The sequence below is a fragment of the Chiloscyllium plagiosum genome, unplaced genomic scaffold, assembly GCF_037043375.1.
Source record: "Chiloscyllium plagiosum isolate Xiang-an unplaced genomic scaffold, Cpla_swu_hap1 HiC_scaffold_19, whole genome shotgun sequence".
NCBI classification, from domain to species: Eukaryota; Metazoa; Chordata; class Chondrichthyes; order Orectolobiformes; family Hemiscylliidae; genus Chiloscyllium; species Chiloscyllium plagiosum.
The window spans coordinates 5688874-5833052 of NW_028270157.1; the positions used below are offsets into that span (position 1 = coordinate 5688874).

Here is a 144179-nt window from a genome sequence, read left to right on the forward strand (position 1 = left end):
GGGTTGGCAGGTTTGTCATACAAGAAGAGATATTCACTGTATTCACTCACATTTAGAAGAATGAGAGACCTTTTTGGGCTTTAATGTTAACTTGCTTTCTGGGTGTAGGTTTGCTCGCTGAGCTGGAAGGTTCATTTCCAGACGTTTCGTCACCCTATCACCAACCCAAAGAAATCCAAACCTATAAATCCAAAGCAGGAATCATCACCAGTGCTTTGCCTGGAGGCTCACTGAAGATGTTACCTAGTATGGCGACGAAACGTCTGGAAATAAGTTCAGCGAGCAAACCTACACCCAGAACCTCAACCTGAGCTATAAATCTTCCCAAAACTCGCTAAGATATTCACTTGCATTTAGAAGAATGAGGGTTTTTTTAAATTGAAATATCTAAAATTTTATGATGTGGGGGTATTGGACTGGTGTGGACAAAGTCAGAAGTCGTAGGACAGCAGGTTATAGTCCAACAGGTTTATTTTAATCACTTCACCTGATGAAGGAGTACAGCTTCAAAAGGTTGGACCATAACCTGATTCCTGAGAATTCTGACTTGGTCTCAGATTCAGACAGACTGGATGCAGGGATGATGCTTCCTCTGTCTGAGGGGTCCAGATCAAAGAGTCAAAGTCTCAGCGTCCATTTTGGACTGAGATGAGGAGAAATCTCTTCCTTCAGGGGTTGGTGTGAAGGGAAGTCACTGAATATATTTAAGAAATGGATTTCTAGATGCTAAAGGCATAAGGAATAAGAGGAAAGAACAGGAGTATGTCAGTGAGGGAGAGGATCAGCCAAAATTGTGAATGGTGAGTGGGCTCACTGGGCCGAATGGCTAACTCCTAGTTTTTGTCTTTTTCCATAACCTGTGGGATATTTTTTAATGAGGACATTTACCTCAACAGTAGACTATTACCTCTACCAAGCAGCCAGACTGCACCAGTGTGAAGTTTCCGTAGCACACACAAAGCAACCTGGCTGAAACCACTGGGATTTTTACAGTCCCATGTGAGAGGTCTTCATTACACCAGGTATGAGGGCAATTCCAAAGCACAGAAAGTATGGCACTAAAATAAGAGACAGAACTGCAGATGCCAGAAATCGGAAATGAAAACAGAAATTGCTGGAGAAACTCAGCAGGTCTGGCAGCATCTGTGCAGAGAAAGCAGAATTATGAAGAAAGATCACTAGACTTGAAATATTAACTTTGATTTCTCTCCACAGATAGAGCTGCTGAGTTCCTCCAGCAATTTCTGTGTCTGTTTTGGAAAACAGAGATTTTGTACTGGTCCTTCACATGGCTCAATAACCATAACTTGCCTCTTTCAATACCTCAAACAGTAGCAGACTATATTACTTGTCTGATCTTGCCAAATAAGCCGAAGTAAATTTTATGGAGTATTCAGTTTGACAACAAATTTGTCTTTTTAAAAAAATGACAATTCCTCCAATAGCATTGCACTGTTAAAATAAGCACATCAATGTCCCTTTTAAGATCGTAGGAGGCACTGCATTCTACCATTTCAAATACAGGTCGTTCTGCTGTGACACGACTGTTCCATTCCTCTGCAACCCACGCTATAGAAAATCACACTGTAGAAGATCGCTATAGAAAAATCGCTATACCCGTTCAGTAGAAAATCTGCCTTATCCAAAGTGCCCACAATTCATCAATCACATTACAGCCAATTCATATTGATGAATCATGAATTATGCCACAGAAACCCGCATGCAATATAATCGCTGGACTTGTGACAGGATTATCCAAACGATTTCACTTCTATACTTCTGCAAATTTTTAATCCTTTCAAGTATTTTTCCAATTCTCTTATTCCTGAAACTGCTTTTCCTGCCTTTTCAAGTAGCAAGTTCCAGGTCTTAACTACCTGGATTAAAGAAAAATGAGGGTGTCTAATGATTACTTTATTTGTAAACTTGTAAAAATGTAATCCTTGAATTGTACTGGAACTTTTAAATAAAAGATGCACCAATTTTATTTTGGTGCAATTCAAGAGTAGCTCCCTTCTTCCTGTTCTCTATACGAGGGAGCTATGACACACAAACTGTATATTTGACAAAAAAATGGAAGAAACAAAGAGGATTTTGTCACGAACCTGGGAGTGCTGTTCCTTTAATTTTGTGATCATCATAAGGTCATCCTTCTTGCTGGCCATCAGCAGGCGGAACATCTGCTCCCTGTACTTACTCATGATGAGCTCCAGTGCGGATTGATGTTCTTCTAGTGATGTCCGTAATTCTAAGAACAAGAAGAATCCAATGACAGTTCATCACCAATGCTTCATGGCAATAACGTTATACTATCCAATCAAAAGATTCTTGGTTTTACCAAAACTTTTGAAATTTTAAAATTCATTCCTGGGGTGAGGGTCTAGGTGGCTAGGCCAGCATTTATTGCCCATCCCTAATTGCCCGAGGGCAGTTAAGAATCAACCACATTGCTGTGGGTCAGGACTCCAAACCAGGCAACGACAGCAGTTTCCTTCCTTAAAGAGCATTAGTGAATGAGATGGGATTTTCCAACAATAGGGGTTTCATGGTCATCATTAGACTCTTAATTACATATTTTTATTGAATCCAAATTCCACCATCTGCTGTGTTGGGATTTGAACCTGGGTCCCCAGAACATTACGTGGGTCTCTGGATTAATAGGTCAGTGATAATACCACTAGGTATTAGGTATAATCAGACATTCTTGCACGAAGAGCACTGTTCAGATCCAAACACTGAGCCAAACAGGGAATGCATGCAACACACTTGGGGTATTTAGATTTGATTTGAGCCTCGTTCCTGGGCTTGGCCATTAACAAAGCCAGGTTGCCAGTGCTTGAAGGGGGACTTGTTCAACTCTGCTGCCTGCTCATCTTTCCTGGTTAGGTCCACCTCCGCCTGCGTCTGGACAGGAAACAGGCAACATCTGCAAGTGTCTCAAAGTTTTCCAGGATTACTCAACTGAAGTGCATCATGAAAATGATACTTTAATTTGGTGAGTTTCCAGTAAAAGTTTTTGCTTTGGTTACAGTTGAGTTGTAGCTCACCTTTCCAAGTTTATTTGTTTAATGTGCTTCAGAGGGGTATGAAGAGACATGAATAGACACACGTGGTGCATGGTAGAATTAGGAACAATACAATTGCAGAGCCTCACTTTGTGAACAAACCTAAAATTACAAAAAGATAGATTCTGGTCTCTTCCTTCACCAACTGGCTGTCTAAAGCTTAACATTAAATGTTTTGGCTTTAATTTTTAGATATTATTTTATATTGTGGATGGGATATAAGCACTGGCTAAACCAGCATTTAGTGCTATGGCCTGGTACTACACAAGATGGAATAAATTTCTCTTCAAATGCAACAAGCTGTTTCACCATTTTCAGTACTTTATTACTGCACATTGTAATGCACAGAACTGAAGTGGATTCTATCATATTGCCAGGTAAAGATGAATGGTTTGAAAGGAATATACCTGTACACTGAACTGCATGTCTCAATCAGGTGTTGTATTAATAGATACAATGAAGGTTCACCTTTATTTTCCTGCTGTAGGTCTCTTATTTGTCTGTTTTCTTGTTGGATTCCCATCACAAGGGTGGAGCGAGGGCGATGCCTAGCCACTTCATTTAGTTCCTGAATATCTTCCTGGTACTGGACAAAAAAAAACACCCAAGGAAAGAAGATATACCACAATTCTCCATGAGCACAATAACAAAAAAAATCCCAATCAAGTCCAGAATATTGCAGAAATAGGTCACCACGAAATGTTCCAGTCGAGCGAGAGTCTGAATCTGCGTGTTCGGAGTTGCAGGCTCTGCCTGTAATGCAAATGTTTCCCTCAGTTAACTATGGGGGTTGTGGGGAACGGGATAATGAAAGGTAAGCGTTAAGTGCACTATCTTGCAAGAAGGAACAAGTAGCATTTTTAACCAAGGTCACTTTGTCTGCTGATCGTTATTGGACAGGATTGTCCTGTCTGACATAAGTCATCCTGTCCATTTGGCTGAACAAAGAAATAAAGAAATGGTATCTTTATCTAAAACTCAAAACTGTCTAGATAGCAGTAACTTTTTCTGAAATGCCACAGATCTTCAATAATCTGAGGCCTTATAAAAGTTCAATAGAAATGTAATCCACTACCACCTTCATGCTACATTTAGAGAGTAAAGATGTATTCATCTAGCATCAAATGAACTCTGGCCATTTGACTGGACAGAATTTGTGGGAAGATTTTCATTGTCAGGTTTTCTTTGAAGAACAAAATTGAATAATTGCCACAGAACAAGCCATTTCCAACTACAATAATTAATACAATGACTTCTCATTGCCTTTTAAGACGATACAATGAGGGTGAATCTATTTCCAAGTGAGGAGCAGCAGGCCTCCTGTCCCCTTGAGCCTGCTCTACCATTCAATAAGATCATGGCTGCTCTGATTACTCGACATTCCTACTAGCCCCCAATAATCTTTCACTCTCTTGATTGATTTTCAAACTCCAGCAAAATCTAAACCCTCTCTACTCCTCTCTAATTATTTGCTCCCTGCCAGACAATCTCTTAACTGGGAGAACGAAAGCTTCCATCATCTCTGGACATTGTGAAGATAACTAGGTGAAAGACACAGGAAACTGCAAAGGCTATAGGTCCTGACAACATTCCTAGAGTAGCTGGAAGACCACTATATATATCTGGAAGACCAATTATACACTGGGGCTACAAGAGCAGCAATTCTTTAGTAATCCCTCCACTGCACATTTCCCAAATATTTTACCAACATCTACAATTCTCCAATTGCCTGGATGGCTGCAGCTCCAACAACAAACGAAACTCAACAGCATCCAGGATAAATCATACCACAAGTTTGCAGATGACACCAAAATTGGTGGTGTAGTGGACAGCGAAGATGATTACCTCAGAATACCTTGGTTTTTTAGACTGGAGGCCTGTGACCAGTGGAGTGCCACAAGGATCAGTGCTGGGTCCTCTACTATTTGTCATTTACATAAATGATTTGGATGTGAGCATAAGAGGTAGAGTTAGTAAGTTTGCAGGTAACACCAAAATTGGAGGTGTAGTGGACAGCAAAGAGGGTTACCTCAGATTACAACAGATCTTGATCAATGGGCCAATGGGCTGAGAAGTGGCAGAAAGAGTTTAATTCAGACAAATGGGAGGTGCTGCATTTTGAAAGAGCAAATCAGAGCAGGACTTATACACTTAATGGAAAGGTCCTGGGGAGTGTTGCTGAACAAAGAGACCTTGGAGTGTAAGTTCATACTTCCTTGAAAGTAGAGTCGCAGATGGACAGGACAGTGAAGGTGGCGTTTGTTATGCTTTCCTTTATTGGTCAGAGCATTGAGTACAGGAGTTGGGTGGTCATGTTGTGGCTGTACAGGACATTGGTTAGGCCACTGTTTCTGCAATTCTGGTTTCTTTCCTATCAGAAGGATGTTGTGAAACTTGAAAGGGTTCAGAAAGGATTTACAAGGATATTACTAAGGTTGGAGGATTTGAGATACAGGCAGAGGCTGAATAGATTGGGGCTGTTTTCGTGGAGCATTGGAGGCTCTTAGGTGATTTTACAGAAGTTTTATAAAATCATGAGGGGCATGGATAGGATAAATAGACAAAGTATTTTCCCTGGGGTCAGGGAGTCCAGGGAAAGATATAAAAGGGACTGAATGGGCAACGTTTTCATGCAGAGGGTGGTACATGTATGGAATGAGCTGCCAGAGGAAGTGGTGGAGGCTGGTACAATTGCAACATTTAAAAGGCATTTGGATGGGTATATGAATGGGAAGGGTTTGGAGAGATATGGGCCGGGTGCTGGCAGGTGGGACTAGATTGGGTTGGGATATCTGGTCGGCATGGACGGGTTGGATTGAAGGGTCTGTTTCCATGCTGTACATCTCTATGACTCTATAAGGGGCATGGATAGGATAAACAGACATAGTATTTTCCCTAGTGTGGGGGAATCCAGAACTCGAGGCCATACGTTTCGGGTGATAGGGGAAAGATATAAAAGGGATCTAAGGGGCAACGTTTTCATAGAGCAGTGTATGGAATGAACTGTCAGTGGAAGTGGAGGAGGCTGGTACAATTATAGCATTTAAAAGGCATCTGGATGGGTATACGAATAGCTTTCCTCTGCTAGCCCATTTCTCCCCACCTGGCTGAATAGACATAAATAACATGTTCACGTTAACACAAATAAACGCACTATCCCAGATAGGGCAATGTCTGAAGACAAAGACCTTTGAGATAGTTATTTCAAATCAACTTGCTCAAAAATATTACTACATACCTCTAGAGCAGAGGACGGACTTGAACCTAAGTCTCCTGGCTCAGAGGTATGAACACAACCACTGTGCCACAATAAAACATGAAATTAATTGTAAATTCTTTAAAATTAATCTACTTTTCTAATCAACCTGTTCAGAGACATTCACACCTCTGGAGCAGGTTGGACTTGAAGCCAGCCTCCTGGACCATGGCAGGGACACTACCACTGCACCACAAGAGGGTCTATGTTATTTAGTTGTTTTCAGCTAGCGGGCATTAATTGGGAAATCACCTTATGGTTTATTCCAGCCTGTCCAAGGAAGACCAAGGGCAAGTAGAGAACCAGCACTAGCTGCCTAGGCTAAGGTCAGATAACAAATACAAGGAAAGGGGATTAAGCACCCAACTGAATGAGATACACCTCAGAATATTGAAGGGAGTGAGGGCAGAAACTGCAGAAGCTCTGTCCATCATCTTTTAGTTTTTCCTAGACTAAGGGGAGGTGCCAGAGGACTGGAAAATTACAAAATCTAACATCTTTGTTCAATGAATAGCCGTAAGGATAAGCTCAGCAAATACAGATATGTAAGCTTAACTTCAGTGGTGGGGAAACTTCTTGAAACAATTACTTGGGATAGAATTAACAGTCAGATGGAAAAAAGGGGAGTTCAGTTGGATTAGTCAGCATACACTTAAGGTAAAAAATGTTTTTAAGCTTGCATTCAGTTCTGAAGAAATCATTTTGGGCTTTCATGTTAACTTGTTTTCTCTCTTCACAGAGGCTACTAGACCCGCCTTTACTGCAGATTTCCATCATTCGCAGTGTCGTGCCTTTTTTAAAATCGTTATCGTACTTAGAGTTAGAGTTATACAGCATTGAAACAGGCCCTTCAGTCCAACTCATCCATGCCAACCAGATATTCTGATCTAGTCCTTTTGCCAGCACTTAGCCCCTACCCTCTAAACCCTTCCTATTCATATATCCATCCAGATGCCTATTAAATGCTGTAATTGTATTAGTCTCCAGCACCTGCTCTACATCTATTGGAGATTTTTTTGAAATGGTAACAGAGAGAAATGATGAGGGTAATGCTGTTGTTGATGGTGTACATGGACTTCCAAAATGTCTGCAAGACAACAGACTCAAAAACAGTTTAGCTCAGGGGACAGTAGCAACATGGATACAAAACTGGTTGAGATATAGAAAATAAAAACTAATGGTTAACTGATACTTGTCAGAATGGAAAAGACAATAACTTAGTTTATATAGCTTATTTGATGTAATGAAATACTCCAAAGGCACTTCACTACAGCACATAGAGTCATAGAATCCCTATAGTATGGAAGTAGGCTTTTCGGCACATTGTGTCTACACCAGCCCTCCGAACAGCATCCCACTCAGATCCAGTCCCCTACCCTATCCCCAGAATCCCTGTGGCTAAATCACTTAGCCTATACATCCCTAAACACAATGGGCAATTTAATAAGGCCAATCCATCTAATCTGCACATCCTTGGACCAGGGGAGGAAACTGAAACATCCGGAGAAAACCCATGCAGAAACAGGGAGAATGTGCAAACTCCACGCAGGCAGTTGCCTGAGGTGGAATTGAACCTGGGTCCCTGGTGCTGTGAGGCAGCAGTGCTAACCACTGAGCCACCGTGCTGCCCATAACACAAAGTATGACACCAAATCGCACAAGGAGTTATTAGATGAGATGACCAAAGTCTTCTTCAAAGAAAGAAAGCAAGGCAGAGGGGATTTTAGCAGGGCATACCACAGTTACGGATTTAGACAACTGATGTTGGGGCAACCATTGTAAAGCAATTATGCCTGGAAATGCACAGGAGGCCACAATTAGAGGAATGTGGATATTGGAGAGTTGTGGGGCTGGAGGAGTTTACAGATAGATGGGGGGGGGGGGGGCAGTGTAAAGCCATGGAGAGATTTGAAAGGAAGGATGAAACTTTAAAATCAAGATGTTACTTGACTGGCTGCCAATGAAAGTTAGTGGTGGTAAGTGAATGAGTCTCATGGACTGAGGCATGGGACAACTAAGATTTGTTAAGATGACATCAAAATTACAGAAGGTCCAACATAGAGGTTTACAAAAATATGAGGGGCATGGAAAGGGTAAATAGACAAAGTCTTTTCCCTTGGGTGGGGAAGTCCAAAACTAGAGGGCATAAGTTTAGGGTGAGGGGGAAAGATATAAGAGGCACCTTTTTCACACAGAGGGTGGTACGTGAATGGAATGAGCTGCCAAAGGAAGTGGTGGAGGCGGGTACAATTGCAACATTTAGATTAGATTAGACTACTTACAGTGTGGAAACAAGCCCTTCGGCCCAACGACAAGTCCACACCGACCCGCCAAAGTGCAACCCACCCAGACCCATTCCTCTACATTTACCCCTTCACCTAACACTATGGGCAATTTAGGATGGCCAATTCACCTAACCTGCACATTTTTGGATTGTGGGAGGAAACCGGAGCACCCGGAGGAATTAAGAGGCATTTGGATGGGTATATGAATAGGAAGGGTTTGGAGGGAAATGGGCCGGGTGCTGGCAGTGGGACTAGATTGGGTTGGGATATTTTGTCGGCATGGACGGGTTGGACCGAAGGGTTAGTTTCCATGCTGTACATCTCTGTGACTCTATGTGACATCAGCCACAACAGTGTCATGATAGTCAAGTCTAGAAGTAACAAAGACAATATTAAGGATTTCATTCAGGACATGAGTTCAGACGAGGCAAAGTTCGGCAATGGGTAAACCTCATGATGGTACCAATATGAGGCCAGATGCTCATCTCAGGATGAAATGGGATACCAAGGTCACAAACAAATTGATTAATCTAATATCATGTTGCCAAAGTAAAGAATTAATTCAGAAGCCTGGGAATGGAATTTGGAGCAGGGACCAAAAACAATATTTTCAGCCTTCCCAATTAAAGAATGCCAACCTACCTTAACCATTCCGTGCTTTCTGTGCTGGTACTCATTCAAACTAACTAACTAGTCACTGCTCTACTGAATGTGGGAAATTGCTGTGTATAAAATGGCTGCTATATTTTTGCTTGCATAACAGAAGTGATTACATTTGAAAATAAATGAAGTACTTTGTGTATTCCTGAGACATGATAAAGCATTGCACAACTTATTCCTTCTTTCAATCTATTGCAATGAGCCTACACTATTAACCTCATCTGTTATAGAGACTTCTATAACTTTATTATTTTATCATGGTGTTGTACTGCTCAGAATGTATTCCAGTTTAAAGAGTTAAAGTTGGATATATAAACATACACACTCACATTTTTCACCTAATAAAACAGTTTGAAAATTGGAAATGTTCACCACTTCTCTTTGCTGATATCCTAGCAACAACTTCCTAACTCGATCTGTCATTTTGAGTGCTGCAATGACAGTGAACGGGGGCAGATTTATACAAACAATTTCACATTAAGACTGTTTTACATAACAAGACTATTCTAGGATTCTATTATAGGTCCCATCCAACTCACCATATGCACTGAAGCAGTTGAGCAATTTCTAAATGCTCATTACTTAAAGGTGCAGCACACTCCAACAAAAATAGGAAAACCCCCTGCAATTATCTACAGAGAAGTATCGATGTTTGGACAGGAATTTACAACACAAGTGTCTTTCCTTTTGTGTTTTATAATAGCAGCTGTTAAAAATAATACATTTCTCCAAGTATTTTGCATTTCCCTGCTTCACATGTTACCTGCCCCTTCACTAAATTCTCTTTATGGATCTTTGTCGTATTTATTTTCAGATCACGGATGCTTAGTAACATACATTAAGAACAGAAATAGGCCATTCAGCCTACTCCACCATTTGATAAGATCCTGCCTGCCCCGCTGTAACTCTGATTCCATGTCAATCAAAAATCTAACTAAAACCAAAAGAACTGCACATCGTGTAAATCAGAGACAAAAATAGAATTTGCTGGTGCTCAGCAGGACTGTTCTGAGGAAAGTCACTTGACCCTAAACATTAACACTGATTTCGCTCCACAGAAGCTGTTTGACCTGTGGAGTTTTTCCAGCAAATTCTATATTTGTCGAAAATCTATCCAACCCTAAAAATAATTACTAACTCAGCCTCCATTGCTCTCTGGGGATGAGAACTTCACAGACCAACGACGTTCATAGAAAAACAATTACTTTAAATGAGGGATGCCTAAATTTTTAATATGCCCCCCAGTTCTTGATTTCCCTATGAGGGAAAACATCCCGTCCATATCCAATCTGTCAAGCCCCCGCAATAGGATCGACTTGTTCAACTTTTTCCTCAGAAGACAACCACTTCACCCAAGGAACGAGTTGAATGAATTTTCTCTGAACTACTTCTAATGCTTTCGCATCTTTCCTCAAGTAAGAAAATTGAAGCAGAACATAGTATTCCAGATGTGGCCTCACCTACAGGTAAATTAGGCAACTACAAGAAACTAAATTGAGGAAATGGAGAGGTTAACAGTGCAATTAATAATTAAAATATCCAAGATACACTTATCCAAAACATATGACCCACAATGTACCAGATTAATGCTCCATTTAAATTGAGAATCCAACAGCAAAGCCAGTACTGTAGGACACCAGGAGTTTGAGGAAAGCTAGATTGCAGACAAGGCAAAGAACAAATGGGTTCTGATTAGCTTGAGCTTTATAAACTTTAAGGTAGAGATTTAGTCACAGGCTAAGACAGTGTCCCAGAATGAGCAGAACATCAGCATTCTCCACACCAAGAGACTGTGGCTGCAGCATGTTATCAACATGGTGAATTTCTGTAGCGCATCAAAATTACAGTAACAGCACCTTCCAGCCCTTATAACCTCTAGCAGAGATACATCACAGTAGCAGTATTACAAATACCAACACTGTCAAAGCTCCCTCAAACCTCGTCTTTCTTCAAAGCTGTGCGCATCCCTGACAAAAAAAATCACTCTTCCTGGAACACAATCCTAACCTTTGGGGGCACTATCAGATTGCAGTCAGTTTAGGCAGGCCCCACTGTTGCCATCTCAGCATGACTGAGATGTCTAAAAATTGGTACCTGAACTCCCATTCAAACTGCGTGCGTAGGAATGACCATCCTATGGAACATGATATGTACAACAGGAGGAGTCAAGAAAAAGCAGATTTGCGAGCTAAATATGATTGCAAAGTAATTGCTGTATATCACTCACCTGCTTCATGGCCTCCACTCGCTTGTTGAGGGCAGTGGTCTGCTCAATGAGAGCTTCTGCTGCACTGTCATGTTCTTTCAACCGTTCCACCAGCGCTTTTGCATCAGCCAGAACCTTCTCTATAGTACAACTCATTTCTGTAAAAGGAAAGACTGATTTACTAGATGCCTGAATACATGGTTCACTGAATGTGCAACAGATTGTGTTGGAGTATACAATCCTGCAGCAGAGTCAATTCAATCCACATATCACCAGCTACAGCTCAATGAGTTCCATTCTCTCCCTGTACATTGCAAACCTTCATTTTCCAATATAAAGACCACTAGAGGCTGTGTTGGCAAAGCATGGGAACCAAACCTCACAACGGAAGACACCATAAACTATAACTAGGAGCACTGGTCTATTTCAGATGAGTTAGTCATGTCTGAAACACTAAAGACCTCGTTTTTAGACCAACGACTACTTGCAGCCATAAAACAGGCAGATAGGATCTTCACTTCTACTCTTGAATGAAGGGAACACAGCACTGTCACAGCGCTGGACTGGACCAGTCGGTTTAGGCCATTGGCGAACACATGAGATTGTAAGCAAGGGTCCAAACAATAGAGCCCTGCTGAAAGCTACAAAAACAGAAAAGGCCAAGACAAAAGCAAATCTGTCAACTACTTCAGAGAATGACTTAACTAAAAAGACAGGCCAGACAGCATCCGAGGAGCAGAAGAATCGACGATTCGGGCATGAAGTGCTTATGCCCGAAACGTCGATTCTCCTGCTCCTCAGATACTGCCTGACTTGCTGTACTTTTTCAGCGCCACACTTTCAAATCTGATCTCCAGCATTTGCAGTCCTCACTTTCTCGTCCTTAACTAAGACATCATTTTTAAAAATAAAGACTTTGTGAGTTGCAGAAATCCTCTTGTGTTTTAATCACACTGATTACTGGCCTAGTTATCCTGCATTTCAACTAAACTGGGTTTTCAGTTCAATGGCTAAGGCATTTTCTGTGTTGTAATGGATCTGCAGAAATTATGGCTTATCAGCTGCAACATAACATCTAATGGAAGATCACAGACTTGAAGCACCAACTATGTTCTGATCTCCCTGAATACAGCCAGAAGCTGAGTGTTTTCACCAGGTTCTGTACATACTTCAGGTTTCCAGCATCTTTCTATTGTTGCATTTATAACTAGGCTGTCTTTAACTCCAAATTAGACGGCTTGAGATTGCAGGAACGTTATTCCCTCACACCTACACACAGGATCAAAGCTGGTGTGTTTTTGAGTTTTAAGTAACTAAAAAAGCAACTCAGGTCCAAATACAACATAAGCCAATTTGACACTGCACTGAACCCATGCAAGGGTAAACAGGGTGAGATGGTCAATTAAGTGTTGGGAAGGGGGTCTAACAGAAAAGTGGAAACTGCTACAACATGGAAGCTGGAGGACAGGGGGATTGAAGGGTGCAAGGGGAAGGTTGGCCGGGGTGGGGTGAGGGGGGGGGGGGGGGTGGGGTGGGGTGAGGGGGGGGGGGGGAGGGCAGAAATGGATGCTGAGTGTCACACCAAGAAGCATTCCAGATTGAGGGGATTGGTCAGGGTAGTGGGCTGGTGTCCCAGGGCATGGGGGCAGTCCTGGCAAGGGGATGGTCTTGGGGTCCTTTGGGAAGAGTGGGCCTGATCTTTGGGGGTAGGGGTGGGGGTGGGGGTGGGTCACGAGTGTGTCGGGGGGGGGAGGGGGGTGTCCCTGGGGGAGGGGGGGGGGAGGGGGTGTCCCTGGGGGGGGAGGGGGGTGTCCCTGGGGGAGGGGGGGGGGAAGGTGGCAAAGAACGTGGGGGGGGGGGTCTGGGGGAGAGATTGTGGGGTGGCCTCAACTCCCTGCGTCTCAGTCCCAGGGACCCCGTGCGTCACCGTACCCCCCCGGACCCTCCCCCAGTCTCTCACCGAGCCGTGACCGTTACTGCTGCCGTTTCCATGAACCTCCTGACGGTCAAAGGCCGGAACCGGAAATTACCACCAACAGCCCGGTGGCGGGACCGCGCCTGCGCAGACCCTCCGTGTCACGCAGCGCACGCCGGGCGTTGTAGTTCACCGTAGTGGGCATGCGTGCCTCTCCACGGCTTTCACCTCCAGGCCACAGGCGGCGCTGTCGACTGGAAAATAAAATGATTTGCCACATGTTGGTAACTGTATCAAAATGAACATCCATGTGAGTGACACAGATCAGAACAAGTGGGAAACACAGCAAGGAATCATTAGGACCCTGATTTGGTTATCCTGTGTTTACCTGTGGTTGTCGGGGAGCTGTTAACTTGGAAAGTATGTGACTGACAGGAATGACACTGATCCCTCTGTTATGTTTCACAAAAAAAGTCACTTTTGACAATGCTGGGTTGATTAGAATAGATAGATGTTTGATGACCAATGTGCACGTGATGGGCCAAATGGCCGTCTTCCATCTTGTAAAAAGCCCTACTGTCACACAAACTCCAGGTTATAGTCCAATTGGTTTATTTGAAATCACAAGCTTTTGCTGCGCTGCTCCTTCATGAGGTGAAGTGAATGGTGTCGTGTGATTTCTGACTTTGTCCACCCCAGTCCAACAACGGCATTTCCACATCATAAAAAAACTCAACATGTTTAAGACCATTGTGATACCTTTACGAATTCTCTGATTTTATGGTCATTTTTTTTGTCTGACTGCACCAATATGCCATTGATGTGACAGGTAATACCCTTGCCTTCCTTCACTCACACTATATTTGTCCTGCCCTGACACCTATCAGTTGTTCAGTCTTTACCCACATACATTTATGATTCCTCTAACACTACCTTCTATTCTATAATGTCCAGTTTCCTGGCTGCAGGCACCACCTCTTCACCATGGGCATGCAATCCCTGTACATATCCATCCCCTTGAGGATGGTCTTGAGCTGTCCACTTCTTCCTTGAGAAAAGAGGCCCGAAATGTTCCCATCCTCCTTCACCTGGCTGAGCTCATCTTAACTTTGAACAACCCCTTTAACTTGTCGCATGTTCTCCAAGTCAAAGGGTGGCTATGAGTACCAGCAATGGACCCAGTTGTGCCTGTCACTGTCCAGTGTGTGGAATGTTCCTTCAGTCCTACTCGGGAACTCTCCCACATTTTCACCAGTACATCAATGACATCAGTCGTGTTGATTCTGGTCCGGAATTGGAAAAGTTAATTAGCTTTGCTCCAAATTCCATCCCTCTCTCACCTTCATCTGGTCCATCTTGGCACTTTCCCTTCCCTCCTCTTAATTTCACTGCTTCCGTTTCTGGGGACAGACCGTCCACCAATATCTATTACAAGCACATTGACTCCCACAGTTACCTTTACTACATAGCCACCAGCCTTGCATTCTGCAAGGACTCCATTCCATTTTCCCAACATCCCCATCTCCTTTGCACCTTTTCGGATGATACCACATTCTACCTTGGTGTCTCCGACATGATCTCCTTTAGGGTCAACTGAGGAAATTCCTCCCTTCAAGAAATTCCCCCCTCCGCCCTCATTGTAGCTGACATGGCCCTGAGCCATGTCCAATCCATCTCTCCCCCTCTGTCCTCATCCCTTCCCCTCCCAACTTGAACAATCATAGGGTTCCCTTTGTCCTCACTTGCTCCTCCACCAGTGTCCACATCCAAACGATCTTCCTCTGGCATTTCTGCCACCTCCAGCAGGATGCCACCACCAATATATCATTCTATTCCCTCCGCTGTTAGAATTCCACAGATATAGTTCTCCCAATAATAGCATTGTCAGTCCAAGCACTTTCTTACTGTTCAAACATATCTGCCCCAGATGAAGCAGTGGTTTTCTTCTGTTTATTCATTTTGTGGAATGTGGGTGTCACAGGCTGGGTCCAGCATTTATTGCCTGTCCCTAGTTGCCCCCTTGAGAACGTGGTGTTGAGCTGCCTTCTTGATCCATTGCAGTCCGTGTGCTGTGGGTTGACCCATAATACCATTAGGAGAAAATAAAGACTGCAGATGCTAGAGATCAGAGTTGAGAGTGGGGTGCTGGAAAAGCACAGCAGGTCAGGCAGCATCCGAGGAGCAGGAGAATCGACGTTTCGAGCGTAAGCTCTTCATCAGGAATGAAATAAATGAAGTGGGGCTGGGGGGAAGGTAGCTGAGGATGTGATAGGTAGATGAAGTTTGGGGTAAAGGTGATAGTTGGGAGAGGAAGGTGGAGCAGATGGGAAGGAAAATGGACAGGTAGGACTGGTCATGAGGGCAGTGCTGAGTTGGAAGGTTGGATCTGGGATAAAGTGAGGGGAGGGGAAATAAGGAAACTGGTGAAATCCACATTGATCCCATGTGATTGGAGGGTCTCAAGGCAGAAGATGAGACAGTCTTCTTCCAGGCATCGGGTGGGGAGGGTTTGGTGGTGGAATTATAGGATTTTAACCCAGTGACAGTGAATAAACGGAGATATATTTCCAAGTCAGGATGGTGAGTGACTTGGAGGGGAACTTGCAGGGGGTGTGGTTCCCATGTCTCTGTTGCCCTTGTCCTTCGAGATGGAAGTGGTCATGAGTTTGGAAGGTGCTGTCTGAGGATCTTTGGTGAATTTCTGCAGCGCAGCTTGTAGATGGTACACACTGCTGCTACTGAGTGTCGATGGTGGAGGGAGTGGATGCTTGTGGATGTGGTGCCAATCAAGTGGGGGCTGCTTTGTCCTGGATGGTGTCAAACTTCACTTGTACTTCTTTCAGTCTAGTCAACTGTATTCACTGTTCACAATGCAGTCTCCTTTACACTGGGGTGACAAAGCACAGACTGGGCGATTGCTCTGTGGAACCTTTCCACTCTGTAGGAATAACCTTTGCTATCAACAAACACATTGACTTGGACCCCATTTACCACCCCCTGAAAAATAACTGGAAATGACATAACCACAGGAAATGACAGCACCATGGGAAATGACATCACCAACCATCACCAAACCTATAAATAGAAAGCAGGAATCATCAGCAGTGCTTCATCTGGGGGCTCACTGATGATGTTACCTAGTATTGTGACGAATCGTCTGAAAATGAACCTTCCAGCTCAGCGAGCAAATCTACAGCCAGAACCTCAACCTGAGCTAAAACCATCTCAAAACTCAATAAGCTTCTTATTGCTTGTCGTTTCAATGCCACCATTTTGCTCTCATACCAACACTCCTGTCTTAGACCTGCTCAGCAGTGGAGTCACACCACCTGCTTTACCTGTCAGGCTCTGTTCAACCGTCAGAATTCAACATTGAGTTCAACAGCTTTAGAACATGAACACTCTTCTCCATTGCAATTGCACGCCCTTCCTCCCACCACCCCCCTGCCATGTGTTGTTTGTATGGATTTACTTTCAGCAAAGCCAATCCAGTTTTGATTATCCTTCACACTTATTTCACTTCTTTACTATCATTAACACTCTCTTTGTCTTTTACTTTGGGCAACCTTACCATCTGATTCACTTACTCCTCCTCTCCCTTTCTCAAAAAACATTGATTCCCACCCCTCAAATTTGAAATGTTAACTGTGATTCTCTCTGTACACATGTTGCCAGGCCTGCAGAGTTTCTACAAAACTTTCTGTTTTTAATTCAAATCGCGAGTATCTCCAGCAGTATTTGTATTATTCATTTACAGTTGAGGGCACTGCTGGTTAGGCGAGAATTTATTGTCCATCCCTAATTGCCCAGAGGGCAGTTCAGAGTCAACCCCATTGCTGTGGGTCTGGAGTCACATGTAGGCCAGACTGGGATAGGATGGTAGTTTCCTTCCCTAACAGGCATGAGTGAAGCAGATGAGTTTTTCCAACAATTGGCAATGGTCTCATGGTCAACATTAATTACAGATTTTTATTGAATTCAAATTCCACCATCAGCTGTGGTGAGATTTGACAATACCACTAGTCAATTATCTATAATTCATATCTTTGCTTTGAAATCCCGCCATGGCATCACTGTTCCTTGTCTCTGTAATCTCCTCCAGCCCCACAACTCTCTGAGGTCTCTCTTTGCTTCCAACACCTTGAGAATGTGCATGACTTCGTCACTCAGACCTTAACTTCAGATGCCTGGTCCTCAAGCTCTTGAATTCCCTCTGGAAACCTTTTTGCTCTTTGTTCCTCTTGTAGCACTCCTTAAAGCCAACTGCTTTGTCCAAGTGACGAGGAGACAGTAAGGACGGCAGATGCTGGAAGCCGGAGTCAATAGATGTGGAAAAGCGCAGCAGGTCAGACAGTATCCAAGGGGTAGGAGAGCCAATGTTTCAGGCTGAAACCCTTGTCCAGGTGTTTGACCACCTGCCCCTAATATGCCTGGGTGTCTCTTTTCCTTTGTTAATGCATTTCTTAAGCACTTCAGGACATTTTATTATGTTAAATAATCTTTTAAATACAAATCTTTAAGTTATTCAATTGACTTGGGTGGCACGGTGGCTCAGTGGTAAGTACTGCCTCACGATGCTAGGAACCTGGGTTCGATTCCACCCTCGGGCGACTGTGTGGAGTTTGCACGTTTCCTCCAGGTGCTCCAATTTCCTCCCACCATCCAAAGATGTGTGGGTCAGGTGAATTGGCCATAGTGATAGGTGCATGGGTCTGGGTGGGTTACTCTTTGGAGGGTTGGTGTGGACTTGTTGGGCTGAAGGGCCTGTTTCTGCACTGTAGGGAATGTCAGGCTTCCCTGTGTGTGTCCATATGTTAAAGGACATTCTATGAAATGTTTTATAAAATAATCTTTATGAAATATTTTTTAAATAAAGTATTTTAAGGTGAGTTAGGTGAGGGAAATCTTATGATGTCGAAAAGTGTGGTGCTGGAAAAGCACAGCATCTGAGGAGCATGAGAGTTAATTTTTCAGCCATGAACCCTTCTCAGGAATGCTCTGATGATAAATTTGGAAAAGAGTAGCAGAGTGGATTGGATAGTTCTTTCAGTGTCCAGCATAGCACTAATGGGCCAAATGGTCTCCTTCAGCAGTGTAATAGTCAATCATTTGCTAGGGCCAGAAAAGTTTGAAAGCTCTGGTGTCATGCTCCTCAATTACCACAAGTGGGCAGCAAACAGGAGCAGGAGACAGACTGATCCAAACCTTCATCAAAAGGACAAAATAATCAAAACAATCGGGGGTGAGCTAGATAGATCCTGGATGACCAAGGGAATGGAAAGTTGTTAGGATATACAGAAATGAAGAGTTGAGGTTAAAAACTAATCAACCATGATTTTATTGATGGAGGAGCAGGCTGAAAGGACTGAGTGGTCTTGTTTATATGTTTGTGTGTAGTCACAAATGAACAAACTCATTCCTGTGTTGATTTTCACTGCTGTCTTTCACCCACAGAGGCTCAAATTCATGGTTAGAGGATTGCAGTGCCCTGTATGGTATGGGGATTGCTGTGCCCTGTATGGTATGGGGAATGCTGTGCCCTGTATGGTATGGGGATTGCTGTGCTCTGAATGGTATGGGGATTGCTGTGCCCTGTATGGTATGGGGATTGCTGTGCCCTGTATGGTATGGGGATTGTTGTGTGCTGTGTGGTATGGGGATTGCTGTGCCCTGTATGGTATGGGGAATGCTGTGCCCTGTATGGTATGGGAATGCTGTACGCTGTATGGTATGGGGAATGCTGTACGCTATATGGTATGGGGATTGCTGTGCCCTGTATGGTATGGGGAATGCTGTGCCCTGTATGGTATGGGAATGCTGTACGCTGTATGGTATGGGGAATGCTGTACGCTGTATGGTATGGGGATTGCTGTGCCCTGTATGGTATGGGGATTGCTGTGCCCTGTATGGTATGGGGAATGCTGTGCCCTGTATGGTATGGGAATGCTGTACGCTGTATGGTATGGGGATTGCTGTGCCCTGTATGGTATGGGGATTACTCTGTGCTGTATGGTATGGGGATTGCTGTGCCCTGTATGGTATGGGGATTGCTGTGCCCTGTATGGTATGGGGAATGCTGTGCCCTGTATGGTATGGGAATGCTGTACGCTGTATGGTATGGGGAATGCTGTACGCTGTATGGTATGGGGATTGCTGTGCCCTGTATGGTATGGGGATTGCTGTGCCCTGTATGGTATGGGGAATGCTGTGCCCTGTATGGTATGGGAATGCTGTACGCTGTATGGTATGGGGAATGCTGTACGCTATATGGTATGGGGATTGCTGTGCCCTGTATGGTATGGGGATTACTCTGTGCTGTATGGTATGGGGATTGCTGTGCCCTGTATGGTATGGGGATTGCTGTGCCCTGTATGGTATGGGGAATGCTGTGCCCTGTATGGTATGCGGATTGCTGTGTGCTGTATGGTATGGGGAATGCTGTACGCTATATGGTGTGGGGATTGCTGTGCCCTGTATGGTATGGGGATTACTCTGTGCTGTATGGTATGGGGATTGCTGTGCCCTGTATGGTATGGGGATTGCTGTGCCCTGTATGGTATGGGGAATGCTGTGCCCTGTATGGTATGGGGATTGCTATGCTCTGTATGGTATGGGGATTGCTGTGCCCTGTATGGTATGGGGATTGCTGTGCCCTGTATGGTATGGGGATTGCTGTGTGCTGTATGGTATGGGGATTGCTGTGCCCTGTATGGTATGGGGAATGCTGTGCCCTGTATGGTATGGGAATGCTGTACGCGGTATGGTATGGGGAATGCTGTACGCTATATGGTATGGGGATTGCTGTGCCCTGTATGGTATGGGGATTGCTGTGTCCTGTATGGTATGGGGATTGCTGTGCCCTGTATGGTATGGGGATTGATGTGCCCTGTATGAAGTGGGGATTGCTGTGTCCTGTATGGTATGGGGATTGATGTGCCCTGTATGGTATGGGGATTGCTGTGCCCTGTATGATATGGGGATTGCTGTGCCCTGTATGGTATGGGGATTACTCTGTGCTGTATGGTATGGGGAATGCTGTGCCCTGTATGGTATGGGGATTGCTGTGTCCTGTATGGTATGGGGATTACTCTGTGCTGTATGGTATGGGGATTGCTGTGCCCTGTATGGTATGGGGATTGCTGTGCCCTGTATGGTATGGGATTGATGTGCCCTGTATGATATGGGGATTGCTGTGTCCTGTATGGTATGGGGATTACTCTGTGCTGTATGGTATGGGGATTGCTGTGCCCTGTATGGTATGGGGATTACTCTGTGCTGTATGGTATGGGGATTGCTGTGCCCTGTATGGTATGGGGAATGCTGTACGCTATATGGTATGGGGATTGCTGTGCCCTGTATGGTATGGGGATTGCTGTGCCCTGTATGGTATGGGGATTACTCTGTGCTGTATGGTATGGGGATTGCTGTGCCCTGTATGGTATGGGGATTGCTGTGCCCTGTATGGTATGGGGATTACTCTGTGCTGTATGTTATGGGGATTGCTGTGCCCTGTATGGTATGGGGAATGCTGTACGCTATATGGTATGGGGATTCCTGTGCCCTGTATGGTATGGGGATTGATGTGCCCTGTATGGTATGGGGATTGCTGTGCCCTGTATGGTATGGGGATTACTCTGTGTTGTATGGTATGGGGATTGCTGTGCCCTGTATGGTATGGGGATTACTCTGTGTTGTATGGTATGGGGATTGCTGTGCCCTGTATGGTATGGAGATTGCTGTGCCCTGTATGGTATGGGGATTGATGTGCCCTGTATGGTATGGGGATTGCTGTGCTCTGTATGGTATGGGGATTGATGTGCCCTGTATGGTATGGGGATTACTCTGTGCTGTATGGTATGGGGATTGCTGTGCCCTGTATGATATGGGGATTGCTGTGCCCTGTATGGTATGGGGATTACTCTGTGCTGTATGGTATGGGGATTGCTGTGCCCTGTATGGTATGGGGAATGCTGTGTCCTGCTTTGTATGCCTCACCCTCTGTGTCTCCAGGATCACTTCCCATGTCAACCTTCCCATGATTCCAGCTTCTCTAGTATCTCTGATTTCCATCGCTATTTGTTGGCCATAATTTCAGCTGCCGAAGACACCTGTTCTAGAATTCTTTCCCTCATCCCCGTTGACATCTCTGTCCTCCTCAAAGACTACCTCTTTGACTGACCTGCTGATGACCTGTCTCCCTATCTCCTTGAGTCACCTGCTGTCACACTTGGCTTGATTAGCCTCCTCTGAAGGTGCTTGGGAGGCTTCAGAAGGTTAAATGTAAGTTGTTGAAAGGTTAATACTTTTTGACTTTGTGATCTGAAGAAAATGTTGGGTTAGATCGGAGGAAAAGATACCAGTGGAAAACCTTTGATTTATTTTAATTACTTCTTCACGACATCAGAACTTGATTGAAATAAAGAACATCCTTGACAGGGTAGACACGGACAGGCTGTTTTCCTCCTGTCTGTGTCATAGAGTCGTACAGCACAGAAGAAGACCCTTTGATCCAACCAGTCCATGCCGACCATAACTCCAAACTAAACTAGTCCCACTTGGCCCATATCCTTCTAAGCTTTTTCTATTCATGTACTTATCCAAATGTCTTTTAAACGTTGTCACTGTACCCGCATCCACCACTTCCTCAGGAAGGTCATTCCCCACACGGACCACCCTCCGTGTAAATATAATATCCCTTGTATCTTTCATAAATCTCTCTCCTCTCACCTTAAGAACATGTACCCTAGCCTTGAAGTCTCCCACCTTAAGGAAGAGATACCTGCCATTCACCTTATCTATGCCCCTCATGATCTTAGAAATCTGTAAAAGGTCACCACTCAACATTCTATGCTCCAGTGAAAAACGTCCCAGTCTAACCCCTCTTTCCTTATACCTCAAACCCTGCATTCCTGGCAACATCTTGGTAAATCTCTGCTGAACCCTTACTTTAATAATATCCTTCCTGTAACAGGGTGACCGGAACTGGACACAGTACTCCAGAAGAGGCCTCACCAATGTCCTGTACAACCTCATCGTAAATTCCCAACTCCTAGACTCAAATGACTTAACAATGAAGGCGGGCATGCTAAAGCTTCTTAACCACCCTATCTATATGTGACGCAAATTTCAAAGAATTGTGTACCTGAACCCCTAGGTCTCTTTGTCCTACAACACTTCCCAAGGCTCTCCTTTTCATTGTATAAATCCTGTCCTTGTTTGTTTTAACAAAAATGGAACACTCCACATTTAACCAAATTAAATTCCATTTGCTACTCTTCAGCTTCTTGTGCCAATTGGTCAAGATTTCTTTGTAATCTTAGATAACTTTCTTCTCTGTTATATTGTTCAGCATGCAAGTAATCCATTCCTGATGAAGGGTTTATGCCCGAAACGTCTATTCTCCTGCTCCTCGGATGCTGCCTGACCTGTTGTACTTTTCCAGCACCACACTCTCGACTCTGATCTCCAGCATCTGCTGTCCTCACTTTTTCTTATGCAAATAGTCCTGCCCAGTAGCTTTTCCAGACTCAAACTCCACTCACAGGAATCTTGAACTCGTGGTCACTGCTTAAAAATTAGGGGCTGTGCATTTAAAACCGAGGCGACTTCCGTGACTACCTGGTCAGGTCCACACCCCCTGAACAACCCACCCTCCTCTCCTGGCACCCTCCCCTGTCACCGCAGGAATTGCAAAACCTGCGCCCACACCTCCCCCCTCACCTCCATCCAAGACCCAAAGGAGCCTTCCACATCTATCAGAGTTTTACCTGCACATCCACCAATATCATTTACTGTATCCATTGCTCCTGATGCGGTCTCCTCTACATTGGGGGGACGGGACGCCTTCTCGCAGAGCGCTTTAGGGAAAATCTCCAGGGCCTCTGCATCAATCAACCACACCGGTCAGTGGCAAACATTTCAACTCCTCCTCCCACTCTGCCAAAGACATGCAGGTCCTAGGCCTCCTCCATCGCCATTCCCTCACCACCCGACGCCTGAAGGAAGAATGCCTCATCTTCCGCCTTGGAACACTTCAACCCCAGGGCATCAATGTGGACTTCACCAGTTTCCTCATTTCCCCTCCCCCCACCTTACCCCAGTTCCAATCTCCCAGCTCAGCACCGTCCTCATGACCTGTCCCACCTGTCAGTCTTCCTTCCCACCTATCCACTCCACCTTCCTCTCCGACCTATCAGCTTCATCTCCACCTCCATCCACCTATTGCACTCTCAGCTACCTTCTCCCATCTCTCCATCCCGGAGGTTCCCAGCCTCATTCCTGGTGAAGGGCTATTGCCTGAAACTTTGAGTTTCCTGCTTCTTGGATGCTGTGTGACCGGCTGTGCTTTTTCAGCACCACTCTAATCTTGACTCTGATCTCCAGCATCTGCAGTCCTCACTTTTACCTAGTTATTTTTCTGTTCAGTCTTTGGAGCTCTCTTCCTGACAAGATGGTGGTGGCAGAGTCTTGGAATATTCATAAGGTAGAGGTAGATAGATATTCCATAAGCGAAAGGGTGGGCAAGAATATAGAGCTGAGGTTACAGTCAAGTGAACCGTGATCTTATTGAATGATGGAGCAGGCTAGAGGGGCTGAATGGCCTCCTCTCTTTGTTTATCTTTAGACAGGCTTAGAACAATCAAATGGAAATACAAATTATCAAACTCACCAGCAATGTTCACAATCCAGACAATTGCAGGCTGGTTTAGAAGTGAAGGGATAATCACCAGCAAGAATTAATTTAATAACTTTCCCGAAGATGTTCGGGAAAATTTTGTTTGATAGATTTCTAAAATGGAATATATAAACATTGTATTCTGTAGATTCAAAAGATTTTCATACCATGTTGTCGCTGGCTGAGTTTATCTTTAATAGAAATGTTGTATAAAGTAAGGGGATTTTGAGGACCGAAGCATCATCATCTAACAGTTAATTGCTGAGAGAGGCTTTGAAGTCGATGAGATTAACAATGCTCTAAGTTCTGAAAGATTCTATTTAAAAAGCTTTTTAACACAGAGTTTCCACCCTCACTATCAGTTACAGTCACAATAAGGCAAGGTTGCTCGCATTAGACCATAGGCTGCGTCATTCAGACTGACTACAAAGCTGTCAATTTTTAATAAACTCATCCCTCCTTCTCTCTCTCTCTCTCTCTCTTTCTCTCTCTCTCTCTCTGCCTCTTGTCTTGTGAACCATTTGAACAGGTAGTTGGAGCTCCTGCTGGTCACAGCTCAGTGGAAATTGGATTGTGTGGTACACTGATGTCACTGACGGTTTGATGGTTTCGGAGAGTGCACACCCAGTCACCCTCCCTGTGTGAGGACAGCAACACATCTCCCAGGAGCACCAAGGACTGAACGATGGATGATCAAACCCACATCCGCTCTCCTCTCTAGATACGTTTGGTCGCTCAGGATTCTTACTTCAAGAGAGACAGAGAGAAGAGAAAGAGCAAACTCTCTCAATAAAGACGGGGGATCTCTAACTCCTGTTCAGAGCGACCATGATCCAGGTGTGGATGGTGATGTCCCTGGTCTGATAGGTTCTGACAGAATCTAACTCGTGGAAGACAAAAACGGGGCTAGATACCCCTCTTCAGCCAGACAAAGATGCCCTTCAAAGGGTTTGGCACTCTGAAGGAGACTTTCTTCCAACCAGTCAAAGAGGAAACTAAACACAGCGTGGGAGACACTCTGGGGCATATTCAAAGGTATTTTGTTTTGCATTCAATCCTTAATATTGAAATTGTGGGTGGGGATGCCGGAGGGTCTGTCATGTCAAGTTAGTACTGCCCCCAGGCTCTGGGCTGAGCAGGGAGTTCACTACAGCTGGACAGATGAAGCCTGTGTGTGACCTTACTCACTGAAAGGGGATGTGATCGAAGATTGAGTCGGGGGAACAAAACTAAGTGGGTCACAATCTGACCGGGAATGTAAAATCAACCACATTTATTAAACTTTAGTACAGAGACAAAAACGCAGACAAGTTGATCTTACCTGTGAACCTTTCTTTAAAGAAAGGCACACAGCGCCCTGCAATAAAAAAACATAAGTTCTGATTAATATTATGCTTTCATATGATTTATATTTTTAAAAATGAATCAATCTGGACAGGTCCCTGAGCTTATTTATTTTAAACAAGAAGTGGACCACTGGAGTTAACTTGGTTTAGTTTTACAAAATTAAATAGATTTTCTTTGAAATGAAACTAGTTTGGGAGAATATCTTCAATAATATAAAACAGTTAATCACATCACGTTAGTATTATGGAATTGACAGGTTTGATAAGATTTCTTGAGATATCTCCAAGTCTCCCCAACCCTCCCGGTCCCACATTGCAAACTGAGACAATATTCAACATTGTTCATCCGTCATTAATAAAATGTTAGTCCAGCACCTTCATATTGAAAAAGAAGGACTGCTGAGTAATGTTACAAAAGAGGAGATTTTGTTAAGATGCTGCAAGGAAGGTTTACCGTTCTGGGATGACACTGTCCATTGTTAGGCAGCAGAATCTTTAATAGATTCCTTTCAGAGAAGGCTTTCAATGGCAGGAATTGTCCAGACTTTATCTCAGACCAAAATGTCATTAAGCTGGAAAGACACAGTGAGACTCGATTGCAAACAGCCTCATTTAGGAAGTATGAATTAGAAATCCAGCTGAATTGAACGCTCCTTATTACTGTCACTAACTGGAAACCAACGGCTGCCACCCGATACAGAGGGATATACAAATGCAGCCCCAGTGCAGTTTAGAATGGAACAACATCGCAATAATAAAGGAACCTTAATTTGCAATGATTTACCAAAGTGTTGGTACTTGACAGTGCTTTTAAAGTGCAGCTTTTTAAACCACGAGCAAGTGTTTACTAATTTGAGAATCTGCCATAATTAATGTTGGTTTTACAGATGTATTTATCTTACAGCTTGAATTAAACTGTGTGTGCTATGCAAGGTAATTCTTTACAAAAGGATGGTTTATGAATTAACAATAAATGCATTAATAAAATTGAAATGATTGCTTATTCCTAAAATATGCTCTGATATTTAAACATCTTTGACTGCTGTAATTACTGCTCCATGGCTTCGGTTATCCACATTCCCCACTTTCCTCGATTGCACTAAAGTCACATTCACCCATTACCTCTGAGGCTCATGGATCAACCCCCTGAAAGCCTGGGTGTTTAAAAATCTTCAAACAGGAACAGAAAATGCTGGAGAAACCCAGCAAGTCTGGCAGTCCCTTTGGAGAGAGAAACAGAGTTAACGTTTGGAGTTCAGAGACCATTCTTCAGAACACCCTGAGTTTCTCCAGCACACTCTTCTTCTTTCAGATTTCCAGCATCCACAGATCTTGGTTTAATTTAAGAATTCTCACCTCCATTCTGATATCTGTGGTCTCCATCAGCCCCATGACCCGCTAAGATAGCTGTACTCCTTCAAACTTGACTTCCTGAACATCCCTGACCTTAATCAGTCCACCGTTAGTGGCTGCCTCACTCTCAGCCTCTGGATTACCCTCCGTAAATCTCTCAGCCTCCCTCCCTACTCTCCTTTATTCAGGAACCTCCCAAAAACCTATTATGGTGACTGAGCTCTCGCTCACTCACTCTCCCGTTCATCCAATGGGGGCTTGGTGTCAAATTGTGTCTGATAAAACTCACCTTGATACATCTCGGGATATTTTTACTGGGCTCAAGGTGCTGGGTAAATGAAGCTTGTGGTTTGTTAAGAATGTGTAAGCTGGAATGTTTTATGTCAAGTGGCTGAGACCGCGCTGGAATAAATCTGCTGCAATTTCTCAATGTGATCCCTTTAACTTGGGAATGTGATACATTCTTGAAATCTGCTGCAGCCTCTGCTATTCATCATTTACATGGGTTAGGTGTCAGCCCTCTGTGTTCTCATTCAAAAGTCGCTTTCCAACAATTTGAGCTACTCACCCAGCTTTACACCCACAGTGATCCTCCTGAGGGAATGCTGCACAATACAAGGTTTTTTTTCTCTCTCTCTCTCAGAGCAGTCGTTAAACTGAGGCCACGCCTGTCCTGTCAGGTATTTGTAAAAGATCTCATGACGTTATTGTCTTGGTCAATAGTTATCCCTCAATCAACATCACCTGTATCAGGAGAAACTTCTTCAGTCAGAGAGTGGTAAATCTGTGGAATTCATTGCCACAGAAGGCCAGGTCATTGAGTGTATTTAAGACAGAGATAGATAGGTTCTTGATTGTCAAGGGGATCAAGGGTTACAGGGAGAAAGCGAGAAATGGGGTTGAGAAACTTATCAGCCAGGATTGAATGGCGGAGCAGACCCGATGGGCTGAATGGCCTAATTTCTGCTCCTATGTCTTATGGGACTTATGGTTATCAAGTTGCTATCTTGTGGGAGCTTGCACAATGTGGCTACCATGTGTCCTCCCTCTTTGCAATGATTACACAATAAAAATACTTCAGTGACTGCAAAGTGCTTGGAGTGTCACAACATGCTATTGAAATTCAAGTTCCTTCATTGACTGTAGCTCAGTCTTTGGAAACGTCAAAAAGGTATTGACAATAAGTACAATGCTGAACTATTACAGATCACAGAACCATCGTTAGTTCATTGGATTAAAACTGCAGTGCCTTAAGGAGTGGGATTCCATTTTCCTTTCACCCGCAGGTTCTGAATTTGATTACAACATGACCCACTACAGTCAGGGAGCCTTCCTTCATCTGGGGTTAAGGAGCTCCTTCTACCCCCACCACAAAATTGTTTACAGAGCCAGGGAACAGGAAAAGACATTGATCAACTGGCAAAGATTTGACAAATGAGATATAATGTACAAAAATGTGGAATTGTCCAGTTTAGCAGGAAGAGTAAAAAAAAAGCATATTATCTAAACAGTGAGAGATTGTGGAGCTCTGAGATGCAAAGGGATCTGGGTGTACAAGTGTATGAATAACAAAAGGTCAGTTTGCAAGTTAAGCAAGTAATTAAGAAAGCTAATAGAGTGTGATTGCTCATTGCAAGGGGAATAGAATACAAAGGAGTGAGTTTACAGTTCTACACAGCACGGGTGTGACCACATCTGGAGTACTGCACGCAGTATTGATCACCATATTCAAGGAAGGATGTAAATGTGTTGAAGATAGCTCAAGGACGGTTTATTCAACTGAGACCTGGAATGTAGAGGGGAGGCTGGACAGACCAGGCTGGTATCTGCTAGAGTTTAGAAAAGTGAGGGGTGACTTGATTGAAACATAAGATGCTGAAGAATCTTGACCAGCATTCCCTCTAGGTTTCATGGCTGCATACACATCAGTACTCTTACAGAATACTGAACGGCCTGGACAGAGGGGATGTTGGGAAGATGCTTCCATTGGTAGGAGAAACTAAGACCCGAGGGCACAGCCTTAGAGTAAAGGGATGACCCTTTAGAACGGAGATAAGGAGAAACTTCTTCAGTCAGACAGTGGGGAATCTGTGGAATGCATTGCCACAGAAGGCTGTGGGGGCCGGGTCATTGAGAATATTTAAGACAGAGATAGATAGGTTCTTGATTGTCAAAGAGATCAAATGTTACAGGGAGAAAGCAGGAGAATGGGGTTGAGAAACTTATCAGAGTCAAGAGTGTGGTGCTGGAAAAGCACAGCAGGTCAGGCAGCATCCGAGGAGCAGGAGAATCAGGAATCCCGATGAAGGGCTTACACCCGAAATGTTGATTCTCCTGCTCCTTGGATGCTGCCTGATCTGATGCGCTTTTCCAGCACCAGACTCTCAACTCTGATCTCCAGCATCTGCAGCCCTGGCTTTCACCTCCTCCCTGAGAAACGTATCAGCCAAGATTGAATGGTGGAGGAGACCTGACAGGCTGAATGGCCTAATTTCTATTCCTACGTCTTATGGTCTTATGTTCCACACACGGCGATCAGCATGTACACGTCAATCATGGAGAAGCCTTCGATTCTGGAAGTCGCTGTCATTCATGGGATTTGGAGGCCCATGCAGCTGGAGGGAATATGAGTAGGAACGCTGGTCTGTACAGGGTGGATGTGGAGAAGATGTTTCCTCCTGTGGGAGAAGCTAAAGCTAGAGGTCACTGTTTAAAAATAACGGGTCACCCTTTTCAAACAGAGATAATGAGAATTTTGTTTTCCCTCATACAGGATTGTAAGTCCTTGGATCTCTCTTTCTGAAAAGGCAGCTGAGTCCTTGAGTCTTTCGCAGGCACAGTTCAATAGATTCTTAATGAGCAAGGGGAATAAAAGGTATTGGAAATTAGTGAGAATGCACATGGGGCTAGGATTACTGTGGTGAGTAACTCCCCTCCTGACTCCCCAAAGCCTGTCCACCATCTACAAGGCACAAGTCAGGAGTGTGATGGAATACTCCTCACTTGCCTGGATGGGGGCAGCTCCAACAACACTCAAGAACCTTGACACCAACGAGGACAAAGCAGCCCCTGCTTGATTGGCACCACACATCTGCCATCGCTCAGTAGCAGCAGTGTGTACTATCTACAAGATGCACTGCAGAAATTCACCAAAGATCCTCAGACAGCACCTTCCAAACCCACGACCGCTTCCATCTAGAAGGACAAGGGCAGCAGATACATGGGAACACCACCCCCCTGCAAGTTCCCCTCAAAGCCACTCACCATCCTGACTTGGAAGTATACCACCGTTCCTTCACTGTCGTTAGGTCAAAATCCTGGAATTCCCTCCCTAAAGGCATTGTGGGTCTACCTACAGCACATGGACTGCAGCGGTTCAAGAAGGCTGCACACCCCCACCCTCTCAAGGGGCAACTAGGGATGGGGCACTAAATGCTGGGCCCAGGTAGTAACACCCATATGCCACGAATGAGTAAAAGAAAACTTCATCTTAGCCATGGGCCTGTGTAATTTCAACGCCACGTTTAGGCTCTTCTCTTCACTCTGTCTCTGAATGATGGTGGCATGGTGATAATGTCACGGGATTAGTAATCCAGTCCGCTGTGCTAGAAGCTCTGGGAATATGGGATCAAATCCTATCATGGGAACTGGTGGAATTTAAAATCAATGAATAAAATGTGGAATGTAAAGCACTTCCTGTGATGATGACCATAACAGCTGTTATTGAAGTAAATATCTGCCTCACCGACTGTAAGGAGATATGTGTACCTGGGTCTACCCTTCCTGGGATTCCAGGTATGACCAAAATTTGGAGAGCTCCTTTAAAAAGCCAATATAAGGATTTTAAAAAAGTTATTATTTATTATACACCAGGTAACTGCAAGATAGAGGAGCAGAAGAAGGCCATTCAGCCCATCATGTCTGCTCCACCATTTGACCATGGCTGATATGTTTCTCAAACCCATTCTCCTGCCTTCCCCCATAACCATTAATTCCCTCACCAATCAAGAATCTCTGTCTTAAATACATTCAGTGACTCGGCCTGCACAGCAGCGATGAGTCCCACAGATTCACTACCATCTTCATTGGATGGGGGACATGGCTGTCCAGACCAATGTTTATTGCCTGACCCTAATTTGAGGAGAAAGTGAGGTCTGCAGATGCTGGAGATCAGAGCTGAAAATGTGTTGCTGGAAAAGCGCAGCAGGTCAGGCAGCATCCAAGGAACAGGAGAATTGACGTTTCGGGCATAAGCCCTTCTTCAGGAATGAGGAAAGTGTGTCCAGCAGGCTAAGATAAAATGTAGGGAGGAGGGACTTGGGGGAGGGGCGTTGGAAATGCGATAGGTGGAGGGAGGTCAAGGTGAGGGTGATAGGCCGGAGTCGGGTGGGGGCGGAGAGGTCAGGAAGAAGATTGCAGGTTAGGAAGGCGGTGCTGAGTTCGAGGAATTTGACTGAGACAAGGTGGGGGGAGGTGAAATGAGGAAACTGGAGAAATCTGAGTTCATCCCTTGTGGTTGGAGGGTTCCCAGGCGGAAGATGAGGCGCTCTTCCTCCAACCGTCGTGTTGCCATGGTCTGGCGATGGAGGAGTCCAAGGACCTGCATGTCCTTGGTGGAGTGGGAGGGGGAGTTGAAGTGTTGAGCCATGGAGTGGTTGAGTTGGTTGGTTCAGAGGGACTGAAGAGACAGCCACATTGCTGTGGGTCTGGAGTCCCAGGTAGCCCAGATAAGGATGGCAGGTTTCCTTTCCTGAAGGTGGGTTTTTAGATGGTTATATTGCTACCATTAGGCTCGTGTTTTTGTTTCAGAAACATTTGAACTTGATGAGCTGCCATGGTAGGATTTGAACCCATGTCCCCAGAATATTAGACTAGGCCAGTGACAATAACTGCTGCACCACTATAGTGGAATAGTGGGCTGAGTGGCCTCCTGTGTGGTAATGTTCCAAAAACATATTGCAATGATCAAACGGTGGTGCCCTGCTAGATGGAAATGTGAAAGGCTGAGTGCCCTCTGTTATCTGCAAATGTCTTGTGATCTGACTTGGACATATATGGGGAGAGATATATATGTGAGGGATAGGGGAACATTTCCACTGAGTATTACCAAAGAGAGGGGTTACAATTCATTACACATGAAGCATGGATGGAATTATTTCCCCAGCACAATGGAACGTAATAAAAGGTAACTATATCACTGGGAAAAAAAATCACTAAAACCTCTTTGAAGATATGCATTCACACAAGATTACAAATGGCCTCAGCACAGTCCCAAAGTGCATCTCAATCAATAAATTCAGTTGTCCTTTAAAATGCTGTCACTGTTGTGATGTGAGGAAACTTGGCTGAGAATGTACATTTGATGAGTTCTCACCAACATCAGTGAGGGGAATAGCTGGATCATTTCTTTTTGATAGAGGTGTAAATATTGCTGAGCACTTTGGGAAAATTTCCAGGTCAACTGGGATCGAACTAGCAGGATTTCATTTCAACATCTCCAAAGCACAGGCACAGACTCACAGGCATTCTTCCAGAAAACCGCAGAAATCCAGGGCCAATGTTGGAGGGAGGAGGGGGGGAGAGATGGAGGGGTTTGGAAGACTGCATGCCTCGGTCTTAAATAAACCCCAGGGGGAGTCTCAGGAGCATGCTCTCAAGTGATTTGTAAGAGGAAAGTGTGCAAACCTTCTTTGCAAGAAATAAGAGAAGGCCATTCAGGCCGTCAATTCGATTAGATTACCGTGGATCTGTACTTCAGCTCCATCTAGTTGAAAGGATGTCCAGTCATGACTCACACTGAAGAGCATTAGAGCATCTCTCAAAGGACATTGATGTGGAGGTGAATTCAGATACAGAGTTACGGGGAGATAAAGAGATTTCTTTGAAATTGTTCACTCATGAGATGTGCAAGGACCATTGTCTATTCCCATCCCTAGTTGCCCCTTGAGAAGGTGGGGGTGAGTTGCCTTCTTGAACTGCTGCAGTCCATGTGCTGTAGGTAGACCCACAATGCCCTTAGGGAGGGAAATCCAGGATCTCGACCCAGTGACACTGAAGGGACAGAGATATATTTCCAAGTCAGGATGGTGAGTGGCTTGGAGGGAAATTGCAGATGAGGGTGTTCCCATTTATCTGCAGTCTTTGTTCTTTTGGAGGGAAGTGGTCGTGGGTTTGAAAGGTGATGCTGAGGATCTTTGGTGAATTTCTGCAGTGCATCTTGTAGATGGCACACACTGCTGCTACTGAGTGTCAGTGGTGGAGGGAGTGAATGTCTGTGAATGTGGTACCAATCAAGCGGGCTGCTTTGTCCTGGATGTTGTCAAGCAGTATTCCATCACACTTGTGGTTATAAATGGTGGACAGGCTTTGAGGAGTCAGGAGGTGAGTTATCCACTGCAGGGCTCCCACACTCTGACCTGCTCTTGTAGCCTCTGCATTTATATGGCATGAGAGTTGAATTTCTGGTCAATGGTAACTGCCAGGATGTTGATAGTGACAGATTCATAGATGGTAATGCCATTGAATGTCAAAATGCAATGGTTACATTCCCTGTTCTTGGAGATGGGCATTGCCTTGCACTTGTGTGGCATGAATATTACTTACCACTTGTCAGCCTAAGCCTGGATGGTGTCTAGATTTTGCTGCATTTGGACATGGAATGCAAAGAAATGAAATGAAAGCAAAGACACTGGTATAGGAACAAGTAGAGATGGATATAGATGGAGATAGAGATTCAGAAAGATACAGATAGGAAGAAGGAGGCAGAGGCAGAAAGGAGTTCTAAGAGAAGTAAATCCTGAAAGGGAGATAGAATGTTAAAGGCAGAGGTGTAGATGGACAATGATGGTGAAATGTAATTTCCAATTATTGCTGTTCCCCTAAAAATACTTGAAGCATTTTTAAAAATGTTTTATCTGGCATACAGGTGTATAAGTCCCCAGAGCCTGATGAGATGTATCCCAGTCTGTTATCGGAGGTAAGAGAGGAGATTGCTGGGGCCCTGATGGTGATATTTAATACTTCGCTGGCCACAGGCGAAATGCCAGACGACTGGAGGATAGCTAATGTGGCTCCTTTGTTCAAGAAGGGCAGTAGGAACAGGCCAGGTAATTACAGAGCAGATAGTCCGACAGCAGGGGGAGGGACATTATTGGAAAATATTCTGAAGAATACGATTAATCAATACTTGGAAAAGCAGGGATTGATCAGGGATAGTCAGCACAGATTTGTTAGAGGGAGTTCCTGTCTGACTAATTTAATTGAGTTTTTTGAAGAGGTGATTAAATATATTGGGGGCCATGCAGTTGATGTAGTTTACATGGAGTTTCAGTAAGGCCTTGGACAAGGTCCATCAAAGAAGGCTGGTCCAAAGGTAAGAGCCCATGGCAAACTGGAATCAAAACTGGCTTCCAAGTAGGAGGCAAAGAATGATGGTGGAGAGATGTTTCTGTGATTGGAAGCTGCTGACCAGTGGTGTACTACAGGGATCAGTGCTGGGACCCTTGTTGTTTGTTACATACAGTAACAACTTGAGTGTGAATGTATAAGGTTTAATTAGTCAGTTTGCAGCTGACACAAAAATTAGTGGTGTTGCTGATAGTGAGGAAGATCAGGCTACAGTCTGATGTGGATCAGCTGGTAAACTGGGCAGAGCAATGGCAGATGGAATTTAATCCCAATTCATGTGAGGTGATGCATTACTAAGGGAGGGTGTAGGACCATTCAGTGCAGCCATTTTGGTGCAAGCGATTCGGCGAGGCCGGTTTGGCGCAGCCCATTTAGGCGCAGAACTGTTTCGGCGCAGTTCATATTTATTCCTTTTCAGGTTTAGTTAAAAGCATTAATGAATGCAATAAAAAGAAAAATAATGTTTATCCTCTTTAGTAAAAATGTCAAAAAGAAAATAAAAATAAAAGAAATAAGGTAAATACGAAAAATCTAAAATATGACATTTATTCAAAACTATGGGCAGTTTCAGCAGCGCGTTTCTTTTCTTTGAAATGACGGTATCTCTTTGCACCTTAGATGCCGAAGCTGCATGTGAATGTTCATTAATTTGTTTCACTAGGTCACCATTTATAACATGAATTCGAGCTTTGCAAATGTCCTTCTTCTCTCATCTCCAAAACTTTGTTATCTTATCAGCGGCATATCTATCAAATACGTATATATAGCTGTTGTATGAGCACTTTTCCTTTCCACGTTTTGACAACAAAATTGTTGATGGCATTTTAATGGGTTTTATTTTATTTTAATAATAACTACAAACTACTGAATAACTACAAAACAGTTCTGCGCCTAAATGGGTCTACGCCAAACCAGCCATGCCAAATCGCTCGCGCCAAATGGTCCCACTCCAACTAAGGGAAGGGCTTATACAAAGAATTGTTGATCCCTAGGGAGTTCTGAGGAACAAAAGCTGAGGGGGGAATCTGATTGCAGTAGGCCTAGATAGGGTAGATCATGAGAATCTGTTCCCAATGGCAGGTATGTCTAAGATCAGAACCGTAAGTGTAAGGTGATAAGCAAGTGGTTTAGAGGAGAAAGGTTTTTCACCCAGAGGGTGGTAGTAATATGGACCATGCTGCTTGAGAGGGTGGTGGAGGCAGATACTCTCATAACATTGAAGCAGCATCTGATGAGCAATTAAACTGCCAGAGCACAGTGGGCAATGGAGCAAGTGCAGGTCAATGGGATTAGTGTAGTTTGTGGTCAGCGTAGATATGATGGGCCAAAGGGCGGCTTGAACATGACTTCACAGAGAGTTTATCAACAGTGCTGGGCAAGAAGATCCCCTTCACATTGTCTCAGGAGCTGTGCAGGTGATATTACAGAGTCGAGAGTGTGGTGCTGGAAAAGCACAGCAGATCAGGCAGCATCCGAGGAGCAAGAGAATCAGGATTCCAGATGAAGGGCTTTTTCCCGAAACATCAATTTCCCTGCTTCTCTGATGCTGCCTGACTTGCTGTGCTTTTCCAGCACCACACTCTCGACTCTGATAACTCCAGCATCTGCAGTCCTCACTTTCGCCAAGGTGATATTACAAACCCACTTTAGTCCAGTGAGTCAGTACAGTTTCCAAAGCCACATCCTAATGACTGTATCACATATTGTATTGGACAGTTACGTTATTGAACGGATTAGAATTCCATGGAAAGACCAGCTTAAGACATTTGTGGGAGCAACTCGAGATATTTCTTTGCAAACTGTCTCTCATTTCTTCATACACAGAAAGACTTCCATCTTCACAATGTGAAATTTTCCATCATTTAATTCATTCTTTCACAGAATGACCATGTCATTGGCAAGGCTGGCACTTTTGCTCTTGAACAGAGTGCTTTGCTCAGCTGTTGCAGGGGGCAGTTAAGAATCAGTCACATTACCGTGGGTCTGGAGTCACATGTAGGCCAGAACAGCAGATTTCTTTCCCTAAAGGATTTTAGTGAACCGATTGGGTTTTTCTTACAATTGATGACCATTACCCAGATGAGTTTCCAATTTCAAATTTATTAATGGAATTGAAGGATTCCCATCTGCCATGGTGGGATTTGAACCCATGACTCCGGGGATTAACCCGGGGTTCTGGATGACTATTCCAGTGACATGGCCACTATGACACTGCCTCCTTCATAAGAGGGGCTGAATGACCTCCTTCTGTGTGGTATTCCCACAATGCCACTGTCTCCTCCCTATTAATGTGCTGACCTTTCAAAGGTTTGTGATCTCTCTCATCCCTCCCACCTTTTGGAGTACTGTGTCCAGTTCTGGTCGCACTGCTACAGGAAGGAAGTTATTAAACTGGAGAGGGTGCAAAAAGGAGTTACAAGGATGTTACCGAGACTGAAGGGTTTGAGTTATAGGGGGAGACTGGATAGGCTGGGACTTTCATCCCTGGACCATCAGGGGCTGCAGGGTGACCTTGTAAATGTTTATAAAATCAAGTGGGGCATAGGCCTTTTCCCTAGAGTAGGGGAGGTTTAAGATGAGAGGGGAAAGATTTAAATGGGACCCCAGGGTCAACTTTTTCATGCAGAGGGTGGTGCAAGTAGGGAACGAGCTGCCAGAGGAAGTGGCGGAGGCTGGTACAATTATAACACTTAAAAGGCATCTGGATGGATACATGAATAGGAAGGGCTTAGAGGGATATGGGCCAAACGCAGGGAAATGGGGCTAGTTCAGTTTAAGAAACCTGGTCAGCATGGACGAGTTGGACCAAAGGGTCTGTTTGTGTGCTGTATGACTCTATGACTCTCTACGACTCCCCTCTCCCCACCCCCCCCACCCCCCCCCCTCCCCCCCCCCGTAGAGCTGTGGATGGCACGAATGTGGAGAAAGAGGAAGACATTGAGTTGAATGAAGATGGCCAGCCGGTGAAGAGGGTGGTCCTGAAGCAGCCATTGTGTGACTGCTACTGCTTCGGAATGCCCAAGCGATATATCATTGCCATCATGAGTGGACTCGGATTCTGCATCTCCTTCGGCATCCGGTGCAACCTGGGCGTGGCAATCGTGGAGATGGTCAACAACAACACGGTCTACGTGAACGGCAAGGCCAAGATTGAGGTAGGTGCTGTACAAACTGAGCTCTCCTTTTATCTATCCATTTATTCGCAAGATGTGGGCGCTGCTGACTAGTCCCACATTCATTGTCCTCCTGAAGTGGCCTTAAGAAGGTGTTGGAGAGCTGCCATCATGAGCCACTGTAGCCAGCAAAGGGAGAAGGGTGGGAAATCAGGGAATCATTGATTTCTAGATTAGGCCATGTTTCCGTCTGTGGGAGCCTTACGCTTCAGTCAGTGTCTGCGGATCGTCAGACAGGTGCTGGGCAGGAGTTCTTTGTGTCATTGAATTTGTTGCCTGTTTCACATCCCTCTGATTGATGCCACCCCAACTGAGGAACAAAGGGACATCCTTCTCACAGATTGAAGAGTCATCCAGAGTTAACAGAGCAGAACAGCTACCAACAAGAAGCAGGAATAGGTCATTCAACCCCCGTAATCCTGCTACGGAATTCAATAAGGTCCTCTTCTTCCCACCTACCCCGACAACTTTTCACCCCCATAATTAACGAGATAATCACCAGCACTGCCTTATCAAAACCCGAGAGAGTATAATTTCAGAGTGGGAGATTGGCCATTTAAGACAGAAATGAGGAGGAATTAGTTCTCTGATAGGGTAGTGAATCTGTGAGAATCTTTACAGCAGAGAGCCATAGGTGGTGGGTCATTAAGTATATCCAAGGCTGAGGTAGTAAGAGTTACAAGGACAAAGCAAGAAATTGGAGTTGATAATGATCAGATCAGCCGTGACCTCGTTGAATGCTGGAGCAGACTGACGGGCTGAATGGCCCACTTATGCTCTTATATCTCACGGTCTTATGGTCTGAAGCTTTCCACCACCTTTTCCATGCAGGCCTTTCCAAAGACTTGTGACCCTCTGAGAGATAAAAGTTTGCCGCATCTCTGTTTTAAATGGGAGACCCCTGAATTTTAAAGTGTGCCCCCAACTCCAGCTCGAGATTCTCTGCTTCCACACCTGCCCCCTTCTCTCAGCGAGACTGACGTTCCTTTGACTCTCGAAATCAGGGATACATTTAAGAGGAAGTGAGATAAGTACATGAAGGAGAAATGAAAAGAGGGATTTGCTGAGATAACCTAACATTAGAGGAGATTTGTATGAAGAATTAATCTTGATTCTCAGACATTTCAGAAAGCAGTTAAGAATTAACCACCTTGCTGTGCTTTTAGAGTCACAGTGGGTAAGGATGACAGATTTGCTGAAGAGGACAGCAATGGATGGCTTTTAACAACCTCCTATAGCATCATGCTATTGTTCACTTTTTAGTTATGGTAGTACATTAAGTTTAGAATTCCTTGGTGGTCTAGTGGGGTTTGAACTCAGATCACCAGATCCTTAGACTACTAGCCCAGCGATTTACCCACTAAGCCATCACACCCTTGCTATACCTGTGGTATGGAACAACAACTCCTAAGAACACCTCACAAAATTTCCAGTGGGTTGGGAAATTGAGTTCAATGCTCTGGGCCTTGAGGCCATGGCTGGCTGTGTCATACAAACAAGGAAAAACACTAGGAGATAGTGAGGACTGCAGATGCTGGGGATCAGAGTCAGAATTTGTGGCGCTGGAAAAGCGCAGCAGATCAGGCAGCATCTGAGGAGCAGGAGTCGACATTTTGAACATTCCTGATGAAGAGCTCATGCTCGAATCATCAACTCTCCTGCTCCTCGGCTGCTGCCTGACCAGCTGTGCTTTGCCAGCATCACGCTTTTTGACAAGGATCAAGTGTAGACCCACTTTGCCCTTTGAGTCTACTCCATGATTCAATAAAATCAGGGCTGATCTGATTTTAACCTCAACTCTACATTCCTACATACCTCAGATCATCTTTCAACCTCTTGGTCATCAAAGATCTACCACTGTCTTTCAGGGAGGGAAGACTCAGAGCCCTCTGAGGGATGATGGAGACAAAGGTTCTCACTGCTTGAGGAAGGTTCCTACTCACTCATATCCTTCAACAGCACTTCCCAAGCCCACACCCAGAATAGAAACAAGCTCAGCAAGCGTCCGGGAATCCAACCATCTGCAAGTTTCCCTTCGATAATTATAGTGTTTCTATACTTCTAGAGATGTTGGGAAGAGAGTTAGAGAATGAGCTATGATCACCTTGAATGGAAAAGCAGCCTTGATGGGCTGAATGGCCTATTCCTGCCTCTATTTTCTGTGTTGCTAAGTCACCAACCATCATACTTGGAATTACATTCCCTGTTGTTGCATCAATATCCTGGATGCCCCTCTTTATGAGCACTCTGGGTGCAGTTACTAAACACGGGGTGAAGGGTCAATGACACTTGAAGCTCACCATCACCTTCTCAAGGGAATTAGCGATGGGCATTCAATGCTGGCCTGGGTCTCATCTGCAGAACAAATTAAGAAAAGGGAATTAAATATCTTTGACAGGTTGTTTCTGGAGGATATCTGAACTCATTCTCGATGTAACATGTGTAGGAAGTGATTCAGGCAATCTAATTTGTACCCTGTAATAGTGATTTCACAAAGGGGGACTCTGTCATGCGGTAAATATGAGAAAACAGGCATATTATCTCACCACACGCTAGCAGACACTCAGAGACATTAAAACCTTCTTGCCCCCCACCCCCTCCTGTTTTATCCCAAATATTTATGCCCAGGTGTGTGTGTAAACTAAAATGGAAAGGAACAGGACTTGGCAGCACCTCTTTCAAGTTGGCTAAATCTTTAATTCATTTACCTTAGCTCTAATGAGATTTGCTGAAATGTTGGAGGAATTACAGGATGCCTGTTGGGAGTTGTTGTGTTTTAACTGGAAGAGGCTGTGGATGAGCAGCTGTTTGATGGCGAAATGAAGCTCTTTGGTTCTGCTGTAGATTACGTCGACAAAAAGCCTGCTTCAAATGATGATCTAATTAAATGGAATAATATTGTGAGCTGATTTGACAAGGGCCACAGTAATTCTCCCTCATTCTGCTCTCTCTCGTTCCAGAAACCTCAATTCAACTGGAATCCTGAGACGGTTGGGCTAATTCACGGCTCCTTTTTCTGGGGTTATATTGTGACTCAAATCCCAGGGGGCTTTATCTCTAATAAGTTTGCTGCAAACAGGTAAGAACTTTAACCACTTAAGAACTCAATAGGCCTTTCGGTTCCTCGAACCTGGTAAAACAAGGACTGCAGATGCTGGAAGCCCAAGTCTGGATTAGAGTGGTGCTGGAAAAGCACAGCAGGTCAGGCAGCGTCCGAGGAGCAGGAAAAGCTCTTTTGCCCGAAACGTTTCTGCTCCCTGAATGCTGCCTGACCTGCTGTGCTTTTCCAGCACCACCCTAATCCAAGCCCCTCGAACCTGTTCTGCCATTCAATCAGGACATGACTGATCCACCTCATCTCTGCTACCCTGTGTCATTCTCATCCCTTGGTAAAGGAGTATTGTTCCTGCTCTAGTAATCCAGAGACACCAATAATATTCAAAATTCCCAGGTTTATATCCCACTGCAGCCAAATGGTGGAATTTGAATTAAATTTAAAAATTGGAATTGAAAGTCTGACAATAACCAATGAACCTTTGTGTCATAAAACTCCAGCTGGTTCACTAATGTCCTTCAGGGAAGGAAATCTGCCATCCTTACCTGGTCTGGTGTACATGTGGCTCCAGACTCACAGCAATGGGGTTGAAGGGCAATTCAGGATGGGCAACAATTTCAAATTCCCACATAAATGATCAACTAAAAATATCTTGGGCTTTTTAAGATGTCCAAACGTCCATTAGTCCCAGGCTTGAAGCATTCAATCACTGAACGTTCACAACCCACCGATGTGCATAGAATTCCAAAGGCAAAGTGAAGATGTTTCTCCCCATCTCAGCCCCTCACTGTCAGTTTCTCCCCCGCGACCTACGTTATGAAATTTAATGAGTTGGAATTATTAGATTGTGCTTTCAGAAAGCTAGGAGAGAGTCAAAGGGCCAAATGGTCTCCTGTGCTGTGACCTTTGATCATTCCATTTTGATGGGTAATAAGTCCAGGGCTGAAAATAGCACAATTCATGGCACATCTGAGTAAAAACAACTTGCATTTATACAGTTCCCATCGTGACCACATCTAGAGCGCTGTAAGCTGTTTTGATGCAAATAGTATCATACAGCACGGAAACAGACCCTATGGTCCAACCAGTCCATGCCGAACATATTCTCAAACTAACCTGATCCCATCTGCCTCCTCCTGGTTTATAGCACTTCAAACTTGTCCTATTTATGTACTTGTCCAAATCTCTTTTAAATATTCTAATTGCACCCATATCCACCACTTCCTCAGGAAGATTATTCCAAACACGAGCAAACTTCTATGTAAAAAAAATTGTCCCTCATGTCTTTTTTAAATCTCTGTCCTCTCACCTTAAAAATGTGCCCCCTGGTCTTGAAATCTCCCACCCTAAGGAAAAGATAACTACCATTAACTGTATCTATACCCCTCACTATTTTATAAACCTCTATCAGGTTGCCTCACAGCCTCCTACACTCCAGTGAAAAAAATCCCAGTCTCTCCAGCCTTTCTTTGTAACTCAAACCTTCCATACCCAACAACACCCTGGTCAATCTTGTCTGAGCTTACTAATATCCTTCGTATAACTGGGCCACCAGAACAGTATTCCAGAAGAGGCCTCACCAATGTCCTGTACAACCTCAACATGACGTCCCAACTGCTATACTCAAAGCACTGAGCAATGAAGGCAAGTGTGCTAACACCTTTTTAACCACCATGTCTATATGTGACTCAAACTTCCAAAGAATTATGTGCCTGAACCCCAGATCCCTCTGTTCTACACCACTACCCAAAGTCCTACCATTAATTGTATAAACCCTACCCCTGTTAGTTTTACCAAAATGCAATACATCGCATTTATCCAGATTGAATTCCATTTGCTATTTTTCTAGCCCATTGACCCATTTGATCAAGATCCCTTTGTAATCTTAGAAAACCTGCTTCACTGTCTACTATGCCACCCATTTTGGTGTGATTTGCAAACTTGCTAACCATGCCTTCAATATGTAAGGAAATGTTTTTTATTGTTCATTCACATGATGAGTGTGTCACTGGCTGGGCCAGCATTTATTGTCCATCCCTAATTACCCAGACAGCAATTGAGAGTCAGCCACATTGCTGTGGGTCTGGAGTCACATGTAGACCAGACCAGGTAAGGATGGCAGTTTCCTTCCTGAAGTGCAATTGTGAACCAGATGGATTTTTCCAACAATTGATTCATGGTCATTGTTAGACTCTTAATTCCAGATTTAAAAAAAAAGTTCAAATTCCACCATCTGCCATCATGGGATTAGAACCTGTGACCCTAGATGTTACCTGGGTCTCTGGATTAACAGTCTAGCAATAAAACCTTTTGGCCATTGTCTACCCATTTTGTTTCAATTTGTTGGAGGCAGTTCAGAGAAAGTTCACAAGAATGATCCCTCGGATGGAGGGATTGTCTTACGAACAAAGAATGAACACGTTGGGATTGTACTCACTGGAGTTCAGAAGAATGAGAGGTGATCTCATTGGGGCTTGACAGGGTCAATGCTGAGAGGATGTTTCCCCTCATGGGAGGGTCTAGGACCAGGGGCACAGTCTCAGAATAAAGGGGCACCAATTTCAGACTGAGATGAGTTACTCAAGTTCTGTGCAACTAAATGACTATCTGATCACCCAATCACAGTCAAGTTATTGCTCATGTTGTCTACCTGAGAAGGTGATGGAGGCAGCATCTGGATGAACGCTTAAAATGCCAGGGCACGGTCAGCTGTGGACCATGTGCAGGTCAATGGGATTAGTGTAGATTGGTATTTGATGGTCAGCACAGATATGGTGGGCTGAAGGGTCTTTCTATGCTCTATGGCTCCATGACCATACGTTTGATTGTCTGTTGGAGTTGGAGGAGAGTTTCCTCGAACTCTTTCCCTCTTGATGAGATTTTGCCTCTTCAGTGGATGCTATTTCAGTGGCTGAGGAAGTCGAGAGTGTGGTGCTGGAAAAACACAGCATGTCAAGCAGCATCCGAGGAGCAGGAGAATCAATGTTTCGGGCATAAGCCCCTCATCAGGAAGTGTCTACTATTCCATTCAAATCTCAGTTCAAGCATGGCACCAACTGAATGTTACAGCAAAATCGAATTAACATCTGATTTGTAATGTTCTGCAATGATAAAGTTCTGTGCTTCTTCCACTATGAATATTACCTGTGTGAGAGAAAGAGAACACTGAGAGTAGATCTGGGCACCACACCTTAGGGTAGATATATCAGCCTTGGAGGGAGTACAACGTAGATTTACAAGAATGAAAGCTTGACTTCAGGGGTTAAATTATGAGGAGAGATTATACAAATTAGGCCTGTTTTCTCTAAAATAAGAAGGTTAAGGGGTGATCTGATTAAAGACTTCAAAATATTAACAAGAAAAGACAGGCATTTATTACAAAAGGACATGATTAGAAGAGTAAGGAAGAGTTGTTACAATTATATAAGGTGTTGGTGAGACCACATCAGGAGTATTGTGTCCAGTATTGGTCTCTAATTTGAGGGAGGATGTGATGGGCCTGGAGACAGTTCAGAGGAGGTTCACAAGGTTGATTCCAGGGATGAAAGGGCTGTGGTATGAGGAGCAGTTGAAAAGCTGTGGCTTGTACTCACTGGGGCTCAGAAGAATGAGGGCGATCTGACTGAGGTCTATCAAACGCTAAAGGGAATTCATAAGATGAACATTGAACAGATGTTTCCCCTATGCGACAGTCTTGAAGAAGAGGTATTAAATATCGAGTGAGAGGAATTAGGTTCCAAACTGAGATATGGAGAACCTACTTCTCTCAGGGGGTTGTGAATCTGTGGAACTCACTGCCCCCGAGCACAGTGGAGGCAGATTCAGCCAAAAGGTTCAAGAAAGAAATAGATATATTTCTGAAGTAAAGCAGGATAAAGGGCGATGGGGAAAAGGCAAGAAACTGGAGTTAAGACCAGGACAAGATCAGCCATGACCATGTTAAATGGTGGTGCAAGCTCAAAGGGCTGAACGGCGGAGGCAATAGCTTACTGGTATTATCACTGGACTGTTAATCTAGAAACCCAAGGAATGTTTTAGGGGCCTGGGTTCAAATCCTGCCACAGCAGATAGATGAATTTAAGTTCAAGTTAAAAAAAATTGGAATTAAGAGTCTAATGATGACCATGAATCCATTGCTGATTATCAGGAAAAGAACCCATCTGGTTCACTAATGTCTGTTAGGGAAGAAAACTGCCATCTTTACCTGGTCTGGTCTACATGTGACTCCAGACCCACTGTAATATGGTTGACTTCTAACTGGGTAATAAGTGATGCCCACATCCTGTGAACTCTGACTCCTCATTCCCATGTGAAGGTCAATGTGGCATAATCCCACAAACCATGTGAATGAACACTTTGTCTGTTTTTGAGTAGCGTTAATTGAATGGTAAATATTAATCAGAGTGTGGCTAAAACTTTTCTATTCTTCCTCAAAATGGTGTCTGTAAATAGTAAATACAGTTGGGGGAGGCACAGAGCACCTTGGTTAAAATGGTAGGCAGCACTGTCAACAGTGCAGCACTCCCTCAGAGTGTCAGCTGTGTTGTAAAACAGAGATGAGGAAACTTATCTCAGAGGGTTGTGAATCTTTGGAAAATCCTTCCTCAAGGTCAGAGGTCACATAGCACCAGGTTATAGTCCAACAGGTTTATTTGAAACCACAAGTTTTGGGATGTTGCTCCTTCGACTAGTGAAGATTCTGAAAGCTGTTGGACTATAACCTGGTGTCGTGTGACCTCTGACCTTGTCCACCCCAATCCAACATTGGCACCTCCACATCGTGGCCTTCCTCAAAAGACAGTGGGTGCAGAATCTTTCAATATTTTTAAGGCAGAGGCAGATAGCTTCATAGTGATAAAGGCGGGGGTGGGGGGGATGTGGTCAGAGAGGTGAAAGAATATCAGGACTGTGCATGAATGTAGAGTTGAGGTCAAGATCCAATCAACCACGATCTGATTGAACAGGCTTGAAGGGCCGAATGGCCTACTCTTGCTTCTTGCTCATAAGCTCAGCCTCTTTTATCAGCCCAAGTCACAGGAGTGGAGCTTTCAGATTGGAAATCCACCTTGTGCTCTCATAATCGGTTTTATAACAGAGTAAGAATTCACAGCCTTGTGAATTTGAGTGAGTCTGTGCTCCATCTCTGATAATACAGACACTGAAGAAAAGTCTTTCCAGCTGTTGTGTAGAAAAGACATCATTTTTCTCCAATCCAATAAACAATCTGTGAAAACGTGAAAGCCTTTTGCGTCTGATTGCATATTTCACTGTAAAATATATCGCATTACTTATTTTAGTCCCTGACATGTAGAGGGGATGGCAAAACATGATATTAGCTCTTAAGGTTTTACCGTGCAGGCTATTGTTGGCAAATGGATTAAATTTTAAAGGCACATTCTTGTGCACACACACACACAAAGAGGAGAGAAAATATCTGCACGCGTGCACAGGGATAATTTATTAACAGTGGTTTTTCTTTGTCAAGTGATACATCCATTGTAATGAGATCTGCGAGAGAGTGAGACGTGCAGTCAGTGCAGTTAATTATTTATGCTGTTTCAACTGTACTCACAATATCAGATTAGGCAATATTCAGCTGCTATTCTAGGTCACTTCAAACAACACAGGACTTGCAAATAATCTTGGGATGTCCTGAAGCTCTACATGTGCAGGCTGAGGTAAATTTTCCAAAATGTGCAAATTAAAACCCACAAAAGGTCAGAAATGATCAGCAAATCAGCGGAGAGAAAAGTCAATGAATTCAGACAGGATCAACACAAGAGATTGCTGGCGAGGCTCAGGAGTGTCTGTGGACTGAAGATTGGCTCCCTCACTAATGTGACATGTGCCTTCCCCCTTAATTATATACACCTCAATCAGGCCCTCTCTCAACTGTCGCTTCCCCAAGAGAAACTACCCCAGCGTCTCCAATCTTTCCTCGTTGCTCAGATTCTCCAGCCTGGGCAGTGTCCTGGTAAATCTCCTCTGCACTCTCTCCAGTGCAGTAACATCCATCCTGTAATGTCTAGATTGGAGTGGTAATGTGCTGACCAGAACTGCACACAGGATTCCAGTTGCACTCTTACCAGCATTTTACACAGTTCAAGCATAAACTCCTTGATCTTGTATTCGACTCCTGAGCTAATAGAGTTTCCCATATGTGTCTGTAACCACCTTATCTGCCTGTCCTGATATATTCAGGGATCAGAGGTTGTGCACAGCAAAGCCCCTCTGATCTGAAAGCAATAAGTGATGCAGATCGCAATGGTTCAGGCAGCATCCCTGGGGAGAGAGCAAGCTAATGTTTCAAGTCTAGATGATGTGGCCACATCAGCTCTGATGAAGACACACCTAGACTCGAAACATTAGCTTGCTCTTTCTCCACGGATACTGCCTTACCTGCTGCGATCTCCAACATTGTTGCTTCCAGATCAACTTCTAGCATCTGCAGTAATTTGCTCCAGTAAAGTCCCTCTGACCTTCAGTACATTCCAGGATGCCGTCATTCAGAGTGTAATCCCTTGCCTTGTTGACGCCCCCTCCTCCAAGAGCGTCCCCTCACATTGTTCCAGACTGAACTGTGTTTGCCACAGCTCTGTCCAGTCAGCAAGTCTGTGTTATCCTCCTGCAGTGCACAGCTATTGTCCTCACTATTTACCGATTCTGCATCATCTGGGAACTTCTTCATCATAGCCCCTACGTTTTATGTAGGTTGTAGATACTACAGAGTAGACAGGGAACGGCTGCGTTCACTTGTAAAATAAACAAGAACAAGAGGGTGTGAATTTAAAGTGATGGGACAAAGAAAACTTTCTCACCCAGCGAGTCGCTAGGGTCTGTGATGCACAGCCTGGGAATGTGCTGGAGACTGGTTCAGTTGAGGCATTTAAGAGGCAATAGGTTGTTTTGGGTAGTAATGGTGTGCAGGGATATGGGGAAACGACAGCAGATTGGATAGAGTATGTGCCAGCACGATGGGCCAAATAGTCTCCCTCTGCACTGTCGTAATGTTGTGGTTCTGAGACATTTCAGTCCAAAGCATTCAGATACCCCACAAGCAGCAAGCTGTACAGAACCGCACTGGAAACACACTTCCAGTCACACTAACATCCATCCACTTTCCCAGCTTCACAGCGTAGATGCCTTGGGATGAAGCTCAATATTCCACTCGCCTTTTTGATTGCTGTTTCTACCTCACTGCTGGGTTTTAATAATTTTTGCTTTTGCAAGCAAGTAATTCTGAAACTGACTCCATTAGGTCATAAGACCATCAGAAATAGGAACAGGAGTAGGCCATTCAGCCCCTTGAGCCTGCTCCACCACTCAGTAGGATCGTGGCTGATCCAACATTCCTCACGTCCACTCTCCTGCCCTTTCCCTGTAACCCTTGATTCCCCGACTGATCAGGAATCTCGCTGTCTCAGCCTTAAACGTAGACAAGGACTTTGCTCCCGCAGCTCTCTGTGGGAGGGAGTTCCAAAGACTCACAACCCTCTGAGAGAAGACATTCCTCCTCATCTCAGCCTTAAATTGGTGCCCTGTATTCTGGACTCTGCCCTCTGGTCCTAAACCCACCCAGGAGGGGAGACATCCTCTCAGCATTGACCCTGTCAAGCCCCTTAAGAATCCGATTAGTCTCACTCTCATTCTTCTAAACTCCAGTCAGTAAAGTCCCAACCTGATTAACCTTTGCTCAGAAGAAATGGCCAATTGGTTTCACCCATTAACACTTTATTCTGTTGTCATTCTATCTATGTCTCTTTGTCCCACCTGACATTTGTTTATTCTGACGGTCTGGGAATAATACAGCGAGAAGAAGACCATTCAGCTCATCAAATCTGTACTGGCCCTTTCAAAGAGGTATCGAGCTGCTCCCATTCTCTACCTTCCCCCCTACCCCTGCCATTATTTTGCTGACAAACGTTTACCCTTCTAAAGGTTCCTATTGAGACTGTATTCACCAAGCCACCAGGAAGCCCATTCCAAATCCGAGATAAATGTTGCTTAGCAAAGACTTTACCTCTACACCCCTCTTTATTTTGGAAATCACCTTAAATCTGTGGCCCCCCTTGCCCATCCCTCCCCTCCCCAGTTATTGACCCTTCAAGCATTGGAAATAGGTTTTGTTTATTTATTTTGAGTTTATTTACTTCTGTTCAAACCCCTCATGATTGTCAACACATCAGGCAAATATCTCCTCCGACTTTTCTGTTTGGAGCAGACCAACCCCAGTTTCTCCGGTCAACCTCAATCCAGTTCCCTCTTCCCTCAAACCTTTCCAGTGAATCCCCTCTGTTACGATCGCTGAACCTTTCCTAAAGGGTACTGTGCAGGAATGAGCATGGTGATTCAGTAGTTGGCACTGCTGCGTTGCAACGTCAGGGACCTGGGTTCAATTCCAGCTTCAGGTGACTGTCTGTGTGGAGTTTGCACGTTCTTCCTGTGTCTGTGCAGGCTTCCTTTGGATGCTCCACTTTCCTCCCACAATCCAAGGATGTGCAGGTCAGGTGAATTGGCCGTGCTAAATTGCCCATAGTGTAGGTTATTAGTCAGGGGTAAATATAAAATAGGGAATGGGTCTGGGTGGGTTACTCTTCGGAGGTTAAGGTGGACGTGTTTGGCTGAAGGGCCTGTTTCCACACTGCAGGGATTCTAATCAATTTATCGTAACATTTCCCGATTTTGGAATCTCTCTGTTTATAAAATTCAGAATCCCATGTTAATGTTTTGTTCAGCCTGAAAGATGTCTAAGGTTTCTCTCAGTCATCTCATGTAGATGTTATTTAGTCTCATTTGCACTTGTGTGGTGAATACTCATATCAACACAGACTAGGAGTCAGTAAGGACTGCAGATGCTGGAAACCAGAGTCAATAGATATGGAGCTGGGAAAGCACAGTAGGTCAGGCAGCATCGGAGGAGCACGGAAGTCAACGTTTCGAGCTGGGACCCTTTGTCAGGACTGACTTCAACTGAAATGTTGACTCTTCTGCCCTTTCGATGCTGCCTGACCCACTGTGCTCTTCCAGCTCCACATCAATTGACACAGACTACACTGCGCTGATAAAGAATGAGACACTGAGAACTCATTCCGATCTCAGTTGCCCTGTGCTCTCTGACTTATACAGAGGAACCTTGATTATCCAAACGAGATGAGCCGACACTGTTTTGATCGGATAATTGATTATTCAGATAATCGATTTTAGCTTAAACAGGGGAAGCCATACTGATCTAATGCTGTGCTCTACTGGAGAAATTGTTTAAATCTATAATTTTAGTGGGTCTGCCATTTAAATAAACTAATCTTTGCCATCGGCAAATTACAGGTTAAAATGAGAAGAGCTAAACCCTTACCATAAAACCCCAGCATGAAACAAGGTCCCGAATAGCTTCGATGATCGCAAGACCATTGACAGTATCCGTTTCTGGGAATTCAGTCTCGTGACAGAAAGACAAGAGTCCCGCCTCATGCATATATTTACGTTCTCAGCCTTTTAAAAAAAATAAATGGCCCAGTAATGTGCCGGGAATACTCTAAACCCCTTACTTTTACAAAGGGCTGCGTAACAACCCTTACCGTAAAAATATCCAGTCGCTGTTGTTTGAGCTGCTTGTGTGTCTTTGTTTTTGCCAGCGTTTTTATATCTTCTTCAGTACAGGCAAATCGATACACTTACCTCTTTGATGTAACATTTTTGTGGGACCTTGAAATCATCTACAGATAATCCGATATTCGGATAATCGATATTGGGATAATGGAGGTTCCTCTGTATGGGCTCCTGATGAAGTAAATGGTGCCAGGGTAAATGGGAGCAGAGAAAGACATTCTGGCTCTTGCAGGTTTCTCTGCTGTTCATTAACCTCACGGCTACGTGTTTGCGTTTCAGATACCACATTCCCATCAACCCTTCAATAACTCTGATTGGCACGAGGTAATAGAACTGGTGTAGCACAGCTGGGCCAAATGGCCTCCTTCAGTAACAATTCTGGGACCCTTGATTCCTTTGTCCATTGAAAATTTATCTGCCTCCAATTTACAAGTATTCACATCGAATGCCTTTTAATAAAACAGTTCCAAAGTCATGACACCCTCTGACAGAAAAAAGTTCTCCTCATTTCAAGTTAATCCCTAATTTGAAAACGATGCCCCCTTAGTTTTGTATTCATCTAGAAGAGGAAACATCCATCCTGTTAAGATTGTATTCACTTCAATCAGCTCATGCCTCAATGTCTAAACTCCAGGGGAAACAAGCCCATTGTGTCCAACCGTTCCTCATCAAACAGACCACTCATTCCAGTTATCAATCCAGTAAACCTCCCTGAACCATCTCCAATATACTTATATCCTTCATGAGTTTTGAGAAGTTTTGTAGCTCAGGTTGAGGTTCTGGATGTAAGTTGAGGTTCTGGATGCAAAATACTGCTGATACTAGAAATTAAGCGAACACAGAGAATTCTGGATAAGCTCAACAGGTCTGGCAGCATCTGTGGAGAGAGGAACACAACTATCATTTTAATGTTAACTCATTCTCACCCACTTAGTCCTATTATCACATGGGTTACTCTCAGCACAGGGTCGGGAGTGTGGTGCTGGAAGAGCACAGCAGGTCAGACAGCATCCAAGCAGCAGGTGGATTGACGTTTCAGGCAAAAACCCTTCATCAGGAATGGACTTTCAGCACAGCCTACCTGCTTCCTATTAGCCTTCTTGGTAATGTGCTATACTGACATCTTGTGACCCACGCAGTAGAACAGCTCAGAATTCTGCAGTCATTCTCCATTTAAATCATACTGTGCTTTTTCAATCTCCTGCTCAAGTGAGTAACTTCCTCTTTTCCCACATTTTACAGTAACTGCCAGATTTTCATGAACTCACTCAACCTATCTGTACCTCAATGTCTCAATTTTAAAATCCTTATCCTTGTTTTTCCAATCCCTCAGGGTCTTGTTCCTCTCTCTGTGTAACCTTGCCCACCCCCACAACCCTCGGAACTAACAGCTCTCCTCCAATTCTCTCTCCTCTATTTCTGCTTTTAACTCCTTCCCCATCAGCGCCTGTATCTGGAGGCTGAGGACTCTCAACTCTGTAATTCCCTTCCTAAACACCTCTGCCCACCCCCACTCTCCTCTTGTAAGACAGTCCTTAAAACCTACTGCTGACCAAGATTCTGTTGTAAAATCTTTTGAGGTTCAATATCAACTTTGATTGATGACAGGCCTATGGAGCAGCTCAGGATGTTATCACGTCAAAGGCAGTATATAAATGCAAGTAGTGCAAGTTTGTTATAAATCCATTATACTCAATATCCAGAATTCAGCAACAGCACTGCACTGCTTTGGAATTTTTTGAGCTATTCAGTCACGTTGATTGTTTAAAATTTGAGGTCAATTATTTTTGCAAACGTCTGTAACATGGTGAAGCATGTCTTGCCATAGCCACTAGATGGCACTGCTCACAGAGGAAGCCCAGGGAATGCACAGTTAATGGGCTCCACAATGTCTTTGAAGACACATTCATTGAGACCAGGATTAAGCAGCCCATGCCCAAGAGAAATGGTGAATGGACTCCCCGACTGACCACATGGTCTTTCCTCATCAATTAGAGTTTTGTTTGTGCTGGTGGCACAATAGCTCAGTGGTCAGCACTGCTGCCTCACAGTGCCAGGGACCTGGGTTCAATCCCACTTTCGGGCAACCATGTGAAGTATGCACATTCTCCCTGAGGGTTTCCTCCGGGTGCTCCGATTTCCTTCCATAGTCCAAAGATGTGCAGGTTAGATGGATTGACCATGGGAAGGTACCCATATTGTCCAGGATATGTAGGCTAGGTAGATTAGCCTTGGGAAGTCTCTGGGTGGGATGCTCTTTAAAGGGGTGGTATGGGTTGAATGGTCTGCTTCCACACTGTAGGAATTCCTTGGCTTGGATTGGTTGGATTTATGAGTCTAGATTAGAGTGGTGCCGGAAAAGCACAGCAGGTCAGACAGCATCCGAGGAGATTTTCCTGCTCCTCGGATGCTGCCTAACCTGCTGTGCTTTTCCAGCACCACTCTAATCTAGACTCTGGTTTCCAGCACCTGCAGTCCTTGTTTTTACCTTGGTTGGATTTATGCCAAGGTTAAAGCTGATAAAGACACCATAGATCCATTCTTTCTTTAGAAAGAGAATGTAAGTCATGGTTGAACCTGAAGGTCTCCATGCCTCAGGTCTTCACTGGTAAGCAGAGAGCTTCTGGATTTGCCCACAGGGTGGTCCAAACATATATCTGTGCTCTGTTTGAAGTGCCCCCCTCACCCCAAACCCCCACTCCATCACCGTATCCCATTCCTTTCACCTTCATGCACTTATCTGGCTTTTTGAACATATCTTACATCCTGTGGCAGTGAATTCCACTTCCTTCCCATTCTCTGAATAAAGGATTATTTCCAGAATTCCCTATTGGAGTTATTCATCAGCATCTTCTGCCTATGGCACCTTTGCATTTGACTTTATCAAAAATAGAACTAACCTCTCAGGACCTCACTTACCAAACCCTTGTGTTATATTCACGATCTCAATCAGGTGACCCTCAGAACTTCCCCTTTCTACTTAGAAATCAGCCATTATATGTTGTTAATATATCTGCTTGGGGGCTTGTGAGAACACCTCTTGGAGCCGGACCTACAGACTCCAAGCAAGGGGTCCCAGCGCTGTGTGACTGCAATTATAATGACCATAAAACCCCTCTGAAATGGGACATGGTCGTTAGAATTTCCCAGTTCCAATTCTGTGTTTAATGCCATATCTCTAACTGGGCAGTTGCTGACATAATGTAATGACCTCATTGCACATATTTTTGAATTCATATCACTTCTGGGGTCCAGTTGTCAGGAGAATTATTTATTGGCAGAAAAAGCCTTATGTTTATGTCCAGGAAGGTGCTATGTTCAGTACAATGTATGAGTCCCTTATGTATTGGCGGAGTTCAGAATTGGGTATAAATTTATCGATGTTTGGTAAGAGCTGCAGAATGGATACATTGGGCTTGAGTATAACTCAATCAAAACCCATTTATCTTGAGTTAACATTAATCCCATGGTATCCATTAGATGTCTCAACAACACAGAAAATAACCCATTCCCAGAATGTGCTGGCTAGTATTAGCGAGAGTCTGACACACATTTTCACTGATGTGCGCCGAATGTATAAGTCTTACAGATGACCTTCTTGAAACATAAAAGATTCTAAGGGGGCTTGGCATGGTAGATACAGGGAAGGTATTTCATCTTGTGGGAGAGAATAGGAACAGACAGCATCATCCCAGAATAAGGGGGTCACCCATTTTAGACAGAGATGGGGAGGAATGTCTTCACTCAGAGGGGAGTGGAGTTCTTTGCCACAGGGGGCTGTTGAGGCTGGGTCATTACGTACATTCAAGACTGAGACAGATAGTGTTATAATCAGCAAGGGAGTCAAAGGTTAAGGGGAAAAGGGAGGAAAGCGGAGCTGAGGATGAACAGATGAGCCACAATCTCATTGAATATTGGAGCAGATGCGATGGGCTGAATGGCCCACATCTTGCAGTGTAATGGTAAATATTGCTCTCTTTCTCTCAGCTGAAGGCAACATTGGAAAAGCAGCTGAGAATGAAATTTGTAATTCATTCATTCATTTCAGATTTATTTTGAACATTTTCTTAAGAGACTCTGCTCACTGTGTGCCAGAGACTGCGGATGTGTATCCTGAACCCCTCCCTGGGGGGTGTTTAAAACACGGTTCACCCTGCGATAATTTTTCATTGATGGTAGGTGGGTGTGACCTCATTTAACAGCTGGGCAAGGACAGCGTGGAGCTGCGAGTTAACCCATTGTTTTCCTTCAAGTAAACTTGTCACAGATGCCATTCCCTCACCTTTACTGATGGGACCTCCTTTACTGACCAGGGTCTGAAAGTGAATCAGACTGCTCACAACACTGGGCTGATATTGGACCCTGAGGCTAATTTGGAGAAAGGGAGGACTGCAGATGCTGGACAGTCAGTCAATAAGTGTGGTGCTGGAAAAGCACATCATCCAAGGAGCAGGAGAGTAGATGTTTTGGGCTTAAGCCTTGATGAAGGACTTTGACTGAAATGTCAACTCTCCTACTCTTCAGATGCTGCCAGACCTTCTGTGGTTTTCCTGTGCTGCACTTTTTGACCCTGAGGTTAAGTTACTGATCTATCCGTGTCATCACTGATTCCAACATCTGTAACAGTACACTGCCCTGTGCCAGCCCAGCCACTCCCTTTGATCCCTCTGGATTTGATGGTTACGCCTTTCTTGAGGGAAGATTCTGAGACCAGTTTTGTGAAACTGGGAAATAAACTCAAACAATGCTGGAGAAACTCTGCAGGTCTTATGAGGAAAGGCTGAGAGACTTGAACCTGGTTCTCATTGGCAAGAAGATGGCTAAGAGGGGATTTGATACAGACATACAAGGTAATCAGAGGTTTAGGTAGGGTGGACAGCGAAAGTCTTTTTCCGAGGATGATGGTGTCAGCTTGTACAAAAGGGCATAACTACAAATTGAGGGGTGATAGATTTGAGACAAATGTCAGAGACAGATTCTTTACGCAGAGAGTGGTAAGGGCATGGAATGCCCTACCTGCTAATGTAGTCAACTCAGCCACATTAGGGAGATTTAAACAATCCTTAGATAAGCACATGGATGATTTTGGGATAGTGTAGGGGGACGAGCTGAGAATAGTTCACGGGTTGGTGCAACATCGAGGGTCGAAGGGCCTGTTCTGCGCTATATTGTTCTATGTTCTATGTTCTAGGTCTGGCAGCGTCTGTGGAGAGAGGAAGCAAGGTAACATTTGGAGTGTAGTGAACCAATCTTCAGATCCTTTCTTGAAGAAGGACACTGTCAGTCAATTGGAGATTTCAGGACTATGTAGGGTCATAGAATGTGGGATGAGGCCATTTGGCCCATTGAGTCCACACCCTCCTTCCGAAAAGTATCCCACCCAGCCCCACACCCTCACATCTCCCATGGCTACTCCACCCCAGACACTGTGAAGCAATTTCCCAAGGCCAATCCCACCGAACTTGCACAAAGGGTCAGTTAGACTCACAACGACAGCTCCTTTCTCTCCTTATAGATGCTGCCAGACCTGCTGAGATTTTCCAGCATTTTCTCTTTTGCACATCTTTGGACTGTGGGAAGAAACCCACGCAGACACAGGGAGAACGTGCAAACCTAGTCACCTCAGGGTGGAATCGAACCGGGATCCCTGGCACTGTGGGTTAGCCGTGCTAACCACTGACACACCATTTTCAGCTTCCTTTTGCCTGTCAAGGCAAGGAGTCGAGTTAGAAATCAGCCATTATCTGATTGAGAGATAGAATAGGTTTGAGGGGCTGAATGGCTTCCTATGTCTGCTCCCCTTGTTCCTCCAACTGATAGGATTCTGAGACTGAGACCTGGAACAATCCTGGGCCCATTGTCATGGACTGAGTCCAGAACCCAGCTCCAAACCACTTGGGGTTTTAATGGAGGGGGAATGGGGAAGGTCAGGTGACAAACCTTCTCTCAGGTTGGGGGGATTAGCAATTTGAATTTGACAATGATGCTGCATGTTTCCTGTTGTAACCTATTGTTCAGATTGAAGCCCAGGATGGGGATCTCCGGGGTTTTTTGCGCTGCTTGTGGGCGGAGAGAAACTGGAATGGTGCCATGCCCCCCTCTCGTCCCCAGCTTCTCCCATGTCTCCCGTGAGGGAACGTCCCAGTCCAGGATCCAAGGGGCATCCCAGACACAATTGCAGCCCCATCCCTGGCACTGTGAAGCACTACCCCCCTCCTCCGAAGAGTTGGCACTGCCCTCATGCTCCAATAACGCTAACTAGGCTCCTCACCTGCAGTCTCTATGGAGTGTTTCCCTGTCAACTGAGTGTGGAGATCAAGGACACAGACTGTGAAGTAGAACAGAGAGGAGGGGAGGGGGATCAATTCCCTTCTTCTTGCTCGCCAAACATGCCCCAATCAAAACCTGGGCTTTTGGTCATTCCTCCATCAGAGCACTGGCCTGCAAAGCATTACTAACCTGGGGTGTGAGGAAGCTGAATTCGTATCGAGGTAAAGTCACAAGCTAATTCCAATCCCTTCAATGTGAACTAATAATACCATCAGCTTTCAACTGTTTCACCAACAATCTGCGCATTAAAGTGAAAAGCTCAATGAACAATGATATTGGATGGTCCTTTATATGGGGCACAGTTGTTAGTGAAGCTCATTCTCAGAGTGAAGCTTAACAACAATGACTGATTCTGAAATCATGGACTGAGAATAACGTGGATCCCGCAGCTGCTCCTGAGATTCAGATTTAACTCTCAATTTACTTCCAAGAGACGTCTGCAGGGATATGGGCCAAGCACAGGCAGATGGGGCTAGTTTGTGGTCAGCATGAACTGGTTGGGCTGAAGGGTCTGTTTCCAAGCTGTCTGACTCTATGGCTTTACAACCGATGTTCTCAGGAAGTGTCAGACCAGACACAAAACGTTACATCTCTTTCTGTCTCCACAGACGCTGCCAGGCCCACTGAGTTACTCCAGCAATTTCTGATTTTGTTTCAGATGTTCAGCATCTGTAGTGTTTTTCTTTCATGCTGATGATGATCTAACTCCAGTTACATTTGATGATTCTTCAGACACTTCCAGGATAGACGGGGGAAGGTTGTTTCTCCCTGTGGGAGAAGCACCTCAGAATATTGGGTCACCATCTGATGACAGCAATGAGGAGGAATCGCTGCTCTCAGAGGGTAGGGAATCTGTGAAGCTCTTGACCACAGAGATTTGGGTCATTAAGTATATTCAAGAAGGAAATCAAGGGTTTTGGGGAAAAGTGGATTTTCAGGGCAGCCATTGAATGGTACAGCAGACTTGATGGGTTAAATGGTCTATTTCTGCTCCTATGTCTTACGGTCTGATGGTCTTGCTTACGATTTTTAATCCTAGAGTTTTCGGAGCTGCGATCTTCCTGACGTCCACGTTGAACATGCTCATTCCGTCCGCAGCAAGAATACACTTTGGCTGTGTCCTGTTTGTGAGGATACTCCAGGGTCTTGTGGAGGTAGGCACTCTAACTCAACTTAAAAACAGCCAGGCATTGTGATGATAAAACATTGCCCTTTCAGTGAGACAGCTCAGGGGCATGGATGACTGAGGTTTCTCTTGGTGAACTATGACTTTTCCTAGTCCCCTCGTCCTCCACCATTTCAATTTCAAAAAATGAGAAGCCTAGAATGAAATTTCCCTTGACTTGTGGTGACATTCAAATGCCAAACTTAGTGCCTCTTCATGCCTGGTGCTATAGGCGACCTAGGGATATTCACTTACATGTCCAATGGGTAATGGACTGAATGGAGAAAGAGCAGGGACAAGAAGACAATAATGGGTCTGTCGGAGAACTAGTACATTGCAATGGGCTGAATGGCCTCCTTTACGTAACCTCATTGACAGATTATGAAGCCCCTGGATACAAGATCCAAGAACTACCCAAAGTTGGGCTTCCTCTGAAACTTCCAGCGAGGTTATCAGACTGTTTGGAGGCTCCAGGGACAGGACCCTATGTTTCAGGAGGAGCTAACTTCACATCCTGGATCATAGGATGAGCTTATAATGGCATCCCACTCCCTCCCTGCCCCTCCCGAGAGCTAGGCTGAAGACCGAGCACAAAGAATATTCTGAAGAAGGGTCACTGGACTTGATACATTAACTCTGTTTCTCTCTGTCAGACTGAGCAGCATGGTGGCTCAATGGTTAGCACCGCTGCCTCACAGCGCTGGGGCCCAGGTCCAATTCCAGCCTCGGGTGACTATCTGTGTGGAGTTTGCACATTCTTCCTGTGTCTGTGTGGGTTTCCTCCGGGTGCTCCGGTTTCCTTCCACAGTCCAAAGATGTGCAGGTCAGGTGAATTGGCCGTGCTAAATTGCCCATAGTGTTAGGTGCATCATTTGGAGGGTAATGGGTCTGGGTGGGTTGCACTTTGGAGAGTTGGTGTGGACTTGTTGGACCGAAGGGCCTGTTTCCACATTGGAGGGAATCTAATCTCAAATTCATCACCTGCTGAGTTTCTCCAGCAATTTCTGTTTCTGTGTGTCACATAGGGAGATGTTTATGGTTGCTGGAGATCTGTCATCTCATCTACAGGAGTTCTTCAGGGTAGTGTCCTAGGCCCAACCATCTTCAGCTGCTTCATCAATTACCTTCCCTCCATCATAAGGTGCGGGGGAGGGGTGGGTGCATAGTCACTGATGATTGCACAAAGCTCAAAACGTAACTCACCTCCTGACTCTCCAAAGCCTGTCCACCATCTACAAGGCATGAGTCAGGAGTGTGATGGGATACTCCCCACTTGCCTGGATGAACACAGCCCCAACAACACTCAAAAGGTTTGACACGAGGATGAAGCAGCCCACTTGATTGGCACCATATCTACCACCGTTAGTACCAGTGCACAGAGGCAACAATGCGTTCCATATTCAAAATGTACTGTGGTATCTCACCAAGGCTCCATTGATAGCACCTTCCAAATGTGCTGCCTCTACCATCTAGAATGAGAAGGACAGTAAATGCTCAGGAACAAATGGCACTGCTGCCTCACAGCACCAGGGACCCAGGTTCAATTCCAGCCTTGGGCGACTGTCTTTATGGAGTTTGCACATTCCCCCCGTGTCTGCGTGGGTTTTCTCCGGGTGCTCCGGTTTCCTCCCACAGTCCAAAGATGTGCAGGTCAGGTGAATTGGCCATGCTAAATTGCCCATAGTGTTAGGTGCATTAGTCAGAGGGAAATGGGTCTGGGTGGGTTACTCTTCGGAGGGTCGATGTGGACTTGTTAGGCTGAAGGGCCTGTTTCCACACTGTAGGGAACCTAATCTAATCTAATCTAACCTAATTCCAGATGCCCATTGCTCACACCTTGTGGTATTTGCCACCTCTACTGGTATGTGGTACTGGGTACGTGTGCATGGCAGAAGGTGGATTGATTAGAAAGAGTCAGCATTGATTTCTAAAGGGGAATTACACTCGACTAACTTGCTGGAGTTTTCTGGAGAGGTAGCAGAAAGGGTCAGAGAGGGCATGGTTGTTAATGTGGTACACATGGGTGTACAGAAGTTGTTTGATACTGTGCTACACAACAGACTTGTGAAGAAAGATATAGATCGTAGTATAAAAGGGACAACACCAACCTGGACACAGAACTGGCTGAGTGCCAGGAAACAAATAATAATGGTTATAGGATATTGTTCAGGTTGGAGGAAGTTTTGTAGTGGAGCTCCCTAGGGGGTCAATATTGGGCGCGCTGGTCTTTCCCAATATGTACTAATGATATGGATCTTAGTGAGGCAGGAGCAATTTCAAAGTTTGCAGATGACATGAAACTTGGAAGAATTGTGTATTGTGTGAAGGATAGTGTGGAACTGCGAAAGGTAATTGGCAAATTGATGGAGCAGATAAATGGCAGATGGAAGAACATTGACAGACAATGTAAAACAGAGGGTACAGTTCTAAAGGGGGTGCAAGAGCAGAGGGAGCTGGGTGTATATGTTACAGATCATTGAAGGTGGCAGGACAGGGGGAGAGAGCAGTTAATAAAGCACACAGTGTCCTCAGCTTATTAACAAGGGCATAGAGTACAAGAGCAAGGAGTTGATGCTGACCTTTTACAAGAGATTTTTAGACCCCAGCTGGGATATTGTGTTTAGTTGTGGGCACCACATTATCAGAAGGATGTAAATGTATTGGAGAGAGTGCAGAAGCTATTTACAAGAATGAGAAACTTCAGTGATGAGGATCGATTGAAGGAGTTGGGACTGTTCTCCTTGGAGAGAAAAGGAGAGGAAGTTTGAGTGAGGTTTTCAAAATCATGGGTGGAGTGAATAGAGAAGATGAGGTAAACAAAGGAGCAAGGATGAGCAAAAATAGATTTAAAGGGATGTACAAGAAGACAATTTCTCAGCCAGCGAGGAGTTGGGATCTGAAATGCACTGCCTACAAAGGTGGTGGAGATGCTACAGATGCTGGAATCCAAAGCAGACAGGCAGGAGGCTGGAAGAACACAGCAAGCCAGGCAGCATCAGGAGGGGCAGATCAATGTTTCAGGTGTAACCCTTCTCGGACCTGATGAAATGTCGAATTCTCCACCTCCTGATGCTGCCTGGCTTGCTGGGTTCTTCCAGCCTCCTGCCTGTCTGCTTTGGAAATGTGGTGGAGGCAGGTTCAATTGAGGCATTCAAGAGGGGCATTGGATGATTATTTGGATATAAATAGTGTGCAGGGGGTTGGGGAAAGACTGGAGGTTGGTACAAGGTAATACAACTGATGCAGTTACAATGGACTGAATCTATGCTTCTGTAGAATTTTATTCTATTCATTTCTGGGATGTGTGTCACTGGCTGGGCCCAGCATTTATTGCCTGTCCCTAGTTGCCCCTTGAGAATGTGGGGGTGAGCTGCCTTCTTGAACCGCTGCAGTCCATGTGCTGTAGGTAGATTCACAATGCCCTTAGGGAGGGAATTCCAGGATTTTGACCCGGTGACAGTGAAGGAACAGCGATGTATTTCAAGGTCAGGATAGTGAGTGGCTTGGAAGGGAACTTGCAGGGGGGTGGTGTTCCCATGTATCTGCTGCCCCTTGTCCTTCTAGATGGAAGTGGTTGTGGGTTTGGAATGTGCTGTCTGAGGATCTTTGCTGAATTTCTGCAATGCATCTTCTCAGTAGCAGCAGGTGGGGGAGGGAGTGGTATTTGTGGATGTAGTGCCTGTCAAGCGGGTTGCTTTGTCCTGGATGGTGTTGAGTTGCTTGAGTGTTGTTGGGCCTGCACCGATCGAGGTAAGTGGGGAGTATTCCATCACACTCCTAATGATTAAGTTAGTCCTACTGCAAGGATTAACACTGCCACTCTGTCAGATCCTGATGGATTCCCCAGCCTCGGGGTTTGAGAATGAAGGTGCCAGTATCTTGCTCTCACTCCAGCTCCTCACCTGAAAGTGTCGCTCTCCCACTGGATCCAATTTTGTTCTCATGCACTGAACCATTCTTTAGGTTTCTCAGAGTTTGGGGTTCCGATTGAGGTGTAGAGGTGCATACTGTGCTAAAGTTAGACGAAAGATAAGACTAGATGATGATCAGGTTATCATGCTCCAGTTTCCTCCCACAGTCCAGCGATGTGCAGACTGGGTGGATTAGCCATGGGAAATGCAGGGTTACACGGATAGGTGGGTCGGGCTGAGATTCTCTTCGGAGGGGTGGTGTGGACTTGATGGGCCAAATGGCCTGCTTGCAGACTGTAGGCGTTCTATTATTCTATTATTCTATAATATGACTTCATGGTAAATGGTGGGGCCTTAAGAAGTGCAGTGGAACAGAGGAACCTTGGGGTTCAGGTACATGGTTCTCTGGAGTCCCAGGTAGACAGGGCAGTGAAGAAGGCTTTTGGCACACTGGCCTTCATCAGTCAGGACATTGAGTCTTGAGGGGGCAGTTATGTTGCAGTTATACAGGGTGGGAGGCCACACTTGAAGTTTTGGTCACCTCGCTACAAGAAGGATGTGATTAAACTGGAAAGAGTGCAGAAGAAATTTACGAGGATGTTTCCTGAACTCAATAGTCTAAATTATAGGGAGAGTTTGGACAAGTTAGGATTTGTTTTTTTAGAGTGTAGGAGACTGAGGGGGCACCTTATGGATCATGAGAGGCTTGGATAGGGTGGATGTATTCAGTCTTTTTCCCAGGGTTGGGGAATCAAAGATTACAGAGCATCAGTTTAAGGTTAGAGGGGAAAGAAGAAAAGGGAACCTGAGGGGCAATGTTTTTACACAGAGGGTGGTACGCGTATGGAATGAGCTGCCAGTGGAAGTGGTTGCAGTGGGTACATTAACAACATTTAAAAGGCATTTGGACAAATAGATGGATAGGAAGGGATTAGAAGGATGTGGGCCAAGTGCAGAGAAATGGTGTTAGAGTGGACAGACCTTTGGGTTAGCATGGACCAGTTCGGGCCAAAGGGCCTGTCTCCATGCTGTAGGACTCTATGACTCTATGACTGGATGGATCAGTGCAACCAACAAGGAAGTGGCACATTTAGGGCTAATATCAGCAAACTCCTCTTCCTTCGATATATTTGAAGCCAAAAACCTGTGAGACTCTGGAAGTATGTTAACTGGGCTGCTCTGCTAAAGAGCACAGACATGTATAGAAGGTGGAATGGTCCTTTACTGAGCTGTAAGTGTTGGGTAAGGTTGTGAGGGTGGAAGAGGGAAATTCCTGGAATCAATTAAGCGGCAAATTAATGGAGCAGGGATGCGAAGGTGGGGAACATTATAGCATGTTCCTGGATGAATGCTTTCAAATGGGAAAAGGGCCATTTCCACCTGTGATTGGTGTGATCGTTTGCAAATTCATGCTTCAGGGAATCTATAGAAAGCAAACCTTTGATTAAATTGGTTAAATATTTGCATGTACTCTGGTGTACCCATCCTGGAGCGGGAGAACGAGAAACAGATCAAGTTGCAAGTTCTTGGCACTAGTTCTCTAAATCAACATCCTTTCTATGAATGCCCCTTCAGCAAGGGTGCCCATCCGGGATCTTGCTGTGCACAAATTACAAAGCTGTAAGATCAGAGCAAGGGAATCAGAATAACTGGAATGCTCTCCAAAGGAGCTGGCACTAACTCAATGGGCCTAATGGTCACCCATAGTGCTGTATTTTTATAGAGTCGAAGAGATGTACAGCATGGAAACAGACCCTTCGGTCCAACCCTTCCATGCCGACCAGATATCCTAACCTAATCGAGTCCCACCTGCCAGCACCTGGCCCATATCCCTCCAAACCCTTCCCATTCATATACTCATCCAAATGCCTTTTAAATGCTGTAATTGTACCAGCCTCCACCACTCCCTCTGGCAGCTCATTCCATACACACACCACCCTCTGTGTGAAAAAGTTACCCCTTAGATCCCTTTTAAACCTTTTCCCTTTCACCATTAACCTATGCCCTCTAATTTTGGATTCCCTCACACCAGCGAAAAGACTTTGTCTATTTTCCCTAACATTGCCCCTCATGATTTTATAAACCTCTATAAGGTTACCCCTCAGCCTCTGCCACTCCAGGGAAAACAGCCCCAGCGTGTTCAACCTCTCCCTATAGCTCAAATCCTCCAACCTGGCAACATCCTTGTAAATCTTTTCTGAACACTTTCAAGTTTCACAACAACCTTCTTATAGCAGTGAGACCAAAATTGCACACAATATTCCAAAAACTACCTAACCAATGTCCTGAGCAGCTGCCACATGACCTCCCAACTCCAATACTCAATACTCTGACCAATAAAGGAAAGCATACCAAATGCCTTCTTCACTATCCTATCTACCTGGGGCTCCACTTTCAAGGAGCTATGAAGCTGCACTCCAAGGTCTCTTTGTTCAGCAATACTCCCCAGGACCTTACCGTTAAGTGTATAAGTCCTGCCCTGATTAGCCTTTCCAAAATGCAGCATATTCTGTGCTTTTTTAATAAGATTCAGTCATGGGTTGTGGGTGTCAGCCAGAAGGGTCATCATTTATCGGCCATCGTTTAACTGTCCTTGAGAAGGTGGTGATGAGCTTCTGTGGAATTGGTTGCCTCCACACAGCTGATATCCCGTCCAAGGCTTCGATTCATTCTGGGATGACTCAATGCCTTCTGTTTGACCAGCTTTCCTTGTCGCTTTAAGTGTTAATCACATTGAAAACTACAATCTTTGCAAGTTGCAATAGTCCTTCAACAAACTACATTCAATCTTAATTCTTGGGATGTGGACATTGCAGGTCAGGCCTGCATTTATTGACCATCCTAACTATCCTTGAGTACTGAGATCCCTTCTTGAACCTTCCTGGTACACGTGACATAGTTACACGCTGTGCTCTTGGGAAGGGAATTCCACGATTATGTCCAATTCAGGATGGTGTGTAATTTTTCTCTGTTACTGGGAGTTCTTGTTAGTCCTCAGCTGCAGTACTGAATGTGCTGTGGGCACCACATTATAGGAAAATGTGAACACATTGGACAGAAGGAATTTGCAGGAATGATTCCAGAGATGAGGAATTTCAGTGAAGATGAAAGAGTCAAAGAGTTGTACAGCACAGAAACAGGCCCTTCAGTCCAACCAGTCCATGCTGAACATATTCCCAAACTAAACTAGTCCCACCTGCCTGCTCCTGGCCCATATCCCTCCAAACCTTTCCTATTCATGGAAGGATTAAAGAATTTGGGACTGTTCTCCCTTGGAGAGAAGAGGAGATTTGATAGAGGTTTTCAAAATCATGAGCAGGGCTAGACAGGGCAGATAATGAGAAGCTGCTCCTGTAAGAATGAGAGGGCACGGATTTAAAGTGATGTGCAAGTGAAATAAGGGCGAAGTGAGAAAATAAAAAGTTCACTCAGTGATAAATGAGCGTCTGGAATGCACTGCCTGGGGATGTGGTGGGGGGTAGGTTCACCTGAGACATTTAGTGGGGACATTGGATGACTATTTGGATCAAAATAATGTGCTGTGGGGATAAAGCAGGAGATTGTCTCAAGGTAATGCTGCCTACCTAATCAGCTGCGCAGGCACAATGGGCCGAATGGCCTCCTTTTGCACCATTCCAATTCTGCGATTCAGTGATACTGTGTAATGATTACTGTGCTCCATTTCCAAAATGGATATGAATGGTCCATTGTTTTTCTACAGGGAGTCACCTACCCAGCATGTCATGGGCTTTGGAGCATGTGGGCCCCACCACTTGAACGGAGTCGATTGGCTACGACGTCATTCTGTGGTCAGTGTCAGTATTCTTACTGTCTCTGTGTCAGAAGCCACGCTCTTGCCTCCTCATTAGCAACGATGTACTGAATATGGCATGCTGTAATCAGTGTTAGAGAAATGGTTGTTAAATCCAGCCTCGGAAGGTTTTCCATGAGTTTTAAACTGTATTATGCTGATTCTTAATGAGAATCGAAGAATTATTTGCCGGTGATGAATATACGACGAGTTTGTGAGACTTTAGTTTGGGTTTGGAGTCTTTGTGGAGATCAGCAAAAGGGATAGACTGGCTCTGTCATTCTAGACCTTGGCTGATCTTTGATCTCAATGCCATTTCCCCCCCCCCCACTATCCTCCTTGATATCTTTAATAGCTAAAAATGTGTTGCTGGAAAAGCGCAGCAGGTCAGGCAGCATCCAAAGAACAGGAGAATCGACGTTTTGGGCATAAGCCCTCTTATGCCCGAAACGTCGATTCTCCTGCTCCTTGGATGCTGCCTGACCTGCTGCGCTTTTCCAGCAACACATTTTTCAGCTCTGATCTCCAGCATCTGCAGTCCTCACTTTCTCCTCGAAGATCTTTAATAGCTAGACATTTATTGGCCTTTTTCTTGAATGTGCTCAATGACTGAATGTCCACCACTCTTCAAGTTAGAGAATTCCAAAGTTACACAGCTTTGATTGAAGACCTTTTTACTCATATCAGCCCAAAATGGTTAACCTTTCCTTTCAAAGTGATACCTCTCTAAACCGAGAGTCTCTCTCCTGGGGAAACAGCGTCTACTCTCTCAAGCTCTTGAAGGATTTTATTAATTTCAATGTAGGGCAGTTGTAGACAATTCAGCTCCTCAAGCCTGCTCTCCACCTTTCTAGATCATAGCTGATAATTGACCTCATTTTCTGCACCATCCATACCCGCTAGAGGTGATTGGTTTGGCTCAGTTGGCTGGATTGTTGGTTTACAGTGTAGGGTGATGCCAACAGCGTGGGTTCATTTCCCATCACCAGTTTGAGGTTACCATTAAGGACTCTCCTTCTCAACCTCTTTCCTCGCCTGAGGTCTGGTGGCCCTCAGGTTAAATCGCCACCAGTCACTTCTCTCTAATGAGAGAGCAGCCCCTCTGGTCTGGTATGACTATGGTAACACAACAGCACTGTAGAAGTTTATCACAGCTAGTCCCTGGGTTTTGTTTGTGAGACCGTTTGCTAGCTGGATCACAATGTAGGCCAATATAAAATAGCTGTTTGTAAGTACAGGCTACGGTTATATGTAAGACCCCCTCTGTATGGAATTGCTTTTGCGAATGTTTGTAAGTCAGGGATCCCCCTGTAATTTTCACCTGGAACTTACTCAATGATTGTGTGTTTATAGTACACCCCAGGGGAGAGAATTCCAAAGATTTGCTACCATCTCATCGAAACACATCTGATCAGTCACAGAGTCATAAAGATTTACAACATGGAAACAGGCCATTCAGCCTAAACTGTACTTGCTGCCCAGTTTTCACAATTTAAGCTAGTCCTATTTGCTTGCGTTTGGTCAATACCTCCCCATAACTGTACCATCCATTTACCTGTCCAAATGTTTCTGAAATGACAAAATTATACTCGTTTCCACCACTACCCTAGCAACCCATTCCTGACACTCAGCACCCTCTGTGAGAAACAAATCTCCCCTCTGGACTCTTTCGGATCTCTTCCCTCTCACCGTAACCCTATGCCCTCTAGTTTTAGACTCCCCACAGTTGGCAAAAACTGTTGGTTATCTACCTTATCAATGCTTCTCGTGATTTTATAGACCTCGAAAAGGTCACCACCACTTAGTCTCCTAAACTCCAGGGGAAAAAAGTCCTAGCCTAACCAACCTCTCCCTAGAACTCAAACATTCCAGTCCAAATAGGATCCTTTTATATCCCTGTTATAGTAGGGCTGCCAGAGTTGCACACAGTACTCCAAATGTGGCCTCACCAATGTTTTGTACAGCTCCAACTAGACATCCCAACTCCTGTACTCAGTGCTCTGACCAATGAAAGCCAGCATGCCAAAACCTCTTCACCACCCTATCTAACTGGGATTCCATTTTCAAGGAGCTATGAACTTGTACTCCTGGATCTCTTTGTTCAATAACACTCCCCTAACATTGACTATATAAATCCTGCCCTGGTTTGATCCAACAAAATGCAACACCTCACAGTTATCTAAATTAACATGCCATTCCGTAGAATTCATCGACAATGCTAAAGAATGTAGGATGCAATCTCCAGGCTCCCTCGAAAGGGATTAAAATACAGAAGTCGGAGGAAGGTGGACAGTAATGAGATCATGATGTGACAGAGACATCACCATCATTTGGTCGAGTCAGTCGTGACTGAGCTGAGAGAAAAGAAAGTCCATCCCAGAGCACAATCCACTTATCTTAAGTCAAGACAACTCTTCGTCAGAGCAGACCCTCCGACAGTGTGGCGCCCCCTCAGCACTGACCCTCCGACAGTGTGGCGCCCCCTCAGCACTGACCCTCCGACAGTGTGGCGCCCCCTCAGCACTGACCCTCGACAGAGTGGCGCCCCCTCAGCACTGACCCTCCGACAGTGTGGCGCCCCCTCAGCACTGACCCTCCGACAGTGTGGCACCCCCTCAGCACTGACCCTCCGACAGTGTGGCGCCCCCTCAGCACTGACCCTCGACAGAGTGGCGCCCCCTCAGCACTGACCCTCCGACAGTGCGGTACTCCCTCAGCACTGACCCTCCGACAGTGCGGTGCTCCCTCAGCACTGACCCTCCGACAGTGCGGTACTCCCTCAGTACTGACCCTCCGACAGTGCGGTACTCCCTCAGCACTGACCCTCCGACAGTGCGGCACTCCCTCAGTACTGACCCTCCGACAGTGCGGCACTCCCTCAGCACTGACCCTCCGATAGTGCGGCGCTCCCTCAGCACTGACCCTCCAACTGTACGGTGCTCCCTCAGTACTTGCCTCTGCTTCACTTTAGAATCATAGAATCCCTACGTGTGGAAAGAGGCCATTTGGCCCATTGAAACTGCACTGACCTTTCCAAGAACATCCTACCCTGTCCCCACAGCAAGTGAGAGTGCTCCCTACTCAGTCACGGCTGGTCCCTTAACAGTGAACTGTTGGTACTAACAGTTTGAGGGAATTATGAGAGTTAATTACAACGGTACTCAGAGTTTACCAAAATGCAACCTGTCGGGAGGGAAGTTTGGTTTTGGAGCTTTGAGCGAAATAAGCAGCGAGCTGGTGATGTTATCAGCTCAGCCATTTTGACGCAGCAATCTCTGACAGTGAGCTGTGGCTGTACGATTAATTTCCAGCCCTGCTGTCGATAGACAATGCAGAGACGCGCGGCAAATGTTCATTTAGCAACAGATATCTGATAGGAAGGAGCTCCTGTTGCTATAGCGACATATTAATGTTGCCTCATAACGGAAGTCTTTAATACAGGGCCCGCACACCCAAACAAGGAGCTCCTTTCAATCTAATCAACTCGGTCAGATTAGTGAACAATGGAGGCGCTTTGAGATTATGAAGTTACCAAATTTAAATATTTAATATTTTCCAGGGAAGACTTGAAAGAATTCTGATGGGTATCCAGGCTGCATTAGCTCTGTTACCATCAGAGACAAAAAGTCACATTTTTGCCAACAATGCTGAGGTGCTGGGGGATGAGGGGCTTCAGTTATGGAATCATAGAATCCCTGCAGTGTGGAAACAGGCCACATGACCCTCTGACAAGCATCGCACCCCCTACCCTGCATATCTCATGGCTAATTTATCGAGCCTACATATTCCTGGACAATATGGGCAATTTCCCATGGCCAATCCACCTAACTCGTAGATCTTTGAACTCTGGTAGGAAACCGGAGCACCCAGAGGAAACCAACGCAGACACGGGGAGAATGTGCAGTCTCTACACCGACACATCGCCCGAGGGTGGGATTGCATGCATGTCCCTCGCGCTGTGAGGCAGCAGTGCTAATCACTGAGCCACTGTGCCACCTCAATATTTGGAGAGATGGGAGAAGGTAGTGCTGTTTTCCTTAGACAGTGGTGTAGTGGTATCATTACAGGATAGTAACCCCTGCTTGATGGGTTCAAATCCCACCATAGCAGCTGGTGAACTTTGAATTAAACGTTATTTAAAATCTGGAGTTAAATTGTAGTCTAATGTAAATATTGTCAACCTTTGTAAAAACCCACCTGGTTCATTAATGTCCTTTGGGAAGGGAAATCCTCTATCCTTACCTGGTCTGGCCTCCATGTGACTCTTGATATTATTGACTCTTAACTACCCATCTGAAATAGCCCAGTAAGTGACTCAGTTCAAGGGGCAATTAGGGAGAGGGCAATAAACACTGACTCAGCCAGGGAAGCCCATGAACATATCAGAAGAAGATCAGAGAAGGTTAAGGGGAGATTAGATGGAGGTGTTGCCAATACTGGTTTTGATAAAACAGATGAGGAGAAGCTGGTTCCTGTAGCAGAAAGGTTGGTATCAGAGGGTCAGAGACTTCAGGTCCTTGGCCTTAGATAGGGAGTGGACATGAAGAGGGGCACATGTTTCACTTGTTTGGATCGGGTAAGTGCTGCTTGAAAGGATGGCGACGAAGATTCAGTAGGAACTTTCAAAAGGGCATCTGAGAAAGACACAACAGGAAGCCATTAAAAACCTGACAGAACTGTGAATGTTGGAAATCAGAAACAATGACAGGAATTGCTGGAAAACCTCAGCAGGTCTGGCAGCATCTCTGGAGAGAAAGCAGAGTTAATGTTTCCAGTGACCCTTCCTCAGAACTGATGGTAGATGGAAAAAGTTGTTTTTTATGCAGAAGATAGGGTGGGGGAGTGGGTAGGGCGTAAATGATAGATGGAGGTAGACCCCTAAGAGAGAGAAGAACAGTTGTTGGACAGACAAAGGAGTGGATAATGATCAGCCTGGGAGAATGAATAGCTGTTAGTGGACAATTAGTGGCTAACAATGGGTTGTGTGTAATAGCAGACCATGTGATCACAAGGCCTGGTGTGTGGAGCTGGGGTAAAGCCATGGAAGAAGGCACCTATAGCCTTAACTGATTTTCAAAGCAACTGGAATGAACAGAGGGAGTAAGGTCAGCTGCACAGCTCTATCAAAGGGCTGAGGACAGAAAAAATGGGCTGATCGGCCTCCTCTAACAGTCACTGATTCTAACTGGTCAGTTCATTTTATGCTGAATAGAGCACAACAATGATAAGTGATTTCAGTAATTAAGGGGATCTGTTTGGAAGTTACTCTGTTGGAAGGATTGTGTGAGAAATAGGTTCAGGAGTATATTGGTTCTATCACTAGTTTAGTAAATCCTCCGTAGTGCTGCTCCCTTGTTAGAGAGAGGTGACTGGTGATGGTTTAACCTGAGTCACCGTGCCTCAGGCAAGGGGAGAGGTTGAGAAGGAGAGTCCTTTATGGTCACCTCAGCCGGGGATGGGAATTGAACCCGCGCTGTTGGTATTGCAAACCAGCCCTCTGTACTAACTGACATTTGTGAGTCACTGGGTTAGCAACACAGAGAACGTGAGTCATATTCCATTCCAGAAATCTGAGAATTTGAATTTAGTTTTAAAACCTGGAAATAGCGAGTTTTTTTCAGTGAGAGTCACCATGAGGCAATCAGATCGCTTCAAACCCCAGAGGGAACATGACTGTCTTTTAGGGAAGGAAACCTTACCCACTCTCAGCTCATATAGAACATAGAACAGTACAGCACAGAACAGGCCCTTCAGCGCACGATGTTGTGCCGACCATTGATCCTTATGTAAGGTAGAAAATGTGTTGCTGGAGAAGCGCAGCAGGTCAGTCAGCATCCAGGGAACAGGAGGCGGCGCCTTCCTACCTGCAATCTTCTTCCTGACCTCTCCGCCCCCACCCCAGTCTGACCTATCACCCTCACCTTGACCTCTTTCCACCTATCACATTTCCGACACCCCTCCCCCAAGTCCCTCCTCTCTACCTTTTATCTTAGCCTGCTGGGCAAACTTTCCTCATTCCTGAAGAAGGGCTTATGCCCAAAACATCGATTCTCCTGTTCCCTGGATGCTGCCTGACCTGCTGCGCTTCTCCAGCAACACATTTTCAGCTCTGATCTCCAGCATCTGCAGTCCTCACTTTCTCCTCATGTAAGGTAAACCGAATGCACGAACCCTCAAATTCCTGTGACCATATGCATGTCCAGCAGTCTCTTAAATATCCCCAATGACCTTGCTTGCGCAACTACTGCTGGCAACGCATTCCATGCTCTCACAACTCTCTGCGTAAAGAACCCGCCTCTGACATCCCCTCTATACTTTCCGCCAAACAGCTTGAAACTATGACCCCTCGTGTTAACAATTTCTGCCCTGGGAAAAAGTCTCTAGCTATCAACTCTATCTATGCCTCTCATTATCTTGTAGACCTCAATTAGGTCCCCTTTCTTCCTTTTTTCCAATGAAAAAAGTCCGATCTTAGTCAACCTCTCTTCATTAGATAAGCCCTCCAGTCCAGGCAGCATCCTGGTAAACCTCCTCTGAATCCTCTCCAAAGCATCCACATCTTTCCTATAATAGGGCGACCAGAACTGGACACAGTATTCCAAATGCAGTCTAACCAAAGTTTTATAGAGCTGCAACAAGATCTCACAGCTCTTAAACTCAATCCCCCTGTTAATGAAAGCCAAAACACCATATGCTTTCTTAACAACCCTGTCCACTTGGGTGGCCATTTTAAGAGCTCTACGTACCTGCACACCAAGATCCCTCTGTTCCTCCACACTACCAAGAATCCTGTCTTTAATCCTGTACTCAACTTTCAAGCTCGACTTTCCAAAATGTATCACTTCGCATTTTTCCAGGTTAAATTCCATCTGCCACCTCTCAGCCCATCTCTGCATCCTGTCAATGTCATGCTGCAGCCTACAACAGTCCTCTATACTGTCAATGACACCTCCAACCTTTGTGTTGTCTGCAAACTTGCTGACCCATCCTTCAATCTCCTCATCCAAGTCATTAATAAAAATTACAAAGAGTAGAGGCCCAAGAACAGAGCCCTGTGTAACACCACTCACCACTGACTTTCAGGCAGAATACTTTCCTTCCACTTCCACTTGCTGTCTCCTGTCGACCAGCCAATTCTGCATCCAGACAGCTACATTTCCCTTTATCCCATTCCACCTGACCTTCTGAACAAGCCTACCATGGGGAACTTATCAAATGCCTTGCCGAAGTCCATATACACCACATCCACTGCTCGACCCTCATCAACTTGTCTAGTAACATCCTCAAAGAACTCAATGAGATTTGTGAGGCATGACCTGCCCCTCACAAAGCTGTGTTGACTGCATTTAATCAAGCCATGCTCTTCCAGATGGCCATAAATCCTATCCCTCCGAATCCTTTCTAACACCTTGCAGACGACAGACGTGAGACTTACTGGTCTGTAATTGCCGGGGATTTCCCTATTTCCTTTCTTGAAGAGAGGAATTACATTTGCCTCTCTCCAGTCCTCAGGTACGACTCCAGTGGAGAGCGAGGATGCAAAGATCTTTGCAAGAGGTGAAGCAATCACATTTCTAGTTTCCCAAAGCAGCTGAGGACAAATTTGGTCTGGCACTGGTGACTTGTCAATCTTAATGTTTGTCAAAATTTTCAGCACATCAGCTTCCTCAATCTCTATCCATTCCAGCATGCTTACCTGCTCCTCAATGGTTTCATTCACTACAAGGTCCTTTTCTTTAGTAAAGACAAAAGCAAAAAACTAATTTAGGACTTCCCCTACCTCCTCATACTCTATACACAAGTTCCCTATGCTATCCCTGATCGGCCCTACTCTTTCTTTGATCATTTTCTTATTCCTCACATAATGTAAAATTGGATTCTCCCTAATCCTTCCTGCCAAGCATTTTCATGCCCCCTCCTAGCTCTCCTCAGACCATTTTTGAGCTCCTTCCTCGCCTGCCTGTAATCCTCTAGAGCTGAGCAAGACCCTTGCTTCCTCCACCTTACGTAAGCTACCTTCTTTCTTTTGACGAGAAGCTCCTCCGCTCTCGTCATCCAAGGTTCCTTTATCTTACCCCTTCCTGCCTGTCTCAGAGGAACACATTTTTGCATCACTCGCAACAACTGCTCCTTAAACAGTCTCCACATGTCTATAGTGCCCTTTCCATGGAACAATCGCTCCCAGTCCATGCTTCCCAATTCACGTCTGATAGTATCATAGTTTCCTTTTCCCCAATTCAATATCCTCCCATTGTGCCTGCTTCTCTCCTTCTCCATAGCTATGTAGAATGTGAGGCAGTTGTGGTCACTATCACCAAAATGCTCTCCCACCGCAAGATCTGTCACCTGCCCCGGCTCATTGCCGAGCACCAAATCCAAAATGGCCTCTCCCCTCGTCGGCCTGTCAACGTACCCTCCTGAACACACCTTACAAAAAACAGCTCCTTCCAAACCATCTGCTCGGAGGAGGTTCCAATCAATATTGGGAAAGTTAAAGTCACCCATTACAACAACCCTACTACATCCACACTTTTCCAAAATCTGCCGACCTATGCTTTCTTCAATCTCCCTGCTGCTTTTGGGGAGCCTGTAGTAAACTCCTAATGAGGTGACTGCTCCCTTACTGGTCCTAATTCCCACCCATACTGACTCAGTCGGCAGACCCTCCTCGACAATGATAACTTCTGTAGCTGTGATACCCTCTCTGATTAGCAGTGCGACACCCCCTCCTCTTTTTCCCCCCTCCCTATTCTTTTTAAATGTTCTAAACTCGGGAACATCCAGCAACTATTCATGCCCCTGAGAAACCCACGTCTCTGTTATGGCCACAACATCATAGCACCAGGTACTGATCCATGCTCTAAGCTCATCACTTTTATTCCTGATACTCCTTGCATTAAAGCAAACACACTTTAACCGATCCCTTGGTTCTTTCCCAGGAAATTCCTTCCCACTGGCTGCGCTACCTCTTGCTATTGCCTCATCTGCATCAACTCTCACCTCTGGTATACAGCTCAGGTTCCCACCCCCCTGCCATACTAGTTTAAACCCTCTTGAACTACTCGAGCAAACCTTCCACCCAGGACATTGGTCCCCTTCCAGTTCAGATGCAACCTGTCCTTCTTGTACAGGTCCCACCTTCCCCAGAAGGCATCCCAATTATCTACATATCTGAAGCCCTCCCTTCTACACCAGCTGCGCAGCCACGTGTTAAGCTGCGCCCGCTCCCTGTTCCTCGCCTCGCTATCTCATGGCACCGGTAGTAAACCCGAGAACGTTACTCTGTTTGTGCTGCTTTGCAGCTTCCACCCTAACTCCCTGAAATCACTTTTTATATCCTCGATCCTTTTCCTGGCTATATCATTAGTGCCAATATGTAACACGATTTCTGGCTGTTCGCCCTCCCCTTTCAGAATCTTATGCACCCGATCGGAGACGTCCCGGACCCTGGCACCAGGGAGGCAACATACCTTCCGGGGAATCCCAATGCTGACCCCAAAATCTCCTGTCAATTCTCCTAACAATCAAGTCTCCTACCACTAGCGCTTTTCTATTCTGCCCCCTTCCCTTCTGGGCCACAGTGTCAGGCTCAGTGCCAGAGAACTGACCACTATGGCTTTCCTCTGGTAGGTCATCCCCCCCAGCAGTATCCAAAACAATATACTTATTACTAAGGGGAATGCCCACAGGGGATCTCTGCACTGTCTGTCTGTCCCCTTTCCTCCCCCTGACTGTAACCCATCTATCCTTATCCTGAGCCTCAGGAGTGACCAACTGCTAGTAACTTCTCTCAATTACCCCCTCAGCTCATATGTGACTCCAGACTCAACAGTCGCATGGTTGACCTGTAATTGTCCTAAGGGATTGTCCCTTCACTCTGAGGCTGTGTCCTTGGGTCCTAGTCTCTCCAACACATGGAAGCATCTTCTCCACATCCACTCTATGCAGGCCGCTGGGTATTCTGTGAGTTTCAATCTCCCCTCATTGTCTAAACTCCATTGAGTACAGACCCAGAGTACACAACTGCTCCTCATATGATAAGCCCTTCATCCCCAAGATCACTCTTATAAAACTCCTCTGGATCCCCTCCCAAGACCAGCACATCCTTCCTTAGATACAGGGCCCAAAACTGCTTACAATATTCCAAATGCGGTCTGACCAGAGCCTTACACAGCCTCAGCAGTACATCTCTGCTGTTGTACTCTAGCCCTCTTGAAATGAATGCTAACACTGCATTTGCATACATACAAATATCCCCTGTACCTGTTATTTAATATTGAGACCTGGTCAGAATCCACTTCAGTACCTGGGCTCAATACTGAGCAGGAGGAGATATTGACTGTAGGGTGTGTACAGCACAGATTCACCTCCAATGAAAGTCCTCTCAGGAATAATTTGCCGCATCTGAACAACTCACTGCGTTTATATCAAAGGCTTCTTCTCTGATTCTTTGATAATCATCTTAAATCCATGTCCTCTTAGACGTTCCTGGCCCTCACTTCAGTGGGAGTGGTTTCTCACCTGGCCATCAGTCTCAGTATTGAACAAGCGGTCTCTCTGGGTTGTGTGTTACTGACTCTCATTGTATGTTCTCCTCAGGTTCCTACGCTGGGGCTGTTGTGGCAATGCCACTGGCAGGGTTGTTGGTCCAGTACAAAGGCTGGCCTTCAGTCTTTTATGTCTATGGTAAGTTTCAGCTAAACCAAAATGTTTCCATGTTATTCCGGGTTCCAGCTGCTGAGGGTTTGCCCTCAGTGGGCAGCGGGAGGGGTATACATAGGCAGTGAGGAAGCTATCCCTGGTACTTTTACAAGCCTTGCACTCTTGTATTGAGCTTCATCACAATAGAGGTGGTGTAATGCAGTCATAGAGTCACAGAGATGTACAGCATGGAAACAGACCCTTTGGTCTAACCCGTCCATGCCGACCAGATATCCCAACCCAATCTAGTCCCATATCCCTCCAACCCCTTCCTATTCATATACCCATCCAAATGCTTTTTAAATGTTGCAATTGTACCAGCCTCCACCACTTCCTCTGGCAGCTCATTCCATACACGTACCAACTTCTGTGTGAAAAGGTTGCCCCTTGGGTCTCTTTTATATCTTTCCCCTCTCACCCTAAACCTATGCCCTCTAGTTCTGGACATCTGCATCCCAGGGAAAATACTTTGCCTATTTACCCTATCCATGCCCCCCATGATGTTATAAATCTCTATAAGGTCAACCCTCAGCCTCTGACGCTCCAGGGAAAACAGCCCCAGCCTGTTCAGCATCTCCCTATAGCTCAAATCCTCCAAACCTGGCAACATCCTTGTAAATCTTTTCTGAACCCTTTCAAGTTGTATCAACATCTTTCCGATAGGAAGGAGACCAGAATTGCACCCAATATTCCAACAGTGGCCTAACCAATGTCCTGTACAGGTGCAACATGACCTCCCAACTCCTGTACTCAATACTCTGACCAATAAAGGAAAGCCTACCAAACACCGCCTTCACTAAGGCAGTGGGACCCATTCTGTGAGCTGCTGAGATCGGATGAAGAATTCACTACAGTGACTTACCAAAGCTCCTATAACAGCATCTCCCAAGGCCACACCATGAAAACCCAACACAGGCCTGGAGCCACGTAACTCCACATGGGGTAGAATGGCAGGTTTCCTTCTCACAAGAACATGTGTCAGATTGTTGAAATTCTACAACAGTCTGTCACCTTGCAGTAACTCAGAGCTGAATTCAAAACCTAACCATACACAGAACATTTAGCGAGGTGAGTACTGGGGAAAGGCTCAGTCTAATAAATGCAGCCCAGGTGAGCTGATCCATCCGACACAGTCTCGGTCCTACATTACGGTTGATCGTACAGCCTCTGTGCTAATGGTCCATGACCTCTACACTTGGACGATATGTTGAGGAGGTCCCAATTTAATAAGCACACCAAGTTTGGTGTCCCCACGTGATGCGGCTTGGAAAGGGTGCAGAAGAGAGACACTGGGCTATTTCCCAGTTTAAAACACCATAGACACCCAAAGCGGGGCCACAATTTGGGCCACTACACTTCAAAGGCATGCAGCCTTAAAGGTAAATGATTGGCCATTAAAACAATAAGAAGATGAACTCGATTCTATCTATAGGGCCAATCAGGACGCAGACTTTCAAATTGTGTAAGAACAAAGATGGGTTGGATTTTGGGCACACCACCTTCTCTCAGAGAATAGAAAACCGCTGTGAAACAGTTAGATATCCTTAAGGATGTTTTTATTTCTTTATTCTTTCCTCGGATGTGGGTATCACTGGCTGGGCCAGCATTTACTCCATCAGGAAGCGAGGGGTGACTATTCCAGGCAGCAGAGGCCTACAGATTAGGGCCTCCCTGTATATGGATAACATCAGTGTTTTCTGCTCAGACCTGCTGTCAATGCGCAAACACATGACCATCTGTGACCAGTTTGAACTGGCCTTGGGAGCTAAGGTCAATCGAGGCAAGAGATTTACTGCCATCCTTAATTGTCCTTGAACTGAGTGGCTTGCTTGGCCATTTCAGAGGGTGGTATGAATCCACCATATTGCTATGGGTCTGAAGCTGCATGCATGATAGAAACAGCAAGAAGAACAGAGGGACTGAATATTATTTACATGGAGCAAAACCACAGAAAGTTACAAAGCACAAAAACATTTAGGAGGCCTTAGACATCAAATACAAAAAGCAAACATCCAATTTCAGTGGATAATAGGGAAGGCAAATGGAATGTTGGCCTTCATTTCAGAGGGAATGGAGTATGAAAATAGGGGAGTTTTGCTAAAACTATACAAGGCACTAGTCAGACCACAGATGAGGTACTATGAACAGTTTTGGATCCCTATCTAAGGAAAGATAGACCGGCCTGGAGACCGTCCAGAGAAAGTTCGCTCGGCTGATCCTGGGGATGGAGGGACTGTCTGATGAGGAGAGGTTGAGTAGGTTGGGTCTTTACTCATTGGAGTTTAAAAGAATGAGAGCAAACCTTATTGAAACATGCTAGATTCTGAAAGGACTCCACAGGGGAGATGTGGAAAGGTTATTTCTGCTTGTGGAGAGAGAGGCCTTCATCTCAGGATAAGGGGTCACCAATTGAAAACAGGGAGGAGGAGGAATATCTTCTCTCAGAGAGTAATAAATCTGTAGAATTCTTTACAGCAGAGGACTGTAGAGGCTGGGCCATTACGTATATTCCAGGTTTTAATCTGTAAGAGAATCAAAGGTTATGGGAGAAAGGCGGGAAAGTGAAGCTGAAGATGATCAATCATGATCTTATTGAACAGTGGAGCAGACTTGATGGGCTGAATGGCCTACTCTGCTCCTATGTCTTTTGGTTTTTCCTTCCCTAGAGAACACAGGTGAACCAGATGGATTTTCACGACATTTGCTGATAATCTTATGGTCATCATTACTGAGATTGACGTTATGATTCCAGATCTGACTAGCTGAGTTTAATTGTCTTAGTTGCTGTGGTGTGACATGAGCCTACATGCTCAGAGTACTGGGCATGGTCTCTGGATTACGGCCCACTCCCACTGCTGACTGATACAGTAACACCTTGTTTGTAATGTTGCAGGAATGTTTGGAATGATATGGTACATATTCTGGCTGCTGTTTGCCTATGAGAGTCCTGCAAAGCACCCGACAATAACGAATGAGGAGAAAACGTACATCGAGACCAGTATTGGGGAAAGGTCCAGTCTAATCAACGCAGCACAGGTGAGCTAATACACCAAGTCAGTCACAACTGCTTGAGATGCACAACATCTTGCATTCATATAGCACCTACAACATTATAAATTGTAAACATTCCACTGGTGCATAAGTCTGAATGAATTTGACACAGAGCGACACATGACGATATTGGAGTGCCTGACCAAATTCTTGCTCAAGGAGAGACAGTGAGAAGTTTTTCATTGTTGTTTCCTGAGATATGGGCATAACCAGCATCTGATGCCCTTTCTTATTTTCCTGACGGGTTAGTGAACTGTTTCAAAGGGTTAACCACATTACTGTGGGTCTTCAGTCATACATAGGACACACCAGGTAAGGACGGCAGATTTCCTTCGTTCAAGGAAGATTAGAGAACCCAATGGGTTTTTAAGATGATTAATTTGAGTTTCATGATCATCACTACTAAGGCTACTTTATACTGTAGATTCATGACTTGAATTCAAAGTTTATGAAACTGTAGTGGTGGGATTTGAGAGCTTTGGATCTCTTGATTATTAGTCCAGTGACATTCCTATAATGCCAGCAACTCCCCTGCAGGGACAGTAACCAGTGGTGGAGCAGTGGAGATCAGAGATATACAAGAGGCCAGAACTGGAGGAGTACAGAGTTGTTAGAGTGAAATAGTCAGGAGGTAATTACAACCCATTGTTTATCCCCAAGTGACAGATTTGCTCAGTTCTTACACTCTAACCTCTGCACCCAGAGGTCGTGATGATGATGTTAACTTTGGACAATTGTGTCAAATACATGGGGAAATTGGGCAGTCAATGCACTATCTACCATAGTGATGATAACTGAAAGTGCTGGAGAAACTCAACAAGTCTTGGAGCATCTTTGGAGAGAGAAACTAAATTAACATTTCGAGTCCAGTATAACTGTTCTTCAGAAATGAAATGGGCTGGAAATGATGGTTAATTTGTATTGGCAACGGAGGATGAGGTGAAGCAAGTTCAGTAGATGGTGAAGGTATCCAGAGCAAAAGGCAAAGGGAGTGTAAATGGTAGCAGAGGAAAGATATAGATTCATAAAAGGTGTTAATGGTAGATGTGAATAATCAAAAATAGCTTCACTTTGCTGGAAGCAATTCCATACAAATAGGACATTGGGGTGAAATGGGGGAAGGGATGGAATCAAATGTTGGACAGGATTCATGTTGTGAGTTGTTGAGCTAAATGTTGAGTCCTGGAGACTGTACCATTGGGACATGTTTAAGCTGCAATTAAGTAAGTTAGAATTAATTCCACAAGATTTTCAATACAGCAGATTTAGTGTTCTTTTATTCAAAAGTCAAGGACGATGGACCCCCTGTGAATTTCTGTCAAGCTGTATGACTATACAATGCGGCTAAAACTGGCCTGAAATTGGGTCTCATGAAAATAATCGAGGAGAAAGTGAGGATTGCAGATGCTGGAGATCAGAGCTGAAAATGTATTTCTGGAAAAGCACAGCAGGTCAGGCAGCATCCAAGGAACAGGAAAATCGACGTTTCGGGCATAAGCCCTTCTTCAGGAATGAGGGCTTTCCTCATTCCTGAAGAAGGGCTTATGCCCGAAACGTCGATTCTCCTGTTCCTTGGATGCTGCCTGACCTGCTGTGCTTTTCCAGCAACACATTTTCAACTCTCATGAAAATAACTTGGTCACCGCTAATTCCTGTACGAAATGCAGAAGAAACCCATGAAGGGTGTAGTTACGATGTGGAATTTGTGAACACGGGGAGTGGTTGAGGTCAGAAGTGAATACCTTTAACAGACAACTAGGTAGCCAATGAGGAAGAGAGAAATTAAATGACATGCTGGTAATTTGAAATGCAGGAGTTTGGGAGGAAGCTTTGTTGAACATGAATGCTAGCATAGGACAGTTGGGCTGAATAGCCTGCTTCCACACATTCATCTTGAAGAACCGCAGAGGCCATGAAGAACTAGGCTGGAGTGCCCAATGGATGCTTCCGACAATAAATGCTGGAGTCAGGCTTGAAGCCAAAGTGTTTGGTTTTCAGAGGCAGGGCTGCTACTGACTGAGCCATAAGGCCTCTCCTGCAGTGCCCTGAGCACTGTTACAGATGGGGTTGTGTGGTTTGTGAATAGCGCTAATACCTTGACACATGTGTCTTTTGTAGCTAGTGTTACCTCCAAAAACTACTGAATAATCCTGAAGGTATGAATAACTATGCTAATAACCAACATAATCAGTCAAGCTCATAACATTGTTCATGTACACTTTCTAGAAGTGACATGTATCTGTATACAGGGTCTTATTCTCTCAAAGCAAAGGAATGTGTTCAAGCCTTCAGCATTTTTTGAATTAGAGAACCAATTGCTTTCTCCATGGCAATAAGTCAGAGCTAACCTGTCAACACTTCTCTCCTGTAGTATAAGTTGTTGGGAATGTTTGACATTTGGCATTCTTGCATTTATCCTGATGAATGAGAAACCTTCAGCAATGTGCCTCTGTTTTCAACAAGATTCAAGTTATTAATTTGAGAGGTGAGCTGGCCAATAAAGGGTGGCACAGTGGTTCAGTGGCTAGCACTGCTGCCTCCCAGTGCCAGGGACCTGGGTTCAATTCCAGCCTCGGGTGACTGTCTGTGTGGGGTTTGCACGTTCTCCCTGTGTCTGTGTGGGTTTCCTCCCACAGTCCAAAGGTGTGCAGGTTAGGGTGACTTGGCTATGCTAAATTGCCCATAGTGCTCAGGGCTGTGTAGGCTAGGTGTATTAGTCAGGGGAAATGTAGAATAATGGGTTTGGGCGGGTGTGGACTTCTTGGGCCAAATGGCCTGTTTCCACATTGTAGGGATTCCATGATAACATTTATCTCTTTAGCAATATTAAATTAGATGATTTGGTCATCACAATGTGGTCTGTGGGAGCTTGCTGTGCATTTATTAGCTGCCAAGTGCTCAATATGACAACACAGACTGCATTATATTGCTATAAAGCACTTTGAGGTGTTGTGAGAGGTACTATATAAATGCAAAATGCTTTCTTTGGAGAATGCCTCAAGTGTTTATTAAGATGTTTACATCCTCCACCACCGCACTCTGTCCAGATTGCTATTCTTCCACACAGTGACTAATCTCTGCTGGAGATCTGAAGGCTGCTTTAAAATGTCATACATATAATGAGCAGCTAATCACATGCAGACTTGAAGACATTTGTACAAATTAAAGAAAAATAAAAGGTCTGATTAAGATGACAGTAAACAAATCAGTGTCTGTCATAACTTCATGAAAGTGGGTGGAGGTGGGAACAGAAAGCATCTCCATTCAGGAAAATGATTATATGTTGGTGATACGATCTTTCATACACACTCCAGCTAGGAACTCTTATTCAGACACGTGGGCTTGTGGCGCAACAGGTGCGTGTCTGACTCCAGATCAGAAGGTTGCCTGTTCAAATCACTTCAGGCTCACTGTGCTTAATTGAAGCTCTATTTTGGGGTGGCATGGTGGCTCTGTGGTTAGCACTACTGCCTTACAGCACCAGGGACCCAGGTTTGATTCCAACCTCAGGTGACTGTCTGTGTGGAGTTTGCACATTCTCCCCATGTCTGCGTGGTTTCCTCCGGGTGCTCCGGTTTCCTCCCACAGTCCAAAGGTTAGGTGAATTGGTCATGCTAAATTGCCAATACAGTTAGATGCATTAGTTAGGGGGAATGGGTCTGGGTGGGTTACTCTCCGGGGGGGTCGGTGTGGACTAGTTGGGCCAAAGGGCCTGTTTCCACACTGTAGGGAGTCTAGTCTAATCTAAAACTCCTTTGTAAAGTCAATGCATTGTGTCTTCAGTGAACAGACATTAGTTTTCTTTGTTTCACACTGTTACTCCAATTAGATGTGGGGAAGCATATGGCTTACTGGTATTATTGCTGGGCTGTTAAACTGGGGACCCCAGTTCAAATCCTGCCATGGTAGGTGGTGGAATATGAGTTCAATAAAAAGAAATCTGGAATTAAGAGTCTAATGATGACCATGAATCATTTTCTGATTGTTGGGAAATCACACCTGGTACATTAGTGTCCTTTAGGGAAGGAAACTGCCATCCTTACCCTGGTCTGGCCTACATGTGACTCCAGACCCACTGCAATGTGGTTGACTCTTAAACTGCCCTCTGGGCAATTAGGGATGGGCAATAAATGCTGTCTAGCCAGTGGCACCCTCATTCTGTGAATAAATAAAGACTTTTTAAAAATCCTTCCCTAACTGGAAACTATTCCTCTAGGCAGGTTGGTTCGTTGCACGGATGTATGGTGACTGACTGTAACCTCTCTCTGATTCTCTCCCAGAAATTCAGGACCCCCTGGTTAAAGTTCTTCACTTCCATGCCCGTTTACGCCATTGTTGTGGCCAATTTCTGCAGGAGCTGGACCTTCTACCTGCTGCTCATCAGCCAGCCTGCCTACTTTGAGGAGGTATTTGGTTTCCCGATCAGCAAGGTGAGTGAGAGGCGAACCTTCTGTTTCATTTACACTTCAGTCTGGAAGCTGGCTTTGTCATTAAGGGAATGCCTGATTCACATTGCCTGGTGGATTACCTGCATCTAATATCCACGAGATAGGTTGGCTACATGCTTGACAGTGAACATAGAACATAGAACAATACAGCACAGAACAGGCCCTTCGGCCCACGATGTTGTGCCGAACATTTGTCCTAGCTAAAGCACCTATCCATGTTCCTATCTAATTGCCGCTTAAAGGTCACCAATGATTCTGACTCTGCCACTCCCACAGGCAGCGCATTCCATGCCCCCACCACTCTCTGGGTAAAGAACCCACCCCTGACATCTCCCCTATACCTTCCACCCTTCACCTTAAATTTATGTCCCCTTGTAACACTCTGTTGTACCCAAGGAAAAAGTTTCTGACTGTCTACTCTATCTATTCCCCTGATCATCTTATAAACCTCTATCAAGTCACCCCTCATCCTTCGCCGTTCCAATGAGAAAATGCCTAGCACTCTCGACCTATCCTCGTACGACCTATTCTCCATTCCAGGCAACATCCTGGTAAATCTTCTCTGCACCCTCTTCAAAGCTTCCACCTCTTTCCTAAAGTGAGGCGACCAGAACTGCACACAGTACTCCAACTGTGGCCTTACCAAGGTCCTGTACAGCTGCAACATCACCTCACGACTCTTGAATTCAATCCCTCTGCTAATGAACGCTAATACACCAAGCTCTATCCACCTGAGTGGCAACTTTCAAAGATCTATGAACATAGACCCCAAGATCCCTCTGCTCCTCCACCTTACTAAGAACCCTACCGTTAACCCTGTATTCCGCATTCTTATTTGTCCTTCCAAAATGGACAACCTCACACTTGACAGGGTTGAACTCCATCTGCCACTCTTCAGCCCAGCTCTGCATCATATCTAAGTCTCTTTGCAACCGACAACAGCCCTCCTCACTATCCACAATTCCACCAATCTTCGTATCGTCTGCAAATTTACTGACCCACCCTTCGACTCCCTCTTCCAAGTCATTAATAAAAATTACAAACAGCAGAGGATCCAGAACTGATCCCTGCGGAACTCCACTTGTAACTGGGCTCCAGGCTGAATATTTACCATCTACCACCACTCTCTGACTTCGACCGGTTAGCCAGTTCTCTATCCAACTGGCCAGATTTCCCATGATCCCATGCCTCCTGACTTTCCACATAAGCCTACCATGGGGAACCTTATCAAATGCCTTACTAAAATCCATGTACACTACATCCACTGCTCTACCCTCATCCACATGCTTGGTCACCTCCTCAAAGAATTCAATAAGACTTGTAAGGCAAGACCTACCCTTCGAGGAGAAAGTGAGGTCTGCAGATGCTGGAGATCAAAGTTGAAACTTTATTGCTGGAACAGCACAGCAGGTCAGGCAGCATCCAGGGAACAGGAGATTCGACGTTTCGGGCACAGGCCCTTCTTCAGGAATCCTACCCTTCACAAATCCGTGCTGGCTGTCCCTAATCAAGCAGTGTCTTTCCAGATACTCATAAATCCTATCCCTCAGTACCCTTTCCATTACTTTGCCTACCGCCGAAGTAAGACTAACTGGCCTGTAATTCCCGGGGTTATCCCTATTCCCTTTTTTGAACAGGGGCACAAAATTCTCCACTCTGCAGTCCCCTGGTACCACCCCAGTTGACAGTGAAGACGAAAAGATCATTGCCAACGGCTCTGCAATTTCCTCTCTTGCTTCCCATATAATCCTAGGATATATCCCGTCAGGCCCGGGGGACTTGTCGATCCTTAAGTTTTTCAAAATGCCCAACACATCTTCCTTTCTAACAAGTATCTCCTCTAGCTTACCAGTCCGTTTCATACTCTCCTCTTCAACAATACGGTCCCTCTCATTTGTAAATACTGAAGAAAAGTACTCATTCAAGACCTCTCCTATCTCTTCCGACTCAATACACAGTCTCCCACTCCTGTCCTTGATCGGACCTACCCTCGTTCTCATCATTCTCATGTTTCTCACATACGCATAAAAGGCCTTGGGGTTATCCTTGATCCTACCCGCCAAAGATTTTTGATGCCCTCTCTTAGCTCTCCTAATCCCTTTCTTCAGCTCCCTTCTGGCTATCCTGTATCCCTCCAACGCTCTGTCTGAACCTTGTCTCCTCAACCTTATGTAAGCCTCCTTCTTCCTCTTTACTAGACATTCAATCTCCCTCGTCAACCAAGATTCCCATCTCGTCAACCATCTCTTTCCTGCCTGACAGGTACATACATTTCAAGGGCACGTCGTATCTGTTCCTTGAAAAAGTTCCACATTTCAATGACATCCTTCCCTGACAGCCTATGCTCCCAACTTATGCTCCTCAGATCCTGTCTTGCAGCATTGTATTTATCCTTCCCCCAATTGTAAAACCTACCCTGTTGCACGCACCTATATCTCTCCATAACCAAGGTGAAAGTCACAGAATTGTGGTCACCATCACCAAAATGCTCACCCACTAACAAGCCCATCACTTGTCCCGGTTCGGTACGGAGTACCAAATCCAATATGGTCTCCCCTCTGGTCGGACAATCTACATACTGAGTTAGAAAAGCTTCCTGGACACACTGCACAAACACCGCCCCATCCAATCTACTTGATCTAAAGAGCTTCCAATCAATATTTGGGAAGTTGAAATCGCCCATGACTACTACCCTGTGGCTTCTGCACCTTTCCAAAATCTGTTTCCCAATCTGTTTCTCCACATCTCTGCTGCTATTGGGGGGCCTATAGTAAACACCCAACAAGGTGACTGCTCCTTTCCTATTTCTGACTTCAGCCCATACTACCTCCAAAGGCAGATCCCCCTCGAACTGCCTTTCTGCAGCCATTATACCATTTCTAATTAGCAACGCCACACCCCGTCCTTTTTTACCACCCTCCCTAATCTTACTGAAACATCTGTAACCAGGAACCTCCAACAACCATTCCTGTCCCTCTTCTATCCACGTTTCCGTGATGGCCACAACATCGTAGTCCCAAGTACCAATCCATGCCTTAAGTTCACCCACCTTATTTCTGATACTCCTTGCGTTGAAGTATACACACTTGAACCCATCTCTGTGTCCGCAAGTATTCCCTGTCAGTGCTACCTTCTCCACAGCCTCCCTACATTCTTGGACATGCTGAGAACATCTTTAATGTGTTGGGGTCTGACAAGTCCCTTAGTTCAATGGAAATAAATATACTGCAAACTGATTCTGCTCAGGTTTTGACAAGACTGGGAAAGATTTATAGTTCACAATTAGGTGTTTGGAGGGGTTAGTCAGGGATTCTAGCATCCAAGGTATAAAAAGGAAGCACTATGGTTGACAATCAACTTTCATGACTTTAGACACCTTCAATTTAAATAATAAATGTAGGGATAAAACCCAGTCTAATGGTGACCATTATTAGTGGTTGTAAAGACCCAAAGTTGCTCACTAATGTCCTTTAGGGACGGAAATCTGCCATCTTTACCTGGTCCGACCTACGTGTGACACCATAGTAAAGTGGTTAGCTCCTAAATGCTGCCACAAAATGGAATGACCAAGACCCTGGAAACAACAATGGCACACATAATCCTGTTGACCTGGAATAGCACTGTGGGTGAACTGCAGGGAGGCAGCTTAGCACCATGGTCACCGAGCTCCAGGCTGAATACTTTCCATCTACCACCACCCTCTGTCTTCTATGGACCAGCCAACTCTGTGACCAGACGGACAGGCATCTCTGTATCCCATGCCTCCTTACTTTCTGAATGAGCCTACCGGGAGAACCTGATCAAACACATTGCTAAAATCCACATCACTGCTCTACCTTCATCAATATGTTTTGTCACATTCTCAAAGTTGGGGGCTCGTTAAGAGGAAAAATTAACTTCTTTGCATTTCAATGGGGGAGATTCAATAGATTCATGTTTATCAGATAAAGAACTACTTTGAATGGGGAACGTCAGCAATCTAAGGCCAGAGATTTAACTGTTTTTATTAAGTCATGGAATGTGGGTGTTGCCGGCGGGGCCAGTGTTTCTTGCCCGTCTCTAGTTGCCCTTGAGAAGGTGGGGGTGAGCTGCTTTCTTGAACTGTTACAGTCCATGTGCTCTAGGTAGACCCATGATGCCCTTAAGGAGGGAATTTTGAGTTTTTTGAGGAAGTAACAAAGAGTATTGTTGAGGGCAGAGTGGTAGATGTGATCTATATGGACTTCAGTAAGGTATTTGACAAGATTCCCCATGGGAGACTGATTAGAAAAGTTAGATCTCACGGAATACAGGGAGAACTAGCCATTTGGATACAGAACTGGCTCAAAGGTAGAAGGCAGAGGTTAGTGGTGGAGGGTTGTTTTTCAGACTGGAAGCCTGTGACCAGTGGAGAGCCACAAGGATCGGTGCTGGGTCCTCTACATTTTGTCATTTACATAAATGATTTGGATGCGAGCATAAGAGGTACAGTTAGTAAGTTTGCAGATGACACCAAAATTGGAGGTGTAGTGGACAGCGAAGAGGGTTACCTCAGATTACAACAGGATCTTGACCAGATGGGCCAATGGGCTGAGAAGTGGCAGATGGAGTTTAGATAAATGCGAGGTGCTGCATTTTGGGAAAGCAAATCTTAGCCAGACTTATACACTTAATGGTAAGGTCCTAGGGAGTGTTGCTGAACAAAGAGACCTTGGAGTGCAGGTTCATAGCTCCTTGAAAGTGGAGTAGCAGGTAGATAGGATAGTGAAGAAGGCGTTTGGTATGCTTTCCTTTATTGGTCAGAGTATTGAGTACAGGAGTTGGGAGGTCATGTTGTGGCTGTACAGGACATTGGTTAGGCCACTGTTGGAATATTGCATGCAATTCTGGTCTCCTTCCTATCGGAAAGATATTGTGAAACTTGAAATAATTCAGAAAAGATTTACAAGGATGTTGCCAGGGTTGGAGAATTTGAGCTATAGAGAGGGGCTGAACAGGCTGAGGCTGTTTTCCCTGGAGCATCAGAGGCTGATAGATGAGAGGGGAAATATATAAAAGAGACCTATGGGGCAACATTTTCGCACAGAGGGTGGTAAGTGTATGGAGCTGTCAGAGGAAGTGGTGGAGGCTGGTATATTTGCAACATTTAAGACGTATTTGGGTGGGTATATGAATAGGAAGGGTTTGGAGGGATATGGGCCGGGTGTTGGCAGGTTGGACTAGATTGGGTTCGGATATCTGGTTGGCATGGACGAGTTGGACCGAAGGGTCTGTTTCCATGCTGTACATCTCTATTACTGTATGACTCTATGTGCTGTAGGCAGACCCACGATGCCCGTAGGGAGGGGATTTTGACCCAGTGACACTAAAGCAACACCAAAATGTTTCCAAGTCGGGATGGTGAGTGATGTGGAGGGGAAATTTCAAGGGATGGTGTTCCCATGTATCAGCTGCCCTTGTCTTGGTTGGTAGTGATTGACAGTTTGGAAGGTGAATGGGTGATGTGTTGATACACACTAGGTGGTATACACTGCTGCCACAGAGTGAGCATTGGCACAATTGATTGAAGAAACAGACTGGGGAGTTGAGGCATAAAAACAGAAAGTGCTTGAGAAACTCTGCAGGTCTGGGAGCATGTATGGAGAGAGCAACAGAGTTAACGTTTTGCGTCCAATATGACTCATCTCCAGAACTAAGTTGTTGCAGTCTGAACCTGAAGGGCAATAGAAGCAGATTCAGTAATAACTTGCAAATGGAGAGTTGGAGATGTCCTAGAAGAGGAGAAGATTTGAGGGATCCACATGGGAAAGGGCAGGAAAATGGGATGTGTTGGATTGTGTTTTTTTTAAAATCAGCCAAACGGGGCCTCCCGTGCTCTACTATTCTACAATGGGGTGTGTGTAGAGATACCCTTTCCCAGGGTGAGCCCTGAATGAAGAGGGGTTGTGGAGGGAAGTCATAACTGTAACTCTATGATTAAACAAACAATTGAAAATTGTGACAATTGATTTTGGATGTGGAGGCATCTACACAGCACACCTAACACGAGTAAGAGTTGGAGTCACTCAGCAAATCCAAATTGTTCCAACATCATTGAGCCTCATGAAGTGATAAAAGTACAGTATTTAACCTTCTTCCTGGCAGGTGGGTATACTATCGGCTGTGCCTCATATGGTGATGACCATCGTTGTCCCAATCGGTGGACAAATCGCCGATTTCCTGAGGAGCAGAAATATTCTCTCCACCACAACCGTCCGGAAGATCATGAACTGTGGAGGTAATGCACCAATCAGATCCTGACTTTTCAGGAGAAAGTGAGGTTTGAGATCAGGGTCGAGAGTGTGTTGCTGGAAAAGCATAGCAGGTCAAGCAATATCCGTGGAGCAAGAGAATTGACGTTTCAGGCCGGAGCCCTTCTTCAGGAAACCTGATTCTCCTGTTCCTCGGATGTGGCCTCACCTGCTGTGCTTTTCCAGCAATGCACTCTCGACTCCTGACTTATTCAGGCTATCTGCTTTGTTTCGCTCAGGAGAAAGATGTTTTGTTGTTTGTTGAATGGTTTCTATAAATGTAACTTAAAACAAAATCAGAAACTAACAGAATCTTGGGTCTATCAGAAAATAGGTACCGGATGTCACATTCATACACTTCAATGGGATCTCGGTCTGAGGAATAGATATTGCAGTGGGTTGTGATTGAAGGTGACCAGCCTGAATCATTAACTCTGTTTCTCTCTCTGCAGATGCTGCCAGACCTGCTGAGTGTTTCCCAAACATCACTGTTTTAGTTTCACTCAGTTGTTGTCTGGCTGGTGGGTAGTCAAAACTATAAAGCAGTCCCTGGAGAACCAAATGGTTTTCTCATTAGGTACGAGGAGATAATTGAGTGATATAATAGAAGTGATTATGTCCCAGAATTTTACAGCCTACAGAAAAGTCCTTTGGCCCCATCTTGTCTGTTCCAGGCACCAAACACTGATCTACCCCATTCCCACTTTCCAGTACGTGGCCTGGGAGTTTGTATTCTGTGGAGGAGCAAATTACTGCAGATGCTGGAATCTGTCCTGAAAGCAACAAATGCTGGCGATCACAGACAGCATCCATGGAGAGAGAGCAAGCTAACATTTTGAGTCTGGGTCAGAGCTCTGATGAAGAACTTGAAACATTAGCTTGCTCTTTCTCCATGGATACTGCTTGACCCGCCATGATTTCCAGCATTTGTTGTTTTCACGTTGTCTTCGTTGGTGCCTCAAGTTCTCATTTATACACTTCTTAAATATCTCAAGGCTTCCTGTCTCAATCACCCTTTTAAACAGGAAGTTCCAGATCCTCACCACTCTCTGGGTGTAAACATTCTTCCTTAAATACTCGCAAAACCTCCAGCCCTTTATTGTAAATCAACAACCCCTGGTCATTGATAAGGGAAAATATATCTTTCTGACTATGCCCCTCATAATTTTCTACAACTAAGATTAACAAAAGGATGTTTCACATAGTAGAACAAGAGAGATACAAGTTTGAATGCTAGAGATTCAGAAGCAAGACCAGGGAAAAATTCCTCACACTGTGGGATTCCCTGCTGGAGTTCAGATCAGAGTGTTGTTGGAAAAACACAGCAGGTCAGGCAGCATCCGAGGAGTAGGAAAATCGATGTTACAGGCAAAAGCCCTTCATCAGGAATAGAGGCAGGGAGCCTCCAGGGTGGAGAGATAAGGGGGTGGGGGTGGGGCTAGGGAGAAGGTAGCAACGAGTACACTAGGTGAATGGGGTGGGGATGGAGGTGATAGGCCAGAGAGGAGGGTGGGGGAAGGTAGCAAAGAGTACAATCGGGGAGTTGAGGCAGACATAATCAGCATTTGGATCAGTGGTGCTGGAAGAGCACAGCAATTCAGGCAGCATCCGAGGACAGGCAAAATCGACGTTTCGGGCAAAAGCCCTTCATCAGGAATAAAGGCAGAGAGCCTGAAGCGTGGAGAGATAAGCTAGAGGAGGGTGGGGGTGGGGAGAGAGTAGCATAGAGTACAATAGGTCAGTGGGGAAGGAGATGAAGGTGATAGGTCAGGGAGGAGAGGGTGGAGTGGATAGGTGGAAAAGGAGCTGGGCAGGTCGGACAAGTCCGGACAAGTCAAGGGGATCGTGTTGCTGGAGGTTAGAAACTAGGATGAGGTGGGGAAAGGGGAAATGAGGAAACTGTTGAAATCCACATTGATGCCCTGGGGTTGAAGTGTTCCGAGGCGGAAGATGAGGCGTTCTTCCTCCAGGCGTCTGGTGGTGAGGGAGCGGCGGTGGAGGAGGCCCAGCACCTCCATATCCTTGGCAGAGTGGGAGGGGGAGTTGAAATGTTGAGCCACGGGGCGATTTGGTTGATTGGTGCGGGTGTCTCGGAGATGTTCCCTAAAAAGATGCCCTCCAACGCATCTCATCCACATCCCGCACCTCCGCCCTCAGACCCAACCCCTCCAACCGCAACAAGGACAGAACGCCCCAGTGCTCACCTTCCACCCTACCAACCTTCGCATAAACCAAATCATCCGCCGACATTTCCGCCACCTCCAAACAGACCCCACCACCAGGGATATATTTCCCTCCCCACCCCTCTCCGCCTTCCGCAAAGACCATTCCCTCCGTCACTACCTGGTCAGGTCCACGCCCCCCTACGACCCACCCTCCCATCCTGGCACTTTCCCCTGCCACCGCAGGAACTGTAAAACCTGTGCCCACACCTCCTCCCTCACCTCCATCCAAGGCCCTAAAGGAGCCTTCCACATCCATCAAAGTTTTACCTGCACATCCACTAATATCATCTATTGTATCCGTTGCTCCCGATGCGGTCTCCTCTACATTGGGGAGACTGGGCGCCTCCTAGCAGAGCGCTTTAGGGAACATCTCCGAGACACCCGCACCAATCAACCAAATCGCCCCGTGGCTCAACATTTCAACTCCCCCTCCCACTCTGCCGAGGATATGGAGGTGCTGGGCCTCCTCCACCGCCGCTCCCTCACCACCAGACGCCTGGAGGAAGAACGCCTCATCTTCCGCCTCGGAACACTTCAACCCCAGGGCATCAATGTGGATTTCAACAGTTTCCTCATTTCCCCTTCCCCCACCTCATCCTAGTTTCTAACCTCCAGCAACACGATCCCCTGACCTGTCCGGACTTGTCCGACCTGCCCAGCTCCTTTTCCACCTATCCACTCCACCCTCTCCTCCCTGACCTATCACCTTCATTTCCTTCCCCACTGACCTATTGTACTCTATGCTACTCTCTCCCCACCCCCACCCTCCTCTAGCTTATCTCTCCACGCTTCAGGCTCTCTGCCTTTATTCCTGATGAAGGGCTTTTGCCCAAAACGTCGATTTTGCCTGTCCTTGGATGCTGCCTGAATTGCTGTGCTCTTCCAGCACCACTGATCCAGAATCTGGTTTCCAGCATCTGCAGTCATTGTTTTTACCTTATAATCACCATTTGGGCCTGGAATGGACTGAGTTTATCAATTCGGAAGGATCAAAGGGGATCGAAAATGGAACAAACTGGTGGAGAAACGGCTGGAATGCTGCAGGGGTTAGGGGGTATTGTGTCAGGGCAGACTGAGGTCTGTTTGTGTGACCCATCCCTTACTGATGTCAGTAAAGTACACTGTCAGGTTTGAATCAGGAATGGGAATAGTGAGTGGTGGGGGGTATGGGATGGGCCAAAGTGGGAGCAAGCAGTGTATCCTGAAGTTTGTGAAAGAAGTGCAGCCCAGCCTTTGTAACCCTGGGTCTGTTTACACCCCCACAACAAGGCCCAGGATTAACAAGTGGAGTGGGAACAGAAAGTGTGCAGAGAAGATGGGGAACTGGGGAGAGAGTGAGAATTAGGGCTACACACAAAAACACACACACACACACACACACACACAAACACACAGACAGACACACATACATACACACACACACAGATACACACACATACACACAGGCACAGACACACACACAAAAACACGCACACACACAAACACACACATACAGACACACACACACAGATACACACACATACACACAGACATAGACACACACAGACACACATACAGACACACACATACAGACAGACACACATACAGACACAAACACACATACACAGACACACACACACACAGACACAAACACACATACACAGACACACACACAGACACACATACACAGACACACACACACAGATACACACACACACATACACACTCACGCACTCACGCACTCACACACACACACAAAAACACACACACACAGATACACACACACACACAAACAGATGCACACATTCTCTCTCACCCCCACACACACTATGGAACATTTGTTGATTGCTTGCAGTGGGGAGGGGTGTGAAATTTAAATCATGTTGTTTCTATATCACAACCACAGCTATTCAGCCCTGTGGGCAATGCTAGTGTTTCTGTTCATCGTGAACTTCCTCTTGCTCCATTTTCATCTCATCTGATCAACTATCCTTCTGCTCTCTTCTTCCTCATGCATTTATCCATCTTCCCATTAAATCTGTCAATGCTATCCAACATAGTTACTGTCTGTGGGAACGAGTCCAACTTCTAACCATTCTCTGAGTAGGAAAGGTTTCCTCTGAATTTCCCATTGAATTTATTTGTGACTGTCTGCTATTTATGGGGGGAGGGGGAGGTTCTGATATATTTTTGGACACCCCTCAAATGGAATTATGTTCTCCACATCAATCCTACTCAGTCTGCGGAATTATGAGGCAGAGATTTGGCCAGAGTGTGGGGTGGGGGAGTTGCTTCCTCTTAACTGACCAGCTGTGAGATTTCCAAACCATGCCATCTCTGCGTGCCGAGTCAGCCTGTGCACTGGGAGAGGAGGAGCTTTGTAAAACTCCTCACCCTCTGACACGCTGCCCTTTCGATCTCTGAGCGATGGCCTTCTAAGTGTTTTCAAGAGGCAATGAAATGTCTGAAATCTTCTGACAAGACAATGACCATTGCTAGCTTTTGCCATGGCAACCACTGACAAACCAGTGCCGAGACAGTTGACCTTTACCTCTTTCTGCAATCAGTTTTTTTCCCCTTTGTCAACACGTGTAGGATCACGGCACTGAAGGAGGCCATTCTACCCCTCTGGCCTGTCCTGGCTCTTTAAATAAAAGCTGTTCAATTAAGCCCATTTCTGTGCTCTTTTCCGACCAAATGTTTTCCCTTCAAGTGTTTATAGAATTCCTACAGTGTGAAGCAGGACATTTGGCCCATTGTATCCACACTGACCCCCTGAAGAGCATGGCAGCCAGACCCATCCCCTGCACCTTATCCCTGTAATCATACAGCTCCAATGGCCAACCCACCTAACCTGCACATGAAGTCAGACAGCACAGGAACAGGAACTTCGGTGTGGGAAGAAATTCACACAGATACAGGGAGAACGTGCAAGCTCCAATATACAGTCACCTGAGGGTGGAATTGAACCTGGGTCCCTGGCATTGTGAGGCAGCTGTGCCGCCCCGCCCAATTATCTGATTCCTCGTTTCAAATTTCCTTTTCAATCTCTTCCCATTTCCTCTTAGGCATGGCAGTGAAGGCAGTGCAATGTTCCTCCTGCAACATGTATGAGGTGAGGGATGCCATCGACGTCCCTGCCGATTACACTTGCAGGAAGTGCACCCATCTCCAGCTCCTCCAAGACCGTGTTAGGGAACTGGAGCTGGAGTTGGATGAACTTCGGATCATTCGGGAGGCAGAGGGGGTCATAGATCAGAGTTATAGGGAAGTAGTAACTCCAAAGATGGCAGATAGATGGGTTACAGTGAGGGGGACTGGGAGGAAGCAGCCAGTGCAGGGACCTCCTGCGGCCATTCCCCTCAAGAACAAGTATACCGTTTTGGATACTTGTGGGGGGGATGACTTACCAGGGGTAAGTAACGGGGCTCAGGTCTCTGGCACGGAGCCTGTCCCCGTTACTCAGAAGGGAAGGGTGAAGAAGAGCAGAGCAGTAGTAATTGGGGACTCGATAGTTCGTGGCACAGATAGGCGGTTTTGTGGGAACGAGAGAGACTCACGTTTGGTATGTTGCCTCCCAGGTGCAAGGGTACGTGATGTCTCTGATCGTGTTTTCCGGGTCCTGGAGGGGGAGGGGGAGCAACCCGAAGTCGTGGTCCACATTGGCACCAACGACATAGGTAGGAGGAGTGCTGAGGATGTTAGACAGGCTTTCAGGGAGCTAGGTTGGAAGCTTGGAGTTAGAACAAACAGAGTTGTTGTCTCTGGTTTGTTACCCGTGCCACGTGATAGAGATTCGAGGAATAGGGAGAGAGAACAATTAAATGCGTGGCTTCAGGGATGGTGCAGGAGGGAGGGGTTCCAGTTTTTGGATAACTGGGGTTCTTTCTGGGGACGGTGGGACCTCTATAAACAGGATGGTCTACACCTGAACCTGAGGGGAACCAGTATCCTTTGGGGGAGGTTTGCTAGTGCTCTTGGGGGGGGTTTAAACTAACTCGGCAGGGGCATGGGAACCCAGATTGTAGCTTCAGGGTGCAGGGCCTGGAGTGTAGGGAGGTGAGGAACATGGCATCAATTTCCAAGGAGGGTGCCTGTAAACAGGGAAGTGGCTTGAAGTGTGTATACTTCAATGCAAGAAGTATACGAAATAAGGTAGGTGAACTTGCAGCGTTGGTTGGTACCTGGGACTTCGATGTTGTGGCTATTACGGAGACATGGCTAGAACAGGGACAGGATTGGCTGTTGCAGGTTCCGGGATTTAAATGTTTTAGTCGGGTCAGAGGTGGGGGTAAAAGAGGGGGAGGTGTGGCATTGCTTGTCAAAGATAGTATTACAGCGGTGGAAAGGACGATGGATGAGGACTTGCCATCTGAGGTAGTTTGGGCTGAGGTTAGGAAGAGGAAAGGTGAGGTCAACCTGTTAGGAGTCTTTTACAGGCCTCCTAATAGTCCTAGAATCATTGAAGAAAGGATTGGGAAGGTGATTCAGGAGATGAGTGACAGTAATAGGGTGGTTGTTATGGGGGACTTTAACTTTCCTGATATTGATTGGGAAAGCTATAGCTCAAGTTCGTTAGATGGGTCAGTGTTTGTTCAATGTGTGCAGGAGAGTTTCCTGACACAATATGTAGACAGGCCAACAAGAGGTGAGGCCATACTGGATTTGGTTCTGGGTAACGAACCAGGCCAGGTGTTAGAATTAGAGGTAGGTGAGCACTTTGGGGATAGTGACCATAATTCGGTGATTTTTACACTCGTGATGGAGAGGGATAAGTGTGTACTACAGGGCAAGAATTATAGCTGGGGTAAGGGAAATTATGATGCGGTGAGGCATGACTTAGGATGTGTGGCTTGGAAAAGTAGACTCCAAGGCAAGAGTGTAAATGATATGTGGAACTTGTTCAAGGGGCAACTATTGAGTGTCCTTGATAATTATGTACCTGTCAGGCAGGAAGGAAAGGGTCGTGCGAGGGAGCCGTGGTTTAATAAGGAATTGGAATCCTTTGTTAAATAGAAGAGGGCGGCCTATCTCAAGATGAGACGTGAAGGTTCAATTGGGGCGATTGAGAGTTATAGGGTAGCCAGGAAGGACCTGAAGAGAGAGCTAAAAGCAGCAAGGAGGGGACATGAAAGGTCCTTAGTAGATAGGATTAGGGAAAACCCTAAGGCTTTCTATAGGTATGTTAGGAATAAAAGAATGACTAGGGTAGGAATAGGTCCAGTCAAGGATAGTAGGGGGAAGTTGCGTGTGGAGGCGGAAGAGATTGGGGAGACACTGAATGAATACTTTTCTTCAGTATTCACTCAGGAACAGGGCATTGTTGTCGATGAGAATACTGAGGCACAAATAAGTAGAATGGATGGCTTTGAGGTATGTAGAGAAGAGGTGTTGGAAATCCTGGAAAAGGTGAAAATAGATAAGTCCCCTGGGCCTGATGGCATTTATCCTAGGATTCTCTGGGAAGCAAGGGAGGAGATTGCAGAGCCATTGGCCTTGATTTTTATGTCCTCTTTGTCTACAGGAGTAGTCCCAGAAGACTGGAGGATAGCAAATGTGGTTCCCTTGTTCAAAAAGGGGAGTAGGGATAGCCCTAGTAACTATAGGCCGGTGAGTCTCACTTCTGTTGTGGGCAAAGTCTTAGAGAGAATTGTAAGGGATAGGATTTATGCACATCTGGATAGGAATAATGTGATCAAGGATAGTCAGCATGGTTTTGTGAAGGGCAAGTCGTGCCTCACAAACCTTATTGAATTCTTTGAAAAGGTGACGAAGGAGGTTGATGAGGGGAAAGCGGTAGATGTGGTATATATGGATTTTAGTCAGGCGTTTGATAAGGTTCCCCATGGTAGGCTACTGCAGAAAATACGGAGATATGGCATTGAGGGTGAGTTGGAGGTTTGGATTAGGAATTGGCTGGATGGAAGAAGACAGAGGGTAGTAGTTGATGGCAAAGTTTCTTCATGGAGTGCCGTCACTAGCGGTGTTCCGCAAGGATCTGTTTTGGGACCATTGCTGTTTGTCATTTTTATAAATGACCTGGAAGAGGGGTTAGAAGGTTGGGTGAGCAAGTTTGCGGATGATACGAAAGTCGGAGGAGTTGTTGACAGTGAGGAAGCATGTGGCAGGTTACAGCAGGATATAGAGAAGCTGCAGAGCTGGGCAGAAAGGTGGCAGATGGAATTCAATGTAGCTAAGTGCGAGGTGATTCACTTTGGGAAGAATAACAAAAAGATGGGGTACTGGGCTAATGGTCGGATACTTGGTAGTGTGGATGAGCAGAGGGATCTTGGTGTCCATGTACACAGATCTCTGAAAGTTGCCACCCAGGTAAATAGTGCGGTGAGGAAGGCATATGGCGTACTGGCTTTTATTGGTAGAGGAATTGAGTTCCGGAGTCCTGAGGTCATGATGCAGTTGTATAAGACTCTGGTACGGCCGCATCTGGAATATTGTGTGCAGTTTTGGTCGCCATACTATAGGAAGGATGTGGAGGCATTGGAATGGGTGCAGAGGAGGTTTACCAGGATGTTGCCTGGTATGGAAGGAAAATCGTATGAGGAAAGACTGAGGCACTTGGGGCTGTTTTCACTAGAGAAAAGAAGGTTTAGGGGTGACTTGATTGAGGTGTACAAGATGATTAGGGGGTTAGATAGGGTCGACAGTATGAACCTTTTCCCGCGTATTGAGTCGGGTATTACAAGGGGGCATAGCTTTAAATTAAAGGGGGGTAGATATAGGACTGATGTTAGGGGTAGGTTCTTCACTCAGCGAGTCGTTAGTTCATGGAATGCCCTGCCAGTAACAGTGGTGGACTCTCCCTCTTTATGGGCATTTAAGAGGGCATTGGATAGGTATATGGAGGATAGTGGGTTAGTGTAGTTTAGGTGGGCTTGGATCGGCGCAACATCGAGGGCCCAAGGGCCTGTACTGCGCTGTATTCTTCTATGTTCTATGTTCTATGTTAGGCAGGTCATTCCAGATCATGACACCTCACTTCATTTCTGCTTCTTTCACAAGTTACCTTCAATCTCTGTTTATTGGTTAACAATGGAAAAAGTTTCTCCTCACTTGTTCTATCAATGCTCACTGAGGCTCCTCAGACAGCACCTTCCAAACTCATGATCACTTCCATCTGGAAGGACAAGGGCAGCAGACACAAGGGAACACCACTCCCTGCAAGTTCCCCTCCAAGCCCCTCACCATCCTAACTTGAAAATATATCATTCTTCCTTCAGTGTAGCTGGGTCAAAATCCTGGAATTCCCTCCCTAAGGGACATTCTGGGTCTACCCACAGCACATGGACTGCAGCGGTTCAAGAAGGCAGCTCACTCCCACCTTCTCAAGGGCTACCAATCAATACTAGCTCAGCCTGTGGGACATAAATCCCTTGAACAAATAAATTTCAAGAAGTGTGATTGAAGGCAGTCAGCATGGCTTTATGCGGGGTAGGTCATGCCTCACAAATCTTATTGAGTTCTTTAAGGAGGTGACAAGACAGGTTGACGAAGGTCGAGCGGTGGATGTGGTGTATATGGACTTCAGCAAGGCATTTGATAGGGCTCCCCATGGTAAGCTCATTCATAAAGTCAGGAAGTATGGGATACAGGGAGATTTGGCTATCTGGATTCAGAATTGGCTGGCTGACAGAAGGCAGAGAAAGGTTGTAGATGGAAAGTATTCTGCCTGGAGGTCAGTGTTGAGTGGGGTCCCGCAGGTTCTGTTCTTGGGCCTCTGCTCTTTATAGTTTTTATAAATGACTTGGATGAGGAGGTTGAGGGGTGGGTTAGTAAATTTGGAGGTGCCGTCGATAGTATAGAGGGCTATTGTAGGCTGCAGTGCGACATAGACAGGAGGCAGAGCTGGGCTGAGAAATGGCAGGTGGAGTTCAACCTGGATAAATGTGAAGTGATGCATTTTGGAAGGTCGAATTCGAATGCTGAATATAGGATTAAAGACAGGATTCTTGGCAGTGTGGAGGAACAGAGGGATCTGGGTGTGCAAGTACATAGATCCCTCAAAGTTGCCACCCAAGTGGATAGGGTTGTTAAGAAAGCATATGGTGTTTTGGCTTTCATTAACAGGGGGATCAAGTTTAAGAGCCACGAGGTTTTGCTGCAGCTCTACAAGTGCCTGGTGAGACCACACTTGGAATATTATGTCCAGTTCTGGTCGCCCTACTGTAGGAAAGGTATAGAGGCTTTGGAGAGGGTGCAAAGAAGGTTTACCAGGAGGCTGCCTGGACTGGAGGGCTTGCCTTATGAAGAAAGGTTGAATAAACTTGGACTTTCCTCTCTGGAGAGAAGGAGGAAGAGAGGAGACCTGATCAAGGTATACAAGGTAATGAGAGGAATAGATAGAGTCAATAGCCAGAGACATTTCCCCAGGGCAGGGTTGACTGGTACGAGAAGTCATAGTTTGAAGATATTAGGAGGAAGATATAAAGGAGATGTCAGAGGTAGGTTCTTTACGCAGAGAGTTGTGAATGCATGGAATGTATTGCCAGTTGTTGTGGCGGAAGCAGAGTCATTGGGGACATTTACGCAACTGCTGGACATGCACATGGATAGCAGTGAGTTGAGGGGTGCGTAGGTTAAGTTACTATATTTTACATTAGGATTAAATCTCGGCACAACATCGTGGGCCAAAGACCATGTTCTGTGCTGTACGTTTCGATGTTCTAAGTGCCCATGATCTCTACTTTAAGGAGAACAATCCCAGCTTCTCCAGTCGCTCCACAGAGTGAAAGTCTCTCACCCCGGTCCCATTCCAATAACTCCTGTCTGCAATCTCTCCGAGGCCTGGATGTCCATCCTAAAGGGCAGCGTCCAGGAACATCAAACATGCAAAGGCTGACATAAACTACATATGGAACTAAACTAAAAGGGAAGGATTGCAAGAGCTGGGTATCTGAAAATGCACGCAGAGAACGCTGGAGAAACTCAGAGGTTTCTGTGGAGAGAGAAACAGAGTCAGTGTTTCCAGTCTGGTGTGATTCTTTTTTGGAACCAGTTCTATTGATCTTTCCCACTACACAGAAACTGTCAGACCTGCTGAGCTTCTCCAGCACTTTCTGTTTTTATTACAGAGGAAACTAGAAAGCACTAAATGTTTTCAAGAAGGTGTTAGACATAGAGACATAGAGATGTACAGCACGGAAGCAGACCCTTTGGTCCAACTCAGCCATGCCGACCACATATCCTGAATTAAACTGGTCCTATTTGCCAGACTTTGGCCCCTATCCCTCTAAACCCTTCCAATTCATATACCCATCCAGATGCCTTTTAAATGTTGTAATTGTACCAGCCTCCACCACTTCCTCTGGCAGCTCATTCCATACACGTACCACCCTCTGTGTGAAATAGTTGCCCCTTGGGTCTCTTTTATATTCCCCCCCCCCCTCACCCTAATCCTATGCCCTCTAGTTCTGGGCTCCCCCACCCCCAAGGAAAAAAAGCTTGGCTATTTATCCTATCCATGCTCCTCATGATTTTATAAACCTCTATAAGGTCACCCTCTGACACTCCCAGGGAAAACAACTGCTAGAACTAAAGAGATCAAAGGGCAAGGGGGAGAAAAGAGGAACAGGGGACTGAGTTGGATGATCAGCCATGATTATGTTGAATGGCGGAGCAGGCTCGAAGGGCCGAATGGCCTACTCCTGCTCCTATCTCAATGTTTCTACATACTGTGCATGGGTGATCAAAAGCTTGATTAAAAACATGGTTTGTTCAGATGGCCTTAAAGAATGAAAAATAGATGGAGAGGTTGAGGAAGGGAACTCCAGAGCTTTGAGCTTTGGCTGATGAAGGTTCCTCCATTAAACCAAACATGAGAGCCTTTACTTCCAAACAATGCTGCACTGGGAGCCAATGCAATTATCCAGGCAATTGGTACAGGGGACTGGCAATGAACTGGGATAAACACAGTATATTACACAGAGGTTGAAGTGATGATTCCAGACACTAACATAACATCTTATTTTCTTCAGGATTTGGCATGGAGGCTACCTTATTGCTGGTTGTTGGTTACTCCCACACCAGAGAAGTTGCCATCTCTTTCCTGGTGCTTGCTGTTGGATTTAGTGGATTCGCAATTTCTGGTGAGATTTCCTACATTCTGATCATCCCAATTTCAGGGTTCTGTTTATTGGTTCGGTTTGATGTGTCTTTCCCATCACAAGCTGCCCTCACCATGGGCTGAAAGACCAACTCCCTGAGCTGGTTTGGGACATTGGGATAGGAGGAAGACATTCAGCCCCTCAAACCAATGTCAACTTTCAGCTAGATCTTGGCTTGTTTATAACTTACCATGGCTCTGTGAGTTAATATGTGGGATTTCAAACATTATTTTTATGGGGTTTAGGCATCTCCAGTGAGGCCAACATTGTTACCCATCTCTAATTGCCCTCAAACTGAGTGGCTCTCCAAATTGGGTATGGGAAAGGGCATCGGTGAACAAGGTAGGGTTTATGCTAAATAACAACGTCACCATTGGAGTAACACTTTGTTCCAAATTTACTTTAAAATTAAATTTTCACCACCAGCTTTGGTGGGATTCGAACTCAGGTCCCCAGGATGTTAGCCTGGGTTTAACATTACATTAACTAATTCAGGACGTCACCACCTCCCCATAAACATAGCCCAATTTTGGTTTTGCTCTGGTCTGAGAAAAGCATAGACAATCAACACGGTTAATTGGATCGCAGGCCAGTGTGTAAAACTAAATGCAATCCATTCCCTGTTCCAGAAATACAGCATCATGCAGATCTGAACTGTACACACAGATTCTCACAAATCTCAACAGACTCCCCTTACAAGTGTTCCCAGTGCTTCATTAAACCATGTCCTTCCCCCATGAATCTTAACAATATTAATGGCATAACATTAACAAACACATCTTATACAAAAGGAGAAACTGATTCTTGGCTGGAGGTTCAGTGACCAGGCAATTGGTTAAAGAATCAATGAATGAGTTTTTTTTTTAACACAGTGACCAGTGAATTGGAAGGTGCAGCCTAAAAAAACAGTGGAAAGGGATTCAATAATAACTTTCAAAAAGTGAAAAGACTGAATTTGCAGGGCTATGTGGGAAGAGTAGGGATGGTGGGACTAATTGGCTCGAGGTTTTTAAGAGGCAGGAGATTCACTTTGAGCTCAGTGGCCTCCCAATAGCCTGCATCACTCTCCAGTTTAAGGCAACAATTGGGCTGTGAGGGGGAGTGAATGAGCAATGGGTTCAGGAGCATTCTCTCTGGGCATGTGGAATTGAGGACATCCTGTTCACTACTCCCTAACCACAGGCCACGCTGTACAAAGCGTGTATTCAGGATTCAGGGACCAGGACACAGGCTGAGAAAAGCTAAAGGCAATTCCATGGACATGACCTTGCCGCACACTCATGTCTATTGAATCAAGGGATCATGCCCAAGTACTAGTGTGGGTCCACAGGGTGACTGTAAGGAATCCAGTACCCTTTCCATCGTCGTAGCTGGCCAGGAATCTCTCCTGCCCTTGTGGCATTGGAAGGATTTACAAGGTGTTAGGAACTCAAACTTCCTTGGCCATCAAGTTTTGGGATGGGACTTGAATTCAAAGCTTCTAGCTCAGAGGCAAGGACGTTACCCACTGTGCCTCCTGTTGGGTTGTATATGACAATGATTTAGCTCTGTAATCTATTCCTAACTGATCAGGATTGTACCACATTGTTATTGAATCCAGGGTTCAACGTGAATCACTTGGACATTGCCCCTCGTTATGCTAGTATCCTGATGGGGATATCCAATGGTGTGGGAACACTGTCGGGAATGATTTGCCCACTAATCGTTGGAGCAATGACATCGCACAAGGTAAAGCTAACATTCCCATCTGCTCCTGAATGACAGTTTCACAGCAAAATCGAAAGAACTGCAGAATGCTGCAAATCAGAAACAAAAGCAGAAGATGCTGAAAAAGCTCAGCAGGTCCCGCAGCATCTGTGAAGAGAAATCAAAGCTAATGTTTTGGGTCCAGTGACTCTTCCTCAGAGGTTCCTCAGGAAAGGAAGCATTAACTTTAATTTCCCTTCATAGATGCTGCCAGACCTGCTGAGCTTTTCTTGCAATTTCTGTTTTTGTGAAGATTGCGGATGGCACGGTGGCACAGTGGCACAGTGGTTAGCACTGCTGCCTCACAGGCCCAGAGACCCGGGTTCAATTCCTGCCTCAGGCAGGTCTGTGTGGAGTTTGCACATTCTCCCCGTGTCTGCGTGGGTTTCCTCTGGGTGCTCTGGTTTCCTCCCACAGTCCAAAAATGTGCAGGTCGGGTGAATTGGCCATGCTAAATTGCCCGTAGTGTCAGGTGAAGGGGTAAATGTAGGCGAATGGGTTTGGGTGGTTGCTCTTCGGCGGGTCGGTGTGGACTTGTTGGGCCGAAGGGCCTGTTTCCATACTGTAAGTAATCTAATCTAATCTAATCTAATTTCTCAGCTGCTGGACTGTGTGGTGTTCTGAGCAGCACACTTAAGGATAAATGGCGAGGTGTGAGGGAGGCTTCAGAGGAGATTCACCCAGGACAGTGGTGAACCTGTAGGGTAGGGGAATTCAAAACTAGGGGACATAGGTTTATACTGAGAGGAGAAAGGTTTAAAAGGGACTCGGGAGGACAACTATTTCATGCAAGGTGGTTTGTATGTGGAACGGAATGCCCGAGGTAAACAGTAGGTGCAGGTACAATTACAACTTTTAAAAGACATTTGGACAGGTACATGAATAGGAAAGGTTCAGAGGGATTTGAGCCAAACACAGGCAAATTAGGACTAGTTATTTTGGGGAAATTGGTCAGCATGGACGAGTTGGACCGAAGGGTCTGTTTCCATGCTTTATAACTCTATGACTCTACCCCAGAAAGCTGTTGAGGCCAAAACATCGAAGGTTTTCAAGAAGGACTTACATATAATTCTTAGAGCTAGGGGGATCAAAGGGTATGAGGTGAAAGCAGGAACAGGGGATGAGTTGGATGATCAGCTGTGATCATATTGAATGGCAGGATGTTTGTTAATAGTATTAGACATTTGTATATGGAGGAGGGTGCAGATATCAATATAACAGCAACATACTGGTTTCAGTAGCATCTTGTGCTATTGATGTATTAATTTAATTATAATTTAAAAATATGACTTTGTCAGTTGATCCATTTGTTGTGGACCACAGTCTCATTTTCTGTTTCACACACCACGTGGCCTTAACAAGTCTGCCTTAAACCACTTGGTAGCACTCTCCCTTCTATATTTGAAAGTTTTCAGTTTTAAGATTATAAGACATGAGCAGAAGTAGGCCATTCAACCCATCAAATCTGCCAGTCAATAAACTCATGGTTGATCTGATGATCCTCACCCTCCACTCCCAATGTGGACCAGAGGGAGTGCTGCACTGTCCATGCAATCACCTCCTCCTGATGGGATGAAGTACCCTGTCTACTGGACAGAAATATCAAGGAAGTGTAAAGACAGGGGTAATCCGAGATGGCTGGAACAGGCTTCTCCTTTTTGAGGTATTTTAGGTGTTAGAGGTGATTTTCTCGGATTCCAGGAGCAGCAATTACTGTTTTATATGCTGTTGCATTGTTTTGAAACTTTGGAGAAAAAAAAGTTTAAAAACAACAGCAGTTTTAAAAGGGAGAGGAACAGACAAAGGCAGCACAAGGTGAGGTCAGTGCAGGAGAGAGAGCAAGAGAGAGAGAGAGAGAGAGAGAGAGAGAAAGAAACCCACACTGCTCCTTGACCAGCAGTGAACCTGCACAGTTACTGCCTTTGCTGTTTGAATTCATGTATCATTGGACATTGGAGTGCGTCTGGGAAAATGAGCAAACAGTGAAATTCACAACTAATCTTGGAGGAACCTGTTTGGGAGAGATCACAGCACAGAAACAGAAGTGAATATTTTAAGTGTAGCCTTACAGTAAATCTGCAGTAGTGAGTAGGGTGGGTTCTTTCTTGATTATAAGTTTTATTGAGATATGCCTCTTGATTAAACTCAAAAATATAAGCCATAAATATTAAGTTAGCCTGAAGCGGTGTTTTTTAGAGGAATAAGACCGTGCTATTTTCTGGGTCTGTAGATCGAAAGAAGCAAAAATGGCTCTTAGTTGAGTGATATGCTCTTCTTGTCAAATGTGGGAGTTTAGGGAGCATTTATGTGTCACTGAGGATTATATCTGCAATAAATGCTGTTGGTTGTGAATCCTATCATATCGAATGGATTGGTTGGAGAGACAGTTAGAGGCAATGAGGGAATTGCAAGAGCAAGGGGATGTGATGGGTGGCAGTTATAGGAAGAGGGGAAAGCCTCCGATACAGTCACACAAATGGGTTAACTCCACGAAAGGTAAGAAAAGTAGGCATGAAGTGCAGGAGTCTTCTGTGGCTATGCCCATTTCAAACAAGTATGCCGTTTTGGAAAATGTAGTCATGATTTGGAGATGCCGGTGTTGGACTGGGATGTACAAAGTTAAAAATCACACAACACCAGGTTATAGTCCAACAGGTTTAATTGGAAGTACACTAGCTTTGAGAACACCCTCCTTCACCTATCACCTGATGAAGGAGCGTCGCTCCGAAAGCTAGTGACCTTCCAATTAAACCTGTTGGACTATAACCTGGTGTTGTGTGATTTTTAACTTTGGAAAATGTAGGGCGTGATGGATTCTCAGGGGAACGTAGCACGAACAACCAAGTGTTTGGTATTGGGACTGGCTCTCTTGCAATGAGGGGTACGTTGGGTTCCAAGAGATCAATTGTATTAGGAGATTCTCTAGTCCAAGGCACAGATAGACGTTTCTGTGGCCAGAAGCGAAAAAGCAGAATGGTGTGTTGTTTCCCTGGTGTCAGGATCAAGGGTGTCTCAGAGAGGGTGCAGAATGTTCTCACGGGGGAGAGGGCCCAGCAAGAGGTCATTGTCCACATTGAAACCAACAACATAGGAAGGGAAAAGGATGAGATTCTGCAGGGAGAATACAGAGAGTTAGGCACATATTTAAAAAGGAGGTCCTCAAGGGTAGTAATATCTGGATTACTCCCAGTGCTATGAGCTAGTGAAGGTAGGAACAGGAAGATGGAGCAGATGACTGCATGGCTGAAGAGCTGGTGTATGGGAGAAGGATTCACATTTTTGGATCATTGGAATCTCTTCTGGGGTAGAAGTGCCCTGTACAAGAAAGACGGATTGCATCTGAATTGAAAAGGGACTAATATACTGGTAGGGAGATTTGCTAGAGCTGCTAGGAGGATTTAAACTAGTAAGGTGGGGGGTTTGGGAGCCAGGGAGATAGTGAGGAAAGAGATCGATCTGAGACTGGTACAGTTGAGAACAGAAATGAGTCAAACAGTCAGGGTAGGCAGGGACAAAGCAGAGAACAAGGTAGGACTGAAAAATTAAACTGCATTTATTTCAATACACGAGGCCTAACAGGGAAGGCAGATGAACTCGAGGCATGGTTAGGAACATGGGACTGGGATAGCATAGCAATTACAGAAACATGGCTCAGGGATGGACAGGACTAGCAGCTTAGTGTTCCAGGATACAAATGCTACAGAAAGGATAGTAAGGGAGGCGAGAGAGGAGGGGGAGTGGCCTTTTTGATAAGGGTTAGCATTACAGCTGTGCTGAGGGAGGATATTCCCGGAAATACATCCAAGGATGTTATTTGGGTGGAACTGAGAAATAAGAAAGGGATGATCACCTTATTGGGATTGTATTATAGACCCCCTAATAGAGGGAAATGGAGAAACAAATTTGTACAGAGATTTCAGTTATCTGTAAGAATAATACAGTGGTTATGGTCAGCGATTTTAACTTTCCAAATATAGACTGGTACTGTCATAGTGTTAAGGGTTTCGATGGAGAGGAATTTGTTAAGTGTGTGCAAGACAGTTTTCTGACTCAGTATGTGGATGTACCTACTAGAGAAGGTGCAAAACTTGATGTACTCTAAGGCAGGGCAGGTGACTGAGGTGTCAGTGGGGGAGCACTTTGGGGCTAGCGACCATAATTCTATTAGATTTAAAATAGTGATGGAAAAGGATAGTTCTAATTTGGAAGAAGGCTAATTTTACAGAGGAGGAAGTGCTGGATGTCTTGAAACACAGAAAAGTGGATAAATTCCCAGGACCTCATCAGACTTCCCTTTATTGGTTAGAGTATTTAGTACAGGAGTTGGGAGGTCATGTTGCGGCTGTACAGGATATTGGTTAGGCCACTGTTGGAATATTGCGTGCAATTCTGGTCTCCTTCCTATTGGAAAGATGTTGTGAAACTTGAAAGGGTTTAGAAAAGATTTACAAGGATGTTGCCAGGGTTGGAGAATTTGAGCTACAGGGAGAGGCTGAACAGGATGGGGCTGTTTTCCCTGGAGCGTCGGAAGCTGAGGGGTGACCTTATAGAGGTTTATAAAATCACAAGGGACATGGATAGGCTAAATGACAAAGTATTTTCCCTGGGGTGGGTCAGTCCAGAACTAGAGGGCATAGGTTTAGGGTGAGAGGGGATAGATATAAAAGAGACCTGAGGGGCAACCTTTTCACATAGAGGGTGGTACGTGTATGGAATGAGCTGCCAGAGGAAGTGATGGAGGCTAGTACGAGTACAAAATTTATAAGGCATCTGGATGGGTATATGAATAGGAAGGGTTTGGAGGGATATGGGCCGGGTGCTGGCAGGTGGGACTAGATTGGGTTGGGATATCTGGTCAGCATGGACGTGATGGATCGAAGGGTCTGTTTCCGTGCTGTATATCTCTATGACTCTATAACCAGTATTTAATCCTTAACTAACAAAGCTGGCTAAGTTGATTTCATTGCTGTTGGTGGGATCTGCCTGTGTTTGAAAGATTCTGGTTTCTTTCCAAGTTCATTGAAAGCCATCAGTGTTTCCTGATGCGTTTCGATTTAATTCATTGTCCTCAGACCCGGGAGGAGTGGCAGCACGTCTTTGTGATCGCCTCAGTGGTCCATTACAGCGGCGTCATATTCTACGGCATCTTTGCCTCTGGGGAGAAGCAGGACTGGGCAGATCCTGACCAGGGCAGTGAAGACAAGTGTGGAATCATTGGTCACGATGAGCTGGCAGAGGAGACTGAACTCAGTGAAGACAACCACATCAGTCCAAAGAAAAAAATGTCCTATGGTGCTACCAGGCAAATCAATGGAGCACGGAAAGAGAGCTGGAGAATGAGGAGGGGAAAGGCACATGAGGAACTGGTAGATGATCAAAACAGTTATCATTGTGAGAATGGGAACTATCGAGATACATCTCAGTGAGTTCATGTGGTCTGGACTAAATGCTGTGACTGAAATATCAAGGTTCAAGGCGCAGTCTGTTTTATTGGCTTATAAATGTTATATTTAACCACTTCATAAAAGTTGTTGGCTTTTTTTAAGATTGCCTGGTAGAAATGGCCTTCATTCAAATTATATGATTGGTTATTGGTAACTATAAACATTGTAAAATAAATTGGCCTTGGAAGAAAGTTATATTACATTGACTATGCAGAGAGAAACGGGCCGTTCAGCCCAAATGCTTCCTGCTGGTGTTTATGACCCATGTGATTCTCATCCCACACCCCAACTGCAGTAACCCAATCTTCATTTGTTTATCCAGCCTCTCCATCAATGCAATTCTGCTGTTCGCCTCACACTGTCCCTGTGGGAGTAAGTTCCACATTCTCACCACTCACTGCGTAAACGTTTCTCCTAAATTTCCTACTGGATTTACAGGATTAGTTGTTGAGTCTTGATTCTCCCTCGCCCCATCCCACCACTCCCGATGAGTGGGAATGTGTATTTTCTCCAACTTATCAAGGGCACTTCATGGTGTGAGTGACCTTGAGGAGGTCACCCCCCCCCAATCCCTCTGCCCCTCATTGTCTGATGACCCAGACAGGTGAATAAAACAGATGAACCTTGCCCATGTTGGAACCTGTATCCAGCAATGAAGGAAGTGTAGCACAAATGGGAATCTTCAGTCATTACTTCATTTCAGGAATGCATTCTATAAAGTTGATAGCACGTTAAGTCATGCCAGAGTTTGTATTCAGATTCAGATTACAGTGCCCCTGGTCTCTGTAAACCCCATGCATTCCATTAATAATGTTAAATGGATTGAATTTTTGATGTGAGCAACTATGGATTTATTGATCTTGGTGTGATTATAAAAATAAAGAAGCAACATTTCATCACTGCAACAATTTGGAAATTGCATGATGTGGAGAAGGGGGTGTTCTACATGTGACACAATGGTAATATCACTGCTCATTGTCATCCAGAGATCCAGGGACATGGTAAAAATCTCATCATTGGTAAATGGTGACATTTCAACTCAATTAATAACATCTGGGATGTTGGAGTAAGCTGGAGGATGACACCAGTGATTTGGGGACACAGGTTCAATTCTTGCCATAGTGGAATCTCAAATTCAATTAATAAATCTGGAATTATGCTCAGTAATGGTGACCATGACACCAATGTAGATTGTCATTTAAAATCCATCTGGATCGCTCATGTCTTTTATGAAGGAAAATCTGCCATCCTTGCCTAGTCTGGTCTATATGTGACTCCAGACCCACAGCAATATGGTTGACTCTTAACTGCCCCCTGAAAAAGCCTAACAAGCCACTCAGTTCAAGATCAGTTAGGGATGTGCAATAAATGCTGGCCGTGCCAGTGGTGGTCATGTCCTTTGCTAGGATATGAAAACTCCCTGACTGTCCATTCAAGGGATGTAGCCATTAACCCTGTTAAACCTCTCAATGCCCGAAACGCCAGAGAATGAGGGTGTATGCCAGTCAGTGATATACAGAGGGTCCTGGGTGTCCCTGTACACTGGTCAGTGCAAGTACACAGGCAGGTACAGCAAGCAGTTAGGAAGACAAGTGGAAAAATTACCTAACCAAGTTCCTAGTTTTGATGTTTCTAATAAAGGCCTAGTTGAATTAATGCCTTCTCAGGTTCTCAACCAAGATCAAACAAATCTCTGAGGTGAGGCTAGACCCAGGGCCTTCTGAGGAGCAGGAGATTCAACGTTTCAGGTATAAGCCCTTCATCAGGATTGAGGCTTGTGGGCCGAGGGGCTGAGAGATAAAAGGGAGGGGGGCGGGGGGGTAGCTGGGAATGCAATAGGTAGATGAAGGTGAGGGAGAAGGTGGTGGGTCAGAGAGGAGGGTCGAGTGGATGGATGGGAATGGTAATGGATGGATTAAGAGGGCAGTGTCGAGTTGGAGACTTGGGACTGGGATAATGTGGGGGGAGGGGAAATGAGGAAGCTGTTGAAATCCACATTTATCTCGTGTGGTTGCAGGGTCCCAAGGCGGAATATGAGGCATTCTTCCTCCAGGCTTCGGGTGGTTAGGGAGTGGTGATGGAGGAGGCCCAGGACCTGCATGTCCTTGATGGAGTGGGAGGGGGAGATTGAAGTGTTCCGCCATGGGGCGGTGGAGTTGGTGGGCGCGGGTGTCCCAGAGATGTTCTCTGAAATGATCTGCAAGTTGGTGTCCTGTGTCCCCGATATAGAAGAGACTACATTGGGTGCAATGGATACTGTAGATGACATTGATGGAGGTACAGGTAAATTTCTGTTGGATGTGGAAGGATCGTTTGGGGCCATGGACGGAGGTGAGGAGCGTGGTGTGGGTGCAGGTTTTCCACTTACTGCAGTAGCAGGGGTATATGCTGGGAGTGGGGTGAGGGCTGATGGGGGGGCGTGGACCTGACAAGGGATTCATGGAGGGAATGCATTCTCTGGGATGCTGATAGGGATGAGGAGGGAAAAGTATATCCGGTGGTGGGGTCTGTTTGTAGGTGGCAGAAGTGGCGGAGGATGATGCAATGTATACAGAGGTTGGTGGAGTGGAAGGTGAGGACCAGGGGGTTTCTGACCCTGCAACCACACGAGGTTAATGTGGATTTCACCAGTTTCTTCATTTCCCCTTCCTCCACATTATCCCAGTCCCAAGTCTCCAACCTGGCACCACCCTCTTGACCTGACCATTACCTTTCCCATCTATCCGCTCCACCCTCCTCTCTGACCTATCACATTCTCCCCCACCTTCACCTATTGCATTCCCAGCTATCTGCCCCCCAATCCCAGCCCCCTCCCATTTATCTCTCAGCCTCCCAGCCCACAGGCCACATTCCTAATGAAGGGCTTATGCTTGAAACGTTGATTCTCCTGCTCCTTGGAGGCTGCCTGACCTGCTGTGCTTTTTCAGCACCACACTCCTGACTCTGATCTCCAGCATCTGAAGTCCTCACTTTCTCCCAGGGCCTTCTGACTCGATCAGAGAGGGTCCCAGTTACTCCAACTCGGTGCAAGAAAGGGAATAGAATCATAGAGAAAGCCCTTCGGCCCATCACATCCATGTCAGTCAAAAACAACCACCTGACTATTCTAATCCTATTTTTCTTGCATACCTTTGCATCACAACAGCACCCCGAAATCCTTCTTCAATATGATGAGGGTTTCTGTCTCTCCCACCATCACAGGCAGGGAGGTCCAAGTTCCCATCACCCTCTGGGGTGAGAACATTCTTCCTCACATCTCCTTTAACCTTCAGTCTATGTCCCCGGTCATTGATCCCTCCACTGAGGGGACCATTTCTTCCTGTCTAGCCAGTCCATGCCCCTTATAATAGACCACAATTTTCTGTACAAAATGGAAGATGGTGAGACATAAATGCAAGAGTAGTTTATTGGAGGGGACAGTGTGAGTTGGACCTCACACTTCAGCCAATGTAAGCAGGAGATAAGCAATCGTTTTCATTGCTGATCTCCAGTTAATTAGTGTGAAGGTTTCTGTTTCCTTTAATAGGGGCAGAATTCCCTACTCGTTTATTTAGGTCAGTCTGTTGCCATGACATCTTCTCTCCTGTTGCATGGTTAATGATGTCCCTTCCGGTTTAGAGACTGTGTATTAAGTATCCTTCTTTGATGCTCCCTGTTATTGTAATTAATTCAATTACTTTCATGGCTGACAGACACCAACACTCACTGAACAAAGACGTAACACAGTTTCACAGCATTGCTCCTGCGATCCTTCTTAATACGGCTATCACAGGCATGTAAATAGTGCCAGAAGGTGGGAGTTTAAGATCAGCCATTCTCTTAGCGGAATCTCAGGGTATCCCAAAGCATTTTACACTCAATGAACTATTTATTAAAGAGTAGTTTATGCTGTATTACTCAACAAGCTCTTCCAGAAATGATCATGTTTCAAAAACACCAGATGATCTGTTTTTAATGCTGAAGGTTGAAGAAGAGGTTTCACCAGGGTACCAGTAAGAACTCTCCCCTTTCTTTACTCAACATGGCGGTAAAGCCTTGGTTTAGTAAAGGCAAATTACTGCCGATGTTTGGAGATCTGGAATGAAAGCAGAGTGTTGGAGAAACTCAGCAGGTCTGGCAGCATCTGTGGAGAGAGAAACTGAGTCAATGTTTCAAGTCTGGTATGACTTTTCTGCAGAACTTGATTTAACATCTCATTGCAAACCACACAGCGCCTCCAACAATGCAGCAATTCCTCGGTATTGCAACCCCGAATTTTGTGCTCAAATTGCCACTCAGTCATCGTGGCTCAGAAGGAGACCATTCGGCCCATTGAGTCTGTTCTGGATTTCTGTACAACAATTGATACAGTGATTGACAGGGCGCCAGCTCTAATACAACAGCCCAGTTAGGTTAGTTTGCTGTCCAATTACCTCCTCAAAACATTGATCGTCTCCACTTCCTCCTTCCTCAGGGGGTAGCAAGTTCTAGAACATTGCCACTCACCACCTAAATACATCCTTCCTCATATTCACCTGCATCTCCTGCTGAAAATCTGTGCCCCCTTGTCCATGATTTGGCGATGTTGGTCTTGGACTGGGGTGTACAAAGTTAAAAAACACATAACACCAGGTTATAGTCCAACAGGTTTATTTGGAAGCACTAGCTTTCGGAGCACTGCCCCTTTATCAGATGGTTGTGGAGAATAAGATTGTAAGACACAGAATTTATAGTAAAAGTCATCACACTGTAAACTTTTGCTATAAATTCAGTATCTTACTGTCTTATTTTCCACAACCACCTGGTGAAGGAGCAGCGCTCCAAAAGCTAGTGCTTCCAAATAAACCTGTTGGACTATAATGTGGTGTTGTGTGACTTTTTTTTAACCTTTGTCCATGCTGCATCTGCTAATGAGAACACTTTGGTTATTGTTGAGGTGAATAACTCTAAGTGTGAATTGCAGGAGGTTCATGTGAATGGTGGGCTGCTGACTAACATCAATTAGCAAGTGCAGGTTACCCCTTCAATTTTACACCAACTAGATTTAAAATTGGAACTGTTCCTTTGGAGACTCTAATCAATCCAAACAGCACAACATTACACAAAAACATAGCTGTTAAAGTTTCTTAATTGGTGTGGATCCTAATCAATAGTTGTTAGTAAAACAATCTTTTTCATCTATGGCATGTGGGCATTTCAGATGAGACCAGCATTTATTATCCATCCCCAATTCCCTCTTGAGCAGATGATGGTGAACGTTTTCAATTCACATGCTATGGGCTGTTGCACATTGCTCTTAGGGTGGGAATTCCAGGATTCTGACCCAGCAACACTGAAGGAACAGCGATATAGTTCCAAACCACACGGTGGCTCAGTGGTTAGCACTGCTGCCTCACAGCACCAGGATCCCAGGTTCAATTCCAGCCTCGGGCAACTGTCTGTGTGGAGTTTGCACATTCTCCCGTGTCTGTGTCGGTTTCCTCCCACAGTCCAAAGATGTGCAGGTCAGGTGAATTGGCCATGCTAAATTGTCCATAGTGTTAGGTGCATTAGTCAGAGGGAAATGTGTCTGGGTGGGTTACTCTTTGGAGGGTCACTCTTCGGAGGGTTGATTTGGGCTGAAGGACTTGTTTGCACACTGCAGGCAATCTAATCGAATGGAAACCAGGACGGTGGGGGACTTGCAGGGGCTAGTGTTCCCATTGTAGATGGTAGAGGTCCCAGATTTGGAAGGTGCTGCTGAAGGAGCCTCAGTGAGTTGATACAGTGCATCTTGTAGATAGTACACACTGCCGTGACTGTGATGATAGAGGGAGTGAGTACTTCAGGTCGTGCTCAGGATGTCAAGCAAGTATGCTGTTTCAGGTGTGGAGCTGCAGCATTCCAGGCAAGTGGGGAGTATTCCATCACATTCCTGAGTTGTGGCCTGATGGTGGTGGACAGACAGTGGGGAGGCAGGTGAGTTATTCACTGCAGTAGTCCTAGTCTCTGGACTAGTCTTGCAGCTATTAAAGTTTTAAGAGCTGGTATAGCTGGCTTTATTGGTAATCAGCAGGATATTCCGGTTGGTAAATTCACTGACGATAATGCTGTGGAAGGTGAGGAGTATTGGTTCAACTCTCACTGGGGTCAGCCAATGCTCAAAATGACTCAAAAACCTCTCCATGTTTTGTCCTCCTTCTCAAAGATTTGAAATTTACAGAAGTATGTGAATCACTTTTAAGATGATTCATTGCAAGAGTCTGGGCTCTTTGAAAGACATTTGATATTTTAATTTCCTCCTATCAGGCCATGTTCCTTTCTCTACTGCCTTAAAAGAACTGACAACCTGTTTAAAATTAGCTAGTTATTAAATAGTTCAATTATTGTGTTCAAAACACATGCAGCACATTCATGCAAATGTATTAACCTCATGCTACCTGAGCCCATTAAAACCTTTGGTGGTTGGATTTCATGTAACTATCAGAGCTGTGCAATCTTATCTTATCAGTTCATCAATTGTACTGACATTTGAAATCTCATCCCCAACAGTTGACCAATATTTGATTGTGCATGGACTTTATTGGTCTATCACAGGGTTTGTTTGTCCTTTGGGTGTGGGTCACACTGTCAAGTTTTTGTACATTTGCCTGGATGAGTGCGGCTCAGACAACACTCAAGGTACTCAACACTTTCGGGACAAAGCAGCCTGTTTGATTGACACCACATCCACAAACATCCTCTCCCTCCACCACCATCACTCAGTAGCACAAGTATGTACTATCTACAAGATGCACTGCAGACATTCACCAAAGATCCTCAGACAGCACCTTCCAAACCCACGACGACTTCCATCTAGAAGGACAAAGCCAGCAGATAGATGGGAACACCACCCCTTGCAAGTTCCTGTTGAAGCCACTCCCCATCCTGACTTGGAAATATATCGCTGTTCCTTCAGTGTCGCTGGGTCAGGATTCTGGAATTCCCTCCCTAAGGGTATTGTGAGTCAATACAGCACATGGACTGCAGCTCTTCAACAAGGCAGCTCACCCCCACCTTCTCAAGGGGCAACTAGGGATGGGCAGCAAACACCCAACTAGTGGCACCCATGTTGTATAAGTAAGGGAATAAGGCCCTTCTGCATGACAACATTGAGAATTTGGAATATTGTGAGCAGCCTTGGGTCCTGTAACAAAGGAAGGGTGTGCTGATGTGGGCGGCACAGGGTTAGCACTGCTGCCTCACAGCGCCAAAGACCCGGGTTCAATTCCCGCCTCAGGCGACTGACTGTGTGGAGTTTGCACATTCTCCCCGTGTCTGCGTGGGTTTCCTCCGGGTGCTCCGGTTTCCTCCCACAGTCCAAAAATGTGCAGGTTAGGTGATTTGGCCATGCTAAATTGCCCATAGTGTTAGGTGAAGGGATTAATGTAGGGGACTGGGTCTGGGTGGGTTGCGCTTCGGAGGGTCAGTGTGGACTTGTTGGGCCAAAGGGCCTGTTTCCACACTGTAAGTAATCTAATCTAATCTAATTTAATCTGATGTTGGAGAAGATCCAGAGGAGATTCACAAGAATGATCCCAGGGATGAAGGGCTTGTCATATGAGGAGCTGTTGTGGACTCTGGGTCTGTACTGGATGAAGTTTAGAAAGATGATGGAGATCTGATATGAAACTTACAGAATGCTGAGGGGCCTTGATAGAGGAGACACGAAGAAGATGTTTCCATGAGTAGGAGAGACTAGTAGGGAGGGCACAGCTTCAGAATGAAGGGATGACCCTTTAGAACTGAGATGCGGAGGAACTTCTTTGGCCAGAGGGTGGGGAATCTGTGGAACTCATTGCTGCAGAGGGCTGTGGAGGCCATATCACTGAGTGTCTTTAAGACAGAGATAGATAGGTTCCTGATTAGTAAGGGGATCAAGGGTTATGGGACAATGAGGCTGAGAAACATATCAACCATTACTAAATGGTGGAGCAGACCTGATGGGTCAAATGGTCTGATTCTGCTCCTGTATCTGATAGTCTTCTAAGCTACAGTCAGATAATGAGAGACTTGAGACATATGTATCCCAGAGCAGGTAGGGAGAGGAAGCCAGCTGTGGATCAGCAGTCAGATCCCATCCTTCTGAGTGATTGATGAACAACACACAAAGACCAATTGTATACATTACCACCCAGAGCAGCAAGTTTAAATGTCGACACTGAATAATGGCATTTGTTGAGTTATTTTGGAAAAACATAATTTCTGATTTGGAGAATTGGGAAATGTTCTGCTGTGCAAAATGTTAGAAAATCTGATAAACTTCAAAGACCTTTTAATAATGTCATGGACTCTTGCCTGTCATGGGGCTGTGTTGGCAGCACGTCAACCAGGTTAATCCCACACAATTGTGATAACGGTTTTATTTACTGCAACACAGATCTGTCAACTTCCAGAGAGTGTGTAAAGCTACCTGGGAGGCATGAAGCAAGAATCTATCAATCATTAAACAACCTCATAACCCAATTTCTCTTTCCAAATCAGTTTGGCAAAACCTTTATGTCACTGGGTCAGGTGTCCCCTTTTAGTAAACACTGAAGCCCTCCTGGGACATATCGCAGCTCCCCTGATTATTCCATCATCTTCGGACTGCTCCACTCTGTCTACTAAACACCAACCCTTCTCCCCCACCAAAACCTCGGGCATGACAGGTGATCAGCTCACTTATTTCATCTGGTGCTTGCTGTGCTAATGTGTTAACTACATCACAACAGCAACCTGACTTGGTTGGCTCAGCTGGCCGGTATGTGGTGTGCAGTGATGTTGACGGAGTGGGCTGAAGTCACTGCACAAGTCCTGTTCTCTCACCTGGGGTTTGGTGGCCTTCAGGCTAAAAGTGGTCACCCGTCATCTCTCGCTTGCTCTCGCTCTCACAATTATGTTTAATGGGAGAATGGGACCATGATGGCTGTTACACTTTAAAGGCCCTTCATAGATCAAAAAGCACTTTGAGAAGACCCTGGAGGTTGTGAAATGTGTTATATAAATGCAAGGTTCTTGTTTGGTGTCTTCTAACTGATGGTACATAGATTCTGGATTAGTGGTGCTGGAAGAGCACAGCAGTTCAGGCAGCATCCAAGGAACTTCGAAATCGACGTTTCGGGCAAAAGCCCTTCATCAGGATTCCTGATGAAGGGCTTTTGCCTGAAACGTCGATTTCAAAGCTCCTTGGATGCTGCCTGAACTGCTGTGCTCTTCCAGCACCACTAATCCAGAATCTGGTTTCCAGCATCTGCAGTCATTGTTTTTACCACCTTGATGGTACATAGAAACTAGGAGTAAGAGTAGACCATTCGGCCCTTCGAGCCTTCCCCCCCATTCAACATGATCATGGCTCATCATCCAACTCAGTTCCCTGTTCCTGTTTTCTCCCCAACACTTTGATCCCTTTAGCCCTAACTTCATAGAATCCCTACAGTGTAGAAACAGGCCATTTGGCCCAACAAGTCCACACCAACCCTCTGTAGAGTAAGCCACCCGTCTACATTTACCCCTGACTAATGCACCTAACCTACACATTCCTGAATACTATGGGCAATTTAGCATGGTCAATTCATCTGACCTGGACTGTGGGAGGAATCCAGAGCAAACCCGCACAGACATGGGGCGAATGTGCAAACTCCACACAGATCGTCGCCCGAGGCTGGAATTGAACCCAGGTTCCTGGCGCTGTAAAGCAGCAATGATTAGATTACATTACATTACAGTGTGGAAACAGGCCCTTCGGCCCAACAAGTCCACACCGACCCGCCAAAGTGCAACCCACCCATACCCCATACATTTACCTCTTACCTAACACTACGGGCACTTTAGCATGGCCAATTCACCTGGCCCTGCACATCTTTGGACTATGGGAGGAAACCGGAGCACCCGGAGGAAACCCACGCAGACACAGGGAGAACGTGCAAACTCCACACAGTCAGTCGCTTGAAGCGGGAATTGAACCCGGGTCTCTGGCGCTGTGAGGCAGCAGTACTAACCACTGTGCCACAGTGCCACCCTTAATATAAGGGCCTATGATACAACAAAGCCATCTTCCTTACCAAACTCTTTACTGTCCAGTCTCACCATACCACTTTGATATTTCACAATCACTCTGTCTTCTCTGCACTCTTGAGTGGATTTAAAAAACCCCATGGCCACTATTTGGATTATGAGTAAAGGAATTCTTCCCCTGTCCTGGACCAACATCTATCCCTCAAACAGCAAAACTGAAACAGATTCTTCTGGTATTCTTACATCGCTGTGGTGGGATAGAATAGAATAGAATCCCTGCAGTGTGGAAATAGGCGGCACAGTGGCTCACTGGTTAGCACTGCTGCCTCTCAGTGCCAGGAGCCCAGGTTCAATTCCAGCCTCAGGTGACTGTCCGTGTGGAGTTTGCACATTCTCCCAGTATCTGCGTGGGTTTCCTCCAGGTGCTCAGGTTTCCTCCCACAGTCCAAAGGTTTGCTGGTTAGGTGCGTTAGCCATGCTAAATTGCCCATTGTGTTAGGTGCATTAGTCAGGGGAGTGGATCTGGGTGGGTTTCTCTTCAGAGGGTCAGTGTGGATTTGTTGGGCCGAATGGCCTGTTTCTATACTGTAGGGAATCTAATTTAGGTGGGTGGCACAGTGGTTAGCACTGCTGCCTCACAGCACCAGAGACCCGGGTTCAATTCCCACCTCAGGCGACTGACTGTGTGGAGTTTGTACATTCTCCCTGTGTCTGCGTGGGTTTCCTCCGGGTGCTCCAGTTTCCTCCCACAGTCCAAAAATGTGCAGGTTAGGTGAATTGGCCATGCTAAAGTGCCCGTGGTGTTAGATGAAGGGGTAAATGTAGGAGAATGGGTCTGGGTAGGTTGTGCTTCGGCGGGTCGGTGTGGACTTGTTGGGCCGAAGGGCCTGTTTCCACACTGTAAGTAATCTAAAGTCCACACCGACCCTCTGAACGGTATTACACCCAGACCCATTCCCCCTACCCTATATATATCCCTGACTAATGCACCTAACCTACATATCCCCGAATACGATGGGCGATTTAACATGGACAATGCACCACTGAGTCACCATGCATCACCTTTCTGAGCCAGTACTGGGTTGAGGTCTGCACAGGGCGACCCCAACAAACATCCGCGCTCTCTTGCGCCAATGCTCAGTCGCCGCAGTGTGTACTGTCTACACAATGCACTGCAGACATTCACCAAAGATCCTCAGGCGGCACCTTCCAAACCCACGACTACTTCCATCCAGAAGGACAAGGGGCAGCAGATACACGGGTACAGCACCCCCCGCAAGTTCCCCTCCAAGCCACACACCATCCTCACTTGGAAATATACCGCTGTTCCTTCACTTACAACTTGTAGTCGGTAGACAAGCTTTGAGGAGTCAGGAGGTGAGTTACTCCCTGCCTCTAACCCTATAGCCACTGTATTTATATGGCGAGTCTAGTTTCATTTCTGGTCAAGTTGCTTTGGAGGAAGAGCAGAGTTGTTCACTTGAAAATAGATTGCTCAAGTTTTCTACATTACAACAGTTACCATACTTGTGACATATCTTGGGAATCTTGACGGGGTGTGTAATGAGACGTAAACTCAATGTTCTTCTTTCAAACCGATGACAGGAGGATTATTGATAACCTTCCTGTGCGTGCAACAGCATCTCTTTCAAAGCATTAGCTCATGGGATTTTCAAAAGTGTTGTAAGATATTGACTGACTTTGTACTTGACCCTCTCAAGCAAAACATTTGAAGTGAATTTGCAAATGGGCAGCAAACTGATCTTAGCCCTGTTCCAAATACACATTGTACAATTCATTATTTACTCAAACATCTGCAGCTTTACAGGCTGATGATGTTGCTGATAATTGTTAGGTCCAAGTCCTGGACTTTGTTTAGAGCACTGTTTGCCAAACGCACTACATGGAAAGGGACTCCTTTTCAATTGGATTCATAATCGTGGATCCCCGATGTACTGCAGACATTCACCAAAGATCCTCAGGCAGCACCTTCCAAACCCACAACTACTTCCATCTAGAAGGACAAGGGGCAGCAGATACACGGGTACAGCACCCCCTGCAAGTTCCCCTCCAAGCCACTCATAATCCCAACTTGGAAATATATCCTCCATCTAAATCATGATAGACAGTCAGTCGGTATTGCTGAGCTTGACTCCTGCTGAAAAAAAATGCATTCTGTTGAAAACCGAAAGAACTGCAGGTGCTGTGAATCAGAAACAGCAATAGATGTTGTTGGAAAAGCTCAGCATGTCTGGTAGCATCTGCAGAGAGAAATCAGAGTTAACATGTGGAACAGTCACGGGGCCCGAAACATTAACTCTGATTTCTCTCCACAGATGCAGCCAGACCAGCTGAGCTTTTCCAGCAGAGTTAACGTTTTGGGTCGAGTGATCCAAAGAAGGGTCTGAAGAACGGTCATGACACCCAATTTTCCAGAAATTTCTGTTTTTGCTTCTGATTTCCAGCACCCTCAATTGTTTTGTTTTGTTTTGTTTTTAAGTTTAGTATTTAACTTACTGCTAGGTGTGCCCACCTTCAAGAAATTCTGCTCTTCTCTCTGACAGGATTTCTGTTCCAATTATTTTCCTTCTGCACCGTCATTAATTTCGCTGTCGCTCCTGGTGTTTGACAAGGTATCTGCAAAGACTCATTTCCATAGCCACGTCACATCCCTCAGTGTCTGCCTGTGACTCAGACTCACTCCATGTGGATTCCAATTCAAATTTCATCCTTTGTGTTTTGAATCCACCCAGGATCACAAGTTCTGAGGAAGGATCACTCAACCTGAAATGTTAACTCTGATTTCTCTCTGCAGATGTTGCCAGACCTACTGAGCTTTTCCAGAAATGTCTATTTTTGTCGTATTCTGTTGAAGCTTGTCATCTTACACTCATCAGGACAATTTGCAGGAATACCAATTTGTCCTGTTCAAATTTCGAGTCCAATATGATTCTGCTTCAGAGCCATTCAAGCTGAGAACGGAATAAGAGAGAGCAGGAACCAAAAGAAAGCAGCATCACAAGGAAATCAAACACAGAAAGAGCTGAGGGAAATAGAGGTGAACAAGGAGCAGGCAAGAAGCAGTGCATGTAAGTAGAATTAGGCCATTCAGCCCATCAAGTCTGCTCAGCTATTTGATCATGGCTGATATGTTTCTCAGCCTCATTCTCCTGCCTTCTCCCCTAATCCTTGATCCCCTTACTCATCAGGAACCTATCTATCTCTGTCTTAAATACACTCAGTGACCTGGCCTCCATAGCCCGATGCAGCAATGAGTTCCACAGATTCCCCACCCCCCGGCTGAAGAAATTCCTCCTCATCTCAGTTCTAAAGGGTTGTCCCTTGATACTGACGCTGTGCCTTCAGGTCCTAGTCTCTCCTACCAGAGGAAACATCTCTGCGTCTACTCTGTCCACACCCCTCAGTATTCTGTAAGTTTCAATCAGATCCCCCTCATCCTGCTAAACACCATCGAGTACAGACCCAGACAGACCTCAACTGCTCCTCATATGGCAAGCCCTTCATCCCCAAGATTATCCTTGTGAGTCTCCTCTGGACTCCCTCCAATGCCAGCACATCCTTCCTTAGATAGGGGGCCCAAAACTGCTCACAATATTCCAAGTGTGCTCTGACCAGAGCCTTATACATCCCTGCTCTCGTTATTCTAGCCCTCTTGAAATAAACGCTACCATTGCATTTGTCTTTCTAACTGCCAACTGAATCTACATGTTAACCTAAAGAGAATTAGGATTCTGAAGTCCCTTTGTGTTTCAGATTTCCAAAGCTTTTCCCCATTTAGAAAATAGTCTAAGCCTCTATTCTGCCCACCAAAGTGCATCACCTTACACTTTCTCTCGTGATGCTGCATCTACAACTCCTTTGCTCACTCTCCTAATTTGTCCAAGTCCTTCTGCAGCCTCCCCACTTCCTCAACACTGCCTGTCCTTCCATTTGTGTTTCTGTCATCTACAAACATAGCAACACTACCCGCAGTTCCTTCGTCCAGGCCGTTAATGTAAAACATGAACAGTTGCATTCCCAACATTCACCCCAGTGGAACTCCACTAGTCCCTGACCACCATCCTGAAAAAGACCCCTTCATCCCCACTCTCTGCCTTCTGCCAGTTAGCCAATCCTCTACCCATGTCAGTACCTTGTCCCAAACATCATGGGCTCTTAATCAGCATTTTCCTGGGTGGCACCTTATCAAAGGCCTTTTGGAAATCCAAAAAGATCATGTCCACTGGCTCTCCTTTGTACAACTTGCTCATTACCTCCTGAATGAATTCTAACACATTTGTCAGGCATAACTTCTCCAGCAGCACCATCTCTGACATAACATCGGATAATGGTTTTTGCAATTGGAAATGTGCAATTCTATTTCACTCAGAGTTGGGTTCAGTTAGGGTTAGGGGTTAGGGGTTAGAATTAGGGTTAGGGATAGGTTAGGTACTCCAGCCCCAGCCCTAACCTTGATGCAGGTTAAAGTTAGACATTCCGTAGGTATAGGACTGTGGCTGATATTGATATTGATATTGATTCATCCTTTGCCCTGTAGTTACCTAACATACTTTTATAACTCAAATCTTAACCTAATCACCACAGGTATGCCACACCTTCATTCCTGAGGATATGTAGTCATCACAAGGACTGGCACTAGCTTTAAAGGAAAAGGTTTGCGATCATAATTCCAGGTCTTTGTAGAAATCCGTTTATTTTCAAGACCACATCTCCTGTTGCTCAGGAGATGTCAGGTCTGGCTCCTTGGTGCACCCAGTTCTGGGTGAGGGGTTGGAGTGGATAAAGGTTAGGGTTAGGGTGGGGGTCGAGGGGTGGGCCGTGTGCCATCACCAAGGGGTTGGGGGCAAGTGAGGTAACCTTTAGGGTCCTGGGTTGGTGGAGTGGGGGGTGGGGAGGGGTGTGTGAAGAAGTGTGAATCTGGTCTGGAGTTTGGAGGAGAGCATTTGACTAAATGAAAGCAAAATATTGCAGATGCTGAAAATATGAAACAAAAGCAGAAAGTGCTGGAGAAACTCAGCAGGTCTGGCAGTAACGGTGGAGATAGAGAGAGAGAGAGAGAGAGAGAGTTAATATTTTGAGTCAGTTATGTCTTTTTCAGAACAGAAAGGTGTTGGAAAATGAGTTTTTAAATATTTCTGACAGAAGGAAAGGAGAAAGAGACAGATGGTGCAGAGACCAAGTGACTTTAACCCCCTTGCTCCTCCTGAGCTTCTATCAAAAGAATTTTCAAACAAATATTTGTTTTAACAAAAAGAACAAAGAACAAAAGAGAAGTCCAGGACAGGATCAGGCCCTTCGGCCCTCTAAGCCTGTGCCAAACATCATGCTCTAACTAAACTAAAAAACAACCCTTCTGCCCTTATTCGGTCCATATCCCTCTATTCTCTCTCTATTCGTGTAACCATCCAGATGCCTCTTAAATATCGCCACAACGTGCCTGCTTCCACCACCTCTTCTGGTCGTGCATTCCAGGCTGCTACTACTCTCTGTGTGATAAACTTCACTCGCACATCTCCCTTAAACTTTCCCCCTCTTTTCTTGAACCTGTATCCCCTTTTGCTCCTGACCCAAAAACGTTAACTCTGATCCCTTCCTCTCAAATGCTGATCACCTGATCCCAGCAAGGTACACTGGAGTCACCTGCGCGTGTGTATCTCCAGGCCACCGTGTAGCTATTACAGATTTACACACACTCTCAGAACTGACTGGCTGGAGAAACCTGCAGGAGGTGACAACTCTACAGCCTGTGGATTTCTGTTTCTCAGTTGGCAAAGACATCTGTTTGTCCATTGTCCTTGGTGCACCCTGAAACAGTTTACAGCCGAAAAGGAAAATACTTTTGAAGTTTCACAGTTGTTGTATGAACTGTAGTAGCAAATCTGCACATGGTAAAAATCTCCCAAAGCATGTAGTTAGACAAATGGCCAGATAATCTACATTGTGATGTTAGTTTAGGAATAAACATAGAGCAGGTTACTGCAGGAAAGAGGTCATCTTGGACATAAGTGACCTTTCACAGCCACCTGAGAGAGAGAGAGCAGACTGGGATTTGGTTTACCATTCTGTCTAAGGATGGACCCTCCAGTAGAGCTGCATTACCTCGTCCCTGCATTGGAGCCTGTACTCGGGTCTCCCTGAGAGAACAACAACCCTGTGAGAATGGTGCACTGTCCACTTTCCTCTGGAGACAGGTTTTGCAGAAACAAGGGATAAGGAGAGAAAGTGGGAACAAATTGGATTGGATGTGGATGATCAGCCATGCTCATACAAAATGGCAGAGCAGGCTTGAAGGGCCCAATGGCCCACAGATGCCCCGTCTTTCTCGAATCAAGTCCAGGTGGTCATCTGACGTCTGTGCAGGATATCTATCCATGGCCTCTTCATATACTTCCTACAGTGTTTCTCCTTGACAATGGTCTTCACTGTCGCATTCTGTCCCTGAATCCACTGAGAGGATAGAGATTGCCAGGTTTGTTAGATACTGGAACTAGACTTTCTCTTTCTCTTCATATTTGTTCAGGTTACGTTTTGCAGCTAGACATAGACATTGTCTAGTAAATATAGATATAGACATGCATCCAAATGTACAAATTCAGAGCAGGCACGGGCTATTTGGAGCCTGCTTCACCATTCAGTGAGGTGATGACTGATTCGATTACAACCTCAAATCTGCATCCCATCCACCCCGATAAACCTTTCACCTCCCCACCCCCCCCCCCCCCCCCCCACCTTGCTGTACAAGTAGCTATTGAACTCTACCTTAAAAATATTCCAAGATTCAGCTTCCACCAACTTTTGAGAAAAGACAGCCCCAATGGTTTAAGACCCTCAGAGAGAAACATTTCATCTTATTCCTGTCTTGGGAATCCGTTTAGTTCAGTTGGTTGGATTGTTGGTTTACAGAGCAGTGTGATGCCAACAGTGTGGGTTCAATTCCCATCACTGGTTTGAGGTTACCATGAAGGACTCTGCTTCTCAACCTCTTCCCTCACTTGAGGTCGAGTGACCCTCAGGTTAAATCATCACCAGTCTCCTCTCTCTAATGAGAGAGCAGCCCCTCTGGTCTGGTAAGACTATGGTGACACAATACTAATATTCCCATCTTAAGTGGGTGACCCCTTATTTTCAAACAGTAATCCCTTGTACTAGCTTCTCCCAGAAAAGGAAACATCCTTCCCACATTTGTGTGGTCAAGATGCTTCAGGATCTTCACTGCTTCAATCAAACCCCCTCTGCTTCCTCAAAGCACCCACAGATACAAGTCTAGCCTGCCTAGTCTAGTGGGCGGCACGGTGGCTCAGTGGTTAGCACTACTGCCTTACAGCACCAAGGTCCCAGGTTCGATTCCAGCCTTGGGTGACTGTCCGTGTGGAGTTGGCTCATTCTCCCCGTGTCTGTGTGGGTTTCCTCTGGGTGCTCCGGTTTCCTCCCACAGTCCAAAGATGTGCAGGTCAGGTGAATTGGCCTTGCTAAATTGCCCATATTGTTAGTCAGAGGGAAATGGGATGGGGTGGGTTACTCTTCAGAGGGTCAGTGTGGACTTGTTGGGCCGAAGGGCCTGTTTCCACACTGTAGGTAATCTAATCTAATCAAAACCTTTCCTCATAAGACAACCTGCTCATTCCTGGTGTTAGTCTCATGAATCATGTCCAACCCATTTGTACCTTCCTTAACTAAGGAAATCAATACTTCAAATGTGGTCTCATCAGTGTCCCGTAAAATAGAAGCATAACTTCCTTAGAAATTGCTGGAAAAGCTCAGCTGTTCTGGCAGCATCTGTGGAGATCCCTCCTTATCTTTGTACTCATTTCCTCACCAACAGATGATAACATTCTATTAACCTTCCTAATTACTTGCTGAATCTGCATACCAGCTAGTTCAGCACTCTAATCTATGCTTTATGTGGAATGTGTTTAAATTGTCACAAGACCCATTGGTTTCATTAGTGTATACATTCTTGTCTAGTAAATTGCTCATCATTTAATTAACAAAGCTATATCTATCTGAGCTCTTTGTTTTAGTTGCTTGTCTCACATCACACATTCATCGCTATTGATTAGGATTTATGTTCTATTTCCTGCCTTTTCCTTAAATACGTCATCCCTTCCATATCTCTCCATTTTCATGTCCAAATCACAGCCCATTAAACATTATCAGTTGTCAGTATGGTCTTTAATTTATCAATGTCACAAGCTGGTCATGGACAAGGCATGTTTCTGAGAGTATTATGCAAACTGGTTAATGAATAATCCCCATACTCGCACTTTCATCCTGACCCATGAGTACTTTGCAAAAGAGGTTTTGATGAGTCCAGGGTGAGGAGGCCATACAATGTCAATTTGAAACTGATAGAGGATCAACAACAAGCATATTCTCTCCTGATCATCAACTGAAATCCAGGTTTCATTCAAAACAGTGGGGTGTACGGTCCAGTTAGTAACAGTGAATTCCAATGTGTAAGTATCTGTTGCTTAAAAATGCGTATCAACCTGGAGCTTTGCTTTTGCAAAGTAGCTAGGAGCCATTCCTTCTGGATGGACAGTCTGTCAGGAACACTTCTGTTCAAAGTTTGATTCTTCTACAATTAATTTAACAACAAAAGGGGTTGAAGACGTCAATCAGTATAAAAGCCTTCAGCAGCATCCCATTTCTGATTTTGATAAATTGAAGTTTTGATGGTGAATGTTTGTATATCATGAGCATTTTGTGTATTTTATAAAATGCAGTTTGATGTTTGTGAAATAATTTAGGCTAATAATTGTTTACTGGAGATTGAGAGATTGGCAGAGCTTGTATGAGTTTGAATTATTTTTACAAGTGCTGGAAGCAGCGACCGCCTCAGCTCTGAAATCATCTGAAATAGATGTTTTCACATTTACATTGAGCTTGTGGTGCAGCCCTCAAGAACAATGTTGGAAAATTTTGCATTTCTTAACTGTGCTCCCTCACTGCTATTATCATGCAATAACTCATGAAGAAATTTGGCATTATGAAATCAAAATGATGGGTTCTATTTCTAATAATGTCAAGGCATTTACTTTTGATGTATGTCATCAACAAAACAAGTAAAAGAGGAACTCAGAGAAATCTCTTCACACTGAGGAGAGGGGGAATGCACTGCAACAATTGTTGAAAACAAAACAGAGCGCACAACCATTTTAAAAGGGAATTAGATCTAAAAGAGGAAGATTAATCAAAAGACCTGCATTCCCCACACACTTTTCATATCCTTGCAATGTCCCAAAGTACGTCACAGTTAATAAAATATCTTTGAAATATTGCTGGAATGTAAGACTGCAGAGGGAAGTTTCTTTTAACTTTCTCATTGTCCCAACTGCCATAAGAGTAAAATAAAGAAACAAGGTTTATTATGACATAGAGAATCTATACACTTACTGACACATCATGAGACAATTTCCAATGCATTCGGGCATGACTTGCAGTTGTACCTGTCTGTTTCCTATTAATAATCCAGGAACATTACAATACAGATGGAGGCCATTCGCTCAATTATGTCTGTGTTAGGTCTTTGATGGAACCATCCAATTTAGTCCAACACTCCAACTTGCTTCCTAGAATCCTTCTAAACTCATCACCTTCAGATGCATGCCCCATTACCTTTGGACGTCCTTATGGTATTTGATTTCACCACCAATTCAGCTCGTCCTGAATCCTAACAACCCTCGTTGGGAAGGGATTTCTCTTCAATCCAGTCTGGATAAGGGTGGTGGGAAGGATAAAGTCGCTGACTGTAGTTTAAATGGAGAAAGACTGCAGAAAGTTGCAGAACAGAGGGATTCGGAAGTCTTTGTACACAAACCACAAAAAACTAGCATCCAACGTTAGTTGGTAATAAGCAACAATGGAATGGAATGTTGGCCCGTATATTGGATTGGAATATGAGAACAGAGGTTTTGTTGAAATTATACAAAGCACTAGTCAGACAACACCAGAAATTCTGTGAACAGTTTTGATCATTTTAGCAAAGGGAATACACTCCAGCATTGGAGACAATCCAGAGAAGGTTCACTTGGCTGATCCCAGGTATGGAGATACTCTCTTATGAGGAGAGGTTGAGTTGTTTGGGCCTGTACTCACTGGAATGTAGAAGCGTCAGAGTCGACCTTATTGAATCACACGAGTTTCTTTGAGGACTTGGCAGGAGAGATGTGGAAAGGTTGTTTCCCCTTTTTGGGAGAGTTTAGCACCAGGGGCCATCATCTCAGAATAGGGGGTCGCTTATTTAAGACAGAGATGAGGAGGGATTTCTTTCCTCAGCAGGGAGTAAATCTGTGGAATTCTTCAATGGAGAGGGCTGTTGAGGGCAGAGATGGACAGATTTTTAATCCATAAGGGAATCAAGACATTTGGGGATCAAGACATATGGGGATAAAGTAGGCAAATGGAGATAAACCAAAAAAAGGGATCAGGTATGATCTAACTGAGTGGCTGAATAGTTTATTTCTGCTCTTAAATCATATGGACACTTGGCTTGTGGTACGTGTAGTGTGTTTGCCATGTAAGCTGCTGGAACATGCTATGGGTCTAATGTTTGATGGAGCAAAGAGCTGTACTGTTCATGTGTGTCCTGTGCCTCTCACTGTGATGAGCGACCTTACAATGATGTCACAGAACTGCATTCTACTGGGTATAAATAGCAGAGTGTGGGTGGAGTTAAGATAGAAAAAAGTATATGCAGATAATAGTCTTTCATAAAGTGGCAATAAGATTAGAGCTTGATCTATCACTCATTACCGTGTGTTCTGTAATAATCTGCAATAAATACAATTAGTTACATATGAGCATATGAATTAGCAGCAGCCTCAGGGCTGCTCCACCATTTAATTAAATCACGGCTGACTTGATTGCGTTGTCAAATCCATGTTCCTGCCTTCCCCTGATAACTTTTCACTCTCCACTTAATAAGAATCTGTTTACATCCACCTTAAAAATATTCAAAGACTCCTGCATTTTCTCAGGAAGTGCGTTGGAAAGAGTCACAACCCTCTGCACCTGCACTATTGGAACATAACATGCAATTCTGGTTTCCTTCCTATCAGAAAGATGTTGTAAAACTTGAAAGGGTTCAGAAAAGATTTATATGGATGTTGCCAAGATTGGAAAGTTTGATCTATAGGAAGAGGATGAATAGGCTGGGGCTGTTTTTCCCGGAGAGTCAGAGGCTGAGGGGTGACCTTATAGAGGTTTATACAATCATGAAGGACAGGGATAGGATAAATAGACAAGGTCTTTTCCCTGGGGTGGGGGAGCCCAGAACTAGACGGCATAGCTTTAGGGTGAGAGGGGAAAGATATAAAAGGGACCTAAGGGGCAACCTTTTCAATCAGAGGGTGGTGCGTGTATGGAATGAGCTGCCAAAGGAAGTGGTGAAGGCTGGAACAACTGCAACATTTAAAAGGCATCTGGATGGGTATATGAATAGGAAGGTTTGGAGGGATATGGGCTAAGTGCTGGCAAATGGGACGAGATTGGGTTAGGATATCTAGTTGGCATGGACGAGTTGGACCAAAGGGTCTGTTTCTGAGCTGTACATCTCTATAACTCTGAGAGAAAAGACTTTGCTTTATCTGTTTTAAATGAGTGACCCCTGACATTCAAAAAAAAGGACCCTAGTTCTAGATTCTCCCAGAAGAGGAAGCATCTCTCCACATCCACCCGGGCAAGTCCCCACAGGAACGCTTACATTCCAATCAAGTCACCTTTCACTCTTCCAAAATCCAACAGATGAAGAAATGACCTGTCCAAACATTCTTCATAAGGCAACCCTTTCATTGATGTTACTCATAAAGAAGCCTCAGTCTGAAAAATGTCCTTGACTTTGTCTTCTTTTTGACAATCTGTCTTGAATACAAACTCTCAGATATGGACATAAGATATGATTCACAAACGCCCTTCAGGGAAGGAAACTACCATCCTTACCTGGACTGGCCTACATGTGACTCTCGACCCAGTTAAGAGTCAATGTGGTTGACTCTTAACTGCCCTCTGGGTAATTAGGGATGGGCAATTAGTGCTGCCCTAGCCAGCGACACCCTTATCCCGTGAACAAATGAAACAAAAATGTGACAAAAGGCAGAAAAGACTTACCAGGATGTCACTGGGAATGAGTTATAGGGAGAGGCTGGATAGGCTGGGACATTTTTCATTTGAGTGGAGGAGGTTCAGGGGTAACCTTGTCAAGATTTATAAAATCATGAGGGGCATTGAAAAGGTGAATAGCAAAGGTCTTTTCCCTGGGGTGGGGGTGATCAAAACTACAGGGCATATTCTTAAAGTGAGAGGAGAAAGTTTAAAAGGGACCTGAGGGGCAACATTTCCACACAGAGGGAGTTCGTATGTGGAATGAACTGCCAGAAGAAGAGGTAGATGCAGGTAGTTATCAGACAGTTGGTTCGGTCCATGAATAGGAAAGGTTCAGGGGGATATGGGCCAAATGCAGGCAAATGGGGCTGGTTAGTTTGGGAAACTTGGTAGGCATGGAAGAGTTGGACCGAAGGGTCTGTTTCCATGCTGAGTGACTCTATGATTCTATGAATTTTCTCTGTCTCTCCCCTCTCTCTCTCACATGTGTGAAATTGCACTGTTAACCAAAGGGACAGACAGCCTCTAAGTAAGGACAGTGTAAGTGAATGCTCTGAAAACAAGCTAAGAGCCACAATCTGCAACCTATGGTGCTGTGTGTCTCTGATGTATCCTGTGTGCCTGTGCACATAAAGGGAGCTGGCAGGAGCAGTGAAATGGATGATGTCCTGATCCCTGAGGAACCGAGCTGGTGGGAGAGTTGGTTTAAGAGCAGCTGTGGTGATGTAGTGGAGTTGGTCAGGGTTTTCCAGTGTTAGTGTGTGTGTGTGTATGTGTGTTTACACGCTCGTGCATGTGGAGGCTCAAGAACAATGGTGTCCATGTGCTCTATACACCATTGGATGATGATCAGACCAAGCAAGGGACGCTCAGGTACCTGCTCCAACCTCATGTTTTGTGCCATTCTAGTTTCTCGGCACAGGAGAAGAGAATCAGCTTATAAATGAGAGGAATGAGGCTCACAATGAGATACAAACACGTGGAAAATAGGCAAACAGATTCTGAAATTGCCATTTAAACACGAAAGGTGAAAATCGCGAAGCTTCTTCTTGATGTTGTGATTCTGATTTCCTGCTTTTCCAAATTTCTCATCGGTCCCCACACTACTGCACAGAGACTGTCAGTCTCTCTGACTTACTGTGTAATTTATCATAGAGTGGGGGAGAGAGGGCGAGAGAGAGAGGGAAGGAGTTTGGGGGATTGAAAAAGAGAGGGAGAGAGAGAGTGGGAGAGTGAGGGGGTGAGAGGGGGAGAGAGATGGGGAGACCGGGAAAGGGGAGGACAGAGAGGGATAGAGAGTGGGAGAAAGAGGGAGAGAGAGAAAGAGAGAGAGAAATGGAGAGAGGGAAAGAGAGAGAGGGAGGGAGAGAGAGGGAAAAAGAGAAACAAAGAGAGAGGAAGAGAAATGGAGAGGGGCAGAGGGAGAGAGGGGAAAAGAGATAGGGCAGAAAGGGAAAGGAGGGATGTGAGGGAAAGAATGTGAGTAAGAAAGAGAGAGAGAGAGAGAGAAGGAGAAGGAGAATTTTTGTTATGTGTCTTGATGCCCACATCTAAGAGTTTGGGCTCAAGAGAGATTGGTCAAGGAGATGAAAAGTCTTCAGGCTTGGGATGAGCAATAAACATTGGCTCAGCGAGCGTCGCCCATGTCCCACGAGTGAACGAAGGGAAAGGAACAGTCTGTTCCACTCATACTTTCATTTCCTGCCCTTCATTCTCTTTCTCTCATTCTCCCTTTATGTCTCTTCTTGTGGGTCTTTCTCTCTCCTTTCTCCCTTCCTTCCTCTTTATTTTTCTCTGTCCCTATTGGATTAATAAAAATGTTTCTGCCCCACACTCCGGTCTGTGGCTGGATAGGAATCTCCAATAAGCAGCTTATCAGTGGCACTAACACCATACACTGCATTGTCAGCCTCTGTTATCAGCGATAGAGGACGGAATCTAATCTCGCCCTCTTGTTAAATGGCTTCCTTTCTGTGATAACTGTGATGAAGCATACTGCTTTGGATTTGCACTGTGCCAGTGTGACTGTATAATAACACCCAATCCAGGCATGGATAGGTGGCGTAGACTCCCAGATAAAACCGATAACCCACCTTATTGATTAATGCTGTTGAACAAGGGCAGAGCGAGCTCCTGCTCAGCAGCAGCATGATAAAGATAAGCAGAGATAGAGATAATTAAATGTTTAGAGCTATAGTGCTCAGGCAATTAAATTGGTGCAGTGGTAATATCACTGAGCTGGCAATACACCGACCAGCTTCTAATGTCCTGAGATCAAATCCCACTCGAAATCTGAAGCCAATGAAATTTGGAACGTGAAGCTAACCTCACAGCAACTGAATGATTACTGGTCTTGAGGAAGGGTCACTGCACCCAAAATGTTAACTGAGATTTCTCTCCATAGATGCTGCCAGACTTGCGGAGCTTTTCCAGTGCTTGCTGTTCTTGTTTGTGACTGACTACTGACAATCAGTACGGAAAAAAATGAATTTGGTTTCACAAATATTCTTTCGGGAAGGCCATCTGCCCTCCTTACCTGGTCTGGCCTACATGTAACTCAAAGCCCACTGATCCTTAACTGCCCTCTGGGCAAGAAATGGGGGCCCAAACAACGATGTTCAAATCCCACGTAGTGAATTTTTTAGGAAGTTCTGAGTGAGATCTTTAGCTCATGAAGCTGAAAGTGAAGGGATTGGTTGTGGAGGGTGAGTACATTGGGGATGTGGCTCAGTGTAGGATGGTCTCCCACAGGAGGTGAAATAGTTTTGAGTCAAGTCTGCAGCATCCTCTGTGCACCCTCACCCTGTGGGTCTAATGCCTCACCATCCTCTGGTTCGGACGCTGAGTACAACAAAGGCAATCGAAGGATAGAGTAGCCATGAGGGTATGAATTGCCTCCTCCTGTTCCTGTGGGCCCAACTCCAAGTGACAGCACATTCTGTCTCTGGAGTTTGTGTCCTAAAACACTCTCAGTGCCCTCCGCCCAGGGTGAATCTGTTGACAGAGCAGCATTTAATCAGATAGGAGTTTGGGAGATAAATCCACTTCTGACCCAGTTAAGTCTGGGACGGGAAGGCTTGAGTCCTTTAAAGGGGTAATTAATCCTCATTTGATGGCCTGCTTCCAGCTGCTCTCCTGCTGGGGTCTCACTATGGAGGGACCACAAAAGGCTAACACTGTTGACTCCTTTGTCAGTAATTCAGAGGGATTGGATGTTGGGAATGGGGCGTTGGGGCTGGGAGAGTGGGGGAGCTTGCTGACATTGTGGTTAAACCTGCTCCGGCCTGTGAACCACAGCCCAGGTCCACCCCGCCATCGCCATCACCCACCTGGAGCTTAGACCTCTTGGTGACCCCAGGCCTCTGGTAGCGGTCAGCTCTCTCCTGGTAGTGACCCACACAGTGGCAGACGTGGGCAGAATAACCTGTCACTACCCAATTAAATACCTGATTAAGAGGGGCAATTATTTGGAGAGAGATGGTGTGCAGGGTGATGAGGAAATGGCATGAGATTGGCACTCGCTATTAGAAGCGGTGCTCGCACAATGGGCCGAATGGCCTCTTGTTTCCGCGATGAGCTCCCAGTTCAGCAGGTTTTCCTGACCAGAGCTGCCATGGAGAATTGACTGGAGACTCACCTCAACATCTATATTAAGTACTGCCACTTGCCTCTGGTTTGACCCGAAAAGCAGAATTCTTGAAGATCATAAAAACATAAAGCGTTGGAGAAACTCAGTGGGTCGAGTTCATGTTTTGAGTCCGATGACTGTTCTTCAGGACAAGAGGAGGATGTTGGAAAATGATGGCTTTGATGTAGTTGGCTAAGGTGGAGGAGGAGAGAGTGGAACAGATGGTGGAACAGACAACAAAAGACAAGGACAGTACTAACGGTGACAAAGGAATGGCTGAGCTGTAAATAGTTGTTCATTGGTACCAGAGAAACAAGCATTCTCTGAGAAAGTAACATATAAAGCACACACAGATCACAGAATCATTAGACCATAAGATATAGGAGCAGAGTTAGGCCATTCAGTCCATCGAGTCTGGTCCACCATTCAATCATTGAGTCATAGAGCCATAGAGATGTACAGCACAGACCCTTCGGTCCAACTTGTCCATACTGACCAGATATCCCAACCTCACCTAGTGCCATTTGCCAGCACCCGCCCATATCCCTCTAAACCCTTCCTATTCATATACCCATCCAGATGCCTTTTAAATGTTGTAATTGTACCAGCCTCCACCACTTCCTGTGGCAGCTCATTCCATACATACACCACCCTCTGTGGAAAACGTTGCCCCTTAGGTCCCTTTTAAAACTTTCCCCTCATCCTAAACCTAAGCCCTCTAGTTCCGGACTCCCTCACCCCAGGGTAAAAACTTTGTCTATTTATCCTATCCATGCCCCTCATGATTTTATAAACCTCTAAAAGGTCACCCCTCAGCCTCCAACGCTCCAGGGAAAACAGCCCCAGCCTATTCAGCCTCTCCCTATAGCTCAAACCCTCCAACCCTGGCAACATCCTTGTAAATCTTTTCTGAATCCTTTCAAGTTTCATAACATCTTTCCGATAGGAAGGAAACCAGAATTGCATGCAATATTCCAACAGTGGCCTAACCACATGGCTGATATGTTTCTCAATCCCATTTTCATACCTCTCCCATAATTTGATGCCCTTACTAATCAAGAACCTATCCATCTCTTTCTTAAATGCACTCAATAACTTGGTCTTCACAGATTCACCATCTTCTGGCAATTGCAGAATTGTGACTGGTGGCTGCATGGTGGCTCAGTGGTTAGCACTGCTGTCTCACAGCGCCAGGGACCCGGGTTCGATTCTGTCCTCAGGCGACTGTGTGTGGAGTTTGCATGTTCTCCCCGTGTCTGCATGGGTTGCCTCTGGGTGCTCTGGTTTCCTCCCACAGTTAAAGATGTGGAGGTTAGGTGAATTGACTGTGAAATGGAGGGTTACAGGGATAGGGTTGGGAGCTGGGTTAGGAGGGTTGGTGTGGACCTGATGGGCCAAATGGCCTGCTTCCACACTGTAGAGATTATATGAGAAGGAAGCTTAACATCCCATTATGGATGCCCTGGCTCTTCACACAAGTGTCATCACCTTCAGCCTTTATCCCATTCCCTTACACACTATTTCTATTCAAATACTCCAAGGCCCCTCTGAATGCCTCAGTTGAATATGCCTGCATCACATTTCCAGGCCGTGCATTCCAGTTCCTAATGACTCACTGGGAGGGAGTGTTCATAGAATCTCTATAGTGTAGAAACAGGCCATTCAGCCCAACACGTCCACACTGACCCTCCGAAGAGCAACCCATTCCACTATCCTATTACTCTACATTTACCCCTGACTAATGCACCTAACCTACACATCCCTGAACACAATGGGCAATTTAGCACGGCCAATCCAACCTAACCTGCACATCTTTGGACTGTGGCAGGAAACCAGAGCACCCAGAGGAAGCTCACACAGACACGGGGAGAATGTGCAAACTCCACACTGGCACTGTGAGGCAGCAGTGCTAACTGAGTCACCGTGCCACCCGATTTGCTTTGTTCCCATTTTCCAGCATCCGCAGTTCTTTTGTTTTATTTTAACCTTAAACATATTTGGTATAAAATCAATCAGTTCCCAGCTCCACACCTCATTTCCTGTTTCTGGAATGCTGTCACCATAATAAACTAACAGAGCAAAACTCACATTCCCTAATCGGGAATTGAACCCAGGCTGCAGCGGTGAGAGCACTGAATCCTAACCACGAGACGACTAGGGAATGTTTTTTCTCACATTTGCTCAGCATTTTAAAACAATACCCTCTGTTCCTTTAATCGCCATACCAGCTTCTCCCTATTGACTCTGTTCAGCTGATTCATGAGTTTGAAAACCTCAACCATTCATGTTTTCATCTCATGTTCCAGAGATGTTAGGCGGCAATACTCAAATCTATCCAGCGATAGGGACAGGCCTTTTGATGGTCACACAGAACCGTTAGATGTCAGTGATAAGCAGTTGCAGAACGATAGATAATTAGAGAAAAAGACAGAGGCTGGGGGTCTGTTTCCAGATTAAATTCAGAACAGGTCCCAGAGACCTTGGGGTGCAGGTTCATAGTTTCTTGAAAGTGGAGTCACAGATAGATAGGATAGTGAAGAAGGCGTTTGATATGCTTTCCTTTATTGTTCAGAACATTGAGTGCTGGAGTTGGGAGGTCATGTTGCAGCTGTACAGGACATTGAAAATTTGTGTGCAATTCTGGTCTCTCTCCTACCGGAAGGATTGTGTGAAACTTGAAAGGGTTCAGAAATGATTAACAATGATGTTGCCAGGGTTGGAGGATTTGAACTATAGGGAGAGGCTAAATTGGCTGGGGCTGTTTTCCCTGGAGCGTCGAAGACTGAGGGGTGACCTTATAGACGCTTATAAAATCATGAGGGACATGGGGTAAATTGACAAAGTCTTTTCCCTGGGGTCCAGAACTAGAGGGCATAGGTTTAGGGGAAAGATATAAAAGGGTCCTAAGGGCTGTGGCATTCACACGAAGAGTGGTGCGTGTATTGTGGTCTTCGAGTTTTGGACTCCTCTGGCAAAAAGACCTTCCTGATGAAGGGCTTATGCCCAAAACATCGACTCTCCTGCTTCTCAGATGCTACCTGACCTGCTGTGCTTTTCCAGCACCACATTTTATGACTATGGAAAAGACCTTTTCTTTTTATCCTAACCACGCCCCTCATGATTTTATAAATCTCTACAAAGTCACCCCTCAGTCTCCGCACTCCAGGGATAATAGCGCCTGCCTCTCCCTATAACTCAAACCCTCCAAGCTCTGCACCATCCTTGTAAATCTTTTCTGCACTCTGAAGTTTGACGACATCTTTTCTGTAGAGAGGTGACCCCCCCCCAGAATAGTATGCAGTATTCCAAAGTTGGTCTCACCAAAGTCTATGATAGCATAACATTGGTGGTTTTCTCTGGGATTATAGCAACAGGTAACTTTTAAATCCTGGAACAAAGGTTAAAATTCTGCGTGCTACAAAAGTATTGCAGCTGTTACTGATACCTTACTTGGTACCAAAATTCAATCATCGTGACTGAAAGTTATTATTTTTTCCACAGTAGTTTTAAAATTTCTGTCATTATATTCCCAGTAAAATATTATGTGATGTTCTCAGTTTTCAGAAAAAAGCAGCTTGTTTTATGAAGAATAGGCAGAGCTGAATTGCTGTTTGTTATTGGTTAAATCTGATAGATGTGATGAGCAAGGTGAAACAAAATCATATCATTTTTAGGAAGCCTTAGTGATATTGAGTGAATGTACCAGTAAAATATTTATCTGCTAATGTATTCAAGTTTAGCTAATCCACTTGCTGATTTATGGACCAAAAAGGTGACACCAGAAAACTGAGTTTGATTTGATATCACTGCATGCTAGAAAAAACATACCTATATAAACAGAGACCTCTTTGCCTTGGAGCTGAGAGGTTAGAGGGGGGACCTGACAGAGGTGTATATTTGATTTGGTTTGATTTATCATTGTCAAATGTCCCTAATTACAGTGAAACGTTTTGTTTTGCATACAGAACAGCAGATCACACCATACAAAGACACAAAGATCATGGAGTGATTGAACAGAGTGAGGAATACAGAATTACAGCTGCAAAGAAGTTGTACAAAAAGCAAGGTCAACATTAGATTTGAATTTTGAAAAGTCCATTCAGCAGTCTAATAACAGCAGGGAAGAAAGTGTTCTTGAATCTGTTGGCATGTGTGTTTAAGCTTTTGTATCTTCTGCCTAATGGAAGAGGTTGGAAGAGATTATAACTGGGATGGGAGGGGTCTTTGATGATATATGATGATGATGATATACAAAGTGGAAAGCAGCTATTCCCCTTCGTAAAGGGTTAATAACAAGGGGCGTAATTTTAAGGTGAAAGAGATTTAGAGGGATTGTGAGGAAACCAATTGGAGAAAGGTACTTAATAGATCGTGAAGCCTCATACCTTTAAAAAGTACTTGGATGAGCTCTTGAAATGTCATAGCATTCAAGCAAGTGTGGGAAAGTGGGACTAATGTAGGTAGTCATGTATTTTTGGCAGTACAGACTTGATGGGCCGAAGGGCCTTTTCTATGCTGTATGATTCTATAAGGAATAAGTCCAAGCTTTGTGTCCTAGTTTTGACATTATTGGAAGCTTGGGGAGCATTTGATTCCCCGTTAGTTTCTTCATTGCAATGCCTTGGCAAATCAGAGTTGATTGGTCAACTATCAGCACGCCTTGCTCCTGGAGTAGAAACGTTTGTGATGGTTTGAGATTTGGCATTCATGCATGTGTCCTGGTGAATGTGAGACAGAAAGCTTCAGTAACATGTCTCTCTTTCCAACAAACTTTCTAAATGTTCCTTATACTGCAAAACTAATGCTTGCAAAACGAATGTTCTGACACCACTCGTCCTTCTCACCCCCCCAAGAGATTATGTTTTTAATCTTCCCTTAGCTTCAATTCAAGATGATGTTGATGTAACAAATCACAAGAGTTTGCAATTCTTGTCTTACAGGAGTACCTACCAGTCGTATGAAGCAGTGGGTCATGTCTGAGGCCAATATGTTGGGACACAGTCAATTTTCACCATCGGAGGGATTTTGTCTCACTGACTCCTCATTCTTTGGTAAGTTCTGAGGAAGGGTCTCCTGACCCAAAATGTTAACTCTGATTTTTCACCATAGATGTTGCCAGACCTGCTGAGCGATTCCAGCAATTTTGGTTTTTATTTTGTGATCTTACGCACTTAGTATTAGAGCCCGTTATTGAATTCAGCCTGAAGCTATGGGTGGCACGGGGCAGAAGTGGGTACTGCAGATGCTGGAGATCAGAGTCAAGATTAGCGTGGTGCTGGAAAAGCACAGCAGGTCAGGCAGCATCCGAGGAGCAGGAAAATCAATGTTTCGGGCAAAAGCCCTTCATCAGGATTCCTGACCTGCTGTGCTTTTCCAGCATCACTCTAATCATGGCAATGGGTGGCACTACCTTGTCCTTTTAGGTAGATCATGCATGGGTTTGTTATTATTATTATTACAAATCTACATCTGTGAAGGTGTTGGTGGAACTTCCTCGCTCTAAGTATGACCGCCAAACCTTCCTTCTCTACTTGGGTGTATTTACGCTCTGCATTAATCAAAGTCCTGGATCCATATGCTATTGGGTGTTCCTCACCATTGGGCCACCTTTGAGCCAATGCTACCCTGATGCCATACGGGGAGGCATCTCACCTCAACATCACATCTCCCTTGGGATCGTAGCTTGGCAACACCTTCGAGGAGAATAGCTGTTTCTTCACTTCCCTGAAAGCCATAGCTTGGCTCCGTGACCTTTTCCAAGTCTGACCCTTTTTTTTAAGTGTTTATGCTAAGGTGCCAGGATGGAGGTCAGGTTACAGGTGAACTTTCCACAATAGTTCCCCACGCCAAAGAAAGCCCAAAGCTCCAATACTGAGGTGGGAGCTGGGGCATCTTCGATCGCTCTCACTTTATCTTCCAACCCAGTTCCGTTGATTCTGTAGCCCAAGTAGGTCAGTGGGAGTGCCTGGAACACACATCTTTCCCTTCGAAGGCATGTACCCGCCTGGGAGAAATGTCTAAGGACTATGTTCCAGTTCTCTAAGTGCTCCTTTCTGGTCTTCCCTGTTACTAGCAGGTCATCCAGATAAGCGGGGCCCTTGCAAAATGTTCTCCATTGTCCACTGAAAAATTACACAAGTTGACGATACCTAAAAGGCAGTCTTGTACATCAGTACAAACCCTTATGGGTATTCATTGTGGCTTACTTCTGGGAATTGTTTTGATTGGTTCTGATTTGGATGTTGCTAAGCAATGTAACTGTTTCAACCCAGATGTGGGTGGGTTTTCCAGGTGTACATTCTCCTGGGCCTCAGCCTATGAGTTCTCTTACTCCATTTGGCTCCAGTGGGACTGTTTTACTGACTCGAGTCCACATGCCAGCAATAAGTACAGGCCCACATCCTGAAGAAAATTTTAACTCTTTGACTGATTTTGAGTTAGCAGGTGAGGACCTGGAAATGAACATTTCTGGGTTCTTACCTGCCTTAGTCTCCTTTACATCAATTATTGGTGTGCTATTTGTGTCTTCCATAGTGAAGACCGACACAAAATACCTGTTCAACGCCTTGGCTATTTCCTCATTTCCCATTATTAGAAATGGTTGACACAGCGCCAGAGACCTGGGTTCGATTTCTGCCTCAGGCGACTGACTGTGTGGAGTTTGCACATTCTCCCTGTGTCTGCGTTGGTTTCCTCCGGGTGCTCCGGTTTCCTCCCACAGTCCAAAAATGTGCAGGTTAGGTGAATTGGCCATGCTAAATTGCCCGTAGGGTTAGGTGCAGGGATAAACATAGGGGAATGGCTCTAGGTGAGTGCGTTTCGGTGGGTGGGTGTGGACTTGTTGGGCCGAAGGGCCTGTTTCCACACTGTAAGTAATCTAATCTAATGTGGGTGTAAATTAGAAACAGTGAGGGGAAAGAGTCACTGACAGGCGTAGACCATAGGCCACCAAATGATAACATCATGGTGCGGCACGTAAATAATGGATGCATGTAAATTTGGTACGGCAATCATCATGGGGGATTTTTATCTACATATTATTTGGTCAAAACAAGTCGGTCAAGGCAGCCTTGAGGAGGAGTTCATAGAATGTATCTGTCATACTTTCCTCGAACAGTTCTGTCATGGAACCAACAAGGGAGCAAGCTATCCTAGATCAGGTGCTGTGTAATGAGAGGAATAATTAATGACCTCATAGTTAGGGATCCTCTCAGAAGGAGCAATCACAGTACTTCTGAAGCCCGGGAGCTGCTTTTGGAGGGTTGATATTTCAATCGAACTCCGACCATAAAATGATGTGAGATGAGAGCATGCATTATCCCAAAACTGTACCTTTAGAAACAATGTAATTTGTGTCATTGCCAATGAGATTGTGATTGGGGTTCTATTCCCTGTGTGAAGGTGGGAATGGAATGCAATGTCTCCTAGACACCGGGACACTTCTGATGGAGAGCAATAATATTTTCCAAGCTCCCAAATGTCACTGAGTTCCTAGCATTCAGGGAGAGGCTGCGTGTGAGACATTCCTACAATCAGGCGCTTTCAACTGCCTGATGTCAGCACTTCTCTGGGGGAGTTAATGTGTAAGCTTCTGTACCCTTTAGTCTCTGATCTAATCAAACGATTAACTCAAGGAAGTCATTAAATGTAGTTTGCTGGAGGAGGCTTTTTGTCCGTCACAGCCTCCCATATGTAGGCATCGCCTTCCTCTTTATTTCGGAAGGACTTGCTTCTCAGCTGTTGATAAGGGGGTCTCTGGGATCACCCGAGATGTTTGTTCAAGGCTGTGGGCATTGAAGGAGATTTTACAGTCACATCTGCCACAGAGCTGGGAGAATGAAGACTGGGAAAGGTAGGAATAGAAACATGAATATATATGACCTGCACTAAGCACTGAGCAGTGTAAGCTGAGCCGGAAGGTAGTGATTGTTAACATGACTAACCCTTTCAACTGTATCAACTGCATTACCAGCTTTCAGAATGACTTCAGATTGATTTTGATTGCGTGGTAAATCCGTTTTCGAAACGCTTTCTTGTACAATACGTTCTCTCATGACAGATTGCCCCTTCATTGTCAATGTTTATTTATTTCATAAAGGAGGGAAGTAGTGTTTCAGGCGAAAAGTTCCTGCCTGTAGGTGTGCTGTAGGGAGTTGGAACAAAAACAGAAAGTGCTAGAGAAACTCAGCAGGTCTGGCAACATCTGTGGAGAGAGAAACAGAGTTAATGTTTTGATTCCAGAGTGACATCTTTGGAACAGAAAGGTGTTGGCAAGGTGCTGGCTTTTATCACATTGACAAAGGAAGGGCAAATGGAACCTATGGTGAGGGACCAGAGGAAAAGGCAAAGGGAGTACTGATAGCTGTAGAGGAGTGATATAGATGCAGAATAGGTGTTAATTAATGTTGTTCATAGCAGAAACTGGGTTAAATCTGCTGAGAGCAAACCCTTACAAACTCGGGGCAGGTGGATGGGGTGGAACCCTCACTGTCTGTCCCACTTGCACCTCCTACTGTTTTCTCTGGACCCTAAAATATTACTTTTCAGCGCCCTTCAATTCTGAAGAAGAGTCATCTTGGACTCAAAACATTATCTCTGTTGCTGTCTCTGCAGATGCTCTCAGACCTGCTGAGTTTCTCCAGCATGTTCTGTTTTTATTTCCAATTTCCAGCAGCCACAGTACTTTGCTTCTACTTCAAGAAAGTTGAGGCCTATTTGTGTGTAAAAAGGTCAATGAAAATAAATTTCTCATCTTTGAGCCAATTGCCCTTCAGAAGTAAAAATCTCAAGTTGAAGAAAAGGCTTTCAAGAAAATGCATTTCAAATATTTATTCAGTATACTGAGAATCTTTTACAGTTAGTTTTCAGGATATTCTGGCATTCTGTAATATCAAAGAGTACATAGAAGGTAACAGTAAAATGTAATATGGGAAGGCCGGGATGTAAAATAGTTTCAAGGCAGAGATTGATAAATTCTTGATCTCGCAAGGAATTAAGGGCTACGGGGAGAGTGCGGGTAAGTGGAGTTGAAATGTCCATCAGCCATGATTGAATGGCGGAGTGGACTCGATGGGCTGAATGGCCTTACTTCCACTCCTATCTCTTATGATCTTATGGAAATATAAGCCAGAGGATGGCAGATTGATGCAGAAACATACAACCTGGGAATACACAAGTAATCAAGACCTAGATAATATAAAGGCAAGACTGTAGGCTCTGTATCTGAATGTGC

General features: G+C 45.2%; 3 protein-coding genes across 5 annotated transcripts in view; 2 read left to right on the forward strand and 1 right to left on the reverse strand.

The window, feature by feature from the left end:
• fgfr1op2 (FGFR1 oncogene partner 2) overlaps positions 1-13555 on the reverse strand; it is a 17919-nt gene extending 4364 nt beyond the window's left edge. The window contains exons 1-4 of the mRNA XM_043708723.2: positions 13433-13555; positions 11494-11630; positions 3534-3651; positions 2106-2248 (exon numbers count right to left, since the gene is read on the reverse strand). Coding sequence (XP_043564658.2) covers positions 2106-2248; positions 3534-3651; positions 11494-11628 — 396 coding nt within the window. The 5' untranslated portion in view covers positions 11629-11630; positions 13433-13555. The remainder of the gene's footprint in view (positions 1-2105; positions 2249-3533; positions 3652-11493; positions 11631-13432) is intronic.
• Positions 13556-24539: 10984 nt separating this feature from the next.
• LOC122559331 (vesicular glutamate transporter 3) lies at positions 24540-110111 on the forward strand. Its single transcript, XM_043708722.2, has 12 exons — positions 24540-25097; positions 37068-37323; positions 40302-40420; positions 57372-57486; positions 65130-65217; positions 75819-75905; positions 78814-78956; positions 83252-83401; positions 89543-89675; positions 101885-101995; positions 103614-103741; positions 108832-110111. The coding sequence occupies exons 1-12, from the start codon at positions 24997-24999 to the stop codon at positions 109183-109185; spliced, it is 1785 nt and encodes a 594-aa protein (XP_043564657.2). The 5' UTR covers positions 24540-24996; the 3' UTR covers positions 109186-110111.
• Positions 110112-127517: 17406 nt separating this feature from the next.
• The window catches only part of nr1h4 (nuclear receptor subfamily 1, group H, member 4), a 117271-nt gene continuing 100609 nt past the window's right edge, over positions 127518-144179 (forward strand). Inside the window, exons 1-3 of one of the 3 annotated variants that reach the window (XM_087997002.1) lie at positions 127520-127673; positions 138913-139013; positions 139888-139998. In XM_087997002.1, coding sequence (XP_087853128.1) covers positions 139905-139998 — 94 coding nt within the window. In that variant the 5' untranslated portion in view covers positions 127520-127673; positions 138913-139013; positions 139888-139904. Of the gene's footprint in view, positions 127674-138912; positions 139014-139887; positions 139999-140334; positions 142800-144179 lie in introns of those variants that run through there. The other 2 variants (XM_043708719.2, XM_043708721.2) reach the window with 2 other exon arrangements.

What these genes read in the sequence shown, in the direction of transcription:
- LOC122559331 (XM_043708722.2), top strand. Translation starts at nt 24,997, where the DNA reads ATGCCCTTCAAAGGGTTTGGCACTCTGAAGGAGACTTTCTTCCAACCA. An exon ending in ACTCTGGGGCATATTCAAAG is followed by an intron (nt 25,098 to 37,067) that starts GTATTTTGTTTT and finishes CCCCCCCCGTAG; the next exon opens with AGCTGTGGATGGCACGAATG. An exon ending in ACGGCAAGGCCAAGATTGAG is followed by an intron (nt 37,324 to 40,301) that starts GTAGGTGCTGTA and finishes CTCTCGTTCCAG; the next exon opens with AAACCTCAATTCAACTGGAA.